The 144,179-nt window shown below is 30.2% G+C and overlaps 3 protein-coding genes across 7 annotated transcripts in view; 1 reads left to right on the top strand and 2 right to left on the bottom strand.

Moving 5' to 3' along the window:
- Nucleotides 1–16,995, bottom strand: part of LOC119606537 (COP9 signalosome complex subunit 7) — a 57,219-nt gene extending 40,224 nt beyond the window's left edge. Inside the window, exons 1-2 of the mRNA XM_037960076.1 lie at nucleotides 16,640–16,995; nucleotides 16,324–16,576 (exon numbers count right to left, since the gene is read on the bottom strand). Of these exons, the coding sequence (XP_037816004.1) occupies nucleotides 16,324–16,576; nucleotides 16,640–16,840 (454 nt within the window). The 5' untranslated portion in view covers nucleotides 16,841–16,995. The remainder of the gene's footprint in view (nucleotides 1–16,323; nucleotides 16,577–16,639) is intronic.
- Nucleotides 16,996–60,571: 43,576 nt separating this feature from the next.
- On the top strand, nucleotides 60,572–106,274 carry LOC119606538 (UNC93-like protein). 5 transcript variants are annotated; one of them, XM_037960077.1, is made up of 9 exons: nucleotides 61,054–61,069; nucleotides 63,061–63,261; nucleotides 82,265–82,308; nucleotides 97,801–98,248; nucleotides 104,305–104,832; nucleotides 104,894–105,059; nucleotides 105,133–105,400; nucleotides 105,733–105,895; nucleotides 105,963–106,274. In XM_037960077.1, exons 4-9 carry the CDS (start codon nucleotides 97,893–97,895, stop codon nucleotides 106,039–106,041), a joined length of 1,560 nt encoding a protein of 519 aa, XP_037816005.1. In that variant the 5' UTR covers nucleotides 61,054–61,069; nucleotides 63,061–63,261; nucleotides 82,265–82,308; nucleotides 97,801–97,892; the 3' UTR covers nucleotides 106,042–106,274. The 5 variants fall into 5 exon arrangements, with proteins under 5 accessions (XP_037816008.1, XP_037816005.1, XP_037816009.1 ...); XM_037960080.1 differs by lacking the exons at nucleotides 61,054–61,069; nucleotides 63,061–63,261 and adding an exon at nucleotides 60,572–60,811; XM_037960081.1 differs by lacking the exon at nucleotides 82,265–82,308.
- Nucleotides 106,275–112,753: 6,479 nt separating this feature from the next.
- LOC119606540 (GATA zinc finger domain-containing protein 10) lies at nucleotides 112,754–131,565 on the bottom strand. The gene is made up of 10 exons (XM_037960084.1): nucleotides 131,554–131,565; nucleotides 129,174–129,726; nucleotides 128,078–128,638; nucleotides 126,648–128,010; nucleotides 126,237–126,583; nucleotides 120,130–120,310; nucleotides 117,380–117,433; nucleotides 116,740–116,823; nucleotides 116,484–116,632; nucleotides 112,754–113,868 (listed from the first exon to the last, which is right to left on the bottom strand). The coding sequence occupies exons 1-10, from the start codon at nucleotides 131,563–131,565 to the stop codon at nucleotides 113,744–113,746; spliced, it is 3,429 nt and encodes a 1,142-aa protein (XP_037816012.1). The 3' UTR covers nucleotides 112,754–113,743.
- Nucleotides 131,566–144,179: the final 12,614 nt, after the last annotated feature.

The following is a 144,179-nucleotide window of genomic DNA, read 5'->3' as shown; positions in this document are numbered from 1 at the left end:
TGCAGTGAGTACTGTTGATGGCACTGCGGTGTCCTTATGAGGCATAGGAATAGCAATATTTTTAATAGACACATTCCCAATTCTGGAGAGCATTGCTGTTCTGTCTTCTGGCGGGTGAGTGAGTTCCTCCTCGCTTTTAGGATTTGACTCCTCAACATTGCTAGTACTTGCTAATGATGCTTTGGGTACTGTCTTAGGTGTTTTAGTGTCCTTGTCGGGGCCGGTTTTGACAGCCCTTTCAATCGGCGCCTTCCCAATTTTGGAAAGGGCAACTACACTTTCTTCTGGCGAGTTAATGGTAAATTCCTCGATTTTAGGATTTGACTCCTCAACGTTATCAGTAGTGGATACTGATGCTGTGGTCTTAGGTTTTTTAGTGTCCTTTTCGAGGCTTGTTGTAACAGCCCTTCCAATCGGCACCTTCCCAATTTTGAATATGACAGATTTAGAGGCGAAGTAAGCCCTTCCTTTATTCTTGGCAAGACTAGCCATGGATTTCTGGTCGATACCTATTACAAATAAAGTTCCCTCAGGTTCTTCTTTCCTGTAAAAGACATCCCATTTTTCCACGGCCAGCTCAGCATTTTGACCTCCAAGAATTTCCAGTATACGTTCATTAGCCAGTTTACTGCCCCATCCTTTTATGTAGACAGTGGACTTTAGGAGCACCGGAAGCTCGCTCTTCTTTGCCAGTCCCAGCCTAGCGCCGTCCCAGGGAGGAGGGATACTTTCCACCAAGTTCTTTAGGGTGCTAACACATTGGTGAGATGCCAACCTCATCAACATCACGCCCATGCTGAACTCGCAGCTCTCGCTCTCTATTGGTTGTTTGCCCTTTGAAGCGATTGCATGGTCCACTATCTTATTGTTGACCAGGTCTTCTATTTTACTCTGTTGGTCTATTGGAATTTTGCCTGTCGGGTTACCGGCATCGTAAACTGCATAGCAGAGATCGTCCCGGTGCCTACTTCTGGCAACTTTGGCGTAAGATGGCGGCTCTTTTCCTTTTCCTCCGTCTAGCTTCTCCTTCCTCGTTTTTCGGGGCTTCTTTTGAGATTCCCTTACCTTCGAGGTTGATTTCGCCGACGTGTTCGTCTTCGGAATATCTGGCTTGGCGTTGTCACCCTTACTCGCAGGATTCTCACTTGAGATTCCTTTGAGTGAAGTATGGCTTGGCTTCGACTGTGTATTAGAAGACGGGGAGCTCTTTTTCTTCTTAGGTTTATTCTCAGTTGTCAACTCCTCGGGAGACCTGATCCTTTTTGCCTCAGATCTTGTGAGAGAGTCTGATTTTTCCTTTGGAGTGTCGTGGGATTGACTAACTATGATTTCCTGAAGCATCTTTTTCAACTTCCTCCTCTGTGCTCCAGAAAGTCTTTTCTTAGTAATAGGTAGTTTAGCTATGCTATCACTCCCCTCTTTCACCATTTGCTCTACTTCATCCTTTTTGGGATTTGCTATAATGGTATTATTTTTATTATCATCTGAGGATTCAGAGTCGGAACCCTCACCTATATTTAAAGGCTGAGGTAGCTTAGAGCTCTCTCCGAGTACATCCTTCTCTTTCACCCCTATATTTTTGCCAGCGGCATGCTGTACACTTGACGCATTGTCCGCCACGGAGGCCAAGGTACCCACCTCCGTAGTAGTATTCTGCTCACGATTGCAGGATGACGACGACACGTGACTCGCGAGTAGATCAACACTTGCCGCCGGTACTGGGTTATTTAGGCCCTGCACCGTAACTTTTATCTTTTCATTTTTATTTTCCATATTTGTTTTTTTTTTTTTTTTTTCCAGTTTTTTGGTCCGCGGGGAATATAATATTCCCAGGTGGTGGACAATCTGCCCTCCCTCAGCTTAAGTGAAATTAAAGCTGGGAGAGGACAGATGGTCCATCACCACCCCCTATCCGCCACCCGGGGACGCGCTCGGTAGGAAAAATCTGGAAAACTCCCCCGAGAAAATTATATCTTAAATAAATGTAAATGCCACCATTACAAAATATCAAAAAAAAAGCGAAAACTTTATGATTTCAAACACATAATTTGTATATTTTTTATACGAATACAAGTACCTCTCGGGCAAAGTCATATAGAGTAGATTTGTTTATATGTGTTTTGTTAAATTAACACATTTTTTATGGAGAACCATAAAAAAAGAAACAAAATTCTATAACCTTAAACCAAACAGTTCGATGGCACATTTGAAATTTGTCTCCCTTTAAATAAAGTGTTTTGTTTCAACAAAACAAAAAATCCCCCGACCATTGCAAAAATAAAACAAAGAAGTAAAGTAAAATATAAAGCAAATGTTAAAAAATGAATTATAAAAAATTTTACTTATTAACTTCTGCTCAATTTGTCAATGACTTTTTGAGGGTTTAAGGGCAACCAGGGGCACGAACAAAATAAATCAATTATTTTGTAAGAACTGTCTTGTTGCAAAACTTCTAAAAAGTTTAAATTTAAATAAGTATATGTTAGGTGTTGCCCATCACTGCTTTTTAATTCATTAGATAGAGTGAAGTGAGTACCATTTATTTTGTAAATTTGTTTTTTATTTCATAATTCTGTTATAACAATAAAAGCGTGTTGTAGTGAAAACAACAAAAAACCCAAATAAAAAGAACTCATGTCATATTCCAGATAAAAACGGATTTAATATAATGTTTGTATTTTTTTTTTTTTTTTTTTTGTTGCTTATTGTTATTGACTTGATTTTTTGTTCTTTTATTATTTCAAAAATATCTGTTATTACTTACTTAAACAAATATTTTGTTATTTCTTTTATTTGTGTACCTTTGATTGTGTTTTTTTGTTTGTTTATAGCATTATTTTATGAAAATTTTGTTCTATTAAGACATTTTAATTGAAAAGAAAGGGAGGGTGACGTCCGGGAAATGTGATCCGCCCTCATGGAGGGATCGGCAAGAGAGTAGAAAAATAGTGAAAAGAAAGGTGAAAGAAAAAAAGGGGGGAAAGGATAGGGGGGGCGCGAACGAATCGAACGAAAAACGAACGAACGAACGAACGAACGAACTAACTAACTAACTCTAACTAACTAACTAACTAACTAACTAACTAACTACTAACTAACTAACTAACTAACTAACTACTAACTAACTAACTACTAACTAACTAACTAACTAACTAACTAACTAACTAACTAACTAACTAACTAACTACTAACTAACTAACTAACTACTAACTAACCTAACTAACTAACTAACTAACTAACTAACTAACTAACTAACTAACTACTAACTAACTAACTACTAACTAACTACTAACTAACTAACTAACTAACTAACTAACTAACTAACTAACTAACTAACTACTAACTACTAACTAACTACTAACTAACTAACTACAACTACTAACTAACTAACTAACTAACTACTAACTAACTAACTAACTAACTAACTACTAACTAACTAACTACTAACTAACTAACTACTACTAACTAACTAACTAACTAACTAACTAACTAACTACTACTAACTAACTAACTAACTAACTAACTACTAACTAACTAACTAACTAACTAACTAACTAACTACTAACTAACTAACTAACTAACTAACTAACTAACTAACTAACTAACTAACTAACTAACTACTAACTAACTAACTAACTAACTAACTAACTAACTAACTAACTAACTAACTAACTACTAACTAACTAACTAACTAACTAACTAACTAACTAACTAACTAACTAACTAACTAACTAACTAACTAACTAACTAACTACTAACTAACTAACTAACTAACTAAAGTTTTCTATAGAAAACTTGTCGCTGTTACAGGTTTTCTATAGAAAAGTTGTCACTGTTACAAGTTTCTATTGGAAAGTTGTCGCTGTTACAAGTTTTCTATTTTAAAGTTGTCGCTGTTACAGGGTTTCTATAGAAAAGTTGTCGCTGTTACATATTTTCTATAGAAAACTTGTAGCTGTTACAGGTTTTCTATAGAAAACTTGTAGCTTTTACAGGTTTTCTATAGAAAACTTGTCGCTGTTATAGGTTTTCTATAGAAAACTTGTCGCTGTTATAGGTTTTCTATAGAAAACTTGTCGCTGTTACAGGTTTTCTACGGAAAAGTTGTTGCTGTTACAGGTTTTCTACGGAAAAGTTGTCGCTGTTAAATGTTTCTCAACAAAAAGTCGGTTAAAAAATCGTTACATTTGTTTTTTGAAATGAAATTTTGTTTTACTTTTAAAATTGCTTAAGCGTTTATATGACTCCTAGATATTGACAATATTATTTCAATTTAAAATTCATTTATTACTATTTAAATCCTTACTACAATATTCCTATAAATACTAGTTTTTTTTAAATGCTCCAATTACCAAATAACTTTTAAGTACTCGGAAGCATTAGACACTCGTAAGTAGATTTAAATATTCAATTTTAAATTGCTGTCTACATTTAGGCAGTGTGTGTGTTAAAAATTCAATGTTTTCTTTTAAATAACATTTAAACTAAGATTGTGGTTTAAATGTTTTAGATTTTCATAGAAATTTTATATGAAGTGAACTATATATACAATTTTAAATTAAAGTTTATTTTAAAAATGTCCTTAAAAAAATTTTCGAAAAAAAGCACATAAACTAAATAAAAAGTAGCCTGGAAGTAGACTAAACACAACTATTTTTTGTAATAGCCTTAAAATAGGCAATTTATTAGAAAATTTAATAACACAAAGAGAATATGTAAACTAGAATTCCGTTGAAGATACTAGATATAGGCTACACGTTTTTCAACTTAAAATAAAACATTGTGGCCTATGTTAAGGAGGAGACTACCTAAATATAGGCAACTTATTTTAAAACTGTAATTCTATTCCTTGTTCAGTAGTTGGCAACATAATTTTAAATAAATTACTTTAAATGAAATGTTCGGCTCTTCTTCTCTTTCCTCTCATTTCCCATTTAAGCTCTCTCTTTACACTCTCCATTACCATTTATCCCTTAAATTCTACACTTAATCTATAATTAAAATAATATATAATTACATTTTATTGTTTAGCTGTTTCTGCTTAACAATTTAAATGTAGACTAAAAAAAAAAACAACCAAACAAACAGATTTGAAGACAAAGTATAATTTATCGCTTTTTATTAGTGATTTGTTGTAGTTTTTTTTTCCTGCCACAGGGACAGACATTAAAAAATAAATGTTAATGCTGATTCTCTTAAACACAGCGACAGTACGACAAATGAAGTGAGATTTTTGATAATGTAAATGGAATTTCAAAAAGATTTACCATTAAGATTTATGATAATGAAATTAGGACATTAATTTAAAAGCAAAAACAAACAAGAAAAAAACCAGCCAACAAAATGAAAGCATGAATTATTTAAAGCTTTAAACAAATATGGTGAAAATTTGTTTATGTTTTTCTTTTGCATTCTGTTATTCCTAGGAAGCAACAGCAATAATAAAGCGAAAATAAACTGTTTTTTAAGTAGGATTTTGGCTAAAAAAAGTGTCCTCAATTATATTTGTTAGAATTACAAAAAAATAAAGCATACATTTAGGCATTTTGTATTATAAATTATTATTAGGTAATGTTTTTTGCTAACATTTCCGTGGAATATGTAAGTTTTCTTTATGGGAAAATGTTTTAAAATTTAACTGTCCAGGTGATTAAGTAGGATTTGTTGGAAAAATATTTTAATTAAAACAAAATATGACAGAAATCATAAGTAAATAAATAATAAGTTCTCAAGGCTTTCGGTGCTAAAAGTTTTCTTTTAAAACGGTTTTCGGTATAAAAAGTTATATTTAGTAAACTATTGGGTCCTAAAAGTTTTTATAGAAATGTTTTCAGTTATAAAAGCTTTTTTTATTGAAAATTATAGAAAAGCTTTTATTGTTAAACGTTTTCTATAGAAAAGCTTTCATTATTAAACATTTTCTATAGAAAAACTTTCATTATTAAACATTTTCTATAAAAAAACTTTCGTTGTTAAAAGAATTCTAAAGAAAAGTTTTCTTAGAAAAGCTTTAAACGTTAAAAGTTTTCTATATAAAAGCTTTAATCGTTAAAAGTTTTCTATAGAAAATTTTTAATTATTATATATTATTATTATACTATAGAAAATCTTTTGTTGATAGAAGTTTTCTATAGAAAAGCTTTTCAAAGGAAAAACCTTCGGTGTTAAAAGTTTTCTATAGAAATGTTATCGCTGTTGAAAGTTTGCTATAGCTAAGCTTTCGTAAAAAAAGCTTTCTATAGAAGAGATTTCGTTGTTAAAAGCTTCGTTGCTAAAAATTTTCTATAGAAAAATTTTCTAACATTTAAATGTATTTTCTTTCATTGAAAACTTTTCTCCTGAATTTTTCCTAGTTTAATTATAAAATAAACTTTATTAAATTTACGAAAATTTAACTTTAATCAATAGAAGAGAAACTAAACAGACAATATTTCCATGAATTGCAACTAAAAGATTTCTTTTTAAAACGAAAACAATTTAAATTTGAATTAAAAACCATTTACCTTTATATACTACACATGAGTTTATCAGAAACCTTTAAGTTATTAAAATTGCATTAAAAATCCTTATAATTAATTCCTCCTAAAGGTATACAACACTTGTTTACTTAAACTGCTACAGTTTTATTTACAATACTGTTGCTTTCTCTCACTTGTCTTAATAAATAAATCCATTAAATACAAAATCCATTAAATTACAAAGAAATCAACAAATCTTCTGTTGTATTGCAACAGCCCTAAGGTAAAAACACTTTTTAAAACAAATTCAATACAAAAACCGACGTAAAACAGCGAACAAAGTCATATTACTTTGCAATTAATCATGTTGTGGTTTTAAAAGCGAAACAACAGCAAAAAATTCTACTTAAAGAATCTACAGCTGAATAATGCACTAAATCTTCAACTGAATTAAAACTGCATTACATTAACAAAAATGTTAAAAAAAGAGAAAGAAACAATTATACTTAACAAAAAAAAAAATACAATAAAACAAAACAGAACAAGTATTAGACAGAAAAACTTGTTCATTTTGAAAAACTATTTCCTGTTTTATACTCTTTAGTTGTTGGAAATGCTGCAGCATCGTTGTCTTCACTTTTAATAAACCCACAAAAATCTTTCGTCAACATTGCAACATTTCCTAAGGAAAACTTCTACTCTACTTCTCTACATGACATTTAAATTCTTTTTTTCTAGTTTTTTTGTATTTCTTTTTTTAAAAAGAGAAGTGAAACAAAATGCAAACTGTAGAAAAAAATCTTTAAGTATAGTAAAGTACTGAGTTGCTAGTAAAAGTTTTATATTGGCATGACATTTATTTTTACCACCAAGACGACAACTATGACAGTAAGACTGTATTGTAAGAACTAAAACTATTGCTGTGGCAAGAAGAAAATATTGTAGATTTTTTAGATTGATTGCTTTAAATGGCATGAAATAAAATCAATTTGTAATTTCTTTAACAACACCAACTTGTTGTATAACGACACAAACTCCCAATAAACCAAAGAAATGTTGCATGCAGTAAATTTTTTTATAAACTATTAAAGTAGAAGCAAGAAAAAAACACAGAAAGTTTTTTGTTCTAAAGTTGTGAGTGGGAACATAAAAAAAGAGAAAGTTAAACCATAAGGGATTTAGGAGACTACGTTGAATTGTTAATGTGGTTTAAACTTAAGATTAAGTTTTGCTATAAAAGTTACGGCTATAAACTAAATCGGAGACCAGAGCAGACTATAGACGGGACTAGCATATAGTCCAAACAATAGATTTGACTATGAACTAGACTATAGACTGAATTATGGAGTAGACTACAGAATATTCAACTAAATTAGAACAGAAGTAGAACTAGAACTGAACTAGAACTGAACTAGAACTGAACAAGAACTGAACTAGAACTGAACTAGAACTGAACTAGAACTGAACTAGAACTAGAACTGAACTAGAACTGAACTAGAACTGAACTAGAACTGAACTAGAACTGAACTAGAACTGAACTAGAACTGAACTAGAACTGAACTAGAACTGAACTAGAACTGAACTAGAACTGAACTAGAACTGAACTAGAACTGAACTAGAACTGAACTAGAACTGAACTAGAACTGAACTAGAACTGAACTAGAACTGAACTAGAACTGAACTAGAACTGAACTAGAACTGAACCGGAACTGAACTAGAACTGAACTGGAAATGAACTAGAACTGAACCAAAACTAAAATAGTTCTGAACTAAAACTGACCTGGAACTAAACCAGAACCGAACTAGATTATTGTCCTGAAAATAGGCAGCAATTTTGTCCACACTAACACTAGATTATACTCCAGATTGAACTAATCTATAGCCTATAATATAAGACAATGAATTTTTTAATATCAGATGAAAATCTTAATTTTATTAAACACACTTCAGTTGTTTCACACTTATTATCCACTTGACTTGCCATGGCTACCAAACACCTAAAGAAATATAATTTATTTCATATTTAATCTAGCAGATTATTAACAATTGCTATTATTTTACGTTTAATTTCGACAGAAACAGGAAATACTACTTAAAAACAAACTTTTGTGCTTTAAAATCAAATCAAATTTTGTATAGCCTACCTTTGCAACACACAAATTCTGGGAAAATCATTGCCTACTTTTAGGCTTAATAACAATAAATTAAATCACTTTATATAGCAAATGCTTTAGAAATAAAATGAAAATGTCTCAAACTTTTAATTAAATTAATTTTAGCAACTAATTAAAATATAATTGACTTTTACTACAACCAAAATTACGTAAAAAGAAAAAATGGAAACTTTTGTCTAACAGCTCTTATATACTCGGTCTCTTTTATTTTCTACTGCTAAAGTTATTCAGTTCATTCTAAATATCTTAACAAATGTTTTTAAAAGAAAAAAATCATTTACCTACAATTTAAAACATAAATGAATATAAAAGTTAGTTGAATACAGAGATACAAAAAAAACGAAAGAAAAAATCACATTCAATTAAAATTAATACGCATTTAATTACGCCCTGACAGCTACAACTACATCAGGTATCATAAATACCAACAAAGAACACACGACATACAGCATAGAAAGAGGACAAAAGGGGACTTGGAAAAATGTTCTCTATTTAAACAGGCAAAATAAACTTGAAATATAAAGAATCAAGGATAAATATCTTCATTTTGCACCCAGAAGCAACAGTACAAAAGTCATTCATAAGTCTATATGCCGAAACCGAAAACATACACACACAAAAACAACTACCACGAGACGACATAAAAGAACCAAAGAAGAAAAAAAACGTTACATTCTATGCGATAAACAGACCTTGTCTAACCTTTAAACAGCAAAGACGTCGATGAACGCAACCCAGTCAACCAACAAGACTTTAAGTCAGTCGTCTGACGGTCTATAGCTGTCAGTCAGTCATAAAGGTTCATCTTTGATTTCAGACAAATAGAAAATGTTGGAGTAACAACATAACCACACAGAAAATACACAATTGAATTGAAACCATTACCACAAACATGATTAAGCGGTGAGGCAAAGAAACATTTAAAATGTCAACCTTTTAAAAGGAAAACAACTTGACATGTTAAGAATTTCCAAATAAAACCATAACATTGGGAGTAATGGGCATTTAGCTTTGATATCTATGAAATGTTATGCAATTAACCCATTTATTGATAATCTTCTCAATAGAATATTGTTGTTAAAAATAGTTCTAGTTCAGTTCTAGTTTAGTGTTAGTTTAGTTTCAGTTCAGTTCTAGTTTGGTTTAGTTCAGTTGTAGTTTAGTCTAGTTCAGCTCTAGTTCAGTTCTATTTTAGTTCTATTTCAGTTCTATTTCAGTTCTATTTCAGTTCTATTTTAGTTCTATTTCAGTTCTAGTTCAGTTCTAGTTCAGTTCTAGTTCAGTTCAGTTCTAGTTCAGTTCTAGTTCAGTTCTAGTTCAGTTCTAGTTCAGTTCTAGTTCAGTTCTAGTTCAGTTCTAGTTCAGTTCTAGTTCAGTTTCTAGTTCAGTTCTAGTTCAGTTCTAGTTCAGTTCTAGTTCAGTTCTAGTTCAGTTCTAGTTCAGTTCTAGTTCAGTTCTAGTTCAGTTCTAGTTCAGTTCTAGTTCAGTTCTAGTTCAGTTCTAGTTCAGTTCTAGTTCAGTTCTAGTTCAGTTCTAGTTCAGTTCTAGTTCAGTTCTAGTTCAGTTCTAGTTCAGTTCTAGTTCAGTTCTAGTTCAGTTCTAGTTCAGTTCTAGTTCAGTTCTAGTTCAGTTCTAGTTCAGTTCTAGTTCAGTTCTAGTTCAGTTCTAGTTCAGTTCTAGTTCAGTTCTAGTTCAGTTCTAGTTCAGTTCTAGTTCAGTTCTAGTTCAGTTCTAGTTCAGTTCTAGTTCAGTTCTAGTTCAGTTCTAGTTCAGTTCTAGTTCAGTTCTAGTTCAGTTCTAGTTCAGTTCTAGTTCAGTTCTAGTTCAGTTCTAGTTCAGTTCTAGTTCAGTTCTAGTTCAGTTCTAGTTCAGTTCTAGTTCAGTTCTAGTTCAGTTCTAGTTCAGTTCTAGTTCAGTTCTAGTTCAGTTCTAGTTCAGTTCTAGTTCAGTTCTAGTTCAGTTCTAGTTCAGTTCTAGTTCAGTTCTAGTTCAGTTCTAGTTCAGTTCTAGTTCAGTTCTAGTTCAGTTCTAGTTCAGTTCTAGTTCAGTTCTAGTTCAGTTCTAGTTCAGTTCTAATTCAGTTCTAGTTCAGTTCTAGTTCAGTTCTAGTTCAGTTCTAGTTCAGGTCTAGTTCAGTTCTAGTTCAGTTCTAGCTCAGTTAATTGTTAACAGTCTAGTATATATTCTATATTATCTACAAATATAATCGATCGTTGTGCGAAAATAATTGAAATTTCATCTTTAATGGGTTAAATCCCTTTTAACATGATTTCATTGTACATGCTATCAAATTTAACCATCAAAAGAAAGTGAAAGCATTTACCAAACAGTTACTACATACTCTAACTCTATTGCATGAGTGTTGCCTTTACTAGGCCTAAAAGGAAATTTTAACGAGAAATAATTTAAAAGCAAACGCGTTAAACTTTAACACAGATACGAATTTAAAAAATAATTTTTCATTTTTATTTCTTTTTGTTTAGTCAACAGACTAAATTGTAGCCATTACACTAGTAGCACAGCAGAATTAAGAGATATTCAGTGAGGGATACAAAGATTGCTTGTTTTATTTGCATTTGGCATAACAGAAGAAAAGAAATACTTAATCAAATATCTGTAGCATATTGTTAGGAATGGATGTTATGTTTATATGGAGGGAAAAGTGAATAATGAATTCTGCAAAAGAAAAAAAAAAAACAAATGTTGCCAAGTTTTCATTCGCTAGTCGTAATTACTTAAAATTAAAACGTATTTATTATGCAAAATCAAAAACAATAACAAAAAACACTCTAGCATAATAACAGGGGCTCAAAACAAGAATATAAATATGGACTTGTTGTGTTTACTGATTGTTAGACCATCATAAAAATTAGCTCAATAACAACATCATCATTATCATGGTTTCAAGGAACGACTCTGTGAGTGGCAGCAATTGTTAAAGACAGAAACAATACACAGACGAGACAAACAATAATGAAAATTAAAACTAAAATATAATATTTGATTATTTAATGAATTGTATTAGATTAGATTTTGCAAGGGGGAAAGTTTAGCCAAATATTTTGAAATGTAATTGTAGTTGTTATGATGATGGACAGGGAGTTAAAAATATTAAGAAAATATTAAATTAACTCCCAATAATTGGTTTGGAAATGTTATTAAAATTGAAAAGTTAGTATGTACTTAAATAGTCAAATCATTTTAAAAGCCTTTCTAGTTTAATAAGTTGTTTTTACCAAACTTAAAAACATTATTTTAAACTGTTTTTCCACTCTTCAACATTAATTAATTAAAATGCATAAATAAGTTATTTCAGGCAAACATAAAACAAGTAAACAACAAGCTGTTCTCATATATCAGAGCAACAACAAACATAAGATAAAAATTTTTGTTAAAAGTTTTTTTTTTCTACCAAAAGATTACAACAATTCTCATGTTAAACTAAAAGAGAAAACTGTAAAGTTAAGTAAGAAAAATGCTTGTTTATTTTGTTACAGGTAAAACAAAATAAAAATGAAAACATAAACATAAGCTAGTAGTTTGGTAAAGGAAAAAAAAATTAAATGAAAGTATTAATACCTAACAAAAACTTAAAAAATGGAAAAAACTAAAATCCTTCAAACAAACAAAACAAACATACTATATCAGAAAAGATGAGAATTCATATTTAAAAAAAATTATTTAAATAAAGGGAATCAAGGCCAAACTTTTTAAATTTAGAATCTTTCTATAGAAAATATATGCGATACATTTATTATTTAAAAGTAGATTTCTTTGTTAAGTTTAAAATAGTGATCTCTATTATCGGTATTCTGTAAAAAAGTGATGGCTGTGATCAGTTTGCTTTATAAAAGTCACCACTGAAAGCAGTTCCCCTGAAAAAAGTGATCGTATGGATAGTTTTCTATAGAAAAGTGATCGCTGTGGACAGTTTTCTTTAAAAAATTGATCACTGTGGACAGTTTTCTTTAATAAAATTGAACACTGTGGACAGTTTCCTTTAGAAAAGTGATCGCTACTATTAGCTTTCTTTAGAAAAGTGATCGCTGCGATTAGATTTCTTTAGAATTATGATCGCTGCTATTAGTTTTCTTTAGAAAAGTGATCACTATTATTATCTTTCTTTAGACAAATGATCGCTGTGATTAGTTATCTTCAAAACAGTGATCGCTGTGATTAGTTCTCTTTAGAAAAATGATCGCTGCGATTAGTTCTTTTTAGAAAAGTTATTGCTGCGATAGAAAAGTGCTCGCCGCGATTATTTTCTTTAGAAGAGTGATCGCTGCGATTAGCATTCTTTAAAAAAGTGATCGCTACTATTACCTTTTTTTTAGAAAATGATCGCTGCGATTAGTTTTCCTTAGAAAAGTGATCGCAACGATTAGCTTTCTTTAGAAAAGTGATCACTGCAATGAGTTTTCTTTAGAAAAATGATCGCTACTATTAGCATTCTTTAGAAAAGTGATCACTGCGTTTAGTTTTCTTTAGAAAAGTGATCGCTACTAGTAGCTTTCATTAGAAAACTGATCGCTGCGATTGTTTTTCTTCAGAAAAGTGATCGCTGTAATGAGTTTTCTTTAGAAAAATGATCGCTACTATTAGAAAAGTGATCGCTGCGATAAGTTCTCTTTAGAAAAGTAATCACTGCGATTATTTTTCTTTAGAAAATTGATCGCTGAGACTAGTCTTCTTTAGAAAAGTGATCGCTACTATTAGCTTTCTTTAGAAAAGTGATCGCTGCGATTAGTTTTCTTTAGAAAAGTGATCGCTGCGATTAGCTTTCTTTAGAAAAGTGATCGATCTTCTTAACAAAAGAGTTCGCTGCTGTTAGTTTCCTTAAAAAATGGTCGCTGCTATTGGATATCTTTAAAATAATGATCGCTGCTATTAGCTTCCTTTAAAAATATGGCCGCTGTAATCAGCCTTTTTTAGATACTATTAAGAAACACAGATAAGTACTTCCGTATGAAGTTTTCTTAAAAAAAAAAACTTTTTGGGATTTTCATTTACACCCAATATTTGTGTGTTTATACTTTTGTTTGTTTGTGTACGATACTTTTCATATTCAATCATGTCTTTTTTATTTGTTACTTATGCTTTCTCCACAAAACCTTTTTACTTGACTATAAAATACATTATATCCTTTGACTCTATGGGATTATTTGTTTACTTTTTTTTCTACCAGTAATATGCAATTTTCCTTTCTTTTAAAAAAAATACTGTTATTTCAACAAAATTTTTTGTTTCTTGCGGAAAGATATGTATGGGTATGAAATAAATATTTTATATTTTTTTATGATTTAAAAAAATTTACATAATTTTTGTTTATATGTAGTAAAACACCACAACTGGGTGTGGCCTTGCATAAAATTAAAAACAATAGAAATATGTATTTCTATTTATATTTGAAATATTATAATTAACATTTATATTTAAATGTTTGTTTGCATTGTTCGTTTTAAAATATTAAATAATAACGCAAAGAAACAATAAAATTAATATAACTATTTTGAAAACAATAAAAATATTCTATATGAAAAGGTAATGCATACAAAATTTGTATAAAAATAAATATGGCCAAAACAAATTTTTAATAATAAACCAAAAAATTTCAAAATAAATTAAATATTGAATATTCCCTGTATTCTGTATTTTTCCAATTGAAAATTTTTAATTTGTTGCACTCACATATAGCAATTTACTCATCAATACATCTTTTCAATAAAACTTTTATATACCAATAAAAAACAATACCTAACACAAATTGACTCCCTTGTTTTCTCAATTTAACAATTATTAACCAATACAAAAATGTACATACATATTCCCGAAAAAACCTCAAGGGTAAAACAGAGTGCAATAAATTCGTTTGTTTTACATTTTATTACAGCAGCATAAAAACTATATTGGAGGATTATTGGTTTGTATGAACAAAAAATCTAATATATGTACATTTCTTTTTTGTATTTTTCAATAGAACTATGAACTGCATATAAAATAATGCAAACAAAATGTATAGACTATATATAATAAAAGAGGATTATGTTGGTAAAAAGCTAACAATGATTTACATAGTTACAAATAAGGAGCGAAAACTGCAATAAAATATTTAGGGATAAACGGAAAAACTGACAGGAGCTTATGAAAAATTAGAGATAAGAAATATTTTGCAGACAATTTGAACAGTCAAACATTCTTCTAATTGCAGCGATCACTTTTTCACGCTTTTCTAAAAAAAAGTAATAATAATCGCAGCAATCACTTTTCTAAAGAAAACTAATCACAGCGATCATTTCTCTAAAGAACACTAATCGTAGCGATCACTTTTCTAAAAAAAAAAAACTAATTTCAGCGATCATTTTTCTGAAGAAAACTGATCACAGCGATAACGATTCTAAAGAAAGCTAAAAAAACTAATCGCAGCGATCACTTTTCTAAAGAAAGCTAATCGCAGTGATCATTTTTCTGAAGAAAACATCGATCACTTTTCTAAAGAAAGCTAATCGCAGCGATCACTTCTCTAAAGAAAGCTAATCACAGCGATCACTTTTCTAAAGAAAACTAATCGCAGCGATCACTTTTCTAAAGAGAACTAATTGCAGCGATCACCTTTCTAAAGAAAACTAATCGCAGCAATAACTTTTCTAAAGAAAATTAATCGCAGCAATCAATTTTCTAAAGAAAACTAATCGCAGCGATCAGTTCTCTAAAGAACACTAATCGTAGCGATCACTTTTCTAAAGAAAACTAATTGCAGTGATCATTTTTCTGAAGAAAACATCGATCACTTTTCTAAAGAAAGCTAATCGCAGCGATCACTTTTCTAAAGAAAACTAATGCAGCGATCACTTTTCTAAAGAAAACTAATGCAGCGATCACTTTTCCAAAATCAAACTAATCGCAGCAATAACTTTTCTAAAGAAAACTAATCGCAGCGATCAGTTCTCTAAAGAACTTATTGCAGCGATCACTCTTCTAAAGAAAGCTAATCGGAGCGATCACTTTTCTGAATAAAGCTAATAGCAGCGATAACTTTTCTAAAGAAAACTAATCGCAGCGATCACTTTTCTAAAGAAAACTAATGCAGCGATTACTTTTCCAAAAGAAAACTAATCGCAGCAATAACTTTTCTACAGAAAACTAATCGCAGCGATCAATTCTCTAAAGAACTTATTGCAGCGATCACTCTTCTACAAAAAGCTAATCGGAGCGATCACTTTTCTAAATAAGGCTAATCGCAGCGATAACTTTTCTAAAGAAAACTAGGGATCTAAAGAAATGTAGGGACACTTTTCTAAAGAAATGTAGGGATCACTTTTCTAAAGAAAACTAATCGCGGCGATCACTTTTATTAAGAAAGCTTGTCGTAGTGATCACTTTTGTAAAGAAAACTAATCACAACGATCACTTTTCTAAAAAAACTGTACGCAGGGATCACTTTTCTAAAGAAAACTAATCGCAGCGATTACTTTTCTAAAGAAAACTTATCGTATTGATCACTTTTCTAAAGAGAACTTATTTTACTTTTCTAAAAGCCCTTAAATGACACGAGTGGGGTTGTGAGGTATTATTATGTTTCATAGCCTTCAGCTTTTATATATAATACGCATGTTTTTTTACGAATTTTAATAATTTTTAATGAAATTAAATTTATTTTTATTTCTAGCCTATAAATTTCTATTATTACTGACCTGCATAAATCGCCTCTATAATAACATCCTCCAAATGACGAACATTATTGATTTCCAACTCTTCCAATAAAACCTCATATGGAATGCATTTATTTTTAATGGCCAATGAGACAATGGTCAAATGCTGCAATTTCTTTTGCATAGCCGGTGTCAAATCCAAATATTCTTGAGGCTGCTGGCGATATTGCTTGTAAGTGCCATAAGCAAATAAGTTTAAAGTATTGAAATATTTCACATGGTCACCAGTTTTGAGCTAAAGTTCCAGAAAGATTTCTCAATAACTGTTTATATGTCCAGAAGAAAATCCATAACTCACCTCTTGTATATTGGGCATAACCAATAGTTCACCAAATACATAAACTCCGGGAGCTTCTAAAACTTGTTTGACCAATTCCAAAATGGCAGCACCATGAGCTGTCTTAGCCAACAAGCAAAATTGTTGCAATTGCTTGTGAGCCGAATCGTTGGTGGTGGGTGCCACCGATTCTTCATTGGACATTAAAATATCTTGGGTCATATTGTAAAGTTTACTTTATAACGTTAAATTAAATAAATGTTCTTGAATTTTTATCACTACCGGCAAATTTGTTAACAAAAACGCACTCGATTTTAAATCACGTAAAAACACAAAGCAAACTGTTTTTTCTTTTATTTTTTGCATGAACAGCTGCTGAACTGACAGCTGTTTGTTTGGTTCATGCGCAATAGTCTAAATTGGAAAACAGGGTTGTTTTGTTTACGTTGGCTGTATGAAAGTACTGTATAAACTATGTTGAGTTTGATAATTTGTAAAACTATGTTGTGTTTGATGAATTAAATTTAAAAGGCAGTTTTTAAATAATAAGATATTTTTGCATTGTTTATAAATAAATACAAGTATTATACATCAACTTATAGGAAATTTTATCAATTTTTCAATAACATTTGAAATTTTTAATAATAAGTTAATCCATAGAAGATTATTTGTAAAAAAACATAAAGTTGAGTGATCACGTGTTATTAAAAGAGCGATCAGTTATCTTTAAAAAACTAAGCAACTACTTTTCTAATGAAAACTGATTACTAATCGGTTTTCTAAAGAAAATCTATCAATAAGAGATATAAGAAAACTGATCAGAGATATAATTTTTTAAGAACTCTGACCACAGCAATCGCAACGATTACTTATCTAAGGAAAACTTATCAAAGCGATCATCTTTTTAAAGAAAACTATTTACAACAATCACTTTCCAAAGAAAACTGATCACAGCGATCACTTATTTAAGGAACACTCATCAAAGCGATCACTTTTCTGAAGAAAACTTATCAAAGCGATCACTTTTCTAAGTAAGCAGATCACAGCTATAACTTTTCTAAAGAAAACTGAACACAGTCATTAATTTTCTGAAGAAAACTGTTCATAGATATCTATTTTCTAAAGAAAACTGATCACAGCGATCACTTATCTAAAGAAAACTAACCACAGCGATCTCTTTTTCTAAAGGAAACTAAAGAAAATCTAAAGAAAACACTTAAAACAGATTACTTTTCTATATACCGAGATCACTTTTCTAAATTGATCACAGAGATCACTTATTTAAAGAAAACAATCACTTTTCTATATACAGCGATCACTTTTTTGAAGAAAACTGATCACAACGATCACTTATTTTAGGAAAGCTAATCACAGCGATCACTTTTTAAAGAAAGATAATCACAGCGATCACTTTTCTAAAGAAAACTAATCGCAACGATCACTTTTCTAAACTGATCACAGCGATTACTTACATATGTAAAGAAGCGATCACTTTTCTGAAGAAATCTTATCAAAGCGGTAACTTTTCTAAGTAAACTGATCACAGCTATAACTTTTCTAAAGAAATCTGATCAGTCATCAATTTTAGATGTTTTCCGGTTTAGACCGATTTTGATGATTTGATAACAAATTTGTTATGAAATCGGCAAAAAGGTTTAATAAATTAATATTTCCAATAACAGGGATTTCTAAAACTCTTAAATTTTTCACTCTCGGACCTAATCGCTTATTTTAGGTTTATTACGCACATTTTCCATACAAAATTCTTACAATAAACCATTAACCACTTTATTAAGCATTTATGATTATGGGGGATAATCTTAAAGTTCTTCTTATCACATTTTCATAATAACTTTAATATCTTATTTTAATAAAAAATCTTAACATCTCACCTGTTTGTGGTTATTTGCAATATAAATTGTTTTATTAATATGTATATTTTTTTCTTTTTATTTCATTTTACTCGTACAATTGTTATTATTTTATTAAATTACTTTACACGTTTCACTGCAAATCAAATCATTAATATTTCAGCATGAATTTTTAATAACACAACAATATGTTTACGTATTATATAGGATTTTTAACGCTTAAATCCAATAACACAAGTAAGTAAATATACAATTTTTGTGTCATAAAAGAAATAAAAGATGTATATTTTCAATAAAAATAAATGACAGACGTGTTGACATTTTGCGAAAACAAATAAAAACCAAAATGAACGCTGCAGCAGGGAGCCACGGAGCACGTGTTAATTGCTTGACATTATTTTATGTATGCAAAACACTAACAACAACTGAGCAAATTAACAACAATGTGTCAATTGCATATAGGAAAAACAACAATAACAATATAAACAACTATGTAGCATATGCCAGGAGCAGGATAAAGAGTAATATTTAGCAATGAAGTAGGAACGAGTAGGTAGAGTAGTTGGTTCTAAAAATAATAATCAATAACTAACAATTAAAATGTAATTAATAGAGAACATAGTGGAGCAAAAAAGGCTTAATTTTAACATGTAAACCAAACATGTTCTTGCTAGCTTAGACTTGTTTAAATCTTGTTAAAACATGTGTTAAAACCTTCAATAAAATTGCAAATTTTGCTAAAAATTATTTTCTGGCAAAGAAACGTAATAAAATCTTTGGTTCAAGTAATTGTTTGTAAATACGTATGTACATATATTTGAACTTTCAATGTTGACTTGTGTCATTGTGCTAAAGAACACCCCCATTTATGGCAACTTAAAAACCAAATCCTTTTAAATCTAAAGAGTTGACATTTTTTACGATTGTCCTTTTTTTTACTTCGAAATAAAAGAAAGTGTACTCCTTTTTAGTATTTTATTTAGGAGCCCTTTTATATCAATACATTTATTGTACAAATAACAATTGTTGGAGAAAACATATAAAGAATGCTAAAAACCTCTTTAACTGGTACTTTATATATTTACTTATTTTTGTGTCCCAATCTTATTACTAGGTTTATTCCTTGGCAAAAACCAATCTCATAAGTGTTTAGGGTTATTTGTGAATTGTTGCCACACAAAACGTATGTTGACACTTGCTTGCAGCTGAAGTGTTTACAGTCATAAAGTAGGAATCAAGGGAGGAGACAGTAAATCCTACTCATTCCTTAGTTCCTCCAGTATTTGTAGTTGTTTGTGCAACAGCACTTACACTGTAAATGGTCTGGTAAATCATAATGGCAAAATGTACTTTACAGTTTATTTACCTAATACAAAAAAAAAAAAGAATAAATGCTAAAAAATACAATGTCCCTAAGGGCAATTATTTCGAAAAGAAATGTTTGCAAAAGCTAAAAGTTAAATTTGTTATTTACTCGAAAAAAAATTGTATTAAATCTTTGTGTAAAACGCATTTACATAAATTGTAAGTAAATAGTTTAGAATAAGTTTTTTTTCGCTTTTCTGAACTAAAAACTAGTGCCTCAGAACAAAAGATGACACTCACTTTCTCTTATATATAATGTAGAACTTTAGAAGTCGGTAAGAACTTATTTCAATATCAAACATTTCTTATCAACGAAGAATATTTTAAGAAAATTTCATAACTCTTAATCCCACACTAGGAAACTATTTTTGGGAAACTTTTGATTTTGCGTGAGAGAAAAAGAGAAAGAAATTCCATTCATCTCTCTTGCGGTGCGGAGTTTCTCGTACTCGGAAACTCGTTTTGTTTTGTTATTCTTCTCATTCGTACGAAAACAAATCAATGCAATTAACACGTAGTTTCTGAAACAAAAGTTTCTATTTGCCGGTCCACACTAGAAAACTATTTTTGGGAAACTTCTGAATTTGGGAGAGAGAAAGAGAACGAAGTTTCTCGTACTCAGAAACTCGTTTTGTTTTGTTATTCTTCTCATTCGTACAAAAACAAGTTAATGCAATTAACACGTAGTCTCTGAAACGAAAGTTTCAATGTGTAGACATTAAGGAAACTTTAAAAGAGAATTAAGAAAAAGTTTCTCAACTAAAGTTTCCGTGTGTGTACCGGCACTATGTGTAGACATTTAGGAAACTTTAAAAGAGAATTAAGAAAAAGTTCCTCAACTAAAGTTTCCGTGTGTGGACCGGCACTATGTGTAGACATTTAGGAAACTTTAAAAGAGAATTAAAAAAAAGTTTCTCAGCTAAATTTCCGTGTGTGGACCGGCACTATGGTGCCAACAGCAGCCTATGACCGATATTTAGATGTTTTTTCTTTTTATTTCATTTTACCCGTACATTTAGTACATTTTTTTTTTTGAATTACTTGTCACACTTCACTGCCAAACAAATTATTAATATTTTAACATGAAATCGATTTCACTGGCAAATAATTCAACACTGAATGCTCCGCCAAGCTGTGTTCAAAACTAATTATAACACTATAGATTATTTTCAAAACACTATCTTAATTTAAACCCGTTATAAGACGGTTTAAGACTTTCCGATTTGGTTTTAGTTTCATTAATTCGACTTGACTACTAAATTTCGAATATACAAGTTTCATATGGAAACATTATTTAAATGAAATATTAAACCTTAATAATATTCCCACAATAAAAATTTTACTTTCAATATCAAAACTGCCTTAAACTTTAACACACTAAACATTATTATATAAATAAAATAAACTATAAATTCCCTATAGTACTTCACTTTCAAACATTTTATGAATACTAATGACCATCGTCTGTGTTTCACATTAACATTATGATACAATACAGCCACCATATTATCTAACCTAAAGCCAATATAGTCAGACACAGTTAATGATTATTCTATTAAAGCTTTAGCTAACAAAATTATAAAATTTCCAAAAAAAGGTTAAATTTATAATATGTAGAAAAAAAAGACGGTTATAATGATTAACACTAAATGATTTTAAAGCTAAGATGTTAAATACTGGGAAATTGTAATTTCCGGTCATTAAATTTGTGTGTTGTAAGAGCTGAGAGAAAAAAGAATTTTTTTTTTTTTGAATTTTAATTTAAGTAGAAAAAAGAATCAAGGGTTAAAAATTTAATTGAAAAGGCAGGATGATTAAAGGAAAATAAAATTTAAATTATCTATTAAAAGGAGGCTGTAATTTTAAGGGGAGTAATTATGTTTGGTTGGCTTGTAACCAGATTTTGGAATTTTTTTTTTGGGTGCAAATTAGAAAGAAATTTAAGGAGAAAATTTAACAATAAATTATTCCTCACCTTTAGATATGTTATAAAAATTTCAGGTAATTTTGATCCAGCAACATGAGTTTAATTTTTAATTATTCTATTTTTTATATATTTTCGATTTACTTTTTTAAATTTTTATTATATATTTCGTATTTTTAATTAAATTAAATTTTTATTATTTTTTCACATTTAAAACTTTTTATTTTAACGATTTTATTTATTAAATTAAATTTTTTAATTATAATTTTTTTTATATTTTTTAATTGCATTATTTTTCATTTAGATTATTTATTTATTTTTTTTTTTAATTTTTAAAAAGATTTATTCATTAAACTGACATTTTATTTAACCACAATAATAAGAGCCACCTTAATTTTCTTGTTATTTTTCTAATTTCTTACAAACACAAACTTTACACAAACAACCGCGCAGCATCTCATTACTTTGCTGCAAACGCCCACTTTTACTCTTTTATTTACCCGCTTGCTTTATCCTACACATTCTTATATACATATTATTTATGCTTGACCACCCAACGAATGACCCAATTAAAGCAACACAGCGAACGGCTTGCAATTTTTCACAAACTTGTAACTCTTATTTCTTTAATTTACTTTAAAATTTTCATTAATATTTTTATACACACATATTAAACAACATTTAAATTATAAATTTATGCAAAAATATTTTAATTTTCTTTAATATTTAACACGTTTTAATTAATTAATTAACTTAACTTTTCACCACACAACCGAACGCTTGCAAAATTTTACGAAAACTAAAAGGGAATGCAAATAAACGGGATTGCTATTGTTGTTGTTGGTTTTTGTTTTTGTTATTATGCTCTGCCATTCTGCAGTTAGTGTAAATATTGCAATTGGCAAAGTATACTTTAGGGAGTGAATATTACTTGTGGATAATATGACGGAAAGTGAATGCGTAGTAGGTTTAAAAGGTACTTTTTTGTTTGTTTTAGGGGGATATTAAATAATTTGAAAACGGAAGGAAATACTTATTTTTAAATTGCTTTAGTGTAGATATTCAATCATACATAAAATCATATAAAATTATAAATAAATTAAGAAACTGTAATAATGTAGACACTTTTTTTATAGAAATGTGTCTTCTGTTGACACTTTTCTATAGAAAAATGTCTTTTGTAGACACCTTTCTATAGAAAAATGCTTTCTGTAGACTCTTTTCTATAGAAAATGTCGTCTGTAGACTCTTTTCTATTGAAAAATGTCTTCTATATTCATATTCTTCTATAGAAAAATGTCTTTTATAGGCACTTTCTTACAGAAAAATTTCTTCTATAGACACTTTTCTACAGACATTTTTTTTCTCTAGACACTTTTCTATAGAAAAATGTCTTCCACAAACACTTTCCTATAGGAAAATGTCTTCTATAGACACTTTTCTAAAGAAAAATGTCTTCTATAAACACTTTTCTATAGAAAAATGTCACCTATAGGCAATTTTCTACACAAAAATGTCTCCTATAGGTAATTTTCTATCGAAAAATGTCTTCTGTAGACACTTTTCTATAAGAAAATATCATCTGTGGCCACTTTTCTATATAAAAATGTCTTCTTTAGACACTTTTCTATTAAAAAACGTTTTCTATAGACTATTTTTTGTTTAAAAATGTCTTCTAAGGACTCTTTCTTATGGAAAAATGTATTCTGTAGACCCTATTCTATAAAAAATGTATGAACTTTTATATAGAAAAATGTCTTCCTTAGGAACTTTTCTATAGAAAATGTCTTCTTTAGACACTTTTCTATAGAAAAATGTCTTCTTTAAACACTTTTCTATAGAAAAATGTATTCTTTAAACACTTTTTTATAGAAAAATGTCTTCTTTAAACACTTTTCTGTAGAAAAATGTCTTTTTTAAACACTTTTCTATAGAAAAATGTCTTCTTTAGACACTTTTCTATGGAAAAATGTTTTCTTAGACACTTTTCTTTAGAAAAACGTATTTTTTAGACACATTTCTATAGAAAAATGTCTTCTTTAGGCACTTTTCTATAGAAAATGGCTTCCTTACGTACTTTTCTATAAAAAATGTCTTCTCTAGACACTTTTCCATAGAAAAATGTCTTCTTTGGACACTTTTTTTATTTTGGGCACTTTTCTATAGAAAATGTCTTCTTTACGTACTTTTCTATAAAAAATATCTTCTCTAGACACTTTTCCATAAAAAAATGTCTTCTTTGGACACTTTTTTATTTTGGGCACTTTTCTATAGAAAATGTCTTCTTTAGATACTTTTCTATAGAAAAATGTTTAGAAAATACATTTTTTTCTAGACACTTTTCTGTCTTCTTTCGACACTTTTCTATAAAAAATGTCTTCTTTCGACACTTTTCTATAGAAAAATGTCTTCTTTAGATCATTTCCTTTAGAAAAATGTCTTCTTTAAGCTAGTTTCTATAGGAAAGTGTCTTATTGTGACACTTTTCATTAAAAAAGTGTTCGAAGACAATTTTCTATAGAAATGTATATTCTATGCGTTTTGGGAAATAAAACTAACTTTTACTAGAAAATCAGATTTTTACTAGAAAATCCTATTTTTGGTAACAAATCAGATTTTCAGTGAAAAATCATGTTTGAAAAGAAAAATCTATTTTAAAGCAAAAAATTTATTCTTTAAAAAAATTCGCCTTAAAAATTTCAGAATTTAAAGAACATTTATCTGCATGTCTTTTAAAATTCTTAGCATTACCAACCTTTTATCCAAAATGCATTTTACAAATTCTCTTGCAATATCCTAAAAATTCATTTTCTTTGCCATTAAACTTAACATCCTTTTTAAAATTTTCCATTTAATAGTTATCATCATCATTCTTTACCATGTCAATGTTACCGGTAAATTGTGTCAAAAAGAACAATTTTTTTTGTTTTGGTATATGTCCTAGACAAGTCGATTGTTGCAGCTTACACTCAAACACACAGACACAAAGAAATGGTTGGTTATCCTGTTATCGTTTTAAACTACATGAATTTTGAAACGAATTTTCTCAATACCTTCTGGGAAAGGAGTTTCTGCCAATCCATTAAAGTAAAAGTTTACCAAAAATTCAAATTTTCTTTGGTACCCAGTTTGTAAGAGTGATGTGGGCAAATTCATTTAAGACTTAATGGTCTTTAAAGTGTTCAAGATAATGTCAAATTGATAGATTTTGTGATGCATTTTTGTGTTATTCCACAAAAACGTTTTAAGAATTTTAAACTTTATCCCCAAAATGCATTGTGAATTTAAATTGTTTTTAAAATTTAGTTTGTTTAAGGTTTAAACTAAATTTCCCCTTTCAAAAAGGAGAAATTTCCCTGGTATAACAGTTGTTTCTAATAACAACTGCGCCTGCTCTTAGAAATTCGTCTAAAATGTTAATTTATTTGGCGCCCAAAATTGTTTTCTTTACTTGTTACTGTTATTAAAGTTTTAACTGTTTCAGTTGTTTTTACTCTAGAAAGCATAACTATAGATCCTTATATTGTAGTATTTGACCTTGTAGTAAGCAATTGTTTTCATTTCAAAAGGACCAATACCTATTTTAACAAACACTCACACTTATGTATGTACATATGTGTGTATATCTGAGCACATTAAATGCAAACATGTCAATTTGTATTTAATGCTTGAAAATCATTATTTGAGAACAATTACTATGAAGATCGAAAAAGATAAACGTCAATAAAAAATAGACAAAAATAAAACTTAATTTTCTGATAATATCTACAATAACAGAACGAAAAAAAAACCCGCAATACAAAATTCATAATTTTGAATGTGAATACACACAAATGTATGAGTGTAAATATCCTTTAAGGATTATCTGAAGTCTGTTAACTTATCATTTCTTAGAGACACCCTTTAGAAAACTTATGAACATGTTGAAAAGGATAGCTTTTCACTAAAAAATATTCTACAGAAGACATTTTTCTATAGAAGAGGATGTTAAGAAGAAATTTTTCTATAGAAAAGTGTCTAAAGAAGACATTTTTCTATAGAAAAGTGTCTAAAGAAGATATTTTTCTATAGAAAAGTATCTAAAGAAGACATTTTTCTATAGAAAAGTGTCTAAAAAAGATATTTTTCTATAGAAAAGTGTCTAAAGAAGATATTTTTCTATAGAAAAGTGTCTAAAGAAGATATTTTTCTATAGAAAAGTGTCTAAAGAAGATATGTTTCTATAGAAAAGTGTCTAAAGAAGATATTTTTCTAAAAAAAAGTGCCAAAAGAAGACATTTTTCTATAGAAAAGTGTTTAAAGAAGACATTTTTCTAAAGAAAAGTGTTTAAAGAAGTTATTTTCTATAGAAAAGTGTCTTAAGAAGATATTTTTCTTTAGAAAAGTGTCTAAGGAAGAAATTTTTCTATAGAAAAGTGTCTAAAGAAGACATTTTGCTATAAAAAAGTGTCTTATGAAGAAATTTTTCTATAGAAAAGTGTCTAAAGAAGATATTTTTCTATAGAAAAGTGTTTAAAGAAGACATTTTTCTAAAAAAAAGTGCCAAAAGAAGACATTTTTCTATAAAAAAGTGATAAAAAGTGTCTTAAGAAAAAATTTTTCTATAGAAAAGTGTCTAAAGAAGATATTTTTCTATAGAAAAGTGTCTAAAGAAGATATTTTTCTATAGAAAAGTGTTTAAAGAAGACATTTTTCTAAAGAAAAGTGCCAAAAGAAGACATTTTTCTATAAAAAAATGTCTAAAGAAGACATTTTTCTATCGAAAAGTGTCTAAAGAAGACATGTCTGCTTTTAAACCATAGAAAGGTTTAAAAGCAGACACTTTTCTATAGAAAAGTGAATAAAACATAAACAGAAGACATTTTTCTATAGAAAAGTGTCTAAAGAAAAGTGTCTTTAAAGAACACATTCTATTTAGAAATACATTTTTCCTCAATTTTCAAAATAGTTTTTAATACAAAATCTTGTTTTATTACTAAAATTTATTAATTTATTTATAATTTTATTTGCTTTTATATGAACTTCATTAAAGCAATCATAAAATAAGAATTTCCTTCCGTTTTCAAATCATTTAATTTCCCCTTTAATTCCACTTTACAAACAAGAAAGTACCTTTTAAACCTACTACGCATTCACTTTCCGTCATATTATCCACAATAAATATTTCCTCCCTAAAGTATACTTTGCCAACTGCATTATTTACACCAACTGCAGAGTGACAGCATAATGACAAAAACAAAAACCAACAACAACAACAGCTATCCCGTTTATTTGCATTCCCTTTTAGTTTACAGAAAATTTTGCAAGCGTTCGGTTGTGCGGTGAAATGTTAAGTTAATTAATCAATTAAAACGTGTTAAATATTAAAGAAAATTAAAATATTTTTGCATAAATTTATAATTTAAATGTTGCTTAATATGTGTGCATAAAAATATTAATGAAAACTTTAAAGTAAATTAAAGAAATAAGAGTTACAAGTTTGTGAAAAATTGCAAGCCGGTCATTTTGTTGCTTTAGTTTGGTTATTCGTTAGGTGGCGTGAGAATAAGAAAAAAAGTATATAAAAGAGCATGAGTGAATGCAAGAGAGTAATAAAATGCATCTCAGTTGTTTTTGTAAAGTTTGCATTTGTTATAAAAAGTATAAGAAAAAGGAAAAGAAAATTTACGTAAAAAAGAAAGTATTTAAAAGTGTAAAATAAAATATTAACAAATATTAACAAATATTAACAAATCAAAGGGAATTTGTTAACTTTTACCTTTATATTATTGAATATTGGAGTATGGCAGCTATGAAGGTGAGTTTTTAATATGTTTTTCTTATTCATTCTATTTTGTTATTATCTTTGGTCTGTTATAATACTGACAGTTCATTGACCTTTCTTTCTCACTTATTCTTAAACGCTTAAGATAGGTTTTGATGATTTTTTTTTTGTTATTATTTGGAAAAAGTGTTTAATAAGCCATAAATAAACTATGAAAATATTTTCGAATACGGAGGTTTGGATCTAAACTAATATTAGTTTTATCTATTCCACCATTCAAATGAAACTATAGATTGTTTTGTACATCAAATATAAAGGTTTTGATATTTTTAAATTACATGAAGGTTTTGCTTTTTCCGAAAAAATGTTTTGCAAAATTATTGCAATAATTTTGGAAGTTGCGGAACTGTGAAAAGTATCGAAAGATGAAATATATATAAAAAAATAGTTAGTTAGTTAGTTAGTTAGTTAGTTAGTTAGTTAGTAGTTAGTTAGTAGTTAGTTAGTTAGTAGTTAGTTAGTGTAGTTAGTTAGTTAGTTAGTTAGTTAGTTAGTTAGTTATGAGTTAGTTTAGTTAGTTAGTTAGTTAGTTAGTTAGTTAGGTGTTAGTTAGTTAGTTAGTAGTTAGTAGTTAGTTAGTTAGTAGTTAGTTAGTTAGTAGTTAGTTAGTTAGTTAGTTAGTTAGAGTTAGTTAGTTAGTTAGTTAGTTAGTTAGTAGTTAGTTAGTTAGTTAGTAGTTAGTAGTTAGTTAGTTAGTTAGTTAGTTAGTTAGTTAGTTAGTTAGTTAGTTAGTTAGTTAGTTAGTAGTTAGTTAGTTAGTAGTTAGTTAGTTAGTTAGGAGTTAGTTAGTTAGTTAGTTAGTTAGTTAGTTAGTTAGTTAGTTAGTTAGTTAGTTAGTTAGTTAGTTAGTTAGTTAGTTAGTTAGTTAGTTAGTAGTTAGTTAGTTAGTTAGTTAGTTAGTTAGTAGTTAGTTAGTTTAGTTAGTTAGTAGTTAGTTAGTGTAGTTAGTTAGTTAGTTAGTTAGTTAGTTAGTTAGTTAGTTAGTTAGTTAGTTAGTTAGTTAGTTAGTTAGTTAGTTAGTTTAGTTAGTTAGTTAGTTAGTCTAGTTAGTTAGTTAGTTAGTTAGTTAGTTAGTTAGTTAGTTAGTTAGTTAGTTAGTTAGTTAGTTAGTTAGTTAGTTAGTTAGTTAGTTAGTTAGTTAGTTAGTTAGTTAGTTAGTTAGTTAGTTAGTTAGTTAGTTAGTTAGTTAGTTAGTTAGTTAGTTAGTTAGTTAGTTAGTTAGTTAGTTAGTTAGTTAGTTAGTTAGTTAGTTAGTTAGTTAGTTAGTTAGTTAGTTAGTTAGTTAGTTAGTTAGTTAGTTAGTTAGTTAGTTAGTTAGTTAGTTAGTTAGTTAGTTAGTTAGTTAGTTAGTTAGTTAGTTAGTTAGTTAGTAGTTAGTTAGTTAGTTAGTTAGTTAGTTAGTTAGTTAGTTAGTTAGTTAGTTAGTTAGTTAGTGTAGTTAGTTAGTTAGTTAGTTAGTTAGTTAGTTAGTTAGTTAGTTAGTTAGTTAGTTAGTTAGTTAGTTAGTAGTAGTAGTTAGTTAGTTAGTTAGTTAGTTAGTTAGTTAGTTAGTTAGTTAGTTAGTTAGTTAGTTAGTTAGTTAGTAGTTAGTTAGTTAGTTAGTTAGTAGTTAGTTAGTTAGTTAGTTAGTTAGTTAGTTAGTTAGTTAGTTAGTTAGTTAGTTAGTTAGTTAGTTAGTTAGTTAGTTAGTTTAGTAGTTAGTTAGTAGTTAGTAGTTAGTAGTTAGTTAGTTAGTTAGTTAGTTAGTAGTTAGTTAGTTAGTAGTTAGTTAGTTAGTTAGTTAGTTAGTTAGTTAGTTAGTTAGTTAGTTAGTTAGTTAGTTAGTTAGTTAGTTAGTTAGTTAGTAGTAGTTAGTTAGTTAGTAGTTAGTTAGTTAGTTAGTTAGTTAGTTAGTTAGTTAGTTAGTAGTTAGTTAGTTAGTTAGTTAGTTAGTTAGTTAGTTAGTTAGTTAGTTAGTTAGTTAGTTAGTTAGTTAGTTAGTTAGTTAGTTAGTTAGTTAGTTAGTTAGTTAGTTAGTTAGTTAGTTAGTTAGTTAGTTAGTTAGTTAGTAGTTAGTTAGTTAGTAGTTAGTTAGTTAGTTAGTTAGTTAGTTAGTTAGTTAGTAGTTAGTTAGTTAGTTAGTTAGTTAGTTAGTTAGTTAGTTAGTTAGTTAGTAGTTAGTTAGTTAGTTAGTTAGTTAGTTAGTTAGTTAGTTAGTTAGTTAGTTAGTTAGTTAGTTAGTTAGTTAGTTAGTTAGTTAGTTAGTTAGTTAGTAGTTAGTAGTTAGTTAGTTAGTTAGTTAGTTAGTTAGTTAGTTAGTTAGTTAGTTAGTAGTTAGTTAGTTAGTTAGTTAGTTAGTTAGTTAGTTAGTTAGTAGTTAGTTAGTTAGTAGTAGTTAGTTAGTTAGTTAGTTAGTTAGTTAGTAGTTAGTTAGTTAGTTAGTTAGTAGTTAGTTAGTTAGTTAGTTAGTTAGTTAGTAGTTAGTTAGTTAGTTAGTTAGTTAGTTAGTTAGTTAGTTAGTTAGTTAGTTAGTTAGTTAGTTAGTTAGTTAGTTAGTAGTTAGTTAGTTAGTTAGTTAGTTAGTTAGTTAGTTAGTTAGTTAGTTAGTTAGTTAGTTAGTTAGTTAGTTAGTTAGTTAGTTAGTAGTTAGTTAGTTAGTTAGTTAGTTAGTTAGTTAGTTAGTAGTTAGTTAGTTAGTTAGTTAGTTAGTTAGTTAGTTAGTTAGTTAGTTAGTTAGTTAGTTAGTTAGTTAGTTAGTTAGTAGTTAGTTAGTTAGTTAGTTAGTTAGTTAGTTAGTTAGTTAGTTAGTTAGTTAGTTAGTTAGTTAGTTAGTTAGTTAGTTAGTTAGTTAGTTAGTTAGTTAGTTAGTTAGTTAGTTAGTTAGTTAGTTAGTTAGTAGTTAGTAGTTAGTTAGTTAGTTAGTTAGTTAGTTAGTTAGTTAGTTAGTTAGTTAGTTAGTTAGTTAGTTAGTTAGTTAGTTAGTTAGTTAGTTAGTTAGTAGTAGTAGTTAGTTAGTAGTTAGTTAGTAGTTGTAGTTAGTTAGTAGTTAGTTAGTTAGTTAGTTAGTTAGTAGTTAGTTAGTTAGTTAGTTAGTTAGTTAGTTAGTAGTTAGTTAGTTAGTTAGTTAGTTAGTTAGTTAGTTAGTTAGTTAGTTAGTTAGTTAGTTAGTAGTTAGTTAGTTAGTAGTTAGTTAGTTAGTTAGTTAGTTAGTAGTTAGTTAGTAGTTAGTTAGTTAGTTAGTTAGTTAGTTAGTTAGTAGTTAGTAGTTAGTTAGTTAGTTAGTTAGTTAGTAGTTAGTTAGTTAGTTAGTTAGTTAGTTAGTTTCAACATTTCAAGTAACATTTCAAATATTCCATTTTCATTAGTGGGTATTTCAAATTCTCCTAAACCCCGATGTTAAATTCTAATATGTTATATTTTTGTTTAATCTTGTTCTACTTACTATAACACTCCTCTCCCCCAGACAACCAGTACCTTTTTCATTTATTGTCTTCCATTTCTGTTGACATTCTCCACTGTTTTATTGTTGTTTTTATTTTATTCTGCTGTACTCATTATTCTGCCAAACCATAAATTTTAGTTGTAACTATATTGTTGTTATAAGTTTTGACATGTCGGCTATATGTGTCACTTCTATAGCTATGTTTGTTATATTTTCTATATCTTGTAGGGAAAAGGTGTAAGGATGTTTGTCCCTTTTCCATCATACTCTTTACTGTCTATTCTTTGATTTCCCAGCAGGTGTTTAATTTATGGGGACAATGTTTGTTGTTGTCTTCCTCATCCCGGGGTGTCTTAGTTACTCTCGTTTTCCCTTTTGGATTTCATATCAACTACTATTGTCTATTCGTATGTATTTTTCTATATTTATACCACTTTCTGTTCTACCATTTCCCTTTCTGTTATGAAAAGGGTTTAGTGTAAACAAACTTTGATAATAAAGTTTATGGTTTATTTATTTTCCTAACCATTTAAAGTGTCAAAGTTTTGTTTTTGCAATAAAAATTAAATGTTGTGATAAAATTTTAAACAATACTCTGCTAGGCGAGCAAAAAGTGTTTGTTAATTTGTAAATGTTAATTTCACGTTGAAACGAATACAACTCTGGCAGTAATCAAGTTTTCAATAAATTATAGCAGAAATGTTAAATTTAGTAGAAAATTATAAACTTAAATCTTAAACTAAAAGCCTGTAGAAAAAATTATGTTACTGAAACCAAATAACTCTTGAGACCAATAAAATGTAATCAAGTTTTTTTGTAAGTAACATTTTGCTAACCAGGCTTATTTTATAATTCTTTGTAAAACCAATTCCCTCTGCAATATTTAATATTAATCTACCAAAACTCAATCCTTTTTTCTATATAAGTACAATTTTCCATTTAAATTTTATTTTCAATAAATTAAAAATCCACAAAACTTAAAAGAAATATAAGATTTATGTTAAACTTTTTTATTGCTTAAAAACATCCCACCACTCCGCAACATTGTCTAAACAACTGGCAAATTCAAAGGACACAAGCAGCAACCAAAAAAAAAATATCTACAAAAATATTAAACACAAAACCATCGACCATAAATAAACCTTGAAATATTTGGAACAAATCTAAAGAATTTTGTTGGTTAAGCTTAAGCTTTACTAAACTTAAACTACATTATGCCACGATTTAAGAAGGATATAAGGAAATTGGAAAAAACGAAACAGATTTTTATTGTCACCACTACTACACTTTCCGTTTGCCACTACTACCAACTACTACTAGGTGCCGGCACAAGAAAAGGGAAACTTAAGCTAAAGTATTAAACATAGCAGCAGAGAGAACATAAAAACGAATGGAACTGAAACAGATTGATATTATAAATATTGTGACAAACTATAATAAAAAAAAAAATTGGACAAATCCACAGGATAAATTTGAGGTGGCTTAAAGGGAGGCAATATACAACCATAGACAGACTAGATGGAACAAAATTACTTGGAAATTTTAGCGAATATTTAAAGGTGCCTTTACTTTTCTAGCCTTTTCGCTGAAATATAAAAATGTAAGCAATAACATGGATTTATAGAGAAAAATTGCATTTTTGGTGAAAAATGTTTTGTTTATTGAAAATAAAATTTGAATGAAAAACTGAAATTTTTAGCCCTCAATAGGATTTTTAGGGAAAACTAGTTTTTTATTGAAATTTAGGATATCTAGTGAACATTTAGATTTTTAGTGCAAAACTGCGATTTTGTGTTTAATACATTTTGGAAATTTAGATTTTTTAAAATTTAAAAATAGTTGCGTTCTAGTTCAGTTCTAGATCTAGTTCAGTTCTAGTTCAGTTCTAGTTCAGTTCTAGTTCAGTTCTAGTTCAGTTCTAGTTCAGTTCTAGTTCAGTTCTAGTTCAGTTCTAGTTCAGTTCTAGTTCAGTTCTAGTTCAGTTCTAGTTCAGTTCTAGTTCAGTTCTAGTTCAGTTCTAGTTCAGTTCTAGTTCAGTTCTAGTTCAGTTCTAGTTCAGTTCTAGTTCAGTTCTAGTTCAGTTCTAGTTCAGTTCTAGTTCAGTTTAGTTCAGTTCTAGTTCAGTTCTAGTTCAGTTCTAGTTCAGTTCTAGTTCAGTTCTAGTTCAGTTCTAGTTCAGTTCTAGTTCAGTTCTAGTTCAGTTCTAGTTCAGTTCTAGTTCAGTTCTAGTTCAGTTCTAGTTCAGTTCTTAGTTCAGTTCTAGTTCAGTTCTAGTTCAGTTCTAGTTCAGTTCTAGTTCAGTCTAGTTCAGTTCTAGTTCAGTTCTAGTTCAGTTCTAGTTCAGTTCTAGTTTCAGTTCTAGTTCAGTTCTAGTTCAGTTCTAGTTCAGTTCTAGTTCAGTTCTAGTTCAGTTCTAGTTCAGTTCTAGTTCAGTTCTAGTTCAGTTCTAGTTCAGTTCTAGTTCAGTTCTAGTTCAGTTCTAGTTCAGTTCTAGTTCAGTTCTAGTTCAGTTCTAGTTCAGTTCTAGTTCAGTTCTAGTTCAGTTCTAGTTCAGTTCTAGTTCAGTTCTAGTTCAGTCTAGTTCAGTTCTAGTTCAGTTCTAGTTCAGTTCTAGTTCAGTTCTAGTTCAGTTCTAGTTCAGTTCTAGTTCAGTTCTAGTTCAGTTCTAGTTCAGTTCTAGTTCAGTTTCTAGTTCAGTTCTAGTTCAGTTCTAGTTCAGTTCTAGTTCAGTTCTAGTTCAGTTCTAGTTCAGTTCTAGTTCAGTTCTAGTTTCAGTTCTAGTTCAGTTCTAGTTCAGTTCTAGTTCAGTTCTAGTTCAGTTCTAGTTCAGTTATAGTTCAGTTCTAGTTCAGTTCTAGTTCAGTTCTAGTTCAGTTCTAGTTCAGTTCTAGTTCAGTTCTAGTTCAAGTTCTAGTTCAGTTCTAGTTCAGTTCTAGTTCAGTTCTAGTTCAGTTCTAGTTCAGTTCTAGTTCAGTTCTAGTTCAGTTCTAGTTCAGTTCTAGTTCAGTTCTAGTTCAGTTCTAGTTCAGTTCTAGTTCAGTTCTAGTTCAGTTCTAGTTCAGTTCTAGTTCAGTTCTAGTTCAGTTCTAGTTCAGTTCTAGTTCAGTCTAGTTCAGTTCTAGTTCTGTTCTAGATCTTGAACTTAATATTGAATTTCTCATACAAGCAAAATTCTAAAATACTTTGCTACATAGAGTCTCCGATATCCTGCCAAAGGATATAAAAAGTACAATAACAAACAAACAAAAACATCCGTCTTACTAGATATACAGTGTAATAAATTCCTGTAAATGTATGAGTAAGTTGTAAAACTGACTTTAGGTATGGCTACTAGCAAATTGCTAAAATACTTCTGAATGTGTAGGAGGAAATTGACAGCGGGTGAGGTAGTGGTGTTGATTATAACCAACAGGCTGTATACTAATTTTAAGGGTGTAGAAAGGTTGTCAACCAAGAAAAACAAACTAACGAAAAAAAGTTAGAACTTTAGCAGCTTTACCTCCTGCGGTTAAGTTAGACAAGGTCAAAGTAAAATTTCCATTTATAGCAATTTGTTTATTTTAAAAATGAATACTGAAGGGTTTTCAACTGCAAACAGTTAAACGTAAAAAAATAATTGATTATATACTAATTTAGTTTGTTTACTTTTAAATATTAAATTTATACTTAATTTAAGAGTTTTTTGCCTTTAATTTTATTTCTGTCCACTTTCACACTATTACAGTTTCATTTATGTTGTAACAACATAAAATAATTAGATATCATTTAAATTTGCTTGTCTTGTTGTTTGATTTCTGTTTATTATTTGTTATTTACTTTCGGAATAATGAAGTGTTTTTTGTTGTCATGTTTTTAATTGTATGTATTTCCGTTTCCTGTTATTAATGACAAAAGAAGAGTATGGCCTTAAGTATTGAGTGTTGACAGTAGAATAGCACTTAAACAACTCCTTGTCCTATTACTTTTTTTTCTCTTCAGTTAATCTATCTTTTTTAGATTATTTAAAGGATTATTAGGTTAAAAGCTGCTTTTGACAAGAAGGACAAGAAAACCTTTATAATATGATTTGCAGTTTTGTGTGTGTGTGAGTCTTGGGCATTTCCTGTTGCCTTGTGACCTTTGCCAAAGGAGGTATATAGAGAGAAAAAAGGTTTAAGATTCTTTTAATTAAATTTATTGAAATTGAAAATTTGAGCCAGCAGTTTTGTGAATTTATTTTTCTTTAATAAATTTTCTTATTCAATTTGATAAAGGTACTAAATTTTGTTGGATTTAGTTTGGTTGTTTACGGAAGTGTCATCATTAGTGTTAAAATACATATGAGTTATATTTATTGTAGACTTTTTATAATCCTTTTTGTTGTATAGAAGGGGATTTTTGGAAAAAAAAAATTATTTAAGATTTAAATTTAATTTTCTTAGGAAATTTCTTATACCTAAAATGTAAATTGTAGACTGGTCTATAGTCCAAACTATAAACTATAGATTACTCTACAGTTCAGACTAAAATCATTCTTCTAGAATGCTCTATAGTCCAGATTATAGACTGCTCTATAGTCCAGACTATAGACTGCTCTATGGTCCAGACTATAGACAGCTCTATAGTCCAGACTATAGACAGCTCTAAAGTCCAGACTATAGACAGCTCTATAGTCCAGACTATAGAAGCTCTATAGTCCAGACTATAGATAGCTCTATAGTCCAGACTATAGATAGCTCTAAAGTCCAGACTATAGACAGCTCTATAGTCCAGACTATAGAAGCTCTATAGTCCAGACTATAGATAGCTCTATAGTCCAGACTATAGATAGCTCTATAGTCCAGACTATAGATAGCTCTATAGTCCAGACTATAGATAGCTCTATAGTCCAGACTATAGACATCTCTATAGTCCAGACTATAGACAGCTCTATAGTTCAGGCTATAGACAGCTCTATAGTCTATAGTCCAGATTATAGACAGCTTATAGTCTATAGTCCAGACTATAGCCCAAACTATAAACAGGTCTATAGTCCCGAATATAGACTACTATATAGACTGCTCTATAGTCCTGACGTTAGACTGTTCTACAGTCTAGACTATAGACTGGATTCCAGACTGAACTCTATTCCAGAAAATAATCTTTAAATTAGACTTATCCAGTTTAATCGCTACGATTTCTTCTCCAAAAATAACCAAAAATTAGTTTTTTACTTATACATTCTTCTGCAATCTTATTAGTTTTATCTCATCTAGCAATTTTCTATTTAACCTTCAAATATAAATTCTAACATAAATTATATCTTTTAAAGCAAATTTCTAACAACAACATTAAACAATCAACAATGTTCTATACCAGCATCTCTTTAACTGACTATATGCCAAACTCCTGAGTCTTTCAAACTCCCTGTCTCTATTTTTTTCATATGTATGTATGTTATTAGTGTTATCGGAAATGTTTTGCAGTTGCTGTTATTATTATATTTTTCTTATTTGTTATTGTTGTTGTTGTTATTCCTTCTTCATACCTCTTCAAGTGGCAAAACTGAAGCAACATTATTATAGACATTGAAGTCATTACATATCAACATCACCATCAAAATCATGTGAAAATCATCGACATCAATGCTATTATTATTTTGTTTTCCTATTTTCTCTTTTTCCACACACACACACCCACAAATTCAGTCAACCACATTTATAGTTACACGTGTATAGACAAGTGTGTTGTCATAGTCCTGTTTGTGGTGTCTGTAGAATAACATATCACTACATACTTACAATAATGTGTGAAAATATTTATATGTTGATATGTATGTAAGTATTTATTTATGTATGTTTGGGGCTGGTATCTGTGTGTATTTATTTGAATTCGTAGGAATGTGCGGTTTAGTGCTACTTTCAGGCACATTGAATAATATGTTTCTGTAGTATATCTTTAGGCGAAACTTGTGTTTCATACAGTTTCATTATTAAAAATATTAGTCAGTAGTTTTGGTATTTATGAGAGGTAGGTTGTTAAAAGCGAGGCGTTTGTAACAGATTGAATCAAATGTGTAACTGTAAAAAGTCTAGTCTCGGAATGGAAAATAAAGTATAAGCACTGCTACAAAAGGTTATTCCTTTAGATACTCATCATAGTTGTAGTCATACTATACAAGCGAAAGAAATTTATATAAAGATGGGAGATATCGGAATGAAAAGAGTGTAGGTCTATTTTGGCTTATCAGATAGATAGATAGATAGATAGATAGATAGATAGATAGATAGATAGATAGATAGATAGATAGATAGATAGATAGATAGATAGATAGATAGATAGATAGATAGATAGATAGATAGATAGATAGATAGATAGATAGATAGATAGATAGATAGATAGATAGATAGATAGATAGATAGATAGATAGATAGATAGATAGATAGATAGATAGATAGATAGATAGATAGATAGATAGATAGATATAAGTTTATAAGTAGGGTACTGTCGATGTGTAACATTACTCATTGCTATTTTTTACTTTTACATAATTTTTTGATTTGATACAATTTGAAAGACTACTTCTCACATATGCCAGCAGCCTTTAGTATGTAAGTTTCAGAGGGCATAGACAATTTTTGTCTGAAAAGGATGTTTGTTGTTTAGACATCTATGTGTATTTATGCCTCCTATATTGGTGCGAGTTAGGTCTACTATTGCTTTTAGCTTGTCTTTTTTCATTTACTGTTCTCTTTCCTTTTTTGGGGAATAATCTTATTTTATTTTTGGCCAATAAACATTAACTGTCTATATAAATATGTGGCGGTGAAGTGGTGGTCGTCATACATCAATTGGCATTAAAATTTTGGATATATATTTTTTTCGTTTTCATATTACTGCTCAGACATGTAGAGACAAAAAATACACTTGAGAATATGAATTACAATAATCTAACGTTTGCAGATGATTGTTTTGAGTTTTATGTTTTTGACCAGGCTTTAGTTATTAAGATAAAAAGGATTTCTTTCCTTTTGTTTGCTTGATATATGTATGTTATATTAAGATTTGTTTTTTAGATTTTGGGGGGGGGGGGGGGGGTTGTCAAGCCGGCATATGTTAATATTTCTTGGTTTATTTGACAAGATGGTTTTATTGGCTTGTTAGGTTTTTAGAAAAAAAATTATGTATATTTAAGGTCAGTGTTAGAGCAATAAAATTTAAGTATTTATTATTAATATTTACATATGAATGTGATTTTTATCCCTGGCTTTATGATTTGTTATAGCTAAGTAATACTTGACTTAAATACAAATTGCTATAGTAGTTAGTTTGATTATTTTATGCTTAAAATACAAATTATTGTTTCTCTTTTTCTTTGCTATATGGTGTAGCAAAGGACCTTGATAAATTGCTGTTGAATTTAAATCTGTTAAGATTTTTTGCCTCCCCATAAACAGGTATTATATCACCTGTCTTTATTATGTCATTGGTAATTTTCCTTTATTTTTTTGCAAATACTTAGAAAAACGAGTTTAAGAGAGCAGAAACAAATAATGAAATCAAAGTTTTTCTTTTAATCGGATTAAATATTGTGTGTGTAGGTATGTATTTTGTTCATATACACATGCATATTCTTACAATTACTTAAACATGTCTGTGCATGCATAAAAAATATACCATTTTGTAAATTCTTAAAGAGTATATATACTCGGCTACAATGTTTGCATACAAATTAAGTTAAGTTAAACCTAAGATAACAAATGTTTTAAGGAAATGTAAGAATTGTTAAGCTTAACTTTTCACTTAAATGACTAGTTTAAATATATGAAAATTTGAGGGGCTTGAAAAGAGCCCTTAAGTCCTTGACAAATACAAATGATTATTTTTAAAATGTTTAACAAAATCCAAGTATGTTGGGATTATGAACGAAAAGAAAGAGAAAGAAGAGAACAAAATTTTAAAATCAGAAAATTTGGCTTAATAATAACAATTCGAAAGGCTTTAAGCTAAATAAGCTTTTTAAGCTAAATAATGTTTCTTAATTAAAACCAATTCTTTATCCAATTAGTTTAGTATATTTCCTTTGCAATTTATTAAAATCTCCTCCGCCATTTTGTTTCCTTAGACATTATTTCAACCAACTCCCCTGGTGGTCTTTGTCTTAACTTTTTTTTTTCGAAACAACCAGATGTTTGTTCTTGTTTTATTGCGAAAACAAAATTCATTGAAATGTAAAAACGATGACGACATACTGTATGACAGTTTAATAATACCTCATCATTTTTGACTTTGATCGATGATTGAAATAATGAGACACACTATTATAAATAAAGTATAAAGAATGAGTGAACGAATGACTGACTGGAATGTTGAATGACAGAAATATACAAAAGACACAATAATGTGTGGTAAAAATTGATAATAAAGAAATTAAGAAAAGAAACACTCTGTTCGTGGTTAAACGAGGAAAAATTTGAAGACTTAATGAGAAATTTCAAAAAAAAAGGTAGAAAATCAGATTTCTACTTTTTCGAGCTATAGTCTGGACTGTAGGCTATTGCCTGGGTTGTAAACTACATTCTGGACTGTAGACTATATGCTGGACAGTTTGGACTGTAGTATAAAGTCTAGATTGTAGATTATAGCCTGGACTATTGACTATAGTATATACTAAAGTCTATAATCTGGACTATAGAATGTAGTTCTGACTATAGACTTCAATCTATAGTATTGTCTACAGTCTAGACAATAAACTATAGACAGGAATACAGACTATAGTCTGGACTATAAGCTATAGTATGGACTATAAGATATAGTATGGACTATAAACTGTAGTATAGATAATAGACTATTGTCTGGATTATAGAATGTATGGTCTAAAGTTTATAGTCTAGACAATATACTATAGTCTGGACTATTGACTGTACCCTTGACTATAGACTAAAGCCTGATCAATAATCCATAGTGATCTATAGTTTAGTCTGGACAGTAATCCATAGTCTATACTGTATACTAAAGTCTGGACTATAGATTATATTCTGGACTGTAAAATATATTGTCTACTATAGACTTTCTGGACTATACTCTATAGTCCGGAATATAGACTATAGTCTGGACTATAGACTATAGCCTGGACTATAGACTATAGCCTGGACTATAGAGTATAGTCTGGACTATAGACTATAGTCTGGACTATAGACTATAGCCTGGACTATAGACTATAGTCTGGACTATAGATTATAGTCTGGACTATAGGCTATAGTCTGGACTATAGACTATAGTCTGGACTATAGACTATAGTCTGGACTATAGATTATAGTCTGGACTATAGGCTATAGTCTGGACTATAGACTATAGTCTGGACTATAGACTATAGTCTGGACTATAGACTATAGTCTGGACTATAGACTATAGTCTGGACTATAGACTATAGTCTGGACTATAGACTATAGTCTGGACTATAGACTATAGTCTGGACTATAGACTATAGTCTGGACTATAGACTATAGTCTGGACTATAGACTATAGTCTGGACTATAGACTATAGTCTGGACTATAGACTGTAGTCTGGACTATAGACTATAGTCTGGACTATAGACTATAGACTATAGTCTGGACTATAGACTATAGTCTGGACTATAGACTATAGTCTGGACTATAGACTATAGTCTGGACTATAGACTATAGGCTATAGTCTGGACTATAGACTATAGTCTGGACTATAGACTATAGTCTGGTTTATATACTATAGTCTGGTTTATATACTATAGTCTGGACTATAGACTATAGTCTGGACTATAGACCATAGTCTGGACTATAGACTATAGTCTGGTTTATATACTATAGTCTGGACTATAGACTATAGCCTGGACTATAGACTATAGTCTGGACTATAGACTATAGCCTGGACTATAGACTATAGTCTGGACTATAGACTATAGCCTGGACTATAGACTATAGTCTGGACTATAGACTATAGTCTGGACTATAGACTATAGTCTGGACTATAGACTATAGTCTGGACTATAGAGTATAGTCTGGACTATAGACTATAGTCTGGACTATAGACTATAGTCTGGACTATAGACTATAGACTATAGTCTGGACTATAGACTATAGTCTGGATTATAGACTATAGTCTGGACTATAGACTATAGTCTGGATTATAGACTATAGTCTGGACTATAGACTATAGTCTGGATTATAGACTATAGTCTGGACTATAGACTATAGTCTGGACTATAGACTATAGTCTGGACTATAGACTATAGTCTGGACTATAGACTATAGTCTGGACTATAGACTATAGTCTGGACTATAGACTATAGTCTGGTTTATATACTATAGTCTGGACTATAGACTATAGTCTGGTTTATATACTATAGTCTGGACTATAGACTATAGTCTGGACTATAGACCATAGTCTGGACTATAGACCATAGTCTGGACTATAGACTTTAGTCTGGACTACAGACTGTAGTCGGGACTATAGACTATAGTCCAGACTATAGACTATAGTCTGGACTGTAGACTATAGTCTGGACTATAGATTATAGTCTGGACTATAGACTATAGATTATAGTCTGGACTATAGACTATAGTCTGGACTATAGACTATAGTCTGGACTATAGACTATAGTCTGGACTATAGATTATAGTCTGGACTATAGACTATAGTCTGGACTATAGACTATAGTCTGGACTATAGACTATAGTCTGGACTATAGACTATAGTCTGGACTATAGACTATAGTCTGGACTATAGACTATAGTCTGGACTATAGACTATAGTCTGGACTATAGACTATAGTCTGGACTATAGTCTGGACTATAGACTATAGTCTGGACTATAGACTATAGTCTGGACTATAGACTATAGACTATAGTCTGGACTGTAGACTATAGACTATAGTCTGGACTATAGACTATAGTCTGGACTATAGACTATAGTCTGGACTATAGACTGTAGTCTGGACTATAGACTATAGTTTGGACTATAGACTATAATCTGGACTATAGTCTATAGTCTGGTTTATAGACTATAGTCTAGACTATAGACTATATTCTGGACTATAGACTATAGTCTGGATTATTGACTATAGTCTGGACTATAGTCTATAGTGGACTATACCCTCTAGTCTGGACTATAGTCTATAGTGGACTATACCCTCTAGTCTGGACTATAGACTATAGTCTGGACTACAGACTGTATTCTGGGCTATACTATATTCTGGGCTATAGACGATAGTCTGCTCTATGTACTTTAGTCGTAACTTTTTATCCTAGTATGTGGACTATACCTTATTATCTGGACTATAGACTGTATAAATGTAATATGATTAAAGTAACAAAATACCATTTCATGTTGATACCATATTGAAATTTAAAATTTAAGTTCTGTATTTAAATTTCTGTTTAATTTAAGTATTTAACACTGTATATGTTTTTCAATTTAATATATACCGCAGGGCAAATATTAATAGTTTTATTGAATAAATTTATTTTAAATAACCATTTTTACTGAAAGCTTAAATTTTATAAAATATTCCATAGGTATCGGATTTCCTAACTTTTACTACTTATATACAAAAACTATGTATAGATACATGTGTGTGTTGCTGTGTAAATGTAAAACCTACAAATTCGTATTCCTATTTATTTATGCATAAATTTTAACATGCACATTTGCATTTTTTGTTAGAATATTTAAGTAAATATTATTAGAGATGTTTGTAAATTTCATGCTACAAAAATTATGGCTATTGAAGTTTCTATATAAATTGAATTGCCTTCATTCGGAAGCTTAAATGGTTGTTATTTAGAAAATCTATGTATATTATTTGGAAACATTTTAACATGTATTGGTTGCATGCATTATGTGTACACATATTATTGGGCTGAAAATTTAATTTCAGCATTTTATATATAAAACAAACTAATAAATTGTTTATTCTATACTGTTATGTACTTTGATGGATTATTTGTGGTTTCTAAAGCCAATAAATAGTGCTAATCACTTAAATTGCAAAAAAAAAAGAAAACATTTTCATTTCCATAAAACTCTCTATTTATAGCTTATGGCTAAATAGCTAACTGAATTATTCGTAAGCCTTCTTGTTTGCTGGGTTATGCTGTAAATGGCAGTGATTTCTAAAATAATATGTATTTAGAAATCATTATGTGAATGTGATTCAATTTCTGTATTATTCTGTGCAACCACAAAATATGTTTGTTTAAAAATTATGGAAATTTCTAAATGAATCAATACTCAACTAAGTATTTAGTAAATTATACATAGAATAGTTGATTGAGTCATTAAGAACTTGAAATGTCTAGTCTATAGCCCACTCAATAGTGTTGTCTATAGTGTGTTCTGTAGTTTGGTCTCTAGCCTAGTATTTAGTGTAGTCTATAGTCTAGTCTATAGTCTAGTCTATAGTCTAGTCTATAGTCTAGTCTATAGTCTAGTCTATAGTCTAGTCTATAGTCTAGTCTATAGTCTAGTCTATAGTCTAGTCTATAGTCTAGTCTATAGTCTAGTCCTATAGTCTAGTCTATAGTCTAGTCTATAGTCTAGTCTATAGTCTAGTCTATAGTCTAGTCTATAGTCTAGTCTATAGTCTAGTCTATAGTCTAGTCTATAGTCTAGTCTATAGTCTAGTCTATAGTCTAGTCTATAGTCTAGTCTATAGTCTAGTCTATAGTCCTAGTCTATAGTCTAGTCTATAGTCTAGTCTATAGTCTAGTCTATAGTCTAGTCTAGTCTATAGTCTAGTCTATAGTCTAGTCTAGTCTATAGTCTAGTCTAGTCTATAGTCTAGTCTATAGTCTAGTCTATAGTCTAGTCTATAGTCTAGTCTATAGTCTAGTCTATAGTCTAGTCTATAGTCTAGTCTATAGTCTAGTCTAGTCTAGTCTAGTCTATAGTCTAGTCTATAGTCTAATCTAGTCTATAGTCTAGTCTAGTCTAGTCTATAGTCTAGTCTATAGTCTAGTCTATAGTCTAGTCTATAGTCTAATCTAGTCTATAGTCTAGTCTAGTCTATAGTCTAGTCTATAGTCTAGTCTATAGTCTAGTCTATAGTCTAGTCTATAGTCTAGTCTATAGTCTAGTCTAGTATAGTCTAGTATAGTCTAGTCTATAGTCTAGTCTATAGTCTAGTCTATAGTCTAGTCTATAGTCTAGTCTATAGTCTAGTCTATAGTCTAGTCTATAGTCTAGTCTATAGTCTAGTCTATAGTCTAGTCTATAGTCTAGTCTATAGTCTAGTCTATAGTCTAGTCTATAGTCTAGTCTATAGTCTAGTCTATAGTCTAAGTCTAGTCTATAGTCTAGTCTATAGTCTAGTCTATAGTCTAGTCTATAGTCTAGTCTATAGTCTAGTCTATAGTCTAGTCTATAGTCTAGTCTATAGTCTAGTCTAGTCTAGTCTATAGTCTAGTCTATAGTCTAGTCTATAGTCTAGTCTATAGTCTAGTCTATAGTCTAGTCTATAGTCTAGTCTATAGTCTAGTCTATAGTCTAGTCTATAGTCTAGTCTATAGTCTAGTCTATAGTCTAGTCTATAGTCTAGTCTATAGTCTAGTCTATAGTCTAGTCTATAGTCTAGTCTATAGTCTAGTCTATAGTCTAGTCTATAGTCTAGTCTATAGTCTAGTCTATAGTCTAGTCTATAGTCCTAGTCTATAGTCTAGTCTATAGTCTAGTCTATAGTCTAGTCTATAGTCTAGTCTATAGTCTAGTCTATAGTCTAGTCTATAGTCTAGTCTATAGTCTAGTCTATATAGTCTAGTCTATAGTCTAGTCTATAGTCTAGTCTATAGTCTAGTCTATAGTCTAGTCTATAGTCTAGTCTATAGTCTAGTCTATAGTCTAGTCTATAGTCTAGTCTATAGTCTAGTCTATAGTCTAGTCTATAGTCTAGTCTATAGTCTAGTCTATAGTCTAGTCTATAGTCTAGTCTATAGTCTAGTCTATAGTCTAGTCTATAGTCTAGTCTATAGTCTAGTCTATAGTCTAGTCTATAGTCTAGTCTATAGTCTAGTCTATAGTCTAGTCTATAGTCTAGTCTATAGTCTAGTCTATAGTCTAGTCTATAGTCTAGTCTATAGTCTAGTCTATAGTCTAGTCTATAGTCTAGTCTATAGTCTAGTCTATAGTTCTAGTCTATAGTCTAGTCTATAGTCTAGTCTATAGTCTAGTCTATAGTCTAGTCTATAGTCTAGTCTATAGTCTAGTCTATAGTCTAGTCTATAGTCTAGTCTATAGTCTAGTCTATAGTCTAGTCTATAGTCTAGTCTATAGTCTAGTCTATAGTCTAGTCTATAGTCTAGTCTATAGTCTAGTCTAGTCTAGTCTAGTCTATAGTCTAGTCTATAGTCTAGTCTATAGTCTAGTCTATAGTCTAGTCTATAGTCTAGTCTATAGTCTAGTCTATAGTCTAGTCTATAGTCTAGTCTAGTCTATAGTCTAGTCTATAGTCTAGTCTATAGTCTAGTCTATAGTCTAGTCTATAGTCTAGTCTATAGTCTAGTCTATAGTCTAGTCTATAGTCTAGTCTATAGTCTAGTCTAGTCTATAGTCTAGTCTATAGTCTAGTCTATAGTCTAGTCTAGTCTAGTCTATAGTCTAGTCTATAGTCTGGTCTATAGTCTAGTCTATAGTCTAGTCTATACTCTGGTCTTTTGTTTCTATTTAAGCAATCATGTTAATATTTGTTTACCAAATAAATACAACAAAATTCAATTAACAAATTTCGGTCCATTATTAAATAATATTTATTAGTTTATTAATAATACACATACATATGTATGTAGGTATGTATGTATTTACTTTGGTAGATGTATTTGTATTTATTTTGATATTAAATCTTTTGCAATATATTCACAATTATATTGATACATGTAAACATATAAATGTAACATCATGTATTTAGCATTTGCCTAAATATGTATTTTAATATGTAAATAGAAAACTTATTATTAAATAATTAATTGAAAAACATGATTGCATTAAATGGTTCCATTTCTTTTTGCCTCCGCATGCGTTTTATGCGTGTAAAACTAATTAAATATTTTGTTGCAAATTTACCATATATATTATTTACAATACTCATGTATGTTCATTTAAGTATAAAGTTTATAATTTATTTATTTGCATTTGATATTAAAACATAGATTTTAAGTGGAAAATTGTTAAACATTTATTTGTGGGTGTAATGATAGCAAAATAGCAAACAATGTGTGGTGTAGTTTTAATATTTCATTTCTGACATAATTTAGTAATAGTGTTTAAAAAGACTTAATAATTTTTAATCCTTAATATTATGTGATTTTTTATTTGAATTTTTGATAACAACATAAATATTTAATAATATTAGCAATAAAACTAATAACTAAATGGTTAACTAATCGTAAAACTAATTTAAATTTTCATAAATGCTTACTAAAATAAATACATACATACATATATGTAAATAGATTACAAATTTTAGCTGCTGCAAAATACTTGAACATAGCTGTGTAATCCAAACATATTCGAGAACAAGAGCACTTGATTTCCAAATATGTAAGAAGATGAAAATTTAAATTAAATATAGAAAATACTAATAATAATGTATAATATTCCTACTGCTTATATACACGTGCTCGTGTATGTATTAAATAAATAAATGAATACGTTGAAAGCAATAGGGCGGAATCTTTACTTTGAGTAGATAAGAAGACTACAGACTAGAAGTAGAACTGAATCAGAAATGAACTAGAACTGAACTAGAACTGAACTAGATCTGAACTAGAACTGAACTAGAACTGAACTAGAACTGAACTAGAACTGAACTAGAACTGAACTAGAACTGAACTAGAACTGAACTAGAACTGAACTAGAACTGAACTAGAACTGAACTAGAACTGAACTAGAACTACTGAACTAGAACTGAACTAGAACTGAACTAGAACTGAACTAGAACTGAACTAGAACTGAACTAGAACTGAACTAGAACTGAACTAGAACTGAACTAGAACTGAACTAGAACTGAACTAGAACTGAACTAGAACTGAACTAGAACTGAACTAGAACTGAACTAGAACTGATACTATAGAACGGAAACGAGAACTGAACTAGAACTGAACTAGAACTGAACTAGAACTGAACTAGAACTGAACTAGAACCTGAACTAGAACTGAACTACTGAACTAAACTGCACTAGACACTCTGAACTAGAACTGAACTAGAACTGAACACTAGAACTGAACTAGAACTGAACTAGAAACTGAACTAGAACTGAAACTAGAACTGAACTACTGAACTACTGAACTAGACTGAACTAGAACTGACTAGAACTGAACTAGAACTGAACCTAGACTGAACTGAAACCTAGAAAATAGAACTAGACTAGACTGAACAGAACTGACTAGAACTGAACTAGAACTGAACTAGAACTGAACTAGACTGAACTAGAACCTGAACTAGAACTTGAACTAGAACTGAACTAGGAACTGAACTAGAACTGAAACTAGAAACTGAACTAGAACTGAACTAGAACTGAACTAGAACTGAACTAGAAACTGAACTAGAACTGAACTAGAACTGAACTAGAACTGAACTAACGAACTAGAACTGAATAGAACTGAACTAGAACTGAACTAGAACTGAACTAGATCTGAACTAGAACTGAACTAGATCTGAACTAGAACTGAACTAGAACTGAACTAGAACTGAACTAGAACTGAACTAGAACTGAACTAGAACTGAACTAGAACTGAACTAGAACTGAACTAGAAAACTGAACTAGAACTGACTAGAACTGAACTAGAACTGAACTAGAACTGAACTAGAACTGAACTAGAACTGAACTAGAACTGAACTAGAACTGAACTAGAACTGAACTAGAACTGAACTAGAACTGAACCATCCTAATAGATATTTGCACACATACATGTATTAACACCAATATACACATGAGTACTTAAATTCAAAATGAGGTAAAAATTAACATCAGCACACATACATACTTACACAGTATTCATTTATGTAAGAAATTAAAAAAACTACTGCTACTAATACAAAATCTATAAGAAAAATAGTTATGAACCTACTTAGTTAGTTTATATATAATTTATATAAATTTTAAAATCTTACATAAACCGTAGATTTATTTAAAAACAGGCAGGGGCTGAAAAGTGAAATCTGTTGCAAGAAAAACATGTTTAAGATGCTGTTGATAATGTGAAAACTTTTAATTGAAATTTAGTATACAAACAGACATATTGTATTAGGTAAATCTTGTTGCTTGTTGTTGTTGTTGGTATTGTCAAATATATTTTAACATGTAGTACTTGTTTTAAAAATAAGATGTGCTTAATAAAAAAACGTCTATATTGATACAAAAGTTTGGCAGACATTTATAAATATTTGCATATTTGTTTTAATATTAGAACTAAATAATTGAAAAAAAAAGTTTTCTTTTACAGCAAACATTTTTAAAAATAAAACTTGTTATTTGAAATATTATTTTGTATTACGTACGTTTTTAATTAAAATTTTAAGAAACATTTTGCATTAAACTTTTTGTTACACACTTTTAGTGTTAAATATTAATCAGTATTTTGGCGAACAATGTTAATGAAATCCTTTTCTATTCCTGTTTAAAATTTAATCTCAGAATCAATAAATTATTCAAAAAAGTATTCAACATTTTATAATAATTACTAAAAATAATTATAAATATTGTGATCCGTGTCATAGCCATCACAGTTAAAAACAAATAAGAGAAAATTATTTGCACAGCAATAACGAATCATATGCACTCTACTAATTTTCAATAATATTCCCAGATCAAGTTTGATGTAATATTCCAAGTTCCCAGAACTTAATGTGGCAAACAGCATGTTGCATTCAATATGATTTCCATTTAAAAAAAATATGTATATTAATTTCTGCAAATGATTTATCGTCAACTTTAATTTTGTTCTACTTTGAATAGATGACAACAATTTTATATATTGAAAAATAATGTCCTGCACATCATGCATAAGAATCCTTTTTTTTCTTTTATTGTATTGGTATTGTCATGCTGATGATGGTGATGTTGTGCATTGTATTCTAACACTTTTATATAGTTGATTTAAGTAAAATATTCATTAATATTTTGCAAAATGGGGGAAAAAACTGCAGTGTAAAAGGGTGTTATGCAGAGCTATGGATAGGAAGAGGGTTTGTCCACCCAACTGGTGGTTTGATTAGAATAACAAAAAGCAATGTCAGTCTGCCTTAGTAAAAATTTAGTAAAAAAATAGGGTTTTCTGAATATGTATTGAATTGAATAAAATTTGTAGATTAAATTGAATTTAGCATTCAGATATTTTCTTTATTTGAACCGATTTGTGTATTTTCTATTAGATTCAAAGATATAAAATTTTTCCTGAAAATTTGCTAAATATTTAATCAGGAACAACGTCTGGCATCCCAAAATTAAGAGCTTGAATGAGAATTATAAAATTATATATAACAACTTGTATAACAGTGTTTTTATACTTATAACAATTTTGTATGACAACAATTTTATTGTATTGTAGTACTAAATAGGTCTGTGTATTTAATATTTTAACATTTCTAATGTAAAGAAAAGCTTCTGCTGTTAAGCATTAAGTGGATGCTATGTTAAAAACTTTATAAAGTACAGTTAACTAACAGAACCCAATAACAGTATGTAAAGGTAATGAGTGGCAGATGGATGGATGTAGGATAGTTAGTTAGTTAGTTAGTTAGTTAGTTAGTAGTTAGTAGTTTAGTTAGTTAGTTAGTTAGAGTTAGTTAGTTAGTTAGTTAGTTAGTTAGTTAGTTAGTTAGTTAGTTAGTTAGTTAGTTAGTTAGTTAGTTAGTTAGTTAGTTAGTTAGTTAGTTAGTTAGTTAGTTAGTTAGTTAGTTAGTTAGTTAGTTAGTAGTTAGTTAGTTAGTTAGTTAGTTAGTTAGTTAGTTAGTTAGTTAGTTAGTTAGTTAGTTAGTTAGTTAGTTAGTTAGTTAGTTAGTTAGTTAGTTAGTTAGTTAGTTAGTTAGTTAGTTAGTTAGTTAGTTAGTTAGTTAGTTAGTTAGTAGTTAGTTAGTTAGTTAGTTAGTTAGTTAGTTAGTTAGTTAGTTAGTTAGTTAGTTAGTTAGTTAGTTAGTTAGTTAGTTAGTTAGTTAGTTAGTTAGTTAGTTAGTTAGTTAGTTAGTTAGTTAGTTAGTTAGTTAGTTAGTTAGTTAGTTAGTTAGTTAGTTAGTTAGTTAGTTAGTTAGTTAGTTAGTTAGTTAGTTAGTTAGTTAGTTAGTTAGTTAGTTAGTTAGTTAGTTAGTTAGTTAGTTAGTTAGTTAGTAGTTAGTTAGTTAGTTAGTTAGTTAGTTAGTTAGTTAGTTAGTTAGTTAGTTAGTTAGTTAGTTAGTTAGTTAGTTAGTTAGTTAGTTAGTTAGTTAGTTAGTTAGTTAGTTAGTTAGTTAGTTAGTTAGTTAGTTAGTTAGTTAGTTAGTTAGTTAGTTAGTTAGTTAGTTAGTTAGTTAGTTAGTTAGTTAGTTAGTTAGTTAGTTAGTTAGTTAGTTAGTTAGTTAGTTAGTTCTTGAGCTTCTTGAGCTTCTTGAGCTTCTGAGTTGCAGAATTTCTGAATTAATGAGTCACTAAGTCACTGAGTTCCTGATTTACTGAGTTTTTTAGTTTTCCTTTTCTAAAACTAAATTGAATTTTAATTACTTCTACTCATACCTCCTATAAGTACCACTGTTATTAATGTCTGTTTTTAAATTACTAAAATTAGTCATACTGCTTAATTTGCAGTAACGCCCACAATAATTATTGAACTAATTCAACAGGTGGACGGATTTGAAACGTATAAAAATGCTGACACTCTTTTTGAACTGTAACAGGTTGTAATTAAGCTAAATTAGTAATTTATACAAATTATTACAATTTGAAAGTACTTGACTAAAGAGGAACTACTTACTTAAGAAAAGGTACTTGTGAAACTGCAGAAATAACCAAATTAAATTAAGATAGATTGCATTCTCTACAGCAATATAATGATTCATAGCGAAACCAAAGTACCTTTCTAGACCTATAGTATATTTCTGCCCTTGAGTAGTATTATTGTTGGATTAAGATTCTACTTAAATGCCAATTTTTATGAGGATTTGAGTCAACACTTAAAAATTAATTTTATACTTAAAGGCAAAAGCTACAAACCTGCAACGTGAACTTGAAACAGCAACTATTTTTATCGTGACTTTTAACTGTAACTGCATCCTGCCCATACACACCCATTACAAAGTTTTAAGCTCAAGTTCATCGTTGTGATGCTTTATTTGTAATAACATTGTAAAAACACTTTGGTGCTTAAGTAAAAAAATATTGTTGTTTAAATTTTACAAGTTGCATTATTTGCACTTATACTTACAACGTTTAAGAAATATAACAAAACTATATACATAAATATTTAAACTTAAATATTTTTTTATGGCAAATTTTACCTCCAGCAGGATATAAATACTTAAGTACCGTTATCAGCAACATCATAATCGTTTTAAACGTAATCAACAGCTGGCAGAACTTAAATATCATCACTGTCTTCATTTATTGATATTAGGGCAGCAATTCTTGTTAGAAGCACGAAGTATAGGAAGTACGAGTGATCACTGATCTTCTTTATTTTTATTAGGAAATATGAGTGATCACAGATATTCTTTATTTAGTCGATTGGAGCATTATTTAAGGATCTACAACCGATTTTAGTTTTTCCAAAATCCATTTTTAATGGAAAATATAAGTGATGACAGATTTTCTTTATTTTTTCGATTGGAGCGTTATTTGAGAATCTACAGCCGTTCTTAGTTTTTTCATATAAAAATCCATTTTTCATGGAAATTATGAGTGATCACAGATTTTCTTTATTTTGTCGATTGGAGCGTTATTTAAGGATCTACAGCAGTTTTTAGTTTTTTCATATAGAAATCTATTTTCCATATAAAATAGGAGTGATCAAAGATTTTCTTTATTTTCTCGATTGGAGCCTTATTTAAGGATCTGCAGCCGATTTTAGTTTTTCATATAAAAATCGATATTTCATGGAAATTATGAGTGATCACAGATTTTCTTTATTTTGTCGATTGGAGTGTTATTTAAGGAACTACAGTCGATTTAAGTTTTTTCATATAAAAATCCAATATGAGTGATCACAGATTTTCTTTATTTAGTCGATGGGAGCATTATTTAAGGATCTACAGCCGATTTTAGTTTTTTCATATAAAAATCCATTTTTTCATGGAAAATATGAGTGATCACAGATTTTCTTTATCTTGTCGATTGGAGCGTTAATTAAGGAACTACAGCCGTTCTTAGTTTTTTCATATAAAAATCCAATTTTCATGGAAAATTATGAGTGATCACAGATTTTCTTTATTTTGTCGATTGGAGTGTTATTTAAGGAACTACAGTCGATTTAAGTTTTTTCATATAAAAATCCCTTTTTCATGGAAAATATGAGTGATCACAGATTTTCTTTGTTTTGTCGATTGGAGCGTTATTTAAGGAACTACAGCCGTTTTAAGTTTTTTCATATAAAAATCCATTTTTCATGGAAAATATGAGTGATCACAGATTTTCTTTATTTTGTCGATTGGAGCGTTATTTAAGGAACTACAGCCGTTTTTAGTTTTTTTCATATAAAAATCCATTTTTCATGGAAAATATGTGTGATCACAGATTTTCTTTATTTTGTCGATTGGAGCGTTATGGAAAATAGGAGTGATCACAGATTTTCTTTATTTTGTCGATTGGAGCGTTATTTAAGGAACTACAGCCGTTTTTATTTTTTCATATAAAAATCCATTTTTCATGGAAAATGTGAGTGATCACAGATTTTTTTTATTTAGTCGATTGGAGCGTTATTTAAAGATCTACAGCCATTTTTAGTTTTTTCATATAAAAATCCATTTTTCATGGAAAATAGGAGTGATCACAGATTTTCTTTATTTTGTCGATTGGAGCGTTATTTAAGGAACTACAGCCGTTTTTAAGTTTTTTCATATAAAAATCCATTTTTCATGGAAAATAGGAGTGATCACAGATTTTCTTTATTTTGTCGATTGGAGCGTTATTTAAGGAACTACAGCCATTTTTAGTTTTTTCATATAAAAACCCATTTTTCATGGAAAATAGGAGTGATCACAGATTTTATTTATTTAGTCGTATTTAAGGAACTGCAGCCGTTTTTAGTTTTTTCGTATAAAAATCCATTTTTCATGGAAAATATGAGTGATCACAGATTTTATTTATTTAGTCGATTGGAGCGTTATTTAAGGAACTGCAGCCGTTTTTAGTTTTTTCATATAAAAATCCATTTTTCATGGAAAATGTGAGTGATCACAGATTTTATTTATTTAGTCGATTGGAGCGTTATTTAAGGAACTACAGCCGATTTTAGTTTTCCTATATAAAAATCCATTTTTCATGGAAAATATGAGTGATAACAGATTTTATTTATTTAGTCGATTGGAGCGTTATTTAGGGAACTACAGCCGATTTTAGTTTTTCTATATAAAAATCTATTTTTCATGGAAAATATGAGTGATCACAGATTTTCTTTATTTTGTCGATTGGAGCGTTATTTAAGGAACTACAGCCGATTTTAGTTTTTTCATATAAAAATCCATTTTTCATGGAAAATATGAGTGATCACAGATTTTCTTTATTTTGTCGATTGGAGCGTTATTTAAGGAACTACAGCCGTTTTTAGTTTTTTCATATAAAAATCCATTTTTCATGGAAAATATGAGTGATCACAGATTTTCTTTATTTAGTCGATTGGAGCGTTATTTAAGGAACTACAGCCGTTTTTAGTTTTTTCATATAAAAATCCATTTTTCATGGAAAATATGAGTGATCACAGATTTTCTTTATTTTGTCGATTGGAGCGTTATTTAAGGAACTACAGCCGTTTTTAGTTTTTTCATATAAAAATCCATTTTTCATGGAAAATATGAGTGATCACAGATTTTCTTTATTTAGTCGATTGGAGCGTTATTTAAGGAACTACAGCCGTTTTTAGTTTTTTCATATAAAAATCCATTTTTCATGGAAAATATGAGTGATCACAGATTTTCTTTATTTTGTCGATTGGAGCGTTATTTAAGGAACTACAGCCATTTTTAGTTTTTTCATATAAAAATCCATTTTTCATGGAAAATATGAGTGATCACAGATTTTCTTTATTTTGTCGATTGGAGCGTTATTTAAGGAACTACAGCCGTTTTTAGTTTTTTCATATAAAAATCCATTTTTCATGGAAAATATGAGTGATCACAGATTTTCTTTATTTAGTCGATTGGAGCGTTATTTAAGGAACTACAGCCGTTTTTAGTTTTTTCATATAAAAATCCATTTTTCATGGAAAATATGAGTGATCACAGATTTTCTTTATTTAGACGATTGGAGCGTTATTTAAGGAACTACAGCCGTTTTTAGATTTTTCATATAAAAATCCATTTTTCATGGAAAATATGAGTGATCACAGATTTTCTTTATTTAGTCGATTGGAGCGTTATTTAAGGAACTACAGCCGATTTTAGTTTTTCTATATAAAAATCCATTTTTCATGGAAAATATGAGTGATCACAGATTTTCTTTATTTAGTCGATTGGAGCGTTATTTAAGGAACTACATATAAAAATCCATTTTTCATGGGAAATATGAGTGATCACAGATTTTCTTTATTTAGTCGACTGGATTTTAGTTTTTCTATATAAAAATCCATTTTTCATGGAAAATATGAGTGATCACAGATTTTCTTTATTTTGTCGACTGGAGCGTTATTTAAGGATTTACAGCTGTTTTTAGTTTTTTCATATAAAAATCCATTTTTCATGGAAAATACAGCCGTTTTTAGTTTTTTCATATAAAAATCCATTTTTCATGGAAAATATGAGTGATCACAGATTTTCTTTATTTTGTCGATTGGAGCGTTATTTAAGGAACTACAGCCATTTTTAGTTTTTTCATATAAAAATCCATTTTTCATGGAAAATAGGAGTGATCACAGATTTTCTTTATTTTGTCGATTGGAGCGTTATTTAAGGAACTACAGCCGTTTTTAGTTTTTTCATATAAAATTCCATTTTTCATGGAAAATATGAGTGATCACAGATTTTCTTTATTTAGTCGATTGGAGCGTTATTTAAGGAACTACAGCCGTTTTTAGTTTTTTCATATAAAATTTAATTTTTCATGGAAAATATGAGTGATCACAGATTTTCTTTATTTAGTCGATTGGAGCGTTATTTAAGGAACTACAGCCGATTTTAGTTTTTCTATATAAAAATCCATTTTTCATGGAAAATATGAGTGATCACAGATTTTCTTTATTTAGTCGATTGGAGCGTTATTTAAGGAACTACATATAAAAATCCATTTTTCATGGGAAATATGAGTGATCACAGATTTTCTTTATTTAGTCGACTGGATTTTAGTTTTTCTATATAAAAATCCATTTTTCATGGAAAATATGAGTGATCACAGATTTTCTTTATTTTGTCGACTGGAGCGTTATTTAAGGATTTACAGCTGTTTTTAGTTTTTTCATATAAAAATCCATTTTTCATGGAAAATACAGCCGTTTTTAGTTTTTTCATATAAAAATCCATTTTTCATGGAAAATATGAGTGATCACAGATTTTCTTTATTTTGTCGATTGGAGCGTTATTTAAGGAACTACAGCCGTTTTTAGTTTTTTCATATAAAATTCCATTTTTCATGGAAAATATGAGTGATCACAGATTTTCTTTATTTAGTCGATTGGAGCGTTATTTAAGGAACTACAGCCGTTTTTAGTTTTTTCATATAAAATTTCATTTTTCATGGAAAATATGAGTAATCAAAGATTTTCTTTATTTTGTCGATTGGAGCGTTATTTAAGGATCTACAGCCGTTTTTAGTTTTTTCATATAAAAATCCATTTTTCATGGAAAATATGAGTGATCACAGATTTTCTTTATTTTGTCGATTGGAGCGTTATTTAAGGAACTACAGTCGTTTTTAGTTTTTTCATATAAAAATCCATTTTTCATGGAAAATAGGAGTGATCGCAGATTTTCTTTATTTTGTCGATTGGAGCGTTATTTAAGTAACTACAGCCGTTTTTTTTTTTTTCATATAAAAATCCATTTTTCATGGAAAATATGAGTGATCACAGATTTTCTTTATTTAGACGATTGGAGCGTTATTTAAGGAACTACAGCCGTTTTTAGTTTTTTCATATAAAATTTCATTTTTCATGGAAAATATGAGTGATCACAGATTTTTTTTATTTAGTCGATTGGAGCGTTATTTAAAGATCTACAGCCATTTTTAGTTTTTTCATATAAAAATCCATTTTTCATGGAAAATAGGAGTGATCACAGATTTTCTTTATTTTGTCGATTGGAGCGTTATTTAAGGAACTACAGCCGTTTTTAAGTTTTTTCATATAAAAATCCATTCTTCATGGAAAATAGGAGTGATCACAGATTTTCTTTATTTTGTCGATTGGAGCGTTATTTAAGGAACTACAGCCGTTTTTAGTTTTTTCATATAAAAACCCATTTTTCATGGAAAATAGGAGTGATCACAGATTTTATTTATTTAGTCGTATTTAAGGAACTGCAGCCGTTTTTAGTTTTTTCGTATAAAAATCCATTTTTCATGGAAAATATGAGTGATCACAGATTTTATTTATTTAGTCGATTGGAGCGTTATTTAAGGAACTGCAGCCGTTTTTAGTTTTTTCATATAAAAATCCATTTTTCATGGAAAATGTGAGTGATCACAGATTTTATTTATTTAGTCGATTGGAGCGTTATTTAAGTAACTACAGCCGTTTTTAGTTTTTTCATATAAAAATCCATTTTTATTAGGAAATATGAGTGATCACTGATTTTCTTTATTTTGTCGATTGGAGCGTTATTTAGGGTGCTACAGCTGATTGTAGTTTTCTTGTCCAAAACATCTATCATTTTCAAAAGCTCCGTTGTAATGACCTATTTTCTGTTCATGGCAGAAGATTGATTACTGTTCCACAGTGTATCACTTCTTGTATGCATTTTGCTGTTGTAAGTATTATCAACTGTATCACGTTTCATGAAATATATTCTGAATTGTTATTGTTTTCACTGACAGCTTTAAACACAATCAAGACTTTATTATTGTATAAGTGCGATATCAGCGAACAACCACAATGTCAATGATTATTTATATTAAAGCGACAGAGTTTTAAATTAATGATTTTTTAACAATATTTTCGCATAATATAAAACGAGAAAAAAACTATTGGCAGATGGGAACTCATCGCAAATAATTTATTTTGGTTGGTACATAATTTCCAAATGATAATTGCACTCTATTAAAGACCTGCTGCGTCTGCATTTTTAAGAGTTTGTTGTAAAATCATAGTTTCGCTTGATTTGTCTGTTTGATGTATGAATGTTGAAGTTTAGTTAAACTTACAAACCTGTTTAAGAACAGAAACAGATTGATAAGAAACGTTCCGGCAATTTAAACAAGATACTGATAAGAAAAGAAATAACTAAAAACAAGTACACACAAGCATCAATATCTTCTTTTCATTTTCAATTTCAATAGAATTTTGTTTAAAATCAACTAAAACTAGTATTTTTCTTTCAAATTATTGAAAACAAAACAGACGAAATAATAAAACTACATTTAATTTATAACAATTATTAAAATACAAACTACAATTTAATAATAACTATAATCCATAATGATGCTTCTAACAAAGCTTTATTATCGTAATCAAGTTTTATTTAATATTAATAATACAAAAAATTATAATTATTATTGTGGTAAATTCTTAAAATTATTCCATAAATAATTCGTTTGTTTCATTTTGTGATTGTGTTTTTATTGATTTTCTACAACAAATATATTTATTTGTCATGATAAAATTATTCAATACAATAAACGTGATATGTTAATGAATGCATTGTGCTTTTAATATCAATATGATTATTATTGAGTGCTTAAAGTGAAATTTATAAGTGGCGGGGTATTTACTACTAATCACTTTATGAGTGTACAAGATGATTAAAATTTATTCGATTTTATTTATCAGATTAATTTAGCTATCGTCTTGTTTTTAAACTAGTTTAGTATTTATTCTAGTCTAGAGTCTAGTCTATAGTCTAGTCTATAGTCTAGTCTTGAGTCTAGTCTTGAGTCTAGTCTTGAGTCTAGTCTATAGTCTAGTCTAGAGTCTAGTCTTGAGTCTAGTCTAGATGCTAGTCTAGAGTCAAGTATAGAGTCTAGTCTATAGTCTAGTCTATAGTCTAGTCTATAGTCTATAGTCTAGTCTATAGTCTAGTCTATAGTCTAGTCTATAGTCTAGTCTATAGTCTAGTCTATAGTCTAGTCTATAGTCTAGTCTATAGTCTAGTCTATAGTCTAGTCTATAGTCTAGTCTATAGTCTAGTCTATAGTCTAGTCTATAGTCTAGTCTATAGTCTAGTCTATAGTATAGTCTATAGTCTAGTCTATAGTCTAGTCTATAGTCTAGTCTATAGTCTAGTCTATAGTCTAGTCTATAGTCTAGTCTATAGTCTAGTCTATAGTCTAGTCTATAGTCTAGTCTATAGTCTAGTCTATAGTCTAGTCTATAGTCTAGTCTATAGTCTAGTCTATAGTCTAGTCTATAGTCTAGTCTATAGTCTAGTCTATAGTCTAGTCTATAGTCTAGTCTATAGTCTAGTCTATAGTCTAGTCTATAGTCTAGTCTATAGTCTAGTCTATAGTCTAGTCTATAGTCTAGTCTATAGTCTAGTCCATAGTCTAGTCTATAGTGTAGTCTATAGTCTAGTCCATAGTCTAGTCTATAGTCTAGTCTATAGTGTAGTCTATAGTCTAGTCCATAGTCTAGTCTATAGTCTAGTCTATAGTCTAGTCTATAGTCTAGTCTATAGTCTAGTCTATAGTCTAGTCTATAGTCTAGTCTATAGTCTAGTCTATAGTCTAGTCTATAGTCTAGTCTATAGTCTAGTCTATAGTCTAGTCTATAGTCTAGTCTATAGTCTAGTCTATAGTCTAGTCTATAGTCTAGTCTATAGTCTAGTCTATAGTCCTAGTCTATAGTCTAGTCTATAGTCTAGTCTATAGTCTAGTCTATAGTCTAGTCTATAGTCTAGTCTATAGTCTAGTCTATAGTCTAGTCTATAGTCTAGTCTATAGTCTAGTCTATAGTCTAGTCTATAGTCTAGTCTAGTCTAGTCTATAGTCTAGTCTATAGTCTAGTCTATAGTCTAGTCTATAGTCTAGTCTATAGTCTAGTCTATAGTCTAGTCTATAGTCTAGTCTATAGTCTAGTCTATAGTCTAGTCTATAGTCTAGTCTATAGTCTAGTCTATAGTCTAGTCTATAGTCTAGTCTAGTCTAGTCTATAGTCTAGTCTATAGTCTAGTCTATAGTCTAGTCTATAGTCTAGTCTATAGTCTAGTCTATAGTCTAGTCTATAGTCTAGTCTATAGTCTAGTCTATAGTCTAGTCTATAGTCTAGTCTATAGTCTAGTCTATAGTCTAGTCTATAGTCTAGTCTCTATAGTCTAGTCTATAGTCTAGTCTATAGTCTAGTCTATAGTCTAGTCTATAGTCTAGTCTATAGTCTAGTCTATAGTCTAGTCTATAGTCTAGTCTATAGTCTAGTCTATAGTCTAGTCTATAGTCTAGTCTATAGTCTAGTCTATAGTCTAGTCTATAGTCTAGTCTATAGTCTAGTCTATAGTCTAGTCCATAGTCTAGTCTATAGTCTAGTCTAAACATGGTTATGTCGTCTATAGTCTAAAAAGTCGTGTATCTTGTCATTAACTCAAAAAATTAAATTTCTAATAACAGTTTTTCCATCTCTGGTTGTTATTGCATCAAATATTTCCTTTTAATTTTGCGTTTACTTCAGTTATTTTAAAAGAAAATCCCCTCAAATAGCAAAAATTTTGAATAATTTTAATGTGAAAAATAACAAGTATGAGTATTATATATGACTATACCGAATCTTTTATACCCAGCATTGAAACATTAGCATATATCGACAATAATATGAGCATCAGGTTAATATTCGAAAGAGTTCCTTCTATGGGGTTTAGGTGAATTATAGAACAATTTCTTCAGATTAAGAGCTAATGATATCGAGGTTTTAATGGGCAGACGGAGATCTTCTAAGAATTTTCTAAACGACAATAATTTATGTATGTAAATACTTTTCGTTGTGTTACACACGGATTAACAAAGTCAATATACCTCCTTCTTTTTTTTTATAATGGATATAATAAAACGAAAACAAATTGATACATTACAACCAGTTTGGGTAAAAAACCAAAAATTTGTTTATAGTTCTAGACGAAAACAAACAAATAAACGTCATAATCTTTAGATTATTTGCATGGATAACAGGTTATACTTAATAATATTAAGTAAATACAGTGACTTTAATTGATACTTGTTATAAGCTTTTACAAAACAAAAATAAATGTTTATTTTTTTCTTTCTTAATATAAAATTTTATTTAAAACAACCAATATTGACGTTCTTTTAAAACAGATCAATTTAATTGAGTTCATTTTAAGAATTAAGGCAAAACCAACAAGAACATAAAAACTGTGTAACTAAAAAATATTTAACGAAAATAATATTTTAATATAAATATATTAATATTTAAGTTAAAAGTTAAACAAAAATCTTGTTTTTAAAAGTGTAAGGTGTTGATTTTTCAAACAACTATTTGCCACAGTTCTATTGGAGTGTGTGTGGGTTTACTTTAGCCAAGAATACGAACTGTGAGTGTGTTACTAACTTAGTGTTAGAAAATAATAGTAAAAATAACAATATATTTCTTATCTTGTTTTGTGATTTGTTTGTATTTATTTATCTAACTATTAATTGATTTCTTCATTCATTGTTTTCTCGTGCGATTTAGTTTGTTTTTTAAAGTCTTTAGTAATGGTTGGAGCAATAAATATTAAATAAAAACATTTTTATTTAAAATTTTAATTTCTGTTCTGCAACAACTATTACTATTTTTTTTATTTATTAAAGTAATTAAAAGTGTTAAAATATTTATATAAAACTTAAATTCTTTAAATGCATTTTTGCTTAAATTGTAACACAAAAAACATGATTTTTTTTGTAGATAAACTAAACAAATTATTAAGTGCATTAAACCATAAAAAAACTTAAATTTTAATCGGAATAATTGAAATAAAATGTTCAAATATTTTAAATGCATTTGCAGAGAAATTTAAATAGAATTTTGTTTAAAAGTTATTAAAATTTTATAATTTTGGAAAGAAAAATTAAAAACAGTGGAAAATGTTATGTGAAGAGTAGGGAAATTTTATAATTATAAAAAATCTTCTACAGAGTCGTTGATATCCTCGTCCATAATCTCATACATAACTTCATTTATGATCTTGTTCATAAACTCGTCTTTTTTCTCGTCTATCTACTATAACGTGAACTATAGAATCGTCTATAAACTGATCTATAGACTCGTCTGTAGAGTGAACTATAGATTATTCTATAGACTGAACTATAGACTAGTCTATAGACTGATCTATAGACTTGTCTATGGACTGATCTATAGACTCGTCTATAGACTGATCTATAGACTTGTCTATAGTCTGATCTGTGGACTCGTATATAGTCTGATCTATAGACTCGTATATAGTGTGATCTATAGACTCGTATATAGACTCTATAGACTCGTCTATATATTGATACATACGCTGCTCTATATACTCTCCTATAGACTGAGTTATATACTGATCTAGAGACTCGTCTATAGACAGAGCTATAGATCAGTCTATAGACTGATCTATAGTCTCGTCTATGATCAATAGACTGATCTATATAATATTAATATACTGATCTATAGAATCGCCTATGGACTGATCTAAAAACTTGACTAATCTAAAAGCTAGACTGATCTATAGACAGAGCTATATACTGATCTATAGGCTCGTCTATGGTCAATAGACTGATCTATATAATATCAATATACTGATCTATAGAATCGCCTATGGACTGATCTAAAATCTTGACTAATCTAAAAGCTAGACTGATCTATAGAATAGCCTATAAATTGATATGCAGACTAATCTAAGAACTGGTCTATAGACTAATCTATAAACTCGTCAATAGACTAATCGTTAGACTCGTTTATGGATTGATCAAGCAACTCGTTTATGGACTGATCAATTGGCTCTTCTATAGACTAATCAATATATTCCACTATAAAGTGTTCTCTACACTGATCTATTGAGTAATATATATACTGAAATATAAACTCTTTTACAGACTGATCGATACACAGATTCCCTATAGTCAGATTAATAAATTTTTCTATATAATTATACATAGACTGATCTTTGCATTATTCTTTAAACTAGTAGATTGATCTTTTAATTTATAGACTAGTCCATAGATCAGATCTTATAAACTGATCAATATAGAATCGTCTATAAACTGATCTATAGAATCGTCTATAGATTGATCGATAGAGATAGCTATAATCGCATCAGTAGACTGATCTATAGAATAGCCTAGCATATACACTGGTCTATAAGCACGTTGATAGACTGATCAATAGAATCGTTTATACACTGATCAATTGACTAAACTATAAACTGATCCATATATTCGGCTATAAAGTGATCTTTAGTCTGATCTATGAGTCGGTGATCTAAGGATTGTTCTTTAAACTAGTTGATTGATATTTCAACTTATAGACTAGTCTATTGGCTTGCCGATAGACTGATCATGTTGAAACATTGAAATATTTTTATATAGTTTATCAAATTAATAATATAACTCCTGTTTTTCCACAATTTTCCACCTCAACAATTTTTATTACATTGTTTTTCTGTTAAAACTAAATTAAAAACAATAAATAATAAATTGTTTTAAAACATCAATTTATGTTTAAAGTTTGAGTGCTCTATTTAAAACAAATAAACAACAAATTTACAACAAAATAAAATTGTTCACAAAACAAATATTAATTTAAAACTAATATTTTTTATAACAGCAGTTTAATGGTGTTCTTTTAATTGAATTCGCGTGCTGTGGCATTAAATTTTTATGAAATATTGTTGCAAATCTAGTAAAAAGAACGAATAAGTGATAAAATATTTAGTTGAATTAAATTGTTAAAATTTGCAACGGGATATTACCAAAAAAAATAACATTTAAATATTTCAATAAATAAAAACATATTTTTTTACTAAAGGTGAGTTTTAGTAATTGGTTTTTAAACAAACTGTAAACAAATTATTGGAAATATGTACAAATTATAAGGGTTAGAGATTGGCAGTGTATGTTGATTAAAATTCATTTTCCGAAGACCCCGATTTGGATCACGCTTTAAGCGCACAAGCAACCAATTCCCATTATTCGTCTGCTGCTATCATTGTAAATGACAAAGTTTTAATTAATATTTTCAAATTAATTAGTTGTTACTAATATGAATTAATCAATAAATTAACATAAATTTGTCTTTAAAATAATTTATAGTCTTAATTAACATAATAGTAGTTAATAACAATTGGAAAAGACTGCTAAAGTTAAAACTGCTTTACTTTAAACAAAAATTCAAAATTGTCATCGCTTTGTCGCTTTTATTATGTTTTCATCTGCATGACTTCATTTAACTATTAAGTTATAATCATGCCCTTTTTGGGGCAAAAAAAATAAAAATAATAATTTTGCATATTAATTTATAGTTAATAGCAGGTGTTATAAAAATAAACAAACACAAATTAACAGTTTGTTTTTGTTTTCCATTTTTTAACTATTTTAAATTAATGCATATTTTACTAATTCACGATTTTAACGTGTTTTTTTTTCTCTTTCTCAATATTAATTTATGTGCTTTTTTAGTTAGACATTTTGATATCAATGAAATCTAAATAAATATTTTGCATATTTTAATGGCAAATTAATTAATAATGGAATAAATAACTAAATACCACCGGCGATAAACCAGGAAAACTGGTTAGTTAACGATAAAACTTACATAGTCTAGTTCATATTCTAATCCAGGCCATAGTATAAGCAATAGCATAATGGTTATACTATGGCCTAGATTATGAACTAGACATAGTCTATAGTGTAGTTTATAGTTTAGTCTATAGTGCAGTTTATAGCCTAGTTTATAATCTAATGTCAAGATTATAGACTAGTCTAGTCTATAGTCTAGTCTATAGTCTAGTCTATAGTCTAGTCTATAGTCTAGTCTATAGTCTAGTCTATAGTCTAGTCTATAGTCTAGTCTATAGTCTAGTCTATAGTCTAGTCTATAGTCTAGTCTATAGTCTAGTCTATAGTCTAGTCTATAGTCTAGTCTATAGTCTAGTCTAGTCTAGTCTAGTCTATAGTATAGTCTAGTCTAGTCTATAGTCTAGTCTCTATAGTCTAGTCTATAGTCTAGTCTATAGTCTAGTCTATAGTCTAGTCTATAGTCTAGTCTATAGTCTAGTCTATAGTCTTGTCTATAGTCTAGTCTATAGTCTAGTCTATAGTCTAGTCTATTGTGTAGTCCATAGGCTGGGAAATACTTAGTCTAGTTTAAAGTCAATTCCTTAAATTATTCTATAGTTTATTACATAGTCCTTTGTTAAGTCTAATCTACATTTTATTCCATAGTCTTATCCGTAGCCTCGTCCATTGTTACCTCTATGCGACCATTCTCTAGTCGATAGCCTAGTTGTGGTTGTTTTTTCTTTAACATGCAGTTTCCTTATTTCTTTCATGTCCTTGTTCCAATTTATATTCATCTCCATTATTTTGATTAATACAAATAAAGAAGTTTGTCTTGCAATTCCTTTTAATCAAATTTCTGTCTAATTCTCTAGTTTTCCATTACTTTCTATTTATTTTTCTTTGCAATAATTTTTTGCATAAAACTTTCTTTTGTTCATCAGTCTTTCTGTTAGTTTGTGTGCGTTTTTGTATTTTCTTGCGTCTGTCTTAAAATTTCTTATAAACTGTTTTTATTGGAATTTTTTTTATCAGTATTCCTCCATGCTCGTTTTTTTACTTTTTATCCTTGTGTCTGTTGGCAATTTATAAATTTTCCTTTGTCATGGATATTTGTTTGTTGAAATAGTATTTCATATTTCTTTTTTTATTTCGAAACACTAACAATACATGTTTAACTAATGAAAATTCTTGTTCCATTTAGCTTTTTTTCATGTTTTTACATTAAAGTTGCATAATCCTTTTTTTATTATTTATCGGTTTTGTTTTGATTTTTATCGCAAAATGGTTTAACTATGTATGTGTGTGTAGTACTTATGCCAATCATATACAATTTCTTTTCATCACTTGGATTGTTTACTTTCCCCCTTTTTTGAAATACCCTACAGCACAAAGTTAGGTTTGTCATTGCGTTAGCTGTTAACGGTTTTGATTAACTATGGCATAGAAATATATCATACGCATCCAAATCTTAATCCAAAATATTACTCATACGTCTGAAAACTTGGCATATTGTTGAGAAATGATCCAAAAATTACTACTTCGGTATTTCCCTTATATTTCATTAAGTGCTTTAAGGTGTTTAATAGGTTATATAGTAACAGACTATATACTCTTTATTTGTCTAATATTTACCAACGTTTATTCTGTGAGCAAACCCTTGTCTGCAACAAGATTGATAAATTGTTAGAGAAACCACTTTGTATGGATAAAATGATTTATGATTGGTTACCTTGAGTTTAAAAATAGTCAAGAAAAAAGTTTTTTTTAAAGTAAACTTTTACTTTAAATTTAAGGATGATCTATAATCAAATTCATTACTAGACCAGAACCAATTTAAGTTTTTATTAATATTTTTATAAATGTTTCTCCCATTGCAATGGCTTTTAACACAAACTGTATATGACATGGTCATTAAAACAAAATTTCAAGTTTCATTTTTCTTAAACTTCAAACACCTTTCCAAATTCAATACAATGTTCAATTCATTTGTTAAATATTTTTCTTATTAAACTTGTCTTATTGTTTGTTGTGTGAACGCGAGAAAAATAAATTAATGTTCTAAAAGACACATTAAAAAGTTTGAATTACAAAAAAAAAAAAAAAAACTGAATAATCTAATTTTGCAATTTAGAACAATAAATTTTATTTCATATTCAAACCAACCCACATTTTCAACTTAAAAAACATGCAATTATTCAAACAGCAATAACTCCCAGTTATATATTCTACACCATTTCCAAAAGTAATAAAAACTAAAAACTACAATTGGCAATTAAGTGGAAATTAATATTTCTGTGGGATTAGGTGTATCTGGCAAATGGTATGTATACATGCTACATTTTTAAGGACAGACAAAAAAAAAAAAAAAAAATCAAACTTGAGCATAAAATTTATTTAAATTTTTTATTCTTTTTTTTTTTTTTGGTTTAAAATAAAAGTCGTGACTACCCAATGCTTCTATTAATGTCAGAAAATATATTTATTTCCATTGTTGTAAGGTTGATACATTTTGAAATTCTAAAAGATAGTAAAATGGCTGTAAGACAAACTGCAACTGAATAGATTAAACAGATGGATAAGACGGACAAACATAAAACTGTAAAACTGCATACAAAGTGTGAATGGAAATTGTAACAAAGTGGAACCTATAGAAGGATTTTAAGCAAAAGTATATATCACCGTAATATATAGTCTACTCCATAGTCTAGTCAATAATCTACTCTAGTCTAGTCCATAATCTATTCTATTCTAGTCCATAATCTATTCAAGTCCAGTCCATAGTCTAGTCTTTAGTATAGTCCATAGTCTAGTCCATAGCCTAGTTTATAGTCCAGTTCATAGTCTAGTTCATAGTCTAGTTCATAGTCTAGCACATACTCCAGTATAGTACTCTCTATAGTATAGTCCATAGCATAGTCCTTAGTCTAGTCCATAGTATACTTCATAAGGAAGTCCATAGTTAGTACATAATGTAGTCCATAGTCTAGTCCATAGTACAGCCCATAGTCTAGTTCATACTCTAGTCCATAGTCTAGTCAATAGTATAGTTCACGGTTTGTCCATAGACTAGTCAATAGTCCAGTTCACGGTCTAGTCAATAGTTTAGTCAATAGTCAAGTCCATACTCTAATCCATAGTCTAGTCCGTCATCAAGTCCATAGTCTAGTCTATATTCTAGTCCATATTCTAGTCCATAGTCTAGTCCATATTCAAGTCCATAGTCTAGTCCATAGTCTAGTCCATAGTCTAGTCCATATTCTAGTCCATAGTCTAGTCCATATTCTAGTCTATAGTCTAGTCCATAGTCTAGTCCATAGTCTAGTCCATAGTCTAGTCCATAGTCTAGTCCATAGTCTAGTCCATAGTCTAGTCCATAGTCTAGTCCATAGTCTAGTCCATAGTCTAGTTCATAATCTAGTCCATAGTCTAGTCCATTATCTGGTCCATAGTCCAATTCATAGTTTAGCCCATAGTCTAGTCCATAGTCTAGTCCATAGTCTAGTCCATGGTCTAGTCCTTAGTCTAGTACTTAGTCTAGTCCGCAGTCTAGTCCATTATCTGGTCCATAGTCCAATTCATAGTTTAGCCCATAGTCTAGTCCATAGTCTAGTCCATGGTCTAGTCCTTAGTCTAGTACTTAGTCTAGTCCGCAGTCTAGTCCATAGTCTAGTCCATCGTCTAGTTCTTTGTCTAGTCCATAATTTAGTCCATAGTTCAGTACAGAGACCAGTCCATAGTTAAGTCCATAGTCTAGTTCTTAGTCTAGCTCATAATCTAGTCCGCAGTCTAGTCCATAGTCTAGTCCATAGTCTAGTACATATTTAAGTACCTAGTCTAGTCCACACTCTAATCCATAGTCAAGTCCATAGTCTAGTCCATAATGAAGTCCATTATCTAATCCATAGTCTAGTGCAATGTCGAGTTCATAGTCTAGTCCATAGTCTAGTGCATAGTCGAGTCCATAGTCTAGTCCAAAGTCTAGTCCATTGTCTAGTCTATAGTCTAATTTATATTTAAGCTCATAGTCTAATCCATAGTGTAGTTCATGGTGTAGTCGATAGTATAGTCCATAGTGTAGTCCATAGTCTAGTCCATAGGTTAGTTCATATTCTAGTCCATAGCCTAGTCTATAGTCTAGTTTATAGTTTAGCCCATAGTCTAGGCCATAATCTAGTTCATAATCTAGTCCATAACCTAGTCCATAGTCTAGTCCATAGTCAAATCCATAGTCTAGTCCATAGTCAAATGCATAGTCTGGTGCATAGTCGAGTCCATAGTCTAGTCCAAAGTCTAGTCCATAGTTTAGTAAATAGCTTAATCATAGTCTACTCATAGTCTAGAGGTGATAAAAGCTGTTAGATGGATATTGCTTATGGATTCCATTAATATTATAGATTACAACATGAACTTTACTGTTGCATTCAGTCACGGTGAAGGTTATAAATATTAATATAAATCTAGTACTAGTGACAGGTATTTCAAAATTAATATCCGTTTCTATTATTGTAAAAAGTAAATAGTTTAATAAACTATTAAATAATACTTCCAAATACATATGTAGTATTTTTTCATTAATTTTCATTGGCTTTAATAACGTGTTAAATATTTAACGTTCCTTTAACAAAGTGTTAATGTTGTTTTAAGCTATTTGCTCTAATAGCTCTATTATACTCACAGATTTAAAGTAATTACTTGCTTGCTATTTATTTAAAATTTAAATTAATTCACTGCATTAAACTAGAACATATGGAAAATCCATTTAACTTACTCACCACCGGGTTGTGTTCGCTTTTTTAAACATTATTTCATAAGAGTATGATTAATTAACATTTAACGAAGCCGGCCATATGGGAAATTAATTTTAAAAGCATTTCAAAAACAATTAATCTTTAATTAGCATTTATTAGAAAGACATGTGTTTATTTAAAATTTTATAACTAATTTAATAAGAGACACATTAATCAATTTATATAATACAGACAGACAGACAAAAAAGGATGGTTAAAGAAAAAGTGACATTTTGAACCATAAAAGTATTGATAAGGGTTAAAATTTTTAGGAATTTTAAAGATTTTATTAAATTGAAACCTAAGCACAGACAGTTGTCTGTCAATAGTATTTTTTTTGTTTGTTTTACTACCATGACAAATAAGTTTAGTAAACTAACTATTGCATACTTACTTTAACAAGTATACTGCAGAATATGTGGCATACTTTTAGGTGCCTTTCCTTTATTGTTTACATACTCAAACTCAGTTATTTTATTTTCCTGTTTATTTATTTACTTTAAACTTAGGATATAAATTTATAATAAATCCTTTATAAGATCTCAGTGATGTATAACTTGAAGAACTTTTTTTTCACATTTGCATATGAGTGCGTATTTTTTTATATAGTTTTCCTTGTTCTTCCATAAAAAAGTTTGCTGATGAGATTTGATTTAAGTTTTTTATTTGTTCCGTAAAGTGAGCTTTAAGAAGAGGTTTTATGTACATAAATAATATGTGAACAAGCTCATAAAATTGTGAAGAAAAGCCACCAGACTTGGTTGCAAATTGCAGCAATATCATAAATTTAATAATGAGGTTGAAGTGACTGAATGCATCAGTTAGTGGTTGGGAAAAGTGGAAAATTGTTTTTTTGTATAAAAATATTCTTCATATGAAAGTTTAAAGTATAATACTTTATGATACCTCCTGTAGTATGACTCTTTTTGTCTAACTACTCTCTTGCTTTAGTCATCAAATGTTATAAGTCATATGACTTTTTGAACTTTGTATGTGTTTTTTTGTAAATATTAGTTTCATAAAAATCATGACTTGGATTACAAGTTTATAGGGGGAGTTTCGTATTAAGATTAAAATTAAATTGATGCTACAGTATGACTAGACTATGGACTAGACTAGATTATAGAATAGGCAGTGGACTAGAGTACGGACCAGACTGTGGACAAGGGACAAGATTATGGACTAGATTATGGACTATACTATGGACTAGACTATGGACTAGACTATAAACTAGACTATGGACTAGATTATGGACTAGACTATGGACTCTACTATGGACTGTAGTATGGACTAGACTTAGGGGTAGACTATGGACAAGACTATAGACTAGACTATGGACAAGGCTATGGACTAGGCTATTATGGACTAGACTATTGACTAGAGTATGGTCTAGACTATGGACTAGACTATGGACTAGACTATGGACTAGACTGTGGACTAGACTATGGACTAGACTATGAAATAGACAGTGGAATAGACTATGGACTAGACTACGGACTAGATTATGGACTAGACTATGGACTAGACTATAGACTAGGCTATGGCCTAGAAAATGGACTAGACTATGAACTATACTATGGACTAGACAGTGGAATAGACTACGGACTATATTATGGACTAGACTATGGCTATGCACCAGACTATGCATTAGAATATGGACTAGACTTTGGACAAGACAATGGACTATACTATGGATTCCACTATGGACTGACTATGGACTAGACTGTGGACTAGACTATGGACTAGACTATGGTCTAGACTATGAACTAGACTATAGACTAGATTATGGACTAGATTATGGACTAGACTATGGTCTAGATTATGGACTAGACTATGGACTACATTATGGACAAGACTATGGACTAGACTGAGGACTAGACTATGGACTATAATATGGAGTATACTATGGACTAGACTATGGAATAGACTTTGGACTAAACTGTGTAATAGACTATGTACTAGACCATGGACTATACTGTGACTAAACCATGTTACTATGACCATACTATGGACTAGACTTTACCATAAATTTTTCGAAAAAATCTTCTCCGAATTATAAAACTACTCTAATGATAAAACTACTGTCACAAGCCTTCTTCTAGTGATTGTTACATACCACAGCATTATTTATCTGGCTTATTGTCTGTGTTCAGATATGTTTACAAAAGTATAAAGTTTTGTGTAGCCTTATAAAAAAACTCTTATTTTTGTCTTTTTTTATGCACTGGTATGGTTGCCTGGTTTGTTTGTACTATTCATATATTGTTACATTTGTATTTTTCTCAACTCCTCCGTATTTGTGTTGGTATTTGTGCAATTTTTCTAAATTGTTTTAGTTTCTATATTTTACGTATTTTTTCCGCTCTAAGTAGGTTTCAACCAAACAAAGAAATATAATTTCTATTTATTTTCTTATACCTTCTTAAAGTAGAATGATACCTTCAGCTATTAGATTCAAGACTCTAGAGTAAGAAAAAGAAATGTAGTATTGCAATGTACATTAATAAACTAGCATTTGTTTCCATTTTTTGCTGTTACTGTTGTTCTACAATATTTATTTACTATTCTTACAACAACTCCTTGGGGTCTAAGTGGGCTTATGGTAGGTAATACAAAAGGCTTCAATCCTATTACCTATAAATATCGCAGCACACAACATCTACTACCACTACCACATACCTTAGGTGTCATTTAGAAAATGTGTTGCACTACTACTGCTGTGAAAATTGTATTTTTTATTTTTCCGTTTCCTTTAGTTTATTCATTGGCTTTATTTCTTCCGCAATATTAAATTTATAACAATTTTAAATATTAATAATCTAAGAGAGATTTGCTGAAGTAAGATAATAAAATGAAGTAGAATCATGAAAATCATTTCAAGTAGTATTTAAATTGTATATGTATGTACTCACACGTACACGTTAATGTGAAGAAAATGATGTCTGAACTTAAGAAATCAAGAAGATTCAGAATTAATAACATATTATTCAAGGAGTTAATATGTAGATAATAAAAATGTGCTTATGGTAGTAGACTATAGGCTATACTATAGAATAGAGTATAGTCTAGAGTATGGACTAAACTATAGATTAGACTATAGACGAGACTATGGACTAGACTATAGACTAGACTATGGACTAGCCTATAGACTAGACTATGGATTAGGCTATAGAGTAGACTATAGTAGACTGTGACCTGACTATAGGCTAGACTATAGACTATACTATAGACTAAACTATAGACTAGACTATAGAGTAGACTATAGACTAGACTATGGACTAGACCATGGACTAGATTATGGACTAGACTACGGACTAGACTATGGACTAGACTATGGACTAGACTATGGACTAGACTATAGACTAGACTATAGACTAGACTATAGACTAGACTATAGATTATATTATAGACTAGACTATAGACTAGACTATAGACTAGACTATAGACTATATTATAGACTAGACTATAGACTAGACTAGACTCTAGACTAGACTATAGACTTGACTATAGACTAGACAATAGACTAGACTATAGACTAGACTATAGAATATACTATAGACTAGACTATGGAATAGACTAAAGACTTAACTATAGACTAGACTGTAGACTAGACTATAGACTAGACTATAGACTAGACTACAGACTAGACTATAGACTAGACTATAGACTAGACTATAGACTAGACTATAGACTAGACTATAGACTAGACTATAGACTAGACTATAGACTAGACTATAGACTAGACTATAGACTAGACTATAGACTAGACTATAGACTAGACTATAGACTAGACTATAGGCTAGACTATAGACTAGACTGTAGAATAGACTATAGACTAGATTATAGACTACACTATGCTATAGATTACACTATAGACTAGACTATAGACTAGATTTTAGACTAGACTATAGACTAGACTATAGACTAGACGGTAGACTAGACTATAGACTAGGCTATAGACTAGACTTTAGACTAGACTTTAGACTAGACTTGAGACTAGACGATAGACTAGATTATAGACTAGACAATAGACTAGACTATAGACTAAACTATAGACTAGACAATAGACTAGACTATAGACTAGACTATAGACTAGACTATAGACTAGACTATAGACTAGACTAAAGACTAGACTAAAGACTAGACTATAGACTAGACTAGACTAAAGACTAGATTATAGACTACACTATGGACTACACTATAAACTAAACTATAGACTAGACTATAGACTAGACTATATACTAGATTATAGACTACACTATGGACTACACTTAAACTAAACTATAGACTACACTATAGACTAGACTATAGACTACACTATAGACTAGACTATAGACTACACTATAGACTAGACTATAGACTACACTATAGACTACACTATAGACTAGACTATAGACTACACTATAGACTAGACTATAGACTACACTATAGACTAGACTATAGACAAGACGATGGACTAGACTATAGACCTGACTATTTACTACACTATAGACTAGACTATAGACAAGGCGATAGACTAAACTATGGACTAGACTATAGACTAGACTATAGATTAGACTATATGCTAGACTATAGATTAGACTATAGGCTAGACTATAGATTAGACTATAGACTAAAGACTATACTATAGACTAGTCTTTAGACCGGTACATATATAGACTAAACTGTTCCTGTTTGTATAGTTTTGTTAATGCCACCACATAAAATTGCTTTATTAACTTAAAATCAAGTTAACATTATGAACTATTTACTCACAATTGCTGTCTAAAGTTGGAAACTGTTCGACTGACATTGACCTTGTTACTAGAAATTGTAATAACATAAAATATTAATATACTTTAGGAAAGAAAAGGATTTTATCTCTTGAGCAAAAACATACAATTACTCTTAGACACTCTTTTAGTGTTAATAGTTTTGCTGTTAATTTAACATTCAGTTAACTGTTACTCTCTATCTAAAAAAGTAATGTTACTTACATGAAGGGATATTTTAACATGTTGCTATTTGTTGGTTTCTTAAAAGGACATGTGTTATGAGTTAAAGTTCTGCTTTTCTTTTCTTACATCCTGCAAATAATAAAAGTTTTTGTTAACTGATTATTTTCAATTATTAAGATAGGCTTTTTCTTCTCAAGAGAGAATTTTAAATTAAACAAATTATGTAATTATAAATTTCAAAAGAAAAACATAAGAAATGTACACATGAAATCATATTAATCATATTTCTAGCAGAATATTTTTATAATTTTATTGTTGGGAATTTGTTGTTTTATAAAGTGTGACCTACTTTAAGGCAGTTAATTAAAAATAAGAACTTTTACCTTATAGTATGCCATATATCTAACACATTTTAACAGAGATAACCATTTAAGCATATTATACTTTTTGTTTGCTATCATAAATGAAATCTTGAGTCTATTCTTAAGGGTTTCTTTTCTATGGTCTTTGCATTAGTATAATTGTATAATATGTTCAGCTAGAATTATCAACATTACAATTAGGGTGTAGTTTTCACGATATTTGTAATTTTAGGAATTGTGAAAGCTTTACATTTTGCAGCTAAATTCTTTGAAATCTCCCAACGCCTGAAAATACAGAAGAAATAAAATGAGCAACCCAAATTTTATACATTACATTATTATTGTTTTCTTTTTGTTTTTATATTTTTTTACGATACCAACCAGTCCGTATGGTGTTGTACATTTAACATTTATAACTGAATAAAATTATTTATAACAAAATACAAATATAGATGGAAACATAAACATAATCATATAAATTATAAGTGTAAATGTATTTGTATAATGTAAATGTAACTGTATCTGTGACTTCCTCAAAACATTACTTCCTTGCTGTTACAGTATTTGTGTGAAAGTTGTGTCTCCGAGTTCCTTAAAAGTTTCCAGCAGTCCTGCAAAAAGTCAATGTATCCCGTTCAGAAAAAAGTTTTAAAAAATATACTGTAGACCGGGCTGTGGACTAGACTATAGCCCGGACTATGATCGACTATAGAATAGACTGAAGACTAGGCTGTAGTCAAGACTATAGAATAGACTAAGGACTGGCCTGTGGGCTTTACAATGGACAAAACTGTGGAATACTTTTTTAACTGGACTGCGACTGGACTACGACTAGACTATGACTAGACTATGACTAGACTATGACTAGACTATGACTAGACTATGACTAGACTATGACTAGACTATGACTAGACTATGACTAGACTATGACTAGACTATGACTAGACTATGACTAGACTATGACTAGGCTATGACTAGACTATGACTAGACTATGACTAGACTATGACTAGACTATGACTAGACTATGACTAGACTATGACTAGACTATGACTAGACTATGACTAGACTATGACTAGACTATGACTAGACTGACTAGACTATGACTAGACTATGACTAGACTATGACTAGACTATGACTAGACTATGACTAGACTATGACTAGACTATGACTAGACTATGACTAGACTATGACTAGACTATGACTAGACTATGACTAGACTATGACTAGACTATGACTAGACTATGACTAGACTATGACTAGACTATGACTAGACTATGACTAGACTATGACTAGACTATGACTAGACTATGATGACTAGACTAGACTGACTAGACTATGACTAGACTATGACTAGACTATGACTAGACTATGACTAGACTATGACTAGACTATGACTAGACTATGACTAGACTATGACTAGACTATGACTAGACTATGACTAGACTATGACTAGACTATGACTAGACTATGACTAGACTATGACTAGACTATGACTAGACTATGACTAGACTATGACTAGACTATGACTAGACTGACTAGACTATGACTAGACTATGACTAGACTATGACTAGACTATGACTAGACTATGACTAGACTATGACTAGACTATGACTAGACTATGACTAGACTATGACTAGACTATGACTAGACTATGACTAGACTATGACTAGACTATGACTAGACTATGACTAGACTATGACTAGACTATGACTAGACTATGACTAGACTATGACTAGACTATGACTAGACTATGACTAGACTATGACTAGACTATGACTAGACTATGACTAGACTATGACTAGACTATATGACTAGACTATGACTAGACTATGACGACTATGACTAGATGACTAGACTATGACTAGACTATGACTAGACTATGACTAGACTATGACTAGACTATGACTAGACTATGACTAGACTATGACTAGACTATGACTAGACTATGACTAGACTATGACTAGACTATGACTAGACTATGACTAGACTATGACTAGACTATGACTAGACTATGACTAGACTATGACTAGACTATGACTAGACTATGACTAGACTATGACTAGACTATGACTAGACTATGACTAGACTATGACTAGACTATGACTAGACTATGACTAGACTATGACTAGACTATGACTAGACTATGACTAGACTATGACTAGACTATGACTAGACTATGACTTGACTATGACTAGACTATGACATTGCCTTACAGTCTGAACTACAGGGTTTCTTTAGTTTACATGTATATGTGAGTATTATTTTAAAAGTTACTTAAGATTTATAGACTTCTTTACTTTCCCTCTGTACATGCTAGCTTTGGTGGGAGTGAGTATTTTTAAAACAGTAAAAATAATGAAAGACTACAAAAAAGAAATCGAACATTAATGGGTGCAAAAAGTTTTGATTTCTGTCGCGTGTAAATTACAAGTATTAAATTTCAACAGCTACACCAACAAATCTTTACGATACATATAAGTTTAGATAAAAAAGTGTTTATTTAATGATTGTTGGAACCAATTCGAAAACACACGCAATACTTTATGGGAATGGAAAAAACAACCATAAGGATTTGTGGCACAAACTTAAAGTCAAATAAAATTGTGTGTGATTTTCTTTGTGACATTAAAAGCTAAATGGTTTTGTATATAAAAATTTTATAAAATTAAAGTGAAAATTGTTTTCAATCAACATTTGCCGTTAGGGATATACATATGTATATGATGGCAATGAACATATTTGGTATTATTAAAGTATAAAATTGGGGAAAAATGCTAAAATTTATACAATGGAACCTTTTTCAAAAAAATACTTCATATTAAACCTACTAAAATATTCTGCTCATAATTCAGCTTAAAGTTTGTTCAACTCAAATAATAAAATATTTAAGATAAATTCAATGATAAAAATTTATCATTTAAAAAATCTCTATATTTTATTATCCTCACTCCCAGCGTGGCCAATCAATTCCCTTATTCACAGTTCAGAAACATGCGTGAACTCTTAGAGCAAAAAACAAAGGACTTTAAATGAGGCGAATAAAACACAACAGAAATATCACAAGGCTCTAACAAGAGAAAAACAAAAAAAAACAACAAAAATTAGTTTTGTCTTTTAGACTATTTTATTGTTAAACATAAAGAAGAAAGCTAAAAATTATCATATAAATACACATCATAAATTTCCACTTTTTTTATTATTTTGTTGTATATTTTAAGAAATTCTAAGAAAAATTTTAAACAATTTCATCATAAAGTATGTGTGTCAAATCTAGGAAGTTGTTTTACAAGTTGTGTTTAAATTAACTAAACTGTTTATGTCAAACTTGTTTTAAAACAACTGTTCATATGTTTTATGCAAAAAGTTGTCAAAGTAAAGGAATTTTCTACAGCCCTAAAGTAGTTTGAGTAAAGTAAAATCGCCTAATGGTATGCTTTAAGGTTTGTAAGTAAATTTTCATGTAAATAATTTTATACATAAGAAAGTATACACATACATATGTTGTATATGTGTAAAGCTAAATAAAATAACAAATTTTGAACAAAACAGAAATACCTAAAAAGGGAATGTTCAAATTATAGACTACACTATACCATAGACTGGACTATATACTGGAGTATAGACTAGACTATATACAAAACAATAGACTAGACTAAAGACTAGACTGTAGACTAGACTATAGACTAGAGACTAGACTAGAGACTAGACTAGAGACTAGACTAGAGACTAGACTAGAGACTAGACTAGAGACTAGACTAGAGACTAGACTAGAGACTAGACTAGAGACTAGACAATATACTAGACTATAGACTAGACTATAGACTAGACTATAGACTAGACTATAGACTAGACTATAGACTAGACTATAGACTAGACTATAGACTAGACTATAGACTAGACTATAGACTAGACTATAGACTAGACTATAGACTAGACTATAGACTAGACTATAGACTAGACTATAGACTAGACTATAGACTAGACTATAGACTAGACTATAGACTAGACTATAGACTAGACTATAGACTAGACTATAGACTAGACTATAGACTAGACTATAGACTAGACTATAGACTAGACTATAGACTAGACTATAGACTAGACTATAGACTAGACTATAGACTAGACTATAGACTAGACTATAGACTAGACTATAGACTAGACTATAGACTAGACTATAGACTAGACTATAGACTAGACTATAGACTAGACTATAGACTAGACTATAGACTAGACTATAGACTAGACTATAGACTAGACTATAGACTAGACTATAGACTAGACTATAGACTAGACTATAGACTAGACTATAGACTAGACTATAGACTAGACTATAGACTAGACTATAGACTAGACTATAGACTAGACCATAGACTAGACTATAGACTAGACTATAGACTAGACTATAGACTAGACTATAGACTAGATTATAGACTAGATTATAGACTAGACTATAGACTAGACTATAGACTAGACTATAGACTATAGACTAGACTATAGACTAGACTTTAGACTAGACTATAGACTAGACTATAGACTAGACTATAGACTAGACTATAGACTAGACTATAGACTAGACTATAGACTAGACTATAGACTAGACTATAGACTAGACTATAGACTAGACTATAGACTAGACTATAGACTAGACTATAGACTAGACTATAGACTAGACTATAGACTAGACTATAGACTAGACTATAGACTAGACTATAGACTAGACTATAGACTATACTATAGACTAGACTATAGACTAGAATAGACTAGACTATAGACTAGACTATAGACTAGACTATAGACTAGACTATAGACTAGACTATAGACTAGACTATAGACTAGACTCTAGGACTAGACTATAGACTAGACTATAGACTAGACTATAGACTAGACTATAGACTAGACTATAGACTAGACTAGAGACTAGACTATAGACCTAGACTATAGACTAGACTATAGACTAGACTATAGAATGACTATAGACCTTAGACTATAGCTAGAACATAGACTAGACTATAGACTAGACTAAGAAGACTATAGACTAGACATATAGACTAGATTTATAGACTAGATATAGACTGACTATGACTAGACTACTAGACTAGACTATAGACTATAGGACTAGGACGATAGACCTAGACGTATAGACCTAGACTATAGACTAGGACTATAGGACTAGACTATAGGACTAGACTATAGACTAGACTATAGACTAGACTATAGGACTAGACTATAGACTAGACTCTAGACTAGACTATAGACTAGACTATAGGACTAGACTATAGACTAGACTATGAGACTCTAGGAATAGACTATAGACTAGACTATAGACTAGACTATAGACAGACTATAGACTAGCTATAAGACTAGACTATAGACTAGACTATAGACTAGACTATAGACTAGACTATAGACTAGACTATAGACTAGACTATAGACTAGACTATAGACTAGACTATAGACTAGACTATAGACTAGACTATAGGCTAGACTATAGACTAGACTATAGACTAGACTATAGAGACTATAGACTAGACTATAGACTAGACTATAGACTAGACTATAGACTAGACTATAGACTAGACTATAGACTAGACTATAGACTAGACTATAGACTAGACTATAGACTAGACTATAGACTAGACTATAGACTAGACTATAGACTAGACTATAGACTAGACTATAGACTAGACTATAGACTAGACTATAGACTAGACTATAGACTAGACTATAGACTAGACTATAGACTAGACTATAGACTAGACTATAGACTAGACTATAGACTAGACTATAGACTAGACTATAGACTAGACTATAGACTAGACTATAGACTAGACTATAGACTAGACTATAGACTAGACTATAGACTAGACTATAGACTAGACTATAGATAGACTATAGACTAGACTATAGACTAGACTATAGACTAGACTATAGACTAGACTATAGACTAGACTAAGACTAGACTATAGACTAGACTATAGACTAGACTATAGACTAGACTATAGACTAGACTATAGACCTAGACTATAGGACTAGACTATAGACTAGACTATAGGACTAGACTATAGGACTAGACTATAGACTAGACTATAGACTAGGACTATAGACTAGACTATAGACTAGACTAGACTACTAAGACTATAGACTAGACGAATAGACTAGACTATAGACTAGACTATAGACTAGACTATAGACTAGACTATAGACTAGACTATATATATTGAAAATGAATTATAGGAATCCTATCTATAGTCCGGTCTATACTCTAATCTATGTTCTAGTCTATAGTTTGGTTTATAGTTTTGGTCTATAGTTTGGTCTATAGTTTTGTCTATAGGCTGGTTTGTAGTTTGGTCTATAGTTTGCGTCTATAGTTTGGTTTATAGTTTGGTCTATAGTTGGTCTAAAGTTAGTCTATAGTCTAGTCTGTAGACTAGACTATAGACTAGACTATAGACTAGACTCTAGACTAGACTATAGACTAGACTATAGACTAGACTATAGACTAGACTAGACTATAGACTAGACTATAGACTAGACTATAGACTAGACTATAGACTAGACTATAGACTAGACTAGACTATAGACTAGACTTTAGACCAAACTATAGACCAAACTATAAACCAAACTATAGACCAAACTATAGACCAAACTACAAACCAGCCTATAGACAAAACTATAGACCAAACTATAGACCAAACTATAAACCAAACTATAGACTAGAACATAGATTAGAGTATAGACCGGACTATAGATAGGATTCCTATAAATTCATTTTCAAACATCTCATTTAAATCCTTTAACTTTTTCTATAATAATTTTTCTTCAAACACAATAACGTTATTTTTAAAATTTTCATGAATATTTATTTAAAACATTTTTTGTTAAATTTGCTCTGCTTAATATTCTCCTGTATGGTTTTAAGCTTTCATCATTTATTTAACGTTTTTTTCTGTTTTCATTTGCTGTGCAAAATTTTCCAGCTATTTAATTTTATATGTTTTTTTATCCTCTTTCTGTTCCCCTTTGCTGTTGCTATTCGTTCAGTGCAATTTATTTTAATTTTTATAATTTTGTCCGCTTTATGTATGTTTTAAATTTTCTGTTCATACAAATGTGTTAAACTGATATTTTGTTACAAATTCCTTAAGTGTCCTTTAGTTGTGACAACAATTTGCATATTGTTATGAAAATTTTTCAAGCTTGATTTTTTTAAATTTTTAATAATTTAATTTCAGTAAAGAAATGTTTTTTGTATTAGTAAGATTATTATGAAACACAACCCAAAGATGAAACAGGAAGTTAAGATAATGGTGTGTGTGTGTAAAATTGTCTTTGTAGAGGTGTATAAGGAGTTTGCATGTGAACGTTTAAGTTTTAAACTTTTGATTTATGTAGGAAACTTTACACTTTTTTGGGGTTTGAGGTAAAATTTTAATTGACTATAATGTTTTACAAAGGATTTAATTTATTTTTTTTGCTGTTTTTTTAGTAAAATATTCAAAAAGTTTTAATCTGCTTAAAAGTATTAAAAAAACAATTAAAATAATTTATTTTTTACTTTGTCAAGTAATGTCTGTAGTAATCTATTCAAAATCTTATATGAGTTCCTTAGAAATTAAAATTGTTCGGTTTTTAAATTTTTAAATACACAGAGAAAACTGTTTCGGTTGAAACTTTTGCTACAACTAAAAGACTCTACTGATGTCATCGTTGTTGCAACTAAACCATTTTCAATGTGTAGCAGTAGTATATTGCAATCCTGTAGGTTGACTTCTTTTTATCTTTTAAATAAATCATTTTTTTTTTCTTGACAACTAAAGTAAAAGCCTTTAGAGAAGTTGTAGTCAAGATTCCCTTAAAAATAGTTTGCAATATTTACAACAAGTATAGATATGTTGATTGCAAAAGTAATAATGCATTTTAACTACTTCAAGTTTATTTGATTCTTTTCAAAAATAAATCAAAACAAAACAATAGAAAAACAAACTTCAATATTCATTTGTAAATAGGATAATAACAAAAACAATAAAAACAAAATTTTTATAATAAATATGCAAAATAATATTTTCCTTACACAAAATCTAAGAAAAATAACAATTGTACTTAATGAGAATTGGGTAATTTTTTTAAAAATAAATTTAATTTGTTTATTCTTACAGGTAACTAACCAAAGGAAAGAAAATATTTGTTTAATAAATCTCAGGTAAGTTCATTATATACAAATATTAGGAGAAATATGAATGATCACAAAAACAAAAAGAATATAACGATAAAAAAGTCTAGTATAATCTATATTAAAGTGTCTATATAGTGTAGTCTTTAATCTAGTGAATAGTATATTGTATAGTCTAGTCTATATTCTAGTCTATAATCTAATCTAGTCTATAGTCTAGTCTATTCTATAGTGTAGTCTATAGTCTAGTCTAGTCTAGTCTATAGTCTAGTCTGTAGTCTAGTCTATAGTCTAGTCCTAGTCTAGTCTAGTCTGTCTATAGTCTAGTCTATAGTCTAGTCTATAGTCTAGTCTATAGTCTAGTCTATAGTCTAGTCTATAGTCTAGTCTATAGTCTAGTCTATAGTCTAGTCTATAGTCTAGTCTATAGTCTAGTCTATAGTCTAGTCTATAGTCTAGTCTATAGTCTAGTCTATAGTCTAGTCTATAGTCTAGTCTAGTCTAGTCTATAGTCTAGTCTAGTCTAGTCTATAGTCTAGTCTATAGTCTAGTCTATAGTCTAGTCTATAGTCTAGTCTATAGTCTAGTCTATAGTCTAGTCTATAGTCTAGTCTATAGTCTAGTCTATAGTCTAGTCTATAGTCTAGTCTATAGTCTAGTCTATAGTCTAGTCTATAGTCTAGTCTATAGTCTAGTCTATAGTTAGTCTATAGTCTAGTCTATAGTCTAGTCTATAGTCTAGTCTATAGTCTTGTCTATAGTCTAGTCTATAGTCTAGTCTATAGTCTAGTCTATAGTCTAGTCTATAGTCTAGTCTATAGTCTAGTCTATAGTCTAGTCTATAGTCTAGTCTATAGTCTAGTCTATAGTCTAGTCTATAGTCTAGTCTATAGTCTAGTCTATAGTCTAGTCTATAGTCTAGTCTATAGTCTAGTCTATAGTCTAGTCTATAGTCTAGTCTATAGTCTAGTCTATAGTCTAGTCTATAGTCTAGTCTATAGTCTAGTCTATAGTCTAGTCTATAGTCTAGTCTATAGTCTAGTCTATAGTCTAGTCTATAGTCTAGTCTATAGTCTAGTCTATAGTCTAGTCTATAGTCTAGTCTATAGTCTAGTCTATAGTCTAGTCTATAGTCTAGTCTATAGTCTAGTCTATAGTCTAGTCTATAGTCTAGTCTATAGTCTAGTCTATAGTCTAGTCTATAGTCTAGTCTATAGTCTAGTCTATAGTCTAGTCTATAGTCTAGTCTATAGTCTAGTCTATAGTCTAGTCTATAGTCTAGTCTATAGTCTAGTCTATAGTCTAGTCTATAGTCTAGTCTATAGTCTAGTCTATAGTCTAGTCTATAGTCTAGTCTATAGTCTAGTCTATATCTAGTCTATAGTCTAGTCTATAGTCTAGTCTATAGTCTAGTCTATAGTCTAGTCTATAGTCTAGTCTAGTAGTCTATAGTCTAGTCTATAGTCTAGTCTAGTCTATAGTCTAGTCTATAGTCTAGTCTATAGTCTAGTCTATAGTCTAGTCTATAGTCTAGTCTATAGTCTAGTCTATAGTCTAGTCTATAGTCTAGTCTATAGTCTAGTCTATAGTCTAGTCTATAGTCTAGTCTATAGTCTAGTCTATAGTCTAGTCTATAGTCTAGTCTATAGTCTAGTCTATAGTCTAGTCTATAGTCTAGTCTATAGTCTAGTCTATAGTCTAGTCTATAGTCTAGTCTATAGTCTAGTCTATAGTCTAGTCTATAGTCTAGTCTATAGTCTAGTCTATAGTCTAGTCTATAGTCTAGTCTATAGTCTAGTCTATAGTCTAGTCTATAGTCTAGTCTATAGTCTAGTCTATAGTCTAGTCTATAGTCTAGTCTATAGTCTAGTCTATAGTCTAGTCTATAGTCTAGTCTATAGTCTAGTCTATAGTCTAGTCAATAGTCTAGTCTATAGTCTAGTCTATAGTCTAGTCTTTAGTCTAGTCTATAGTCTAGTCTATAGTCTAGTCTTTAGTCTAGTCTATAGTCTAGTCTATAGTCTAGTCTATAGTCTAGTCTATAGTCTAGTCTAGTCTATAGTCTAGTCTAGTCTATAGTCTAGTCTATAGTCTAGTTAATAGTCTAGTCTATAGTCTATTCTGTAGTCTAGTCCATAATTTAGTCTATTTCAAGTAATTCCCGTATATTAATTTCAAATCTTAACTTTAAATCGTTGGGTAATAATTTAAAAAACAAAAAAATTAAATTGCACTAAATGTGTCTAACGACAAGAGTTCATTCGTACAAACAATTAATTCATTTCAGTGATCATCAATCATTTATAAAAAAATATGTGTGTGTTAGGATTAGATTAAATTGTGTAAAAATTGACAAATTGAGTACATAATTGATGAAATGAAAATTAATGTTTGTAAATTATAAAGGATAATATTTATTTAATAAGCACACATACATAAAAAAATACATGTTATATAAAAATGAACAATACTCAACAGTTAATGTTAAAAGCTTACTTTTTGAAATACACACTCATGTTCAGTCAACCTCACACACAACTCATTAAATCCCAAATCGTGTAATTAACTAAACATATTTAGAATTTCAAGTATGTATGTATAAATATAACTTTACTTACTGATACTTGTAATAGCTATTGCATCATATTGAAAAAGTTTTGCATAAAAAATTACACAAGCATCCATTAACCTCAACAATTTTTTTGTGCCTCAAATTGAATAACGTAACCTTCAAACAATTAATTAACCTTTAATATTAAAGAGGACGAAATGAAACGTTATTTGTTCCTTAGAATAAAAAGTTGTTTGTTATAAGGCCGAAAGATTAATTGATTAACAAAACAAACTAAATAACATTTCCAGTTAAAGAAAGGAAAAAAAACTGCAGAGATTGTTTAACTAATATGAGATGAAATATAGCAGCTAAACACTTACTTTTAGCAATAATAAATAAAAGTTAACACAACATTAATACAACAATAAGTACTCCACAGGTTACATAGTCGGAAGAGTAATCACACACTAAGAAGAATAATCGCACACTAAGGACGAAAGTTACATAAGCTTATTGATATACCAAACTATGGCATACATAAGTACAAATTAATAAAAATTGGCTGAACTAGAACTGAACTAGAACTGAACTAGAAACTGAACTAGAACTGAACTAGAACTGAACTAGAACTGAACTAGAACTGACTAGAACTAGAACTGAACTAGAACTGAACTAGAACTGAACTAGAACTGAACTAGAACTGAACTAGAACTGAACTAGAACTGAACTAGAACTGAACTAGAACTGAACTAGAACTGAACTAGAACTGAACTAGAACTGAACTAGAACTGAACTAGAACTGAACTAGAACTGAACTAGAACTGAACTAGAACTGAACTAGAACTGAACTAGAACTGAACTAGAACTGAACTAGAACTGAACTAGAACTGAACTAGAACTGAACTAGAACTGAACTAGAACTGAACTAGAACTGAACTAGAACTGAACTAGAACTGAACTAGAACTGAACTAGAACTGAACTAGAACTGAACTAGAACTGAACTAGAACTGAACTAGAACTGAACTAGAACTAGAACTGAACTAGAACTGAACTAGAACTGAACTAGAACTGAACTAGAACTGAACTAGAACTGAACTAGAACTGAACTAGAACTGAACTAGAACTGAACTAGAACTGAACTAGAAAACTGAACTAGAACTGAACTAGAACTGAACTAGAACTGAACTAGAACTGAACTAGAACTGAACTAGAACTGAACTAGAACTGAACTAGAACTGAACTAGAACTGAACTAGAACTGAACTAGAACTGAACTAGAACTGAACTAGAACTGAACTAGAACTGAAACTAGAACTGAACAGAACTGAACTAGAACTGAACTAGAATGAAATGAACGGAACTAGAACTGTAACTAGAAATGAAATCTTTAACTGAAAGAGGACTGAATTGACAATAAGTAGTACTAAACAATAATTTATAAAACCTAAGTTTTATTTATTGGTATTTGATCAATTTATGCAATGTTGATTATTTAAATCTAAAATTGAGATAATTAGTAAACCAACATTTTATATTTACATATGTAGGATACACAACATGTTGTAACCACACCAACTTTGACAAATATTTGTTAAGTTACTCTGTACCATACACGCAGAGTTAGGGTGTCCCAAAATATGTATCTGTATTCAATGTTGTTTTATTTGCTTTATAAAATAAAAAATAGACAATAAATATGTTTTAACAATACAGCTATCCTTTGGGACACTGTAGCAAATATTAAAGTTTTATTTTGAATTTCGTTAAACCATTATGACATATCCGTTCAACCAATAACCTTGAAACAACGACTGCTTTCCATACAAGAATAATTAAAAAAAAATCTCTCATTGCATATTGATTCACTATTCAAATACATTTCTTTGGTTATTAAATTCAGCAACCAAGCAGCAAAATACCGCTCTTCAAAATATCATCATCTCTCTAGTATGTAGCATAAAATTCAAACACTACCAAGTATTTTTAGCAAATATTTGTTCCCACCACTACCACCTCCTTCCACAAGTTATACATACCATCAATAATAATCGCACACATAGTTATGCGGGCTCATTTGTAGGCCCACAATTCAAACATTCGAATGAGAGTTATAATATGAAATTGATGAGGGGTCATAATTTGTTTGTATTTTACCGGAACATATTTTTTTGTTGCTGTAGTGATTTTTAGTCTCCTCTCATTTGAAATCAACTTCTCGTTCCATCTCATTTCATTATGAATGTATTTTCTGCAGAGACTGCTTGCTGTACAGTTATTTTTTGATAAATGAGTTTCACTTTCATTTTTAACATTTCAAATGATGATGATGATTGTCTGTATGTGTGTGAGACAAATAATTTAAACAGCAACAGCAGTAACAACAACATCCACGAATAATCCATAACTGCTGGCATTTTTATGAGTTCGCATCGGAAACCGGAAATATGTGTTCAGGGATGGGTGATTTGAATGGTTTTTGTGCTGAAATGTTAAAGGGCACTTAAATGAAATAAAGGCGTTTATTTGTGTTGAGGCATTAAAACTGTTATTTGGTCAATTATTGCTAAAATAAATATTTTATACAACATTCAATCAGTTGGCTTTTTACCGCACAACAGAGAGAATTGTTTATATATAAGGGTTTTTTGATAATATTTACTTGAATTTTAATTAAAATGGCACGAAATATATACTTAATATAATTTATTTCAGTAAAATATTATATAAGTAGATAGAAGGTATTGCAAATATGTAGATATAAAAGTGTAAGATAAATATTTTATGAGCATTTTCTGATTAATATTATAGTGCAAAAATAACCCTCAAAGGCATGTTAAGCAAATATAGCATTTTGTTTTTTAAATTGTAAACAACATTTTTTTATTAAAGAAAAAATAATTTAAAGGGTCTTCTCAGTTTTAGTTCAGTTTTAAATTAGTTCTAGTTCAGTTCTAGTTCAGTTCTAGTTCAGTTCTAGTTCAGTTCTAGTTCAGTTCTAGTTCAGTTCTAGTTCAGTTCTAGTTCAGTAGTTCTAGTTCAGTTCTAGTTCAGTTCTAGTTCAGTTCTAGTTAGTTCTAGTTCAGTTCTAGTTCAGTTCTAGTTCAGTTCTAGTTCAGTTCTAGTTCAGTTCTAGTTTCAGTTCTAGTTCAGTTCTAGTTCAGTTCTAGTTCAGTTCTAGTTCAGTTCTCAGTTCTAGTTCAGTTCTAGTTCAGTTCTAGTTCAGTTCTAGTTCAGTTCTAGTTCAGTTCTAGTTCAGTTCTAGTTCAGTTCTAGTTCAGTTCTAGTTCAGTTCTAGTTCAGTTCTAGTTCAGTTCTAGTTCAGTTCTAGTTCAGTTCTAGTTCAGTTCTAGTTCAGTTCTAGTTCAGTTCTAGTTCAGTTCTAGTTCAGTTCTAGTTCAGTTCTAGTTCAGTTCTAGTTCAGTTCTAGTTCAGTTCTAGTTCAGTTCTAGTTCAGTTCTAGTTCAGTTCTAGTTCAGTTCTAGTTCAGTTCTAGTTCAGTTCTAGTTCAGTTCTAGTTCAGTTCTAGTTCAGTTCTAGTTCAGTTCTAGTTCAGTTCTAGTTCAGTTCTAGTTCAGTTCTAGTTCAGTTCTAGTTCAGTTCTAGTTCAGTTCTAGTTCAGTTCTAGTTCAGTTCTAGTTCAGTTCTAGTTCAGTTCTAGTTCAGTTCTAGTTCAGTTCTAGTTCAGTTCTAGTTCAGTTCTAGTTCAGTTCTAGTTCAGTTCTAGTTCAGTTCTAGTTCAGTTCTAGTTCAGTTCTAGTTCTAGTTCAGTTCTAGTTCAGTTCTAGTTCAGTTCATTTTTGTAATAAATATGAAATATTTTGTAGTAAAACAAGTATTTTAAATGCCAAAACCAACAATCTGTTGCAAAAGTCAAAGCTGTTGGTTGATAGTAGAAAATAAATTTAAAATATTTATGCAACTAATAATAATGGTTTCCGCATTATTATGCATTGTCATTGCAACACGTAAAAAAGCAAAGAACAATCGACTACGTCTACAACATTCTAATGCATTTTTATGCTAATTTGTTTCTAGCGTTTCCTTTTCTCATTCATTGTCCTTTGCCAAAGCAACTCAGCCATCTTAGTGAGTATTATACAGTGTTAAATTGTGCTTAGCCTCGCAAAGACAATACTACAACTTAAGTTTTTTTTTTTAGATTTTGGATGCTTAAAATATTTTAATGTTAAGCTGAAAAGCTAAGAAGAAATTTGCATTTAAAGCAACAGTAAAGGATATTTTTATGCTCATTCACACAAATACTTGTTTGTGGGTATCCGTTTTAAAGACATAAATTTAAAAACATAAAAATTATACAAGATGTGAGTATTTTTTTTAGGAAAGTATGTACTTAGTTGAAGTGTAATTTTGTCTTAAAACATAAAATCTGAAATTTGTTGTTGTAAATAACATAAAACTTTGTTTTAAAATTTTCTAGCCAAAATGAAGAAAAACTAGAAAGTTGTTTTTCTTATCTTAGCAAATCCCCGGAAAACACATTGTACAAGATTTTGTGTGTTAAAAAATACAAACTAGTAGAGTATGGCGAAGAAATTTAGTCACCCCTAGTGGTGCAGCCTTCATAAAGTTAAATATTTTACAGCTCAAAATAGGAAATTTGTATAAATAAAAATAAATATAAAAGCTAAATGGCCATAAATTTCCAGTCATAAAATAAAATATATAAACATTTTATGCGTATTTTATTTTTAGTTTTTTTTATTCTTTATTTTGCCCTAAATAAAGTCAATGAAAATTATTTGTTTGATACAGTTTGAGAGCAAAACCTTTTAGATTTTTTTAAATGTTTTATGGCAAAAAAACCAAAACGATTCATATTAAATTTATGCTGATAATTAACCAGAACATAATTGAAACTTTTAAATATCATATCAGAGTATGCATGTATGTTTTCATGAATTTTGTAACTTTGTTTATAACAGTTAATCTCAAAAACTGACCCAATTTAATGCTTTATTAAGCCTGTAAAATATTTTTATTTGAAGGATGATTTTATTTATAAGCTTTTTTTATTTATATGACTTTTTAAGAGTGGTGTTGTGGTAAAAAAATGATAAAATTATTTTGGAGAAATGTTAAAATTATTAGCATATTAAAACTTATTAACATAAATTATTTTAAAAAGTACTTTAAACAAAAGTTAAATACCTAAAAGTTGTTTTAATTATTTATTGAAGTAAGTTTCGTTTTATAAAGTTTCCACATTAGTAATCTACTAATATGGGCGTATAACAAATATGTAATTGAATTGTTTTATTTAATACTCATACGTACCGATATTCTAACTCTTCAAAATTTCCTATCAATTGTATTGAAATCAATCTTTTGGAAGTGCACAAAAAATCCATTTAAGAACTAAAACTGGTCAAGAACTGAACTAGAACTGAACTAGAACTGAACTAGAACTGAACTAGAACTGAACTAGAACTGAACTAGAACTGAACTAGAACTGAACTAGAACTGAACTAGAACTGAACTAGAACTGAACTAGAACTGTACTAGAACTGAACTAGAACTGAACTAGAACTGAACTAGAACTGAACTAGAACTGAACTAGAACTGAACTAGAACTGAACTAGAACTGAACTAGAACTGAACTAGAACTGAACTAGAACTGAACTAGAACTGAACTAGAACTGAACTAGAACTGAACTGAACTGAACTAGAACTGAACTGACTAGAACTGAACTAGAACTGAACTAGAACTGAACTAGAACTGAACTAGAACTGAACTAGAACTGAACTAGAACTGAACTAGAACTGAACTAGAACTGAACTAGAACTGAACTAGAACTGAACTAGAACTGAACTAGAACTAGAACTGAACTAGAACTGAACTAGAACTGAAATAGAACTGAACTAGAACTGAACTGAACTAGAACTGAACTAGAACTGAACTAGAACTGAACTAGAACTGAACTAGAACTGAAATAGAACTGAACTAGAACTGAACTAGAACTGAACTAGAACTGAACTAGAACAGAACTAGAAGTGAACTAGAACTGAACTAGAACTGAACTAGAACTGAACTAGAACTGAACTAGAACTGAACTAGAACTGAACTAGAACTGAACTAGAACTAGAACTGAACTATTGTTGCAAATTCTTGCACTTTATAAATTCTGTTTTTTAAACAAAAAGCTTTACTTTTAAAAAGGAAATTGTTTTAGTGCAGGCTATGAAATTATTCTCTGTGTCCATATTTTAACACTTTTACGTCCTTGACTCTTAATTTTTAAAGAAAATGTTAGGATTTTCACATATTTAAATGTTCCCATAACCTTAAACTCTTGCTCGCAAAAAAGATATCATCTTTTAATTTTATGAAAATTTCTATGTACAAAGATGTCAAATATTTATATCCGAAAAAAAAATAATATAGTAGAAAACAAAAATGAGCATAAACTCTTAAATAAAACAGCAGAAGTGAAAAAAGTACAAATATACACGCAAATTGACATTAAAAAGAAATCAACACATTCGAATAAAAACAGAGTCGCATAGGACTATTGCCGGCAGACATGCAACCTAAAGTGTAAATGTACTATATCTATATATGGAAGTCACACACATAAACAAAAAAGGATATGCTTCATACAGTTAATGTATATACCAAACCAACATCAAGGACAAAGTACAAATATACATACCTACATACATATGTATATGTATGTATTGTTTATAATCACATAAAGCACTTGAAAATACCTACAGAATCTCTAGTACAGATACACATGCACAATTAGAAATATTTAGATTTAAAATTGTTGCTCACACTAACACAAATATAGACAGAACATTTGTCCGTTTACATACATGCATATAGACCTGAAATTCTAAGAATGAAAAGAAAGAAAATCATATATAATTGCTAAACACAAACAGACATACAAAAGTCATATGAATGTACTTTAGTACACTCACATCCCCTTAACGTGACAATCATTAGGCAGACAACTACATTACTAAACTACTACTCTATAGTACTTTTACCATACTCAAGTATTGCTTTCATGCAAGACTCAAATACTAAATATGAACAAATTAAAGCCAAATTGCTTCATGTCACAATATAACTCAACAACAATGACAGCAAAAGAAACAACATTTACAAAAACGGAACTAAAAAGGAGCAAAAAAATAATATTGAATTTAGAAGAAGCAAATAAAAGAGCCTAACTCTAGTTACTGAGAATGATCATTGAGGACATAACCAAAAATGAATACAAATGAATAATGGACCGAAAGTTATCACTGGCTAAACACTTTGTTTGAATAATGAAAATACATTTTGCTTGGACGGTTGTTTTCCTAATGATAAATGTCATATTTAGACAGTAAAATATACAAAGCGTGACATTCATCAATAAAATTTTATGTAAATTTTCAAAAGGATTGTAGAAAATCTAGATATGAAAGCAGTACTTCAGTTTTTATGGTAAAAGCGACAACTGTAGACTATAGACGAGACAAGAGAATAGACTATAGACTAGACCATAGACTTGACATAGACTAGACTATAGACTAGACCATAGGCTAGACTATAGACAAGACTATAGACTAGACTAAAGACTAGACTATAGACTAGACTATAGACTAGACTATAGACTAAACTATAGACTAGACTATAGACTAGACTATAGACTAGACTATAGACTAGACTATAGACTAGACTATAGACTAGACTATAGACTAGACTATAGACTAGACTATAGACTAGACTATAGACTAGACTATAGACTAGACTATAGACTAGACTATAGACTAGACTATAGACTAGACTATAGACTAGACTATAGACTAGACTATAGACTAGACTATAGACTAGACTATAGACTAGACTATAGACTAGACTATAGACTAGACTATAGACTAGACTATAGACTAGACTATAGACTAGACTAGACTATAGACTAGACTATAGACTAGACTATAGACTAGACTATAGACTAGACTATAGACTAGACTAGACTATTGACTAGACTATAGACTAGACTATAGACTAGACTATAGACTAGACTATAACTAGACTATAGACTAGACTATAGACTAGACTATAGACTAGATTATAGACTAGACTATAGACTAGACTATAGACTAGACTATAGACTAGATTATAGACTAGACTATAGACTAGACTATAGACTAGACTATAGACTAGACTATAGACTAGACTATAGACTAGCTATAGGACTAGACTATAGACTAGACTATAGACTAGACTATAGACTAGACTATAGACTAGACTTAGAGACTAAGACTATAGACCTATACTATAGACTAGACTATAGACTAGACTATAGACCTAGACTATAGACTAGACTATAGACTAGACTATAGACTAGACTATAGACTAGACTATAGACTAGACTATAGACTAGACTATAGACTAGACTATAGACTAGACTATAGACTAGACTATAGACTAGACTATAGACTAGACTATAGACTAGACTATAAGCTAGACTATAGACTAGACTATAGACTAGACTAACTAGACTAGACTAGACTATAGACTAGACTAGACTATAGACTTAGACTAGACTATAGACTAGACTAGACTATCGACTAGACTATAGACTAGACTATGACTAGGACTAGACTATAGAACTATAGACTAGACTATAGACTAGACTATAGACTAGACTATAGACTAGACTAGACTATAGACTAGACTAGACTATAGACAGACTAGACTATAGACTAGACTAGACTATAGACTAGACTAGACTAGACTATAGACTAGACTATAGACTAGACTATAGACTAGACTAGACTAGACTATGACTACTAGACTAGACTAGACTATAGACTAGACTATAGACTAGACTATAGACTAGACTATAGACTAGACTATAGACTAGACTATAGACTAGACTATAGACTAGACTATAGACTAGACTATAGACTAGACTATAGACTAGATTATAGACTAGACTGTAGACTAGACTATAGACTAGATTATAGACTAGACTGTAGACTAGACTATAGACTAGACTATAGACTAGACTATAGACTAGACTATAGACTAGACTATAGACTAGATTATAGACTAGACTATAGACTAGACTATAGACTAGACTATAGACTAGACTATAGACTAGACTATAGATTAGACTATAGACTAGACTATAGACTAGACTATAGACTAGACTATAGACTAGACTATAGACTAGACTATACACTATACTATACACTAGGCTAGACTATAGACTAGAGTAGTTGTAGTATAGATAAATTTCGTTACAACCATGTTTTGCATTATCTCTTACATTGATTTCTAACGCATAATGATGCCTATGATTTTGAACATTTTGATACATTTAACAACTGTAGCATAAACTAAATTATCATTTGGCTTTATAAACGAAATAGAAATACAGCAAACATCGCACATAATGATAAATCATATTATTTTCTATATTCGGGTTCAAGTACATGTCATATCGACATATCATAAAAATTCATGAGACAATAAATGCAAGGGCATATAAAATGTCAATATTTAGCATTAAGCATTTCATCATAACCCTTGAATAAAAAGGGAAAATATAGTATGTTTACTACACACGATAAAAGCGCATACAACTGATATACAGATCTACTGAAAAGCCAAACTAAATGAAAATAGAAAACACAACTGAATTTCATCACATATGTATGTACACATATTTTGTATTTGTATTTTTGTCGCCTAAGGTGGTACCAAGATTTTTGTAGATTGCGCATCGGACTGGGTTAGTAGATGTACAAAATAAGCAAACAGAAATGGCTAAAAGCCATGCAAATCGTATGACATGCTGTTTCTATGGCTGCTTATATAAAGGTTTGATATTCGTATCTTTTTTTGGAAACAAAACAAGCATTAAAGGCTATAAAACACTTCAAAAACCTACATAGACACATCATAAGTGTAACATATATACAGAAATGCCGGCACACATGCAAAGTAATGAAATTTATTTAACACCTGTACCTTTACTTGTTATGGTTTTTTTCCAGGTCTCATGTGTAGTCACACACTACAGATAATTTGAATACGGTTGTATATTTAAAAGTGTGAACAGTGTTAAAGTTCTGCAGTTATAGTTCAATTCTAGTTTAGTTCTAATTCAGTTCTTGTTCAATTATAGTTCAGTTCTAGTTCAGTTCTTTATTCAAATTTCTAGCAGTATAAACTTACACACATAAATAACCACAACACACTTCCCCACTTACAACAAACCACAACAGAAATTCAATTTAATCTAACATGATTTTTGTGTGACAATTTTATGGCATCTTATGTACATAAATACAAACAAACAAACATACATACACATTTAAATGGAGGTGTTTGCATATCTGTTTAGTATCATCATTTAAATAAAAATGTAATTTGGTTTACCACTCATACTGCTGTGACCTTGACGACTTTGAATGCTCATCATTTCACTTTGAAAGAGTTATTAGTTTTGAACAAAATCTAGAATTTTTGACTTCGTTTTGCAGCAAAAATAAACTCGAGCATATAAATTATGTGATGTGAATTTTAACTAAAAGAGATTATTTGGTAGATACGTTTTGTCTGGCTTAAATGTTTGGTGTCATTGTCTTGTGTTCTCAGTTTGTAAGAATTTAACTTTTAATATATCAATGGTATTTTATGGTTATATACATTAAGTCCAACGCACTTTGTATCCCAACAATTAACAACAATAGGAAATATTGCTGCAGTGAGAATGTAGGTGGAATGAAGAAGGAACAGTGTAAAACATATACGTGATATATTTTATTGACTGTTGGTTTTTTGTTGCTGCCATTTCACATCAAATAAAACACTTGAGATCGTAAATTGTTTTCAGTTTATTGATATGACAGAATCAACACACATACATACATAGCAAGACACTAACTACAATACCAACATTGAAATTGTGAAAAATAAGGGAGCCAAAAACCAACAATAAAACCATTACTATCACAAACACATCATTTAAGAATATTTGCTCTATATACGGAAACCGGATACACAAACATGTACACAAACATACAATCCTCACAAAAAATAAATACAAACTCTCTCTTCACCTGATGTCAAAATATATGGTTAAGATGTACAAATGTATTGGTTTTATGATTGTGTCTAGCAATAGTATTTTGTGAGTAGTTTTTTGTTTGTTGTTTGACAGCATGACCTCAATGTTTATAAATTTATATTTTTTGAGCCGAGCCATGAACGGTGAACAATTGACATATTGCTTATGATGCAGTGATAATGGCTTTAAAACAATTTTACTTTATATAAATGTAGCAAAAATTCTAACTGAACTATTATTGAAATAGTACTGGACTAGAACTGAACTAGAACTGAACTAGAACTGAACTAGAACTGAACTAGAACTGAACTAGAACTGAACTAGAACTGAACTAGAACTGAACTAGAAACTGAACTAGAACTGAACTAGAACTGAACTAGAACTGAACTAGAACTGAACTAGAACTGAACTAGAACTGAACTACTGAACTACTGAACTAGAAACTGAACTAGAAACTGAACTAGAACTGAACTAGAACTGAACTAGAACTGAACTAGAACTGAACTAGAACTGAACTAGAACTGAACTAAACTGAACTAGAACTGAACTAGAACTGAACTAGAACTGAACTAGAACTGACTAGACTACTGAAACTGAACTAGAACTGAACTAGAACTGAACTAGAACTGAACTAGAACTGAACTAGAACTGAAACTTAGCAACGAACTAGAACTGAATAGAACTGAACTAGAGAACTGAACTAGAACTGAACTAGAATGAACTAGAACTGAACTAGACTGAACTAGAACTGCAACTAGGAACTGAACGAGAACTGAACTAGAACTGAACTAGAACTGAACTAGAACTGAACTAGAACTGAACTAGAACTGAACTAGAACGGAACTAGAACTGAACTAGAACTGAACTAGAACTGAACTAGAAACTGAACTAGAACTGAACTAGAACTGCAAACTAGAACTGAACTAGAAACTGAACTAGGAACTGAACTAGAACTGAAACTAGAACTGAACTAGAACTGAACTAGAACTGACTAGAACTGAACTAGAACTGAACTAGAACTGAACTAGAACTGAACTAGAACTGAACTAGACTGAACTAGAACTGACTAGAACTGAACTAGAACTGAACTAGAATGAACTAGAACTGAACTAGAACTGACTAAACTGAACTAGAACTGAACTAGAACTGAACTAGAACTGAACTAGAACTGAACTAGAACTGAACTAGAACTGAACTGAACTAGAACTGAACTAGAACTGAACTAGAACTGAACTAGAACTGAACTAGAACTGAACTAGAACTGAACTAGAACTGAACTAGAACTGAACTAGAACTGAACTAGAACTGAACTAGAACTGAACTAGAACTGAACTAGAACTGAACTAGAACTGAACTAGAACTGAACTAGAACTGAACTAGAACTGAACTAGAACTGAACTAGAACTGAACTAGAACTGAACTAGAACTGAACTAGAACTGAACTAGCACTGAACTAGAACTGAACTATAACTGATCTACAACTTGGGATACACTGGATTTTTATGAATTGCTTGGATTTTTTTGTTCTAAAATTTATTTTGCAAATCCAGACTTTTTCAAAATTAATTCTCACAGAATTGATATTGCTTTTCACGCAGCTGTTATTTATTTTCTTTTTATTTGATGGGATTAAATTCAATATGAAAGAAGTTAATATTAGCTAAAGCATATAAATAAAAACAAGCACTTTAATTGTTGCAATAAAAGCTAAAATTTATTGATATCTATGTGCAGGTGACAATCAATAAAATATTAAACCATAAAAAATAAGATTTATACTTAAAGAAAAACTTGTGTTTTTAAGATAACGAATTCCAAAATGTATACCTTTTTCTAAGAATATGCTTTTGTTTTCCCTTTTATTTTCAGATCAATTACTTTGGCCACAATTTGCTAAAGTTTATTTTTCTATTGATTTATTGCAACAATTGTCTGCTGGTTGCTATTGTTAATCAATAGTGATGGATGCTGCTGCCATTGATCTTACAGACCGTGAGCTTGTCCCATTGAATGGCAATGGACATACAACAAATGGCAATGGACATAATACAACTTTAACAAATGACACAAAATCACCTAGTGTAGAGGAAGCCGGCGTGACGACTGTTAGTCAGTATGAATCAAGAGAACGTTTTATCATTACGAAGAATGTCATCATCATTGGACTGGCATTTATGATACACTTCACTGCCTTCCATGGCACCTCAAATCTACAGAGCTCTGTCAATTCGGATAAAGCATTGGGCACAACAACTTTAGCGGTCATTTATGGTTCATTAATATTATCGAATATTTTTCTGCCCATGACAGTGATAAGGTAAGTGTGTCAAATTGTTGTGTTTGTGTGTGTTTGTTTGGTAGTGTTGTGTCTGTGTTATGAAATTATCTTTATATATTTTTTTCTATTTTGCTATAAATTTGTTTTAAATTGTTTGGTTCAAAAGAATAAAAAAGAACAACAAAATAACAACAATTTGACAAATTTTATTGACCTTAGATTTATGGTTGACCTTGTCTTTATTGATTCATGTAAAGAGAGCAAAAATGTAAGAAAAATACAAATTAATGAGCTTGTCAATTTGTACCTAAAAGTATGCAATAAATTCATGGTATTTTTTTTTTTGTTGTTAAGGCAATAAATATAGTAGTCAATAAGACATCAATGATAGCTTGTCAGACTACAGTCCATAGTTGTGACTGCAGACTATAGATGGTACTATAGACTATAGATTTGACTAAAGTCGATACTATGGACTATAGTCGGGACTATAGACTATAGTCTATAGGACTATAGTCGGGACTACAGACTATAGTCAGGACTATAGACAGTAGTCGGGACTATAGGCTATAGTCGGGACTATAGACTATATTCGGAACTATAAACTACAGTCGGGACTATAGACTATAGTCGGGACTATACACTATAGTCTAAACTATAGACCATAGTCTGGACTACAGACTATAGTCGGGACTATATTTCGTAGTCTGGACTATAGCCCATGTTCGGACTATAGACGGGACTATAAACTATAGTCGGGTCTAACGACTACATATAGTCTGGACTATAGTCTTGACTATAGTTTGGACTATAGACTATAGTGTGAATTATAGATTGAAGTGGAGATTATAGTCAGGTTTATAGACTATAGTCTGAACTATAGACTATATTCTGGACTATAGACTATAGTCTCGACTATAGACTATAGTTTGGAATATTCACCATAGTCTGTATTATAGACTATAGTATGGATTATAGACTTTAGTGTCGATTATAGACTGTGGACTGGACTATGGACATTGGTCTGGATTATTGATTATGGTGTGGACTATAGACTAAAGTCTGTACTATAAACTGTACCACAGACTATCGTCTGGATTATAGACTATAGTCTGTGTTGTAGTCTTTACTCTGATTATAGTCAAAAACAGCAAATGAGATAACAAACTGATTATGCATTTATTAATCAGTCGAGGCTTAAATAAGTAAAATATTGCTTAAAAGCTAATTCAAAGGGAATTTATATTAAACATTAAAAACTATTATCTAAGAACATAATAAAACTATTAATGTACACTTTTTTATTTGCACTTAACAACCTAAAAAAGTAAACTTTTTCGTCTTTGCCAAAGGAGGTAAAGTGTTAATGTTAATAGTTTTTATTTTTTGTCTAAATAAACAAATTATCAAAAAGAATCTTAATACTATGACACCCTCTCAAAGTCTGTCTGCCAAAATAAAATAGAAATTAAAATTGCTTTAACCTTGAACTCTTAGCAGAACTTTTTAAAACAACTTGTAAGCCTACAGCTAAAATCTGGTTTAAATATTTACAAAAAAACACATATTCCCCCATCTAAGTGAAAAAAAAATTAATTTTTAATAATAAAATCCTTTAAAGGGACTCTCTTTAAAACCCTAACGAAGTACAATTGTTGTTTTTCTGTTTTCATTTTAAACCTTAATAGCTGAAGTGGTGCCTGTGTGAAAATAAAATTTGCTTCAAAGAATAGTTGTTGTAGTTTTTGTAGAGGTTTAATATTTGTCTTTTTGTGTGCTGTTTGGTTGCTATATTTGTTTTAAGCCTCTAAATGTCTGTAAAAATCCTATTAAAGGATTTTTGTTTGATATTTCAACTTAATAGCAAAAAAACTGTTTTTGTTATTTATGTCTCTCAGCTTTGTTGTGCTGCTACTGCGAGTCTTTTAAACATACAAATTTTTGTAAATGTTTAATCAAAGAGTCAAAAAACAAGGAGTTTTCTAAAGAGGTTTATTATTTAAAACAAAGCAAAGCTATATATTAATATAAATAAGAAATTTATGTGCATATTTTTAGGGGCCAGATAGCAACTTTTGCAAAGAGGGGAAGTTATTTAATGCTTGAAATTGATATATAGGAAGAATTTAATATATACTTCTTTTTGTAGGGTTGATTAAGGGGGTGGTGTTGAAACGTATAGTATACTTTTAGGAATTGCAAAATATTTTCTATATTGCATACTTATAGGAGTATATATGTATATGCTTTTATGTTTAAGTGTTGCTTTAAGTTATGTTTCTGTTTGGTATTAAGTTTTTAATTCTATTTAAGTTATTTCAAGTAAAATAAGATTTTATTATTTTTAGTTTTAATAACACATTTTATTCATTCTAAAACGTTAAGGGTAATTTAAAGTTGATTTAGTATTTAGTATCATATTATTCTAAAAACTTCGTAAATCCTTTACATTTTTTATATATTTTATCAAAGCAGATATATGTATGTTGTTTTTGGGTGTTTTTATAAAGTGTTGCATACTTGCAGGAGAAGTTATAGAATATATTATTTATATTTTTAAAATAAAAACAATCTTGTTTAAGAGAGGAAAAGCTATTTTGATCCAAAAGAATTTATTCAGTTCTAGTTCAGTTTTGTTCAGTTCTAGTGCAGTTCTAGTTCAGTTCTAGTTCAGTTCTAGTTCAGTTCTAGTTCAGTTCTAGTTCAGTTCTAGTTCCAGTTCTAGTTCAGTTCTAGTTCAGTTCTAGTTCAGTTCTAGTTCAGTTCTAGTTCAGTTCTAGTTCAGTTCTAGTTCAGTTCTAGTTCAGTTATTTCAGTTCTAGTTCAGTTTCTAGTTCAGTCTAGTCGTTCTAGTTCAGTTCTAGTTCAGTTTCTAGTTCAGTTCTAGTCAGTTCTAGTTCAGTTCTAGTTCAGTTCTAGTTCAGTCTAGTTCAGTTCTAGTTCAGTTCTTAGTCTAGTTCAGTTCTAGTTCAGTTCTAGTTCAGTTCTAGTTCAGTTCTAGTTCAGTTCTAGTTCAGTTCTAGTTCAGTTCTAGTTCAGTTCTAGTTCAGTTCTAGTTCAGTTCTAGTTCAGTTCTAGTTCAGTTCTAGTTCAGTTCTAGTTCAGTTCTAGTTCAGTTCTAGTTCAGTTCTAGTTCAGTTCTAGTTCAGTTCTAGTTCAGTTCTAGTTCAGTTCTAGTTCAGTTCTAGTTCAGTTCTAGTTCAGTTCTAGTTCAGTTCTAGTTCAGTTCTAGTTCAGTTCTAGTTCAGTTCTAGTTCAGTTCTAGTTCAGTTCTAGTTCAGTTCTAGTTCTAGTTCAGTCAGTCATTATTTATTTAAATTTTCTATTATTTTTTTGTTTAAGATTTTTTCTTTTTTAAAACCACATCCGAGTGTAATAATAATCCAATTTTATAGCCTATTTATAGGATTTTAACACATTTTCATATCTCATTTTAATCACTTTCATTTAGTAATAAAATCTCTTAATTTTCCACCCACAACGTATCAATATTAATTTTTTATAGCTCAATTATATTCTTGGATATAAAATGTGTTAATTAATTTAGTTAATATAAATTTTATAGCAAAATGATTTTAGGCGCAGAAAAATATTCCAAAATACAAAAGGAAAAACTTTAAAAATATAAGACTAAAAATATTTGCCATTTTGTGGTTTAAAGAGTTGTGTATAAAGTCTTGTTGCTAATGAAATAAAATTTTATACTGTAACAGCTGGTTTTTAAAGTCTAACATTAGGTGTTGGTTGCGTTTCTGTCATAATAAAATAATCGTAAACACTTTATTCAATTAATTACTATGGCTACACATTATATGGTATATTTTTTTGCCTTTTTGGTTTCAATGCAAGCCCAAAGGAATTTCATTTTGTTTTTGAGGAGTTGAAGACATGAGCAAAACAATAGATTTCAATTAATTAAATGCATACTTTTAGGCTCGTAAGGGAATGTTTATTGTATTGTCTATGTTAAGGCCTTAAGGAATTTATTTTTATGCTGTCTTTATAAAAGCAAAAGTTATTATAAAGATATTATACATTCCTAAAGTTACTGATTTTTATTGAGTTTTTACTTAAGGGAAAGGATTATATTAATAGTTTATTTTGTAATTCCTGGAGTAGAAATATTAAAAATAAAGCGCATTGGTATATTATAAATTTAAAATATTTTTAAAGCCAATACAAACTAATTTAACTGCGCTCAATATATTAGATATTGTAATAAAAAACATAAAACTTTTGTTGATGTGATTTAATGGCCATTTTAATTTATTATTAAGCTAATGATTTATTGATTTATCAATAAATTATAAGCTACCACTAAAAAAACAATAAAAGTTTAATAGTTTAATGGTGTTATCGTAAAAACTATTTAGTTATCAAATGATGCCAATTAAACATGAAATATGAATGGGCATAAATAGCTAGATAATCAAAGGAGTAATTGGCTGATATTTTAATGGCTAATAGATTTTTTTGAATATAGACTAGACTAGTCCAGTTCAGTTCTTGTTTAGTTCTAGTTCAGTTCTGGTTCAGTTCTAGTTCAGTTCCAGTTCAGTTCTAGTTCAGTTCTAGTTCAGTTCTAGTTCAGTTCTAGTTCAGTTCTAGTTCAGTTCTAGTTCAGTTCTAGTTCAGTTCTAGTTCAGTTCTAGTTCAGTTCTAGTTCAGTTCTAGTTCAGTTCTAGTTCAGTTTCTAGTTCAGTTCTAGTTCAGTTCTAGTTCAGTTCTAGTTCAGTTTTAGTTCAGTTCTAGTTCAGTTCTAGTTCAGTTCTAGTTCAGTTCTAGTTCAGTTCTAGTTCAGTTCTAGTTCAGTTCTAGTTCAGTTCTAGTTCAGTTCTAGTTCAGTTCTGTTCAGTTCTAGTTCAGTTCTTAGTTCAGTTCGTAGTTCAGTTCTAGTTCAGTTCTAGTTCAGTTCTAGTTCAGTTCTAGTTCAGTTCTAGTCAGTTCTAGTTCAGTTCTAGTTCAGTTCTAGTTCCGTTCTAGTTCAGTTCTAGTTCAGTCTTCTAGTTCAGTTCTAGTTCCAGTTTCTAGTTAGTCAGTTCTAGTTCAGTTCTAGTTTCAGTTTCTAGTTCAGTTCTAGTTCAGTTCTAGTTCAGGTCTGTTCAGTTCTAGTTTCCGTTAGTTCAGTTCTAGGTTCAGTTCTAGTTCAGTTCTAGTTCAGTTCTAGTTCAGTTCTAGTTCATGTTTCTAGTTCAGTTCTAGTTCAGTTCTAGTTCTGTTCTAGTTTTCCGTTCTAGTTCCGTTCTAGTCAGTTCTAGTTCAGTTCTAGGTCGTTCTAGTTCAGTTCTGTTCAGTTCATAGTTCCGTTCTAGTTTCAGTTCTAGTTCAGTTCTAGTTCATTCTAGATTCCAGTGCTAGTTCAGTTCTCTGTTCAGTTCTAGTTCAGTTCTAGTTCAGTTCTAGTTCAGTTCTAGTTCAGTTCTAGTTCAGTTCTAGTTCAAGTTCTAGTTCCAGTTCTAGTTCAGTTCTAGTCAGTTCTAGTTCAGTTCTAGTTCAGTTTCTAGTTCAGTTCGTTAGTTCAGTTCTAGTTCAGTTCTAAGTTCTAGTTCAGTTCTAGTTCAGGTTTCTAGTTCAGTTCTAGTTCAGTTCTAGTTCAGTTCTAGTTCAGTTCTAGTTCAGTTCTAGTTCAGTTCTAGTTCAGTTCTAGTTCAGTTCTAGTTCAGTTCTAGTTCAGTTCTAGTTCAGTTCTAGTTCAGTTCTAGTTCAGTTCTAGTTCAGTTCTAGTTCAGTTCTAGTTCAGTTCTAGTTCAGTTCTAGTTCAGTTCTAGTTCAGTTCTAGTTCAGTTCTAGTTCAGTTCTAGTTCAGTTCTAGTTCAGTTCTAGTTCAGTTCTAGTTCAGTTCTAGTTCAGTTCTAGTTCAGTTCTAGTTCAGTTCTAGTTCAGTTCTAGTTCAGTTCTAGTTCAGTTCTAGTTCAGTTCTAGTTCAGTTCTAGTTCAGTTCTAGTTCAGTTCTAGTTCAGTTCTAGTTCAGTTCTAGTTCAGTTCTAGTTCAGTTCTAGTTCAGTTCTAGTTAAGTTCTAGTTCAGTTTTAGTTAATTTTTGAACTAAAAAATAGTCATATGTAAAAGCAACTATCAACTTTTATCTTCTTTCAGGTGGTTTGGCGTCAAAATCACCATGGCTCTGGCCTTCTTTGCCTATATGCCCTATATAGTGGCTCAATTTTATCCCCGCTTCAAAACCCTCATACCTGCCGGTCTAATGGTAGGTTTTGGTGGTGGTCCTCTATGGTGTGCCAAATGTACTTACCTTTCCACCGTCGCTGAAGCTTTGACACAAGTTCGAGGACAAAAATCACAAAAAGATGTCAATACAGTGAAATTCTTTGGTCTATTCTTTATTTTTTACCAAATGGCCCAAGTATGGGGTAATTTGATCTCATCCTCTGTACTATCTCTAGCTTCAGATGATGAAAGCGCTGGAATTTCCAACAATTCTTCTAAAGCTGCTGATTTAGTTAGTGAGTTGTGTGGGGCACGCTTCTGTCCCAATGTAAAGGCTGAGGTTAATCCTAATCTAATACCCCCAGAACCTAGTAAGATTCAGCTATTGAATTCCATCTTTTTGGTGTGTATGGCTGTAGCGGTGATATTGATTGTTTTTGGTGTGGACTCTTTGACAAGGTGGGTTTGGTTTAGTTGAGGTTTTGAGTACAAATTGTGTAATTTTTGAGCTTTTTTGCAGATACGGCATGAAAAAAGGAAATACTGGTGGTGATACGGAAATGTCAGGTTTAAAACTTATAACCGCCACTTTGAAGATGTTAAAGAAAAAGCGTCAGCTTTTAATGCTGCCTATTACAATGTTTATTGGTTTGGAGGAAGCCTTCTTGGCAGTGGATTTTACTAAGGTGAGTTTTAATCGATTGAGTATTTTCGTACAATTTATGGTCCTTCGGTTTTTAATTAATGTTATTTTTCTAGTCCTTCGTTGCCTGTGGTTGGGGTATTTCCAACATTGGCTTCGCTATGATTTGTTTTGGTGTTGCCAATGCTATTGCTGCCGGTTTTGCGGGTGGTGTTGCTGAGAAATTGGGTCGTGTTAAGTTGGCTGTGCTGTGTGCTTTAATTAACTTAGCTCTCTTTGGCTACATGTTTTTCTACGAAGCTAAACAGGGTGATTTTATCAAATATTGTGCTTTTGCTGCCATCTGGGGTATTTGTGATGGTGTTTGGTTGGTGGTAATCAACGGTAAGTTGAGTCGACAAGAAAAGCTTTAGAAAAGCTGTTTTTAACTTAACACAAGCTTTTTAAAAGCTTTTCCTAACTGCAAAATATACTGTTGTACTTACAAATAATAGAATATAATAACATAAAGCTTTCTCCAACAGTACAATTTTATTGTTAACTGTTAATTTGCAATGAAAGCTTTTTAAGTAAGCTGTTAATAACAAAACTCTTTCGCAAAGAGCTTATTAGTGTTATTTTTTACATAATGCTAAAGCTTTTAAATTTTAAAAAACCGTTAATCTGTCCTCTTTTGAATTTTTAAATAATCTATATTATTAATTATCTATTTTTAGCTTTCTATGGAATTTTATTCCCCAAAAATCTAATAGCCGGCTATAGCAATTTTAGATTGTGGGAATCTACTGGCTCAGTTATAGGTTACATTATCAGTTCTCAACTCTGCACCTCCACCAAATTGCTGATTTTAATGACTGTTTTATTAGTGGGTTGCACAGGGTGAATATTTTGAATCTTATTTTAAAATTGAGATTTTAATTAATTATTGAATTTTGTCTTTTTACAGTTATGGTATCATTGAATATCGTGTTTGGAAAAAACAAAAGTATACCGTTGTAATGACTATGGAAAAAAGTGAATTGTAGTATTGAAATTACTTGAAAAAGAATCTTAAAAATTTATTTTATAAAATAGAAAATGTATTGATTTTTATTAAGTTTATAGTGTTACAAATGAAAATGAGATTTTTAAATTTTTTTTTTGTATAAAATTGTTGTTTTTCATTTAAAAGGAATTTTTATTTTTCCTTAGTCAAATAGATTGTAGATTTATTGTCCACAAATGGTAAATGAAAACACTGGTTTTATTAACTATATTAAAACTAATAATGTTATAATAGAAATCCGTTAATTCTGATTAAAATCGGTCAATAGTTTCGGAGATATAACGTTTTAAATATAGATTTCTGTTTTACAAAAATTTCAAAGCTTTGGCAACTCTGGTAAATTGTTTTTTAATACCTTAAGTGGATTTAATTACTAACTTTCAAATGGCTTTAATTTTGTGCAAAAACCTTAAGTACTTCCGAAGTATAACATGTTTAAGTAAAGTCAGTACATTGCAATCAGTTTCACAAGCTTGGCAACTCTGGTAGAATAATTTTTTCTTAAAACAAGTAAAACAAATTATTACCTATTGAATGAGTTCAATCTCTAACTGATCGCTTGAATATTTACGAAGTTATAACAATTCTAAAATGTACCTTCATTAGTCGTATTTTCTTCTATCAATTGTGTTTCTATTATGATGATAATATAATTATCTAACAAAATAAACAATCTGGCAACTCTGGCAGAAAATGTTTTCGTATCTCCCATATAAAGTCTACCATCCTATGCAAACCTGATCCAAATCGGACCAGTAGTTTAGGAGTTATAACGGTTTAAATATAGATATCTGTTTTACAAAATTTCAAAACTTTGGCAACTCTGGTAAATAAATTTTTAATACCACAAGTAGCTTAAATTACTACCTTTCAAATGACTTAAGTTTTGTGCAAAAACCTTAAGTACTTCTTAAGTTTAACATGTTTAAAAAAGTTAATACACTGTAATCAATTTCACAAGCCTGGCAACTCTGGCAGAATAATTTTTTCCAAAAACAAGTAGAAAAAATTATATCCTATTGATTGAGTCTAATCTGCAACTGATCGCTTAAGTATTTCCGAAGTTATATCAATTTTAAAAATACCTTCATTAGTCGCATTTTCCAAAACACGGCAACTCTGTCACGACATCGGTTCAGCGCCATCTATTGGTTGGGTACATGGTTTTTCTGCAAAACCAAAATATGTGGTCGGCAGACACATTTTTTCAAAATGATATATCTCAAAAACTACTGAACCGATTTCGATGAAAACTATACTAAGTTGTAGGGGGTAAATAGAAGATTTTAAAAACTTATTTTGCCAGAGTTGCCAGGCTTCTAAAATATGTGTAAAACAGCTATATGTTTTGAAAACTTTATAACTCTAAAACTCTTAAACCGATTTCGATGAAGTTTGCATTGGGTGTTGGGATGCATAAGATAGATGTGAAAAATTTATTTGCCAGAGTTGCCAGACCTTCGGAATTTGTGTAAAACCCATATATATTTTAATAACGTTATAACTCCAAAACTTTTGACACTATTTCAATCAGGTTTCTTTTGGATGTTAGGGTATATAATTAAGATACGAACAAATTATTTTCCAGGGTTGCCAGACCTTCGCAATTTGTGTAAAACCTATAAATGTTTTAGAATGTTACGACTGTAAAACTATTGAACATATTTTGAACGCATCTATAATAGAATAAAGAAAATATATAAGTTATAAAATACTTATTTTGCCAGAGTTGCCAGACCTTCGAAATTTTAGTAAAACAGATAAGTTAGAAAATATAATGTCTTAAAGTTATTTAACTGTTTACGTTGCCTTGGTTGTTAGGATACATTATAAAAATGGAAACATTTTATTTGCTAGAGTTACCAGACCTTCGTTATTTGTGTAAAACAGATATATACTTTCAAAACGTTATAACTTTAGAACTATTGAACCCATTTTTTATTGGACGATTTTTGTTAGTTTTTCGTTCCTTCTTAATATACGCTTACATCGAATTTAATTTTGTTAGAAATGGGTTCAATAGTTTAAGAATTATAACATCATAAAAACATATATATATATATATATACATATGTATATATCTCTTTTACATGCGTTATGATGATTTGGCAACTCCTGAAAATACATTATTCGCATCCAATGCAAACCTTAGCGAAATTAGTTCATTATTACATTTGTATCAGTTTTGTACACATTTCGCAGACCTGGCAACACTGAAAAATTAATTTTTCGTTTCTTCTTTTTATACCTTAACATCCAATGTAAACCTGAGCGAAATCAGTTCAATAGTTTTGGAGTTGTAACATTATACAGTTTATATCTATTTTTCACGCTTTTCAAAGACCTGGCAACTCTGGAAAATAAAGTTTTCGTTTCTCCTTTATTTACCCTAGTATACAGTGCAAACCTGATTGTAATCGGTTCATTGGTTTTGGAGTTATAACATTTTGAAAATATCCGGCCTATTTTACACACACTTAGACAACCTGGCAACTCTGGTAAAATAAGTTTTTATGAACTCCTATTTATCCCCTTCAATCTGATATGGGTTTTATTAAAATCGGTTCAGTAGTTTTTGAGTTATTGCAATTTGAAAAACTGTGTCTGCCGACCACATTGTTCGCGTTTGCAGAAATGCCATGTACCCCATCAATAGATGGCGCTGACACGATGTAGTGACAGGGTTGTTGTGTTTTGGAAAATTCGACTAACAAAGGGATTTTTAAAACTGTTATAACTTCCAGAATACTTAACCGATTTACATGAAAATGGAGTCAACCGCTAGGCTGTGATTAAGGCTACATGTGTTATAAAAATTTATTTTACCAGAGTTGCCAGACTTGTGAAATGTGTTGCATATTATTAGCTTTCTGTTAATATGTAAAACTTTGAAAGTAATTAACCTTTTAACATAAAATTATAATCAAACAAAAGCTATAGATTTAAGCTATTTGTTGTATTAAAAATTATTTTGCCAGGGTTACCAGGACTCCGAAATTTATGTAAAATAGAAGTTTATTTTAAAAATGTTATAACTCTATAACCACTGAACCGATTTGAATCACATTTGCACTAAATGATAGGGTATGTACAAAAGATAAGAAAAAATTATTTCAACAGAGTTGCCACCCTTTGATATTTGTGTAAAACCGATATGTTTTTAAAAGGTAATAACTCCAAAACTCTTGAACCGATTTGGATAGGATTGCACTGTTTGGTAGTATTTAAAAGTAAGATACGAAAAATTTCTTTTGCCGGAGTTGCCAATTGCTATTTAATGATTAATCTAGTGACTGAAAATTTCTTTGTATATAGTTTTTTTCATGGGATGGTTTTATAATTATATAACAAAATAAACAATCTGGCAACTCTGATAGACATATTTTTCGTATTTCCCATATAAAGCCTATTATCCAATGCAAACCTTATCCAAATCGGGTCATTTGTTATGAGTTATAATGGGTTACATATAGATTTGTACTTTACAAAAATTTCAAAGTTTTGGCAACTCTGGTAAATTGATTTTTCATAACACAAGTAGCTTAAAGCACTGTATTTCCAATGACGCTAATTTTGTACAAAAAGCTCAAGTAGTTACGAAGGATAACATGTTTAAAAACGTTAATACATTGAAGTCAATTTTACAAGACTGGCAACTCTGGTAGAATAATTTTTTCTTAGAACAGGTGGAATAAATCATAGCTTATTGACTGAGTCTTATCTCCAAATGATCCCTTGAGTATTCCGAAATTAAAACAATTTAAACAAATATCTTCATTAGTCGTACTTTCTTTGCACTATAGTTTTGCTATTATGATGATTATATAATTATCTAGCAAAATAAACAATCTGGCAACTCTGGCAAACAATTTTTTCGTCTCTCCCATATAAAGTCTACCATCCTATGCAAACCTGATCCAAATCGGACCAATAGTTTAGGAGTTATAACGGTTTAAATATAGATTTCTGTTTTACAAAATTTCAAAGCATTGGCAACTCTGGTAAATTAATTTTTAATACTACAAGTAGCTTATATTACTACCTTTCAAATGACTTAAACTTTGAGCAAAAACCTTAAGTACTTCTCAAGTTTAACATGTTTAAAAAAGTTAATATATTGCAATCAATTTCACAGGCCTGGCAACTCTGGCAGAATAATTTTTTCCAAAAACAAGTAGAAAAAATTATAACCTATTGATTGAGTCTAATCTGCAACTGATCGCTTAAGTATTTCCGAAGTTATATCAATTTTAAAAATACCTTCATTAGTCGCATTTTCCAAAACACGGCAACCCTGTCACGACATCGGTTCAGCGCCATCTATTGGTTGGGTACATGGTTTTTCTGCAAACCCAAAAAAGTGGTCGGCAGACACCTTTTTTCAAAATGATATATCTCAAAAACTACTGAACCGATTTCGATGAAAACTATACTAAGTTGTAGAGGGTAAATAGAAGATTTTAAAAACTTATTTTGCCAGAGTTGCCAGGCTTCTGAAATATGTGTAAAACAGTTATATATTTTGAAAACTTTATAACTCTAAAACTCTTAAACCGATTTCGATGAAGTTTGCATTGGGTGTTGGGGTGTATAAGATAGATGTGAAAAATTTATTTGCCAGAGTTGCCAGACCTTCGGAATTTGTGTAAAACCTACATATATTTAAAAACGTTATAACTCCAAATCTATTGAACCTATTCTAACCAGGTTTCTTCTGGATATTAGAGTATATAATAAAGATACGAAACAATTATTTTCCATTTTATCGTTGCCAGACCTTCGGAAGTTGTGTAAAACCTATAAATATTTTTAAAACTTTATGACTGTAAAGCTATGGAACATATTTCGAATGCATCTATACTAGATTAAATGAAATATATAAGTTATAAAAAACTTATTTTGCCAGAGTTGCCAGACCTTCGAAATTTTACTAAAACAGATAAGTTAAAAAATATTACGTCTTCAAAGTTATTAAACTGTTAACGTTGCCTGGGATGTTAGGATACATTATAAAATTACTTGCTAGAGTTACCAGATCTTCGTTATTTTTCTAAAACAGATATATACTTTCAAAACTTTATAACTTTAGAACTATTGAACCCATTTTTCATTGAATGATTTTTGTTAATTTTTCGTTCGTTAATATACGTTTATAACATAATAAAAACATACGAATATCTCTTTTACATGCGTTTTGATGACTTGGCAACTCTTGAAAATACATTTTTACATGTTCTTCTTGTATCATAACATCCAATGCAAACCTTAGCGAAATTAGTTCATTATTACGTTTGTATCAGTTGTGTACACATTTCGAAGATCTGGCAACTCTGAGAAATTAATTTTTCGTTTCTTCTTTATATACCTTAACATCCAATGTAAACCTGAGCGAAATCAGTTCAATAGTTTTGGAGTTATAACATTATACAGTATATATCTCTTTTTCTTGTATTTCAAAGACCTGGCAACTCTGGCAAATAAAGTTTTCGTTTCTTCTTTATTTACCCTAGCATACGGTGTAAACCTGGTTGAAATCGGTTCATTGGTTTTGGAGTTATATCATTTTGAAAATATCAGACCTATTTTACACACATTTAGACAACCTGGCAACTCTGGTAAAATAAGTTTTTGAAAACTCCTATTTATCCCCTTCAATCTGATATGGGTTTCATTAAAATCGGTTCAGTAGTTTCTGAGTTATATCAATTTGAAAAAATGTGTCTGCTGACCACATTTTTCGCGTTTGCAGAAAAACCATGTACCCCACCAATAGATGGCGCTGGCACGATGTAGTGACAGGGCTGCCGTGTTTTGGAAAATTCGACTAAGAAAGGGATTTTTAAAATTGTTATAACTTCTAGAATACTTAACCGATTTACATGAGAATGGAGTCAATCGATAGGCTGTGATTAAGACTACTTGTGTTATGAAAAATTTATTTTACCAGAGTTGCCAGACTTGTGAAATGTGTTGCATATTATTAGCTTTCTGTTAATATGTAAAACTTTGAAAGTAATTAACCTTTTAACATAAAATTATAGTCAATCAAAAGCTATAGATTTCAGCTACTTGTTGTATTAAAAATTATTTTACCAGGGTTACCAGGACTTCAAAATTTACGTAAAACAGAAGTTTATTTTAAAAATGTTATAACTCTGTAACCAATGAACCGATTGGAATCAGATTTGCACCAAATGATAGGGAATGTACGAAAGATACGAAAAATTTATTTTGCCAGAGTTGCCACCCTGTGATAGTTGTATAAAACCGTTATATTTTTAAAAGTTAATAACATCAAAACCCCTGAACCGATTTGGATGTGGTTTGTATTGTATGTTAATATATAAATGTAAGATACGAAAAATGTATTTTGCCGGTGTTGCCATATTGCTATTTAATGATTATTGAAACACTTTTCTTGTTTAAATATTTTTTTTACATATTCCTTTATTTCATGTTTTGTTTTTTTTTAATTTTTAATTATTACAATCATTTTAAATAATATGAACGTTATTACGTTTGTTTTTGTTTTCTTTTAAATGCTAGATTTTCTTGTTTTTTTCTTTTCTCATAACTTATGAGTCATAAGTAATATTAATTTAGTAATGTTTGTTATACATATTTCATATGAATCTATTGTTTTTAAGGTTTAAATAATTGTTAATAAAATTTTACATAAGTTTGTTGTTGTTTTTTCTTTTAATTTTTACATATTTTTTAGGCTATAAAAGTTACGTACAATACTAATTAATGTTTTTTAATGTTTAAGTTTAAATATAAGTTTATTTGTTATAGGTTTAGTTGTGGGTAAAGGTTATTTTGCTTTCTTTCAAAAAAGGACCTGTTTTTTTTAAATTTAAGTTATTAAACTAAAGTTGTTATAAACTTACAAATTTTTACAAGTTTTTGGAAAAAAATTTTAAGGGATTTTTGTTTATTTATGTTTAATTTTGGAATGGCACGTTTAATTTCTTTTTTGTTGAAATAATTTAAAATTTTAATAATAATTGTAATGTTTTTTGCTGTTCACAGCAAAAAAATCAAATAAAAATCTTATTTATGTTATAATATTACAATCTTACTTATAATTATCTTAATTTTGTTTGTAGTTTTAATTATTATTTAAATTTTAATGTTTTATTACAACTAAATGATAAATGCTATGACACACCTTTACATATGGCCTATAATTATTCGGTATTTTTTTCTTAATAGAACTAATTCATACAAACTAAAATTGTGGTTGTTAGAGAAAGTATAGATTTTGAATAATAGTTACAGTTATTAATAATTTTATGTTTTTAAAAATATTCAATGTTTTCTAAAGGTTGTTTTTTGAAAGTGCGTTTTATGTTTTAGATAATTAATTGGGAATTTGTAGTAAAAGTGTTAGTGTTTGTTTAGAAATTGTTTTTCTTATATTTGGAATATCTATTTATATCTAAAAAAACTGTTTTTCATAATATTATTTGCTTAATTATATATTATAATAATTATATTTAAAAATTACTATATTTAAAATCTCTATATACATTTTTAAAAAGCTTTAAGCTTTCTGTATGTGTGTGTGTCAACTTAGGTAACAATTTAGAGCTGTTGTTTTCAGTTGTTTTCATTTTCAGCTTTTAACTTTTTCTAGCTGTTTCCGGTTTTTACTGCTACCAGTTGTTATACATCGAATCTTAAACCATTCCTTTCGACATCATACGCACCGTATTCTTTAAAGCCTGACGTTTATTACAAAACCAAATACGTATAACTTCGCGTTCGTAGCCCAATTGGTGGGCTAGACCTGTAATCTCGGTACCTGTAAATGTTATAAGAGAAAAAACATAAATTAGTTATAAATATTTAAACCAGGCTAGGAAAAGCTTTCAGTACAAGATAGAGGATAAGATATTATATTCAAAATTTGTTTTAAAAAATAAGCACAGATTTTAGAAGAACTTCCTTTAAACAAATGAAGAAATTTTCGAAGGTTCAATGTTTCTAAAATGTCAATAACCTATAATCTACTCTAGTGCCTAGGGTATATTATATGTACTCTATAGACTAATCTAATCTGTTGTTGTAGCAGCGACACGTGTAAGATTGGTGTTGCTAAATTAACAATCCTTGGTCATTGTTCGTTGAATTCGGAGTTATTCCGGTGAGAATAATCGATTGTCGTGGGTACGACTCTAGTCTAAAGTTAAAACTTGTTAATAACCTACGGCCTTATGCATAACGAAAAACGAGCTGCTAACTATCTTGCTGCTAACTTTTTGTGTGTAAATTCCCATAAGGGAAAGTTGGCAGCTTGTTAGTCAGCAGTTAGTTTTTTATTATGCATAAGGCCGCTAGTGATTAGTGCGAACTATAGTTAGTGTACAGCTCAATCTATAATTTAGTCTATAACTAGTCTGTACATTAGTCTATAGTCTAGTCTACAATCAGTAATGCAGTTTAGTATACAGTGCAGTATATAGACTAGTCTATAGTCTAGTCTGTAATAAAATCTATATTCTAGTCTTTAGTGTAGTCTCTTTTCCAGTCTATAGCCTTCTCTCTACTCTATTCAAGTTCGCTAGTTAGTTAGTTTGTTAGTTAGTTAGTTAATTAGTTAGTCAGTTAGTTAGTTAGTTAGTTAGTTAGTTAGTTAGTTAGTTAGTTAGTTAGTTAGTTAGTTAGTTAGTTAGTAGTTAGTTAGTTAGTTAGTTAGTTAGTTAGTTAGTTAGTTAGTTAGTTAGTTAGTTAGTTAGTTAGTTAAGTTAGTTAGTTAGTTAGTTAGTTAGTTAGTTAGTTAGTTAGTTAGTTAGTTAGTTAGTTAGTTAGTTAGTTAGTTAGTTAGTTAGTTAGTTAGTTAGTTAGTTAGTTAGTTAGTTAGTTAGTTAGTTAGTTAGTTAGTTAGTTAGTTAGTTAGTTAGTTAGTTAGTTAGTTAGTTAGTTAGTTAGTTAGTTAGTTAGTTAGTTAGTTAGTTAGTTAGTTAGTTAGTTAGTTAGTTAGTTAGTTAGTTAGTTAGTTAGTTAGTTAGTTAGTTAGTTAGTTAGTTAGTTAGTTAGTTAGTTAGTTAGTTAGTTAGTTAGTTAGTTAGTTAGTAGTTAGTTAGTTAGTTAGTTAGTTAGTTAGTTAGTTAGTTAGTTAGTTAGTTAGTTAGTTAGTTAGTTAGTTAGTTAGTTAGTTAGTTAGTTAGTTAGTTAGTTAGTTAGTTAGTTAGTTAGTTAGTTAGTTAGTTAGTTAGTTAGTTAGTTAGTTAGTTAGTTAGTTAGTTAGTTAGTTAGTTAGTTAGTTAGTAGTAGTAGTTAGTTAGTTAGTTAGTAGTTAGTTAGTTAGTTAGTTAGTTAGTTAGTTAGTTAGTTAGTTAGTTAGTTAGTTTAGCCTAGTCTATAGACTAGTCTATAGCCAAGTCTACAGTCTACTCTATAGCCTAGTTTATAGTCTAGCCTAGTCTATAGTCTAGTCTAGTCTACTGTCTTGTCTTTAGTCTACTCTATAGTCTAGTCTATAGTCTACTCTAGTTTAGTCTATAGCCTAGTCTATAGTCTAGTCTATAGCCTAGTCCATAGTCTACCCTATAGTCTAGTCTACAGGCTAGTCTATAGGCTTCTCTATAGTCTACTCTATAGTTTAGTCTACAGTCTACTATATAGTCTAGTCTATGATTTAATCTTTAGTCTATCTTTTATTCTAGTCTATAGTCTAGTCTATAGTCCAGTCTATAGTAGTCTAGTCTAGTCTATAGTCTAGTCTATAGTCTAGTCTATAGTCTAGTCTATAGTCTAGTCTATAGTCTAGTCTATAGTCTAGTCTATAGTCTAGTCTATAGTCTAGTCTATAGTCTAGTCTATATTCTAGTCTATAATCTAGTCTATGGTCTAGTCTATTGTCTAGTCTATAGTCTAGTCTATAGTCTAGTCTATAGTCTAGTCTAGTCTAGTCTAGTCTATAGTCTAGTCTATAGTCTAGTCTATAGTCTAGTCTATAGTCTAGTCTATAGTCTAGTCTAGTCTAGTCTAGTCTATAGTCTAGTCTAGTCTAGTCTATAGTCTAGTCTATAGTCTAGTCTATAGTCTAGTCTATAGTCTAGTCTATAGTCTAGTCTATAGTCTAGTCTATAGTCTAGTCTATAGTCTAGTCTATAGTCTAGTATATAGTCTAGTCTATAGTCTAGTCAATAGTCTATAGTCTAGTCTATAGTCTAGTCCGAAGTCTAATCTATAGTATAGTCTATAGTCTACTCTATAGTGTAGTCTATAGTCTAGTATATAGTATAGTCTAGTCTATAGTCTGATCTATAGTCTAACCTATACTTTAGTCTATAGCTTAGTTAAACAAATTAAAGCGTTTAATGTGTGGACCAATTAAAAGCTCTTAAACTTAAAACAAGTGAAAGATTGAAAAGTTATAATATAAAAAAAGTAAAATTTGAAATTACCACTCACCCGATGGATGGGTATTACGCTCAAAATGAGCATTTAAAAGCTCTAAAGCTTGCGGTGTAAATGAAGTGCGGCGTTTGCGCTTTTTCGACGGTTCCACACCAATATAATCGGTTAAATGATTTTGGCCAGATTTAAAACGATTCCAGTGACTAAAAAAAGTTTCAAAAGAAAACAACAAAAAGAAAAACCAAAAGTTAGTATAAACTTAGCATAAAAACAAAAGTAAACGTGGTAGGAACTTAATCCATACTCTCACCTCTCTTCGGCCTCTTTCATCCAACGTTCTAAAACGGGTTTAATTTTTTGAGCACTCTTTGGTGTGATATCTAATTTTTCAAACCTGTGAGTAGGGGAAAATATGGAAGTTGAAATAAAAATTAAAAAAAAAATTAATTGAAATTTTAGATTTTTGTTTTCTTTTTTTAAATTTATTTTAGTATGCGCTTATTTGGAAATTAAAAAAGTGCCAGGACATTGTTTAATTCTTGTTTTTTTTTAGGTTTTTTGAGTTATTTTTTTAATTTACTATAAGACAAGCCAAACATAAAGAAAATTATAAATTTAAAATAATTATTTTTTTGATATTTTAGGTTTAATATAAAATATTTTTTGTTTAAATTATGAGTTGAATATAATTATAAGTTTATAAGGCAATGCCCTGGCCAATAAAAAGATTTCTTGTTTATATAAAAAACAGCTTAAAACTTTAGCGCATACTAAAAATAAAGAAAATAAAAGTTTGAAAAACGTTTAATTAAAAAAAAAGATTTTTAAATTTTATTAATTAGCTTAAAAATCTCTTTTTTTTTTTGTTAAAAAAAGCATTTATATTTGTTAATTTAAATACTTATTTTTCCTTTTTAAATAAATTTATTTTTATTATTTTGTCAACATACATGTTTTGTTGTTGTGTCGATAGTTGAGCAGCATACATTTGAGCAGCTAATGCACTATTTTATCATACGATACGTTTCAATACAATTCGATTTGATTTTCAATATTATTTTTGGTTTGTTTTTTGTTCACATTTTTATTTATAAAGCACAATTTATTATTGTTTTTTGGTAGATTATATAAAAAAGAATAAAATAAAAAAAAAATATTATTAATTATATTTATTTTAGAAAAGCAATTAGCGTTTAGTTTAGAGTTTATTTTTTTTTATTTAAACAAATGTCCTGGCACTATAAATAATAAATATACTGGTTGTTTTGTAGCAGGAAGTTAAAAAAATCATAAAATTTTTTTAAATGTGGGGGGTTTGGGGAAGTTAAGGGTTTCGTTGTTTAAATAAAAAATATTTAACTAGATTTAAAGAATTTTTTTTTGGAATTTTTATGAGGCAATTATATAAGAATTATATGTAGCATCATGGTAAATAAAACAAAATTTAATTACTCTTTAGTGTAAAAATTTTTAAATGACAAATTCTGAAAAAATAGTAAATTTTTGTAAAGTTAACATAATGTAAACTATAATATTTAGACGATTTTAAAGACTTTGAACGGAAGCTTATTGGAATTACCTTTCATTTGATATACATATTGCCCATATAAATATCGAACTTTTAAACTTGCATCGATTTGTTAATGGGTGGACTAAGCTCCATAAACTCTCGAATATATCTCCTTAAACTGATAAAATATTTTAGTTAACAAGTTAACTTAACAAGTTAGTACTTTAGACAAATTTACTTCAATTAACGACTCTTAAGATATTTTCAAGTTTTAAAACGGAACTTGGGAAGATTAATGAGAGGTTAAAGCCTTTAATGGTTTTGGTGGACCGACTAATGCAATTATTTGAATAGTAAAATTCTTAAATGTTTGTCTGATAGGTTAATACAAGATTTAGTTAGATAAGAGTGCTTTTGCAAATTTATTTTCGATAACATACCGATTGGAGGATATTTGTTAAGATATGAATTTGAATTCAAAATTTCGGTAAAAGACAAGGGGTCCATGAGCGATTTTATAGAATTTTATTATTATTTATATAAAGATTAATGCTGTTGTGAAACTTAGTAGTATCGTCTGTTTGATCACACCATTTCATTAATTTATGGGCTGATTAAACCGGTTTCTACTATCGAAATTCTAGAACAAATGACAGATAGATTAACCCACGATATGGAGCATTTAGATATCAAGGGCCTTTGAAAATTGATTTCAATTAACATGCCGCCAGACGCACATCACCAAAATGCGCTCTTGATTTTTGAACATTTATTTTGAATTTTAGTAGAGAACTTAATAGGAGGTCAAGGTCCTAGAATCAACCAATTCTAGCAGAGTTTCTAAAGTTGCTATAAAACTTATGTACATCAAGTTTTACTGTATACAAATACCACTCCAAATTTGTAATAATTTAAAGAGTATTTGAGTTAAGATCCAACAAAAGAGAGACTAGGTCCATAACCGATTCTTATAAAATTTTATGTACGGTTTAACGGAGTTTTGTGATACATATTTTTTATGGATTGATTAAGCTTATTTTTTTACTATCAGACTTATTAAACGAATGATTGAAAGATTGATCCTCGATATGGATTATTTAGATATCTAGGGCCTTTGAAAATTGATAACCAATAGGATAGACGGAAATAACCAAAATGGTCTTTTTAAGTGATTTTTTAGTTTTATATTGAATTTTAATAAAGGACTTAATGTGAGTCCATGATTCTATAATAGTCCGATTCTTTCAGAGTTTCTAAAGTTTATAAAAGACATGTTAATACCGAGTTTTATTATAATACCAATAACATTACAATATATATAATGAATTTTAAGCGTATTTAGACTCAAGATCCAAGAAAAGGGAGACTTGGACCAAAATTGGATTCTATGGTAATTGTAATATTTATTTGCTGACAATGAAAACAATAAATTGATGCGGGTCGATAGCGATATACAGATAAAAACTTATTTTCGATAGGAAATATTTTAAAAGGATTCACATACAAATTGATTGATGAATTTTCATTTACGAAGGACTAATTAATGTGGAGTTTTAGTGCAATACTAATATTTCCGAAAATTGCCGATTTTTATTCAGATAATCTTTACAAATTTTATTAAAATTGAGATTTGAACCGAAATTTTTAATTTTGGGAACATAGAACTAAGAACAAAAAATTTAAATTTTTATTCGAAATTAAATTTTTAGTGAATTTTTGGTAAAAATAGAAATTTTTACTAAGAATATAAATTTTCACTAAAAATTTAAATTTTCACCAAAATTTTAAATTTTCACTATAAATTTAAATTTTTACTAAAATTAGCATTTTCACTAAAAAAATTTAAATTTTCTCTAAAAACTGAAATTTTTACAAAAAAAATTAAATATTTTGACTAAAGATTCATATTTAAATTGTCAATAAAAATAATTTATAAATTTTTAATTTTATTACTGTTTACATTATGTTAATATTTAATCACCTAATAATTTAATGAATATTTCGTCCTACACTCTCTATTCTAAAATCCCTTCAGATATTTGAAAAATGTTATAGAAACTTTTTTTTATCAAAAAAAGAATTGAAATTAAAGAAAATAAAACTAAAACAAAAAGGACATTTCTTACACAATGTTTAACATGAATAAAATTGAAAATTTTAATAAAAATCAAAATTTTTGTATAATCTTACCTGCATATGGCACTTTGACTATAGGCGGGACCTTCTGTTACCGACAGTGCTTGACCCACCTGAGTTTGGGTCAAGCCCAACGATAAACGACGCAATTTAAAAGCTTTGGCAAATTCTTTAATCTCATCTAAATCGATGCCATCAACCATATTGGTGGTGGCCTGGTTAATAGTGGGTTCATCTAAAAGTAAGACAATAAGAAATATTTGTTAATAAAACATTTTTAAATAAACAATTTCATAATTTAAACACTTAAATTTACTTTAAAAATTTGTAAACTTCTTATTTTAACTTATTTTCTTAAAAGTACTCTAACCTTAATTCTTATTACTTTAACTCTAAGTAGAAAATAAAAGGTGTAAAATATTTAACTTAAGAACTACTTAAAAAACCCTAGTAAATTATATTTGACTTGTTGCATTTTATCAACAACACTAATTGAGTTAAAATAGAACTGCTAAGACATTAGTCAGCAACAGTTGCTACTGCTGGCGTAACTGTTATTACCGTTACCGCTCCGTCATAATGTTAGGTAATTGTGGTAATTAGCTAAATTTTATTAACGTTTTATAATTAACTGCTACTGCAGCCATATGATGTTAATGCTGCTGATGATGATGTAGTTTATTTAATAAGGTAATGTTAATTAAAGAAATAATTAGAATGACTTTTAAATAGAAACATTTCTAGCGCTAAAGTATAGACACCTCGGGAAATGCAACATAACTAGTTCCGTTATAGATTACTAGGGGAAAAGTACAGACTATAGTGAACACTACATTACAGACTATAGTGAATACTATAGTCAAGACTGTAGCACAGACTATACTCAAGACTACATACAGTACAGACTTTAGCCAAGACTAAACAGACTATAATACACACCATAGTCAATACTATATAGTACAGACTATAGTACAGACTACAGTACAGACTATAGTACAGACTATAGTCCAGACTATAGTACAGACTATAGTCCAGACTATAGTACATACTACAGTACAGACTATAGTACAGACTACAGTACAGACTATAGTACAGACTACAGTACAGACTATAGTACAGACTATAGTCCAGACTATAGTACAGACTATAGTACAGACTACAGTACAGACTATAGTACAGACTACAGTACAGACTATAGTACAGACTACAGTACAGACTATAGTCCAGACTACAGAACAGACTATAGTCCAGACTACAGTACAGATTATAGTCCAAACTATAGTACAGACTATATTCCAGACTATAGTCCAGACTATAGTTCAGACAATAGTCCAGACTATAGTCCAGACTTTAGTACAGACTATAGTCCAGACTATAGTACAGACTATAGTCCAGACTATAGTCCAGACTATAGTACAGACTATAGTACAGACTTTAGTACAGACTTTAGTACAGACTATAGTACATACTATTCTACAGACTATAGTCCAGACTATAGTACAGACTATAGTCCAGACTATAGTACAGACTATAGTCCAGACTATAGCACAGACTATAGTCCAGACTATAGTCCAGACTATAGTCCAGACTATAGTCCAGACTATAGTACAGACTATAGTCCAGACTATAGTACAGACTATAGTCCAGACTATAGTACAGACTATAGTCCAGACTATAGTACAGACTATAGTCCAGACTATAGTACAGATTATAGTCCAGACTATAGTCCAGACTATAGTACAGACTATAGTACAGACAATAGTACAGACTATAGTACAGACTATAGTACAGACTATAGTCCAGACTATAGTACAGACTATAGTCCAGATTGTAGTACAGACTATAGTACAGATTATAGTCCAGACTATAGTCCAGATTATAGTCCAGACTATAGTCCAGATTATAGTCCAGACTATAGTCCAGACTATAGTACAGACTATAGTACAGACAATACTACAGACTATAGTACAGACTATAGTACAGACTATAGTACAGACTATAGTACAGACTATAGTACATACTATAGTACAGACTATAGTACAGACTATAGTCCAGACTATAGTCCATACTATAGTCCAGACTATAGTCCATACTATAGTCCAGACTATAGTCCATACTATAGTACAGGACTAAAGTCTAGATTATAGAACAGATTGTAGTACAGACTATAGTTTAGACTATATTCCATACTACAGTACAGATTATAGTCCAGACTATATCCCAGACTTTAGCACAGACTATGGTCAAGTCTATAGTATAGACTATCGTCAAGCCTATAGTACAGTTTATGGTCCAGACTATAGCCCAGTATATAGTCTTGACTGTAGTCTAGACTATTTCAAACTATGTATTGTGAAAACCGATCTTGTTAAAACTGCAGGGTCTGTTTCCCCGCTAAGTATTGTCAGTAACAATATTGTGCTTAATTACTGCTAATTGACGTTTACAAAACTTATGTTTTTTCACAGTAGATGCACTAAATTTACTTACGTGTACTTATATGTTTATTACGTTAGTAAAACTTAAGAAAGAATTATACTATATTTAATGACATGAGTTTTCTTTCCCCAGCCCTTTTCCCTCTAACAGCTAAGGATGAGTAAAAAACTTATCATGTTGCTAAAATTTAAATAAATCTAATATAAATTATTTCAATGCCTCCAAAAAGCGCCATTATATGAAGAACATGTTGCAGCAGCGAACTTAATCTGTGAAGCAAGTAATCGTAAATAAGACTGAGGGAGTACGTGTAAATTTGGTATTAAGATGCTATATAAACAATACATTAAGCTGTCTTTTATTTTAACACTTTTATAAAACTATACATAAAACACTAAGAAAGGGAAGATTTTAACTGTGCTGCTTTTGCTGCTGTAATTATATAGAATCAAAAACTTATTTAAGTTTTACTACTCTAAGATGTTTGTTCATTCTTTCGCTTCTTCAAGATTGTAACAAGTGCCTGTTGAAATATCATCATCAGCTACTTTAGGTTCTTAAAAATATACAACTGAAGTCATCAAGTTGTATTACTACTACTTCCTTAAGTGAGAGTTGTGGTTGGTGGCTGTGATGTTGTGCTTTAATGACTTTGCTGTTGATGTTGTTGAATTTTAGGTATTTGTCTTGTAGATGTTGCTGCTGTTGTTGTTGTTGTTATTGCATATCATTAATACTTAAATGAATCACAAAATTTGGGAAATTTGCTATTTTAAAATGCAGTTGCTGTTGGTTGTTGTTTGCAAAGTTTGCTTAAATGTTGTTATTTGAGGAAACGTGTTAGTTTTAATAATTTTTTGCTGTTGTTTAATAGTTGCTGTTATAAATTATTATCATTGATATGTTTACAATACTGACAAATTTTCAAAACAAATTAGGCTTTCAAGCTATTAAGATTTTGACAAAGTTTTTGTCTAATGTTTTACAATAGCTAGAGGGAATAGTTAAGATAGTTTGTTTTAAATACGAAGACAACTTAAGGGTGAAACGAAGAAAGCTATATTTTATATTTAAAGATAGTAATTATTTAATTGTATATATTTGGGTAATAATTCATTCAAGAGATCAGACCATAGTTAGGCTAAGGACCCGACTAAAGTGAAAATTATAGTGCATACTACAGTTTCGACTATATTTAGTAAAGGTGATAGTTTAGATGGTACTTGGTCTAAAGTCCAGACTATAGTTTGGTCTAAAGTCCAGACTATAGTTTGGTCTAAAGTCCAGACTATAGTTTAGTCTGTAGTCCTGGCTATAGTTTGAACTATATTGTAGACTATTGGTTAGTCTATAATCCAGACTACAGATCAGACTATAGTCTAGTCTAGTAATCCAGATTATAGTTTAGTCTATAGAGCAGATTAAAGCCCAGAATGCAGCTTAGCATATAGTCCAGACTATAGTTTAGTCTGTAGTCCATATTATAGTTTAGACATTAGTCTAGACTATAGCTTAGACTATGGTCCAGATTATACTATACACATACTATAGTTTACACTACACTTTAGACCATAGTCCAGACTAAAGTTTAGACTATAGTCGAGACCATAGTTAGTCTATAGTCCAGACTATAGTTTAGTCCAGACTATAGCTTATACTATAGTCCAGATTATAACTCATACTATAGTTTACACTACAGTTTAGACCATAGTCCGCACTAAAGTTTAGACCATAGTCCACACTAAAGTACACTACAGTTTAGACCATAGTCCAGACTAAAGTTTAGCCTATAGTACAGAATAGATAAATAGATACGTCTATAGTACAGACTATTGATAAGACTATAACCCAGACTATAGATCAGGCCATAGTTTAGGCTATAGTCCAGAATATGTTTGGACTATAGTCCAGTTTTGATTATAGTCCAGACTATAGTTTTGACTATTGTCCAGATTTTGATTAAGTATATGTATATGTTGTTAAGTATGTAGTGCAATACCAATAACTAAAATTTTTGTTGTTTGCTTTCTAAAAAATTTCCATAATTTTACACAAATATTCAAAAGCATTCATATATGAAGCATAGAATGAGTGGTCAGCAACCTTTCATACTAAATAAAGTTTTATTTGGATTATTATTTTTTTTTTATTTCAACATCATTTCCATAAATTAATCCAATCAACAACAAAATAATGAAAGTTCTCATTTTTTGTGCTTTTTTTTTTTTTTGATTTTCATTTTTGATTTCAAACATATATAAGTATCATTTGCATTTCACCCAACCACCTGACCCGTACCAAGTCAATACTCCGAAGAGTAAATAATCAATAACCATAATGGAAATAACTAACAAACCATTAAAAAAATAATATAAAAAGGTAAAAAAAAAATAAATTGTACACAGCGCTGGAAACTAACCACATATATATGGTTGGCATAAAAATTCCAAAAAAAGCAGCAGCATATGTTTGTGTATAAAAAGGGTCAATTGTGTAATCAAATACTTTTTTTCCCACATACAAATAAATTGCAATTAAAATTTTTGGTAGAATTATTAAGAACATAAGCAACCAGATTTGAAAAATAGAAAAAATTAACAAAAAAATATATGTATAAAACAAATCAAATTGTAAATCAGCTGAATCTGAATCTGAAAAATTTTTGTTTGGCATATACAAAATTCAAATAAAAACTCATGTAAACACTTGTTCATACACAAAACAAAATAAAGTTTATTTTTTGAGATTATTTTTTTTTGGCAATTTACCTTTTCACATAAATCCACAATTATATTTAACCAAGTTTTGTAACGTTAATTAAACTTAAAATATTGCCAAAAATAATTGTTGCCAAAATTTTACGTACAAGAAGCAGGCAAGACGGCAGAAACTAAAAACTTTTCCCTTTTTCGAATAGGATTTAAACAACAAAGACGTTAAGAAACTAAAAGCTAATGAATGATGCAGGCAGATGTTGTTGTTGATGATTTTTAAGGTAAAACTTCTTGTCGAAAATTACGCGTTGATGTCGTTTTATACCTTGAAAGTTTCTTTTTTTTTCTTTAAGCATAATCTTTTGTTAAAATTTCTTAGTCGTAATTCTAAACATAAATCTTGGTAAAATTGCATTTTCTGTTATTTTGAGGGAAAGCAAAGACTTAATGTCACTCATATGTTAAAATGTATTAAGTAAGTTGCTTTATATTTTAAATATTAGGGAGTAATCTTAAACCACATCTCAATACTTATATCCTTATCTAGTCTTAATATAATTTTAAAAATCTATTTATAAATTTTCTTAATCTATTGAATAAAACTTAAAATTCTTCAAAATCACTAAATTTCGAAATTTCCCTTTAAAAAGGATACCTCCCTAATTTACTGATTCATTTAAGCAAAGGTGTTATTGTAAAGGTAAGGAAACACACAGTGTTCATTCATCAACTAATTGGAAATTAGCACGAAGCTAAAAACTTTTAGTTATAAACCAAAAACTGTCAATATTGTTTAGATTTTGCGAGTGGGAGGCTATAAAAGATAAAGTTAATAATAAACTTTTAGATAAAAAGCCAAAAAACTTAAAATATTAAAATCAACAAATTACATTTTTAATATTTCAAGTTATTAGAGATCAAAGAGACCTTTTACATCAAAACTAGCCCTCAACTTAAGTTAATTTAATTTGAAGAAGAAAAAATCTTGTGAAAACGATCTTTACTCACTCGGTGAATCCATTAGTAAATCGTGAGCACCCATTGAACCTTCTGTGCCATTGGGTGATATGGGCGGTGGTGGTTGTTGATCCTGCATACGCTCCCTTTCACGCTCCCGTTCTCTTTCGCGCTCTCTTTCACGTTGCTGATGCAACACAGCGCTGGTAGTGGGACTTAGTTTCATGGAATGCATAGAATGATGTGGATTATGATGATGTAAGGAGGAAGGATTTGAAAGAGAACTTGTAGTTGGTCCCGCAGGAGAGGTGGGTGAGGCTGAGGAGGCTCGTGTGGCGGTGGCAGTTGGTGGACCATGGGATTTTGTTATACTCAATTCACCATTCGAAGAGGAGAGTCTGCAAATAAAGGAAAATTAATGAAAATTTAAATTAAAGAAGATTTTTCAATTGCCAAACCCACCTATTTATATTACTAAGTACATTAGCTGTTGTTGAAGTGGCTGTGGTGGCACCTGAGGAGGCCGACATTAAACCCACTCCATTGCCCAGAAAATCTCTAGGTGGCGGTGAGTCTAATATTTGGTGTGTATGTGAAGGTTGTTGGCTTAGAGAATGATGCGACAGGTGTGGAGAATGTGTACGATATATTTGGCTGGCCGAGCTGGAGCCTACTGGAGATGAAAAGCCTCTTTCGTTGCAATTGGATGTCATGGATGAATTCGAGTTGGCAGCATTTGCTGCTGCATTCGAAGCCTCTTTAGCCAGCGAAGCGGCCGCACTGCGTGCATTTAAAGTGGCAGGTGAAGCAGCTCGGATGCGCTCACGATCTCTATCGCGATCACGCTCTCTATGACTTTCGCGTTCACGTTCTCTTTCTTTATCGCGATCACGTTCTCTTTCCCTTTCACGTTCCTTTTCTCTTTCACTGCCTAGTTGACTCAAATTCATGCCACTACCCGAGGCACTGCCACAGCGTAAAGGACTCATTTTCATGGAATGTTGTTCTCGTGACTCTCTTTCTCTTAAGGTCATACTGCTGGAAGCACAGGACGAAGGACGAGGCGATGATGAGGAGCCCGCCAAACGATGGTGGCCACCAAATTGATGTCTACCCAAGGGTGGAGGTGAATTTGAAGAAGTTTCCGCTGTTAAGTGAACATTAGGTTTACACTCCAATTTCGGTGAAGCCAAACCTTCAGCATGTCTAAGAGCCTGAGTATGATGATGTAGAGCTGCTGCCGCCGCAGCAGCATGATGATGAGGATGCAGATGTGGTTGGGTCTCAGGTTTTATGTGCAACTGAGACTGCAAATGAAAAGCTGCTGCTGCAGCAGCCGCCGCCGCAGCAGCTGCTTTTGTACTATTTGTGGGAGAAGAAGGCGGGGATCTTTCATTCGACGTTCTTAAGTGCAAATCATGATGATGGCTAGACATGGCTTGGCCATGTTGTGAAGTGTTATGTTGTTGCTGTTGTTGATGCTGCTGCTGTTGTTGTTGCTGATGCTGTTGTTGATGATGATGATTGACTGCAGCTGCTGCAAATAACTCAGGATGCAAAGCAGCCAAAAGCTGTTGCACTCCGTTAGAGAAGAGATTTGGTTTTAGTAAATTCGTTGGTGCTTGGGCAAGCTGAGGCAAGGTGGGTGGTTGATGAAGAGCTGCCAAAGGCGAAGGTAAATGAGCCGTTGAAGAGCTTAACATTTGAGGCTGTGTAGGCTGTTGTGGAGGAAAGCCAGTAAAGGCTCCAAAGTTCGTAAGAAATTGTTCGTTGGTATTGATTTGTGGACTAACTGGTATAGTGAGTATGGTTTGCACAGCTATGCCTATAAAAGAGAGAGATAAACAGAAACTTAAATAAAGACAAGCTTTCATAATTTTTAAAATAATTACCCTGAGCTGTGGGTATTAATAGTTGAGCGCCTTGCACTCCCTGAACCAATTGCCCTGAGGCCAAAATCAGTTGAGGCATTTGGTTACTGGCTGGTGGTGCTTGCAGCTGAGGAGGTGGTGAGGCGGTTGCTGCTGTACCTTGAGCTGCCGCCGCCGCTGCTGCTGCATTATTTAAAACATTGGCTAAAGTATTTTGCGTAGAAGAAGCTGATTGTCCTCCAGCAGAGTTGAGGCCCGCGCTATTGCCATGTGGTGAAGAGGATCCTGCCGTATTTTGATTGTCACCACTATTACTATTGCCCGCACTACCGCTGGCACATTGTGTCATGGCTTTGTGCGAATTCAAAAGATCCGTGGCCATCTGTGGCAGACCACCATTGCTGGCTACACTTAGATTTAAAGGTGAATTAAGGGCAGCTGCTGCCGCACTGGCTGTTATGCCGGCGGCCAAACCCTGTAAACTAGCTAAGGCTGCTGCCGTGGCTGCACTATTGCCTACATTTTGTTCTTGTTGAAATGTTGAGAGATTTTGTAATTTTTGTAAATTTAACATTTCTTGCACTACAATGGAAAGAGAATCGGTAGAGGTTATAAAGACTCAGGGTCAGGATGTTAATAGCAATGTTGGTGAGTGAGTGTTAGGTGTAGATTAGTTTACAATGTTGCACGCAAGTTTTTAACAAAAAAAGTCAAAGCTTTAAACAAAAATAATATTTTTCGAAAAATTTTTACAATGAGAGCTTTTTTTGCAAAAGCTTTTTCCTAAAAGATTTTTTTAACTAAAGTTTTGTTTTGTATGAGGTGTTTTCAAAAAAGCATTTTCCAAAAGCAGTTTTTTAAAGAAAATTTTTCGAAATGAGCTTTTCAAAAGCTTTTTTTAACAAAAATTATTTTCGAAGATTTTTCATAAAAATTTTTCCAAAAAGGGCTTTTTAAAAACATTTATACAAAGTAAGCTTTTTAACAAAAATAGTTTTCAAAGCTTTTTTTTAAGAAAGTTTTGTACAAAATAAGCTTTCTAACCAAAATTGTTCATGTTTTGTGTGTATTTTTTGTCTATATTAGTATATAAAATTGGATTTCGATATGTACTCACTAGTTCCATTTAGATGAGCTTGTGCTGCCGCAGCTGCTGCAGCCAAAGCCGAAGCTTTAGCCTGATCTGTGGGACCGTCCACCATTTCAGCATCATTATCAGTCAAAATATGAACATCATCATCAAGTCTCTTCTCGTGATGATGATGAGGATGATGCTGCTGATCATTATCCTCATCATTTATCGTAAGATGATGCGGATGTAGCTCCGTATCAATTTGCATAGGTTGTGGTGATGTAGCAGGTGAGGGTAATTGTTGGCTATTACTATTAGCACTTTGCAGATGTTGATTATGATGATGGCTGCTTGAATGTTGAGGTAAAGGTGATTTTTCATTATTTATTAAATTATTATTGTTGTTACTATTGTTGTTATTATTATTATTATTATTGTTATTTTGTGAGGCCAATGAGGCGGCCTTAGCTAAATTTTTATAAAATTCCAATTCCTTAAGATGATCTTTTTCATCGGTGGCATACTGCAGGGACATATCCGAGATACTATTACCCAGGGGTGAATGTATCTTATGAGGTGGTATTTCTTTGTCATAATCCTGAAAGTATACGAAAAAAATATTGTTTTAATAAATGTGCAAATAATTTAATTATTAAAGTTTCAGTACAGTATTTAAATATAAAATATTTTTATTGTTGTTTAAGTTAAATTTATTTGCCATAAATTGAATATGCAACAAGTGTAATATTTATGGAATTATTTCATGAAATCTATAATAACAATTATTTGTATTTAACATATATAATGAAGTTAAAACACATGAAAAAATTAAAACATTAAATTACAGATGGAGGTATTTAAATGTCGACCATAACCCAGCAAGACTTATAGGAACGACTTAAGACAAGATAGACAAGACTATAGACTACATTGTAGACCAGACTGTAGGCAAGACTATAGACCAGTTTATGGGCAAGATCTTAGACTAGACTATAATTTAGACTAGGCTATAAACTAGACCATAGACTAATTTATAAACTAGACTGCAGACCACACTATAGACTATAGGCTAGACTATCGAATAGACAACAGACTATACTAAAGACTAGTCTATGGACTAGACAGTATACTAGACTATAAATTAGACTATAGACTAGACTATAGAATAAACTGTAATACCAGACTATAAACTAGACTACAGACTAGACTATAGATTAGACTATGGACCAGACTATAGACCAGACTGTAAACTAGACTGCAGACTAGACTATAGACCAGATTACAGACTTGACTAAAGATTAGAACATAAACTACATTATAGACTGAAATAAACTGTAAACTACACTTTAGACTATAGTCTAGACTATAGACCAGACTATTGACTAGACTATAAACTAGACTATTGACTACACTAGAGGCTAGACTATGGACTGCACTGTAGACCAGACTGTAGACAAGACTATAGACTAAACTATAGACCAGATTATGGGCTAGATCATAGACTAGACTATCAAATAGACTATAGACTAATCTATAAACTAGAATGCAGACCACACTATAGAATATATTACGGGCTATATTATAGACTAGACTATATACTAGGCTATAGACTAGACTATAGACTAGACTATAAACTAGACTATAGACTAGACTATAGACTAGACTATAGACTAGACTAGACTATAGACTAGACTATAGACTAGACTAGACTATAGACTAGACTATAGACTAGACTATAGACTAGACTATAGACTAGACTATAGACTAGACTAGTATAGACTATAGACTAGACTATGCTCTAGACAATAGACTAGACTATAGACTAGACTATAGACTAGACTATAGACTATACTATAGACTAGACTATAGACTAGACTATACATTAGACTATACACTAGACTATAGACTAGACTATAGACTATACTGTAGACTATACTATAGACTAGACTACAGACTAGACTAGACTATAGACTAGACTATAGACTAGACTATAGACTAGACTATAGACTAGACTATAGACTAGACTATAGACTAGACTATAGACTAGACTATAGACTAGACTATAAACTAGACTATAGACTAGACTATAGACTAGACTATAGACTAGACTATAGACTAGACTAGACTATAGACTAGACTAGACTATAGACTAGACTATAGACTAGACTATAGACTAGACTATAGACTAGACTATAGACTAGACTATAGACTAGACTATAGACTAGACTATAGACTAGACTATAGACTAGACTATAGACTAGACTATAGACTAGATTATAGACTAGACTATAGACTAGACTATAGTCTAAACTAAACTCTAGACTAAACTATAAACCAGACTATTGACTAGACTATAATCTAGACTATTGAGTAGACTAGAGGCTTGACTACAGACTACACTGTAGACCAAACTACGTTATCTTACACTCAAAAACATTTTGCTGGGTTCTATAGACAAAAAGTAACTGTCATATTATTACATATGATTATTATTAAATAATTGTCAGTATAAATATGAGCTCAGTCTCACATTCATTCACTGCAGTATCAGTGTGCTCACAGCTTTATATTATACTGTGTTCTGGCAGTGTATGATGCAAGGAACACTTGCCTACAAATGTAAACAAATGAATGGTTATTATTGTTGTTCGTTTGTTTACATTGTCACAAGGTATGAGGTATTCCATACATTACAGTGTAATCAAACATGTTGGTTGACATGATGCAAGCTACTTAAGCTCTTATATGACAACTGTGTTAAAAATTAACAAAATTAAATTAAAAATTAAAAACGCTGACAATATTTAAACTTATTTACACCCAGATAATACCAATACCAATTGTTCCGGCAAGTTTACATTATATTAAAAAAAACAACAACAACAGAAAAAGTGTAATTGAAATAAATGAAAATGTTGTATAGTTGTTAAGTACGTGTTCAAAAGGAACATCACCAAGTAAACACTTTGCAATGAGAGTGTCCAGCCTGATGCTGGTAATGATAATTTTAACACCCACATTTAAGTTTTTCTGTTTAAGGGCCATTCAGCGTAAAATGGAATGAATCTCTGTAAACATTTGTGATGCAGCGATGATGATGATGATTGTAATTCATTTATATTTTTAATATCTGACTGTTGCTGTTTATAATTCAACATTCATGCAACAATTGTTGTATGTTGTAATTATACAAATAAATGAAAATATAATTTAATTAAGTCAATTGAAAATTTATGAATTTTTTCTACACATTAATAATGATATTCATGTTAACTAATGTTGTATTATATTTAGGACTGGTTAATGCCTGTACCGTGTATGGAAATGCAAATATGACAGACATATTTTTTTAGGGGATGGTAGGTATACTAGACTATAGACTAGACTCACTAAAGACTGGCCTATAGACTACACTAAAGACTAGACTATAGACTAGACTATAGACTAGACTATAGACTAGACTATAGACTAGACTATAGACTAGACTATAGACTAGACTATAGACTAGACTACAGACTAGACTATAGACTAGACTATAGACTAGACTATAGACTAGACTATAGACTAGACTAGACTATAGACTAGACTACAGACTAGACTAGACTAGACTAGACTATAGACTAGACTATAGACTAGACTATAGACTAGACTATAGACTAGACTATAGACTAGACTAGACTATAGACTAGACTATAGACTAGACTATAGACTAGACTATAGACTAGACTATAGACTAGACTATAGACTAGACTATAGACTAGACTAGGCTATAGACTAGACTAGGCTATAGACTAGACTAGGCTATAGACTAGACTAGGCTATAGACTAGACTAGGCTATAGACTAGACTATAGACTAGACTATAGACTAGACTATAGACTAGACTATAGACTAGACTATAGACTAGACTATAGACTAGACTATAGACTAGACTATAGACTAGACTATAGACTAGACTATAGACTAGACTATAGACTAGACTATAGACTAGACTATGACTAGACTATAGACTAGACTATAGACTAGACTATAGACTAGGCTATAGACTAGACTATAGACTAGACTATAGACTAGACTATAGACTAGACTATAGACTAGACTATAGACTAGACTATAGACTAGACTATAGACTAGACTATAGACTAGACTATAGACTAGACTATAGACTAGACTATAGACTAGACTATAGACTAGACTATAGACTAGACTATAGACTAGACTATATAGACTAGACTATAGACTAGACTATAGACTAGACTATAGACTAGACTATAGACTAGACTATAGACTAGACTATAGACTAGACTATAGACTAGACTATAGACTAGACTATAGACTAGACTATAGACTAGACTATAGACTAGACTATAGACTAGACTATAGACTAGACTATAGACTAGACTATAGACTAGACTATAGACTAGACTATAGACTAGACTATAGACTAGACTATAGACTAGACTAGACTAGACTAGACTATAGACTGCACTATAGACTAGACTATAGACTAGACGATAGACTATACTATAGACTATACTATAGACTAGACTATAGACTTGACTATAGACTAGACTATAGACTAGACTATAGACTAGACTATAGACTAGACTATAGACTAGACTATAGACTAGACTATAGACTAGACTATAGACTAGGCTATAAACTAGACTATAGACTAGACTAGAGACTAGACTATAGACTAGACTATAGACTAGACTATAGACTAGACTATAGAATAGACTATAGACTAGACTATAGACTAGACTATAGACTAGACTATAGACTAGACTATAGACTAGACTATAGACTAGACTAGACTATAGACTAGACTATAGACTGCACTATAGACTAGACGATAGACTCTACTTTAGACTATACTATAGACTAGACTATAGACTTGACTATAGACTAGACTATAGACTAGACTATAGACTAGACTATAGACTAGACTATAGACTAGACTATAGACTAGACTATAGACTAGACTATAGACTAGACTATAGACTAGACTATAGACTAGACTATAGACTAGACTATAGACTAGGCTATAAACTAGACTATAGACTAGACTATAGACTAGACTATAGACTAGACTATAGACTAGACTATAGACTAGACTATAGACTAGACTATAGACTAGACTATAGACTAGACTATAGACTAGACTATAGACTAGACTATAGACTAGACTATAAACTAGACTATAGACTAGACTATAAACTATAGTGGACTAGACTATGGACAAGACTATTGACAATACCATGGCCTAAAATGAGACTTTTCTAGTCTATGGATAATACAAACATATAGACTATGGGGTAAACTATAGTCCGTAATATGTTCTTGACTATTATAATAATATTATGGAATCGAAATTTAAAAATTTATTGGTTTATATTAAGAAGTTAAGGATTTACTAAATTTTTTTTTCATCTTATTTGATTTACATAGTAAGTTAAAAAAAAATCTCATTATTTATATTTTCAGAATTGCACAAACTTTATTAATATTAAAACATAATGTATAGAAATCTCAGTAACATGTAATATTTTATGACAGCCATATGATGTTATAAGTAAACAAAAAAAAATTAAAAAAATTGAACATTTTGCATACAATGAATTAAGTATGAGTATATGAATGGAACCAACAGGAAGTCAACTGCATTATCGACCACCAATACCAGCCAACACTATTATAAGTATTTCACAACTGACTGTCCCAACTTATTAAACAAGTAGTATTATGGAAAAAACTCGTTATATAGTATGCATGTGGAGTAAGTCCATTCCACATAATGCAAGCCAACGAACCTAAAGGAATGTCCATAGTATTTAACTACTATGCATGTATGTATGTGTATGCAGCACATATATTTTATCAAACCCTCCTTAGCATATGCAATTGAACACTAGTAAATATGTTAAAAAGTTAATTCATTACACATCATTGAATAAGACCAGAGCGAGAGAGGGAGAGAAATAAATTTCATTTTTTTTGTAAGAGTATGTGTGTGTGTTTTCCTATACTTTTGTAATTGTGTATGTTTACTTTTTTTTAATTTAGTGTATTAAATGGTTGGCTTTTTATAACACCTACAACTATGCAATGGTTTTTTGCCAAGCTAGTGCAAGGTTTGTTATTTTATAAAACAGGACATTCACTTTAGAGGGAGTAATATAATAATAACGAATAAAAAAAAGTAAATTAAAAGAAAAATGAGTTAAAATGAAGAAAAAAATATTGCTGCCAGTCATAAATTAAGTTTCGATTAAGCACGTTAAGAGTCTGCTGGCTGTAATGTAGCGACCTGACCACATTGGTTGGTTAGAAAAATGGTAAAACATACAAACTAACATTTGTTTAGAGGAAGAAAAAAACACACTTAAGCATTTTAGAGTTTAATTATGTAGAAATAATATAAAACATACTTTAAGGCAACATACATTAAAAGTAAATAGAGCATATGTTAAGGAGCAATATTTTTCTATAAGTTTTATTAAATTTAAATATTTAATAGAAAATATATCTGCTTAGCAGTAAAAAAATATAAATAAATGTAACTAAAACCAATATAATTATTGGCAATTAATACTTTTAGCTTTAGCTGCAATTACCATTAAATAGTATTTGCATATTATTTTTACTCCGGTAATATCAGAAAATATGGTTACATTTTTAATACCATTTGTGTTGGTGTTAAGGTGTGGTCTAAAGCTGAAGGAAAAAAATGTATACAAAACCATACATAAAAAGTAAAAAATATAAAAAATAAAAAAAACACTACCAACACTTCAATTAAATGTTATTTGCATTGGAAATTAACATAATTGCCAAGAAATATCTAAAAGTATCTCTTGGTTATAAGCAAAACTCAACAAAAAAATACAACACTAAATAGCAGACAAAGTTTAAACAACATTGCTTTTAACTATGGAAATCATAGCACAGTGAAAGAGAGAGAGACAGGAAGAAAAATAGTGCCATAAAGGAATGTCCAGGAAATTGTATTAATTGCTAAATCGTTGTGGAAAAAACCAGGTTAGCAGAAGGAGATAACAATTTTGCAAAGAAGACAAAAAGCAGCAAGAAAAAATTCTTTATAATGTTGTCACATTAAAAAGCTTAAACAGATAAAACTTATTTTTATTGAATACAATTTGTTTTTTCGTTTTGTGCAGCATACTTTGTGGTTGTATACATTAAGGAGTTATTTTAAAGCCTGGGAAATCGCTTCAAATATATCAATGTTGTTTTAGTTGGAAATTATATTTGATTTAAAGAATTCTATATTGAAAAGGAAAAATAAAAACCACTTAACTTTAAGTTATGCTTTAAAGTTGGAAAATTGTAGCATATGTTAAGGACTTATCAGAGTCCGGCACAAATTCTAGTGAAAATGTAACATTTTCTATAGCTTTTAAAAATTGTTAGCTAAAATGTTAACTTTTAGTCTAGTCATAATATAGTCATAGTGTAGCCATAGTCTAGTCATAGTCTAGTCATAGTCTAGTCATAGTCTAGTCATAGTCTAGTCATAGTCTAGTCATAGTCTAGTCATAGTCTAGTCATAGTCTAGTCATAGTCTAGTCATAGTCTAGTCATAGTCTAGTCATAGTCTAGTCATAGTCTAGTCATAGTCTAGTCATAGTCTAGTCATAGTCTAGTCATAGTCTAGTCATAGTCTAGTCATAGTCTAGTCATAGTCTAGTCATAGTCTAGTCATAGTCTAGTCATAGTCTAGTCATAGTCTAGTCATAGTCTAGTCATAGTCTAGTCATAGTCTAGTCATAGTCTAGTCATAGTCTAGTCATAGTCTAGTCATAGTCTAGTCATAGTCTAGTCATAGTCTAGTCATAGTCTAGTCATAGTCTAGTCATAGTCTAGTCATAGTCTAGTCATAGTCTAGTCATAGTCTAGTCATAGTCTAGTCATAGTCTAGTCATAGTCTAGTCATAGTCTAGTCATAGTCTAGTCATAGTCTAGTCATAGTCTAGTCATAGTCTAGTCATAGTCTAGTCATAGTCTAGTCATAGTCTAGTCATAGTCTTATCATAGTCTAATCATAGTCTAGTCATAGTCTAGTCATAGTCTAATCACAGTCTCGTCATAGTCTCGTCATAGTCTCGTCATAGTCTAGTCATAGTCTAGTACAGTCGAAATTTTAGCAAAAACTCTACAAACTTTGACTTTTTATAGCATTATTTTGGGCAGGATTTTTAATATAGAACTTTAAAATGGCTGTCTTAATAGGGTAAACAGGGATAGGGCTGGGTGATAGCGAAATTCACCCTCCGTTTTAATGTATTAAAATAAGCAATTGAACAAAATTAAAACTCATTATTAATGCGCGTTTCTAAAAATAGTCTACAAAAACACAAATACCTCTTGCATTAAAAAACTCACATATCTGCGAACATTGTCAACCCCTTTACAAAAAGCGTTTGACCATAACACGTTTTTTTAAATGTAAAATACACAAAACTGCCCACCCCTTCCTCTGCTACCTACTCCACAAATATTTATTTAATACCATTTTTTGCAAACACCGCTTTTATATTTTATTTTTGGCAATTCATCCCCGTTGTTATGTAGCAAAATTTTTGTTTATGTTTTACAATATTTTCTTTTTGCAATTTTTCATAACGCCAAAAAGTATGCAGCACACAATGTTAATGGTAAAATGCATTTTTGTGACACACCCTTCACAGCAAAAACCGTTATTAAAACGACAAGTAGAGTGAGGATCACACTCCCACACTTCGTTAAAACATCACCACTCTCGGGGAAGAGCAGTGTTAAAATTAATGAAAAAGTAAAATAGAAAAAAAATTAAAATAAAATTAAAAGTAGACGTAGAGTTAAGCAAATAATGTTTTAAGCATGAGCTTTTTTTAGGCGTTTTTTTATAACATTAACAGCTTCTTTTTTTCTGGGGGGAAATGTTGTTTTAAACATTTTTCTCTTTTTTCACGGTTACCACTTGGCAAAGGGGGTGCTAGCTGTCGCTATAGCCGAAAATAAAAGAACATGTATGGATTTTCATTATAATTTGGTAACAGTGCAACATAAAAATAATACAAAAAATAAAAGTAAAAGTTTACCGTGTTGTAAAAATAAAATAACAAGTTATATTTTTTGTAGACATGCACTCAACTAAGGGCAACCTGTCCTCAACTGACCATTGCAACATACGTTTAATTTTATCGTTGTATTATGTTAAAAGTGGTCTGAATTTTTTTTAGGGGGATGCTATTATAAAATGCAATTTTTGGAGTTTCTGAGTAAAAACAAGTAGCAAAAGGCAAAAACATTGACAGCAACATCATTAATATGTGAAGCAGAAAGGTTTTCTCAAACTGTAGATATTTATTCAAGAGTATATACTTATTGGTAAATTAAAGAAGACCAAGAAAATAATATAATTTATTGAAAACTTATCTGCAGAAACTTTGCAATCATAAGCTCAAGGTTTATTTAAGAATATAATATTATCGTAAAATAAGGCAACATTCTCCAAAAAGTAGGCTTAATGCACAGACTAATAAAATAACTAGAATTACGCTCTCAAAACTAAATTAAAACTGGATTAAGACTGATTTAGAACTGAACTAGAACTGAACTAGAACTGAACAAGAACTGAACTAGAACTGAATTAGAACTGAACTAGAACTGAACTAGAACTGAACTAGAACTAAACTAGAACTGAACTAGAACTGAACTAGAACTGAACTAGAACTGAACTAGAACTGAACTAGAACTGAACTAGAACTGAACTAGAACTGAACTAGAACTGAACTAGAACTGAACTAGAACTGAACTGAACTAGAACTGAACTAGAACTGAACTAGAACTGAACTAGAACTGAACTGAACTAGAACTGAACTAGAACTGAACTAGTACTGAAGTAGAACTGAACTAGAACTGAACTAGAACTGAACTAGAACTGAACTAGAACTGAACTAGAACTGAACTAGAACTGAACTAGAACTGAACTAGAACTGAACTAGAACTGAACTAGAACTGAACTAGAACTGAACTAGAACTGAACTAGGACTGAACTAGAACTGAACTAGAACTGAACTAGAACTGAACTAGAACTGAACTAGAACTGAACTAGAACTGAACTAGAACTGAACTAGAACTGAACTAGAACTGAACTAGAACTGAACTAGAACTGAACTAGAACTGAACTAGAACTGAACTAAACTAGAACTAAAAAAGAACTGAACTAGAACTGAACTAGAACTGAACTAGAACTGAACTAGAACTGAACTAGAACTGAACTAAAACTGAACTAGAACTGAACTGATTGAAAATCAACCCGTTTATCACTATTATCGTTTAGAACTTATTCAATCCCCCAGTGATTTAAAATATTTAACCCCTAAATAAATTGTATCCGAAAATGCAGCACACTTTTAGGATGTTTTATATAATTAAATCAATAGCAGCAAAAATACAATCTCACATTTTTTACTCAATTTTCCTTATACACGCTACCAATAAAATATGATGGCATTAATACAAAGTTGTTTTATATTATTTTTGCGGCGGTTTTATTATATTTATATATATTTTTTTTGCTCCATGTTGTCCAAAATTTTAACATAAAACGATGATGATGAAAAACCGAAAACAACGAAACACCAGATAAAACAATAAATTTTGGTATTAACGTCAAAATTGAAATCACAGACAGACGTGAAAAAAAAGTCGCACAAAATTGTATGGACAAAAAAAGAATTGACATACAAAAGAAAAAAAGCAACAAATGTTGGAAATAAAATTGACCATCAACCAAGAGAGAAGGAAAACGAACACCCAAACAGACCTTTTTGGAAACACAGAAATAAATAACAAGAAAAACAAGAACAAACAGCAAAAGGACAAATGGTCTAAAGGACGTACAGACGAACAGCAGCAGCTTTTACTTTTATTTTGAAAAAAAAAAAATTTATACACACTTGAACGAAAAAAATGGGCCAAAAACGAGGAAAAAAATACAAACAGTTTGTTCGCCACTTTAGGTAAGGGGAGGCAGAGAAAGAGTGTTTTTTGTAACGTAAAGAAGAAAAAACAATTTCATTCATAATTTTTGTTGGTCTTTTTAGGTCAGGGTTTCAAATGACCACTGAACACAGAGCCTCCTCCCTTACACACAAAAAGTAGCCGAAAAATACAATTGTTGTCAATAAAATAAAAAACTAAAACTGGCCGAGAGTTGAGACTACTCCTACTGCTGCTTGTTGTGCAAAAAGGGGTTAGTTTTTTCCACGTCCAGCTAACAAAATGACCATTTTAATGACCACTAGGTTTGACCATTTGCTGTCTTTATGGCAGCAGTACTATTCATTACGAAAACTCGCTGACCAGTGACTAGGCAGTCAGAAAGTCGTAGTTGGTATTTTATGTTATAAAATCAACAGGAAAAAAATTACTTAATGGAAAAACTGCACAAGGAATAAATAATAAAAAAAAAGAAAAAGGAACAAAGAAAAAAAATATTTTCATCCTCTTTTATTACCCTCACTCTAAAACCCAAGGCAAACAATATAGAAAAAAAATTACACAAAATGAAAAGCAAAGAAAAAACTTGATAAAAATACCCAGAAAAAAAATAAACTAGAAAAAATGCTGAAATCCCTCGGAAAATAAATACAGCAGAAAAAACACCAAATAAAAAAATAAAAAAAAAAATCAACAGAAATCCTTGTGTCCATACACAATAGGGAAACATTTTTTTTCCAACGGAACACTCAAAGAATAAAAAAAGGGAAAACTCCATCATATACATGCTACCTTCTGATGGTATGGGTAAGGTATTGGTCAATACTTGTTGTGTTTTCATATTATTTTCTTTATTATTACTTGATATACGTCAAAAAAAGAAAATAAATCAGAAAACTAAATGGGAGGGTGGGTTTTCGTTTTTATTTTCCTTGTTTGCTTCTGTCTCTGGTGTAAGACTTTTGTGCGTGTTGAAATTTTTTCTATATTTTATTTGATGGTTGGGTGTCAAGGTGGTTGACATTGGTCTACACTTTTCGTTTTTAATGTGAGGGGTGGAGTGAGACCGGCTGTGTGCATGCTGAAGTAGCCCATCGGCAGGCTAACAGAAATTGTAAAAACGTTGATTTTTTTATAGTTGATGTTTGAGTCCTGTAGTTTTTTTCATAAATAAGTTGGTGATTTTGTTGGCCACTTGTTTTTATATTCAATAGATTTTGTAGATTTTTTTAAAAATAATAATCGTTTGATATAATAATTAAAGCCTAAATGTAAGCTATACATTATAATAATATAATATAAAGTTTTCTTTGGCAGAAATAATCCGAATTATTATATATGTTAGGATTTGTTGCCAATCGAACTTACAGAGATTACACAGGTACAGTCCTGAACTAGGAGTGAAGTAGTACTAAACTAGGACTGAAAAATAACTGAACTCGAAATAACCTAGAACAAAACTAGAACTAGAACTGAACTAGAAGTGAACTAGAAGTGAACTAGAACTGAACTAGAACTGAACTAGAACTGAACTAGAAGTGAACTAGAACTGAACTAGAACTGAACTATAACTGAACTATAACTGAACATGAACTAAACTGAATTAGAAGTGAACTACAACTGAACTATAACTGAACTAGAATTGAACTATAACTGAACTAGAACTGAACTAGAACTGAACTAGAACTGAACTAGAACTGAACTAGAACTGAACTAGAACTGAATTAGAACCGAACTAGAACTGAACTAGAACTGAACAAGAACTGAACTAGAACTGAACTAGAACTGATCCAAAACTGAACCAAAACTGAACTAGAACTGAACTAGAACTGGACTGGAACTGAACTAGAACTGAACTAGAACTGAACTAGAACTGAACTAGAACTGAACTAGAACTGAACTAGAACTGAACTAGAACTGAACTAGAACTGAACTAGAACTGAACTAGAACTGAACTAGAACTGAACTAGAACTGAACTAGAACTGAACTAGAACTGAACTAGAACTGAACTAGAACTGAACTAGAACTGAACTAGAACTGAACTAGAACTGAACTAGAACTGAACTAGAACTGAACTAGAACTGAACTAGAACTGAACTAGAACTAAACTAGAACTAAACTAGAACTAAACTAGAACTAAACTAGAACTAAACTAGAACTGAACTAGAAATCAAAATTGCACTTCAAACACTTAAAATATATATTCAGCATATTTAATTCTTCACTGAAACAAATTGCAATTTTAAAGACTAAAAATTTTAAAACTCCCCAAAAATATACTAGATTAAATATAAAAAAAAAAAAAATATAAAACAGTAAAATTTTTCCTGTTAATCCTATAGAAAAATTGCGTTAACTTAAGCGTATGTACAATACATAAGTCTGATTTTAATTCAGTTTTTTTTTTCCTTTTTTGCGCTACAGTCCACTTTTTAAAAAAAGATAGGTGTGTTTGTCAGTTAAGTGCAGCAATTGCCATTTTTTCGGGGGGTACAACCACTTTACTTCCTTATGACCTCCACCAGCACCACCACTCCCGCTCAACTCCGCAATATATTCCTTTACAGAGCGGCATCATTTATAATTTATTGTAACCATTGCAAAAATTTTGTTCTTGTTATTTTTGCTAAAAAAGAATAAAATCACAAACTCAAGTTTTGTTGTATTATTTTTACAGCAGCCTCCTATAAATAGGCTTTAGTTTTTTGTATTTTTCTTTGTAATGTTGTGTTGATTTTGTTTGCATATGTATGTACGTGTAGATGTATGTCTCCACATATGCGCAGCTTTTGCCATGTACATCTCTATACATACAGACGTACGTTATTTGTATGTATAAGGATGTGTGAATTTTTATAAAAAGAAAACGTAAAAGTAAGCACAACAAATGCTTACTTGTGCTTATGCTTCGTCGTTGCTGATTGGTAGTGTTCCTATTCGCTTTTTATTATGTTTTTGTTATATTTTTTTTGCTGTTTTTGTTGCTATTTTGTTAGCATAGAGTCAGCGCTTCGTAGTGATGTTTGCCACATCACATGTGAGGAGCATAAGGATATGTGTTTTTTTATTTTTAGTGTTTTTGTTGTATTCTCGTATTATTTTTGTTGTTTTAAGGGGTGTAATGCTGATGGTTTAAAAATCTTTGTAAATATTTAATTTATAGTCCAAAATATTTAAGTCTAACTAAAATCTATAATGTAGTCTTAAATCTATAGCATACTTCAAGGAGTATTAAATATTCTTAATATTTAAAAAGTAACCATTCCTCTAAATTAACAATTTGTTTCATTTGTCTATAATGTAAAACATTTTCTTTATTATCAAGAAATTCTACAATGTATATTTAAATTTGAAAACAATTACCTTACTCTCCCTCATCCTTAACACACACTGCATAATAAATTAAATTCAACATCCTAAAACTATACTTTAAATATTGTTCTTCTATCAGCATTGTATATAATTTCAAGGCTTTTACTACAAATGATGATTATTTTATACTCACTGCCAACTAAAAAAAAAACAATTGCAATTGTATCTTAACAGCACACATGCATTTTCATATGGCTGGCAGTTCTCACTAACTAAAACAATAAAAGGCAATTCAATTAACCTCATTAAAAAGTAACAACTTTTCGAAAAAGAAACTCATTCCGTATAGCTTCACATACATGCAAAACGAAACTTTTTAACTACCCGAAACATAAACTGGAGAAAATTTCTACAATTGCATTAAGTAAAATGGTGAAATGAAAAAGAAAAGAAAAATCCTAGACGATTGACGGGCGACATGCTATTATCCTTTCAATCTAATTAACAATATGTCTAAGGTAAGTACATATGAAAGAAATTTTACTAAAGATACTCGAGAAGAAGACAAAATATTAGACGTAAGTGCTCTAAAAGTTTTTAAAGACAGCTATAAAAATCAATATTTAAATTAAATAAATAATGATGTTTGCTTTGGAAAATAAGGGGACTACTTATTTTCATAACTTATCAAGTTCTAGTTCGGATTTAGTTTAGCTCTTGTTTATAACT

The sequence above is a fragment of the Lucilia sericata genome, unplaced genomic scaffold (assembly GCF_015586225.1).
Source record: "Lucilia sericata isolate MDLA Ls3-8-SP2 unplaced genomic scaffold, ASM1558622v1 Contig000597F_arrow, whole genome shotgun sequence".
In the NCBI taxonomy this organism is placed as follows: Eukaryota; Metazoa; Arthropoda; class Insecta; order Diptera; family Calliphoridae; genus Lucilia; species Lucilia sericata.
Note: the sequence above shows the minus strand (reverse complement) of the source record. Positions and strands in the feature narration are given on the sequence as shown.

Coding starts and splice junctions, on each gene's coding strand:
- LOC119606538 (XM_037960080.1), top strand. CDS start 97,893: ATGGATGCTGCTGCCATTGATCTTACAGACCGTGAGCTTGTCCCATTG. Junction 104,833..104,893: donor GGTGTGGACTCTTTGACAAG/GTGGGTTTGGTT, acceptor GCTTTTTTGCAG/ATACGGCATGAAAAAAGGAA. Junction 105,896..105,962: donor TTATTAGTGGGTTGCACAGG/GTGAATATTTTG, acceptor GTCTTTTTACAG/TTATGGTATCATTGAATATC.
- LOC119606540 (XM_037960084.1), bottom strand. Junction 116,824..117,379: donor TCGACACAACAACAAAACAT/GTATGTTGACAA, acceptor CCCTACTCACAG/GTTTGAAAAATTAGATATCA. Junction 116,633..116,739: donor ATGAAAGAGGCCGAAGAGAG/GTGAGAGTATGG, acceptor AACTTTTTTTAG/TCACTGGAATCGTTTTAAAT.